At 40.4% G+C, this 102701-nt stretch overlaps 3 protein-coding genes across 9 annotated transcripts in view; 1 reads left to right on the forward strand and 2 right to left on the reverse strand.

Annotated features, from left to right (window-relative positions):
• Positions 1 to 17399: 17399 nt before the first annotated feature.
• NT5E (5'-nucleotidase ecto) lies at positions 17400 to 50915 on the forward strand. Its single transcript, XM_081942134.1, has 9 exons — positions 17400 to 17925; positions 23167 to 23389; positions 31214 to 31402; positions 38411 to 38608; positions 40280 to 40434; positions 41988 to 42096; positions 43176 to 43325; positions 45089 to 45289; positions 50354 to 50915. Exons 1-9 carry the CDS (start codon positions 17536 to 17538, stop codon positions 50512 to 50514), a joined length of 1776 nt encoding a protein of 591 aa, XP_081798260.1. The 5' UTR covers positions 17400 to 17535; the 3' UTR covers positions 50515 to 50915.
• On the reverse strand, positions 50872 to 98097 carry SNX14 (sorting nexin 14). 3 transcript variants are annotated; one of them, XM_081942133.1, is made up of 28 exons: positions 97482 to 98094; positions 95583 to 95703; positions 93410 to 93486; positions 93241 to 93319; positions 92536 to 92579; positions 90070 to 90157; positions 89581 to 89665; positions 89284 to 89440; positions 80237 to 80312; positions 78437 to 78481; positions 78259 to 78291; positions 78048 to 78162; positions 74950 to 75105; positions 74123 to 74247; positions 73285 to 73343; positions 69993 to 70125; positions 67159 to 67360; positions 65165 to 65248; positions 64950 to 65050; positions 64080 to 64191; positions 63037 to 63077; positions 62329 to 62448; positions 61079 to 61202; positions 59294 to 59458; positions 58525 to 58620; positions 55265 to 55356; positions 52889 to 52943; positions 50872 to 51253 (listed from the first exon to the last, which is right to left on the reverse strand). In XM_081942133.1, exons 1-28 carry the CDS (start codon positions 97619 to 97621, stop codon positions 51249 to 51251), a joined length of 2730 nt encoding a protein of 909 aa, XP_081798259.1. In that variant the 5' UTR covers positions 97622 to 98094; the 3' UTR covers positions 50872 to 51248. The 3 variants fall into 3 exon arrangements, 2 of the variants coding, with proteins under 2 accessions (XP_081798259.1, XP_081798258.1); XM_081942132.1 differs by having other exon boundaries at positions 78259 to 78339; positions 97482 to 98092; XR_014174449.1 differs by lacking the exon at positions 50872 to 51253 and having other exon boundaries at positions 52925 to 52943; positions 58460 to 58620; positions 78259 to 78339; positions 97482 to 98097.
• A 4502-nt stretch (positions 98098 to 102599) lies between these two features.
• Positions 102600 to 102701, reverse strand: part of SYNCRIP (synaptotagmin binding cytoplasmic RNA interacting protein) — a 28005-nt gene continuing 27903 nt past the window's right edge. For all 5 annotated transcript variants that reach the window (XM_081942183.1, XM_081942182.1, XM_081942181.1 and 2 more), the window contains exon 12: positions 102600 to 102701. This exon is cut by the window's right edge. The gene's annotated coding sequence lies outside the window, so the exon portion shown is untranslated.

A 102701-nucleotide genomic window follows, 5' to 3' on the forward strand; every position in this document is an offset into this window, starting at 1 on the left:
TTGCTTCTTTTCCTACAGACATTTCACAACCAGGCTAAGTAACTTCATCAGTGCATGGGGGAGTGAAGTTTGTTATCTGTTTATATTGAGTAACTTCTCTTATCAACCTTCAACCAGAGTAATGTTTCTTCCTTCACTTTTTATTATTGGTGGGTTATTATTAGTGGGTTATTATTTCTTCTTTGGTTGTTATTGTTCATCTAGGACTGGGGCCCGTTTAGGTGTTGTTAATAGGAGTATGATGAGGAAGGCTATGTTTAAATCTATTTGACTCTTTCCTTCATCCCTGATTGCTTCTTTTAATGAAGGGTTTGTGAATGGAGCCTATCTCAATGTGTCAATTAATGGCTAAATTGTCAAGGCATCATACCTCAAGGAATTCCCTTTTGGTTTTGGATCTGGCTTAGTCTAACATACCCAAAGTTTCCCAACTGAAAATTGTGGTTTAACTTATCAGTGTTATGAATTAGAGAGTTTTTATCATGCTGTATGATTTCCAGTTGATGTTCATAGATATATTCTCATTTTTTTTGCCTGTTTGCTCCACATAGTAGGCTTTTTTAAATCAATCCATAAAAACACATTGCATTTGTAAAATTAACATTAGTTGTGAACTAATTTGCAAACTGGTAGGGAAGGTAAGTGAATACCATCCCTGGTCTATATACTCCTAAAACTCTTGTGGTCACTACTATTAAATGGGCAAAACTGGGCAACAATTTTTGAACTAAGTTACCTCAAATGAACTAATGCACAGAATACGTCCAAAATCCAGGCCCATGACTCCCAAAAGAATGAAATTGAGGAAGTTGCTGCAGTCATATCATTTTGAACAACCTATGTCTCAATCCCTCACTCCATCCTCTTCCCAGCAGCAAGAAATGAACTCATGGGGCTTTTAAAGAAATAACAAGTTCAAGGTGCATGAAGAAAGGCCTGGATATTTTTTATTGCTTTATATGCCCCTCCTCTGGTACACAAACATGCACATGAATAAAATAGAATTCTTTATTGGTCAAGTGTGATTGGACACACAAGGAATTTGTCTTTGGTACATATGCTCTAGGTGTACATAAAAAGACAAGATGCATTCACCAAGAATCATAAGGTACAACACTTAATGATAGTCATAAGGTACAAATAAGCAATCAGGAAACCATCAATATCAATATCCATGTATCTATATCCCATCTTTGTTCAGGAACTCAAGGCATATATACAGTACCTATCCTGCATTCCTTCACAAAGATCCTGTAAACTAAGTTGGGTTGTAAGTCACCAAGTGAGAAGGAAAGAAGGAAGGAAGGAAGGAAGGAAGGAAGGAAGGAAGGAAGGAAGGAAGGAAGGAAGGAAGGAAGGAAGGAAGGGTTTCCAATGTTCCCTGCCAGCTTTCTTCAAGAAAACTCATGGGGGAAGCTGGTAGGAAGTTGGAAGTAAATTCTTCTTCCATTGCTTATATTCCTGCCATTGGTCATTCTCTCCTCCCTCTCTCTCTCTCTCTCTCTCTCTCTCTCTCTCTCTCTCTCTCTCTCTCTCTCTCTCTCTGTGTGTGTGTGTATATATAGCATTTGTGCTGATAAATAAATAAAGGGAGACTAGTATAGATCTATTTCAAGCTATTTACCTCTCATTAGCTAGCCAAACCCTTACTGGAAATCGAACCTGGACTGTATTACATATCAGGCAGTTGTGCTAGCCACTAAGCCACGGGCTCTGTTCCTTATCAGTTGAGCCAGGGAAATAGGTATGTATTTGTGTTACAACCCCTGGTATGACTAAATATGGGAGGAAGGTCACTACTCCCTCTTTCTGTCCTTCGGCTTATCACAAAGACCATGCAGGCAGAAATAGATCTATCCTAGTCTCCCTTTATTTATTTATCAGTACAATTACAACATATATATATATATAAAAAGGCAACAGTAAAAATAAAAATATGGTTTTCTGCCTGCATGGTCTTTGTGGTCTTTGTGATAAGCCGAGGAGCAGAAAGAGGGAGTAGTGACCTTCCTCCCATATTTAGTCATACCAGGGGTTGTAACACACACACACACATATATATATATATATATATATATATATATATAGTCATACCAGGGGTTGTAACACAAATACATACCTATTTCCCTGGCTCAACTGATAAGGAACAGAGCCCGTGGCTTAGTGGCTAAAACTCCTGCCTAAGATATATACAGCCCGGGTTCAAATCCCAGTAAGGGTATGGCTAGCTGATGAGAGCTAATTAGCTCGAAATAGATCTATACTAGTCTCCCTTTATTTATTTATCAGTACAAATATAACACAAATATAAAAAGGCAACATTAAAAATAAAAATATGGTTTTCTGCCTGCATGGTCTTCTGTGATAAGCCAAAGGACAGAAAGAGGGAGTAGTGACCTTCCTCCCATATTTAGTCATACCAGGGGTTGTAACACAAATACATATACATACATACATACATACATACATACATATATATATACATACACACACACACACACACACACACACACACATTCATTCATTCAAAAAAAAGGTAAGTAGAGTCTTCCCACCAACTGCCAATCTATTAGTCTCTTGAGCATTATTAGCAAAGCTAGACTATCCAGGCCATTGGCTCATAGTTTCAGAGATATTTCCTTACATAAACCAAAGAATAGAATGACCAAGGGCAAGGCAGATAAGCAATGGAAAAAGGATTGCCTTCCAACTTCCTCAGAATGATAATGAATTCAAAGAGGAGCAAGGGGTTCTTGACACAGTGGTGTAAGAGATCTGATTCCTGCTCAGTTGGGAATACATTGTGCAGGATACTTCGTAACAAAAGGTCTAACTTCTTAAGAGTTTAAGTCAGATATAAACCTTTGAAGTCTTCAGTGCTATCTTTGGCTTCCCTTGAAAGTGAGTGGGTGGGGTTGGTGAGTGGGGGCAATCTCATGACCTGATCAGAGCTAATTAGTTGCTGCTTAAAATAAAGTAGATAATTGTTATCTGTCTTTGTTCTAGCACTGACATCACCCACAACTATTAATAAGAGTGAGGACATCAAAAGGTTACTGAAATAGGACTTTAGGTCAAAGGATATTAAATTTGCTGGATAGTGAGAGTAATTTGCAGGAATCAGGTAAATATTAACTAAAAGGATGGAAATCTTAGCAATTACAACAAAACAACTTTTATTTACCCTGTTAATATATATATAATGAGGTAACTTTAGCCATTAGAGCAGGGCTAAATTCTGGGAAGTCCACAAGTCATAAAAGGACCACCCCTGCCTTAGAGTAATACAGTAGTATATTTACTCCTTCCGATATTAAGTCTCAACCACCAGCCCCACACAGAATAGAGACAAAGATGGAGTTAGAACCATTGATGAGATAGTCATCTGCCTCCCAAGTCTCTTGAAATAAAATAATGTCGATTTTTGTAACGTACCTTGTAATCTGGTGTTCTTTTGGTGGTACATGCTATTTCTGCAGTGTTTTATTACAGGAGTGTCATTAGGTTCTGTGTCCTGATTTCAGAAGGAGTGTTCCTCTTTGAATTCTAGAGGGGCCAGTGAATCATTAGATGAATAAAGGCCATCATTAGGAATTGGCTGGGTTTGAAAGGATCATTTCTTTCTTTCTTTTTTACAGGAGAGTGAGGTTTTATTGCTGCCCTCAGATCTCCCCACTTCGGGGGGAAAGCATCAGACCTTTTCCTATTTTTATGTGAACACACAAGGCAGTCTGAACCAGAGAAATGTTATATTCCTTTCCTCCCTGACTTCCGATCGGGGATGACGTCCAATATAGTGACAGGATGCCCCTGACTCTAGCGTGTGACGCCTCCCCCGTGGGTTTGGGGGCTGTCCTGAGCCACGTACTCCCCAACGGCTCGGAAGCCCCCATAGCTTTTTATTCCCGGACACTCTCTCCAGCGGAGAGAAACTACAGCCAGATCGACAAGGAGGCTCTGGCTGCCGTGTCCGGGGTTAAAAAGTTCCACGAATACCTCTACGGACGGCATTTCACGCTCTTCACTGACCACAAGCCGCTCCTTGGGCTTCTGGCCGGTGACCGTCCGACCCCTCCCATTCTGTCACCCCGGATGACACGTTGGGTGGAGTTCCTAGCGGCATACTCGTATGCCCTGGTCTACCGCCCTGGCAGGCAGCTGGGGCATGCTGATGCCCTCAGCCGCTGCCCCTTGCCCGTCTCCAACCCTCAGACAGTGCCTTGCCTGTCTGTTTTGGCCACTGCAGACCTCGCCTTGCCGCTCTCTGCGGGCGATGTGGCGGCAGCGTCTCTGGCCGACCCCACCCTCTCCCAGGTGATGACCTGGGTTCTGCGGGGGTGGCCTGGGGGGCCGGTGTCCGACGGCCACCGCCCCTACAAGGCCAGGCAGTTAGAGCTGTCCCTTCACAGTGGGTGCCTCCTGTGGGGGGACAGGGTGATCATTCCACCCACACTGCGTGACCAGGTGCTGTCTCGCCTCCATGAGGGCCACCCTGGCATAGCGCGCATGAAGGCATTGGCGCGCAGCTATGTCTGGTGGCCCCGTCTGGACGACGAGATAGCTACCTGGGTTGCCAGGTGCTCGACCTGCCAGGTCTCCCGTCCAGCGCCTCCGGCGGCCCCGCCGCGGGAGTGGGAGATTCCCCGCGGCCCGTGGTCACGCCTCCACCTGGATTTCGCTGGGCCTTTCCGAGGCCAGGTTTTCCTGGTTGTGGTGGACGCTTACTCACGCTGGGTGGAGCTCATGCTCATGACCTCCACCACAGCCGAGGCCACTGTCCGAGCACTAACGCGCCTGTTTGCCACCCACGGCTTGCCGGACGTCGTTGTGTCGGACAATGGTCCTCAGTTTGCGTCCACCGTGTTCCAGGGTTTCCTGGCCACCCAAGGCATCCGGCATGCCCTCGTCGCTCCCTATCATCCGGCCAGCAATGGCCGGGCGGAACGCGCTGTCCGCTCGGCCAAAGACGCCCTTGGACGAATGGACAAGGGCGACTGGCCCACGAGGGTGGCTGCTTACCTCCTGGTTCAGCATTCCACCCCGTGTCCACTGTCCGGAAAACCCCCCGCGGAGCTGCTGATGGGCCGGCGCCTGCGGACCACCTTAGATAGGTTGCACCCAACCTATTCTGAGGCACAGCCGAGCAACCTGGGGCCCCCTCCCCGTTCCTTCCGTGAGGGCGATCCAGTGTGGGCAAGGGCTTTCTCCGGGGATATTAAGTGGGTGCCTGCCACCGTCACTTTTGTAACCGGCCCCTGCTCTTACAGGGTCCGGACCGCCGACGGTGCAGACTGGCGCCGCCACGTGGATCAATTAAGGCGTCGCGAACCTTTGGATCCACACAACAACCCCGCAGGGTCGGCCTTGCCAATTTCACCCGAGGCCCTGGGGTTGGCGCCGCACCCGATACCCCCGCCGTGGCAGTTGCCCAGGCCGCAAGAAGTTTCGGCAGAGACTGTTCCGGGCGCCTTCCGCCTTCCACAGCCCTCCATCGTTCCAGCCCCCGTTGGGCTACCAGCTCCGCCATTGCAACCGACATTGGCCTTCCCTCAATCAGGCCAGCCTCTCCCTAGTTGTAATTCAAAATTCCCTGTCTCAAGCCCGCCAGCGGCCGCGCCACCCCGGCCCTGCCTACCTGCTCCTGAATCTCCGCCTCCTCCTCCGCCTGGGATAGGCCTTCAAGATGGCGCCCGGAGCTCCACTCCCTCCGGGGAGGAGCTCCCACGGACACCACCTCCTCCTCCGACGATCTGCCCAGTTCTGAGACGGTCTGGGCGTGTCCGGCGCCGCCCAGCCTATCTTAGCGACTACGCATGCTCCACTGTTACGCATGCGTCCTCGCTAGGGGGGAAGGAGTGTTATATTCCTTTCCTCCCTGACTTCCGATCGGGGATTCCCCTGTTGTCAGCCAGCAACAGCCATGCTGCGCCTTAGCCAATCAGGCGCGGCATGGCTGAAGGCGGGCTAACTGGCGTTCCTGATTGGATCCTTGGCCTGACAGCTCTTCGTATAAATAGCTGTCAGGCTAAGGAAAGGTGCTTCTCTCCTGTATTGCTTGCTGTTGTTAAAATCGCAAATAAAATAGAGTTGGACGTTCCTCAGTTGTCAAGCCTCATCTTTCCCCACACTTCTTCAAGAAAGGCCTCTGGCCACACAAACAACCTCCAACCACTGAACTCCAGCGAGACGGGCATTCTTGCTTCGGGAAAATGCTGGCATCATAGCCGTTAAAGAGGGAGCTGCTGGCTCCCTCAGAAAACTCTCTCTAAATTGGATGCAAGTTTTGCTCTCAACACTTGGGACAGATTTAAGCAAAAGTGTTTGGTGATCAGCCCCCAAATGCCTCCTGAAGCTCGGCTTCGATAACGATCCACCCACATTTGCCGTATTGGCTTTCCTCTGAAGACCAAGGGTTCCCCAGCTCCTGCAAGATCAAACCCTTCCCCACCGGGAGAAGTACACCACAGGCACATTTTATGAAACTCTACCAGGAGATTAGAGGCCTTGGGGACATTAATGTCAGGTTGCTATATTTCCTTTTGCCATTTCAAAGAATCATCTGGATGAGCCTGGTTGTTAATCCAGGTCATGGTTTTCCTAAAGGGGCTTTTCCCAAAAGGCAACTGGAATTTCTTGGATTTTTCCCCCCCTTGAAAACATTTCACTTCTCACCCAAGAAGCTTCTTAATGAGAAGCGAAACATTTTCAAGGAAGAAAATAGAAAGTCCAGTTGCCTTTTGGAAAAGCACCTTTGGGACAACCATGACTTGATGATTGAGAATCTCAAGAGATAATTGAGGAGAACCATGTTAGTTGCAGAGAAAGAGGGAGCACTCCAGGATGGTGTGGCTAATTGTTCTCCTCAATTAGCAACATAATTCTATCTGGCTGAAGAACTTTCCCTCTGCCATCTGGATTCAGGCAAGTTACATATTTTTTAAAAAAGGGATTGCAGTTAAAGCCCCCATAGTACTATTATGCTGCCCCCTGTTCCCAGAAGTTTTGGGGAACCTTCTCATTGGATGTTAATGTGTATCTGGGGTGTGCGTGTGTTCAATTTGAACATAAACTTTTCATGAGAGATTTCATTTCATACCAATTGTATGATTGGAAGCTAATCAGGGGTGGGTTTCAAATAATTTAACAACCGGTTCTCTGTAATGACCAGCTGGGTAGGTGGGGCTCGGTGGTCATGTGATTGGGTGGGCATGGCCAACTCAACATCACTCATTCACGTCGATGGGTTCTTTGCCTTAGCTGTTACAATGTAATAAGGGTTAACCAGAGAGGCAGTTTCTGTAACCAGAGCAATAAAGATTAAGCTAGAAACAACACCAGAATGTTTCTTTCCTGCCTTCCTTACAGGATTAGCCCTATAAAGTTGAAAAAAACAAAAACAAAATGAGATTTCTTCCAACAACCGGTTCTCCCGAATAGGTGAAAACTGGCTGAATCCCACCACTGACGCTAATCATAGAGAGACGTTTACTTTCTGATTGCTCTTCGCCTTCCAGCAGCTTGCTCCAGCCGGCGGGAGAATTGTCAAGTTCTCATTGGTTAAGCCGTCTGACAGCTGCAAGTATAAATAGCTGTCAGACGGCCCGCGTTGTGTTCCTGTCAGCCAGTTGTTCCAATAAACCTGTTGGACTGACAGTTGCCTCAGACTCCTTATTACGAATTTAACAAGAAATCTCATTTAGAATATCGATCATGGCCTTTTGAAGGCCAAATCCTTCAAAAAATTTAGATTTTCAAAATGGGAAGCCATGCCTGGGAATCTTTCATTGCCCAGAAAAACCTGATGTAGCACTGGATAAGCAAGCCACACAGCCATGGTTGCCCTTAAACTATAGGTAGCCCATCTTGGTCCCAAAACTCTGCCAATCTTCACAATTTCAATGCCCAATTGTTCAGATATTTGGAAAAGGTCATTCTGGCTCTTGCACGATTTGTGGAAGGTGGTGTGTATTTTATCAAGGAGGATCTTGAAGTGGTTGAGTTGCTTTATATCTCTTATTGCATAATCCAGCACAAGTTGGAGACGGTGGTTCTAGCAGTGCCAGATTACGATGTTTGGGAAGCCTTGAGCTATTCTGGTGCTGACTCCAGATTTTCTTCCAAGCATAACGTTGGCATCATCAGAGCAGAAAGCGATTAAACTCTTCTGCAGATATTTGGTGGTAAACCCAACTTTACGTAAGCTTCCCATTGCTGCAGAACATATGGTCTCCTCATCTTGTTTCTCTAATTCCAATAGCTCAATGAAAATGGCTGCTGGGCATTCTGGATCCTCAACTCTAACAAAAACTATCAGCACTGCTTTCATTGAAAGTGTTGAGGCTTATCGATTATTAGCCACACCTTTAGATTCTTTGCAATAATCCTGGAAAACACGGTGGTTTTGATTTCGTTCGCAATGAATTCAACTATTTTCACTGCGGATCTCTGTGAATGCAAGCCAACTCCCACATCCACTCCAACTGTAGTTAGCTAATTTACCTACACTTTGATGTCTGAGAATGGATTACATCTTTGCACAAGATCGTAAACAGTAGAAAATATTTTGCAAGTACTGGATAAATGTTTGTCAGTTAACTTATCTACGGATCTACGGATTTGGTTAAAGCATCTTGCTTCCGTTGTTTACTGCTCTCCAAACAAATAAGGTGTGCTTTTGATTGAAAACGTTCTTTTAATATTTTTCTGAGTGATGCTTGTTGATTCTCCTTAGTTGACCCTGCTGGCACAACCTGGAAATGTTTCCACTCTCTAGAAACATGAATATCGTTCTCTAATAAGAACATGGATTTTGCACAGTACTCACAACCTAACTTTTTGTCGGATACTGCCAGTCCATCCTACTTCTCCTGGAAGTGTCTGTATTGCTACAAACTCCAGCAGTCAAGAAGTTGTGGAACTTCAGTGGAAGAGATGGACTTCTTGCTTTCTCCGACCTCAAGTGGTAGTGCTGGTGCTGGTGCTGGTGCTGGTACTGGTGATGCTGGTGTTGGTGCTGGTGACTGTTGTGGATCAGCTGATTCCTCAGCTCTTGTTTTTTTGGAAAAGAAAGCGGTCATACTCTGTTGCCTCTTCTTCATTCTGTTAAATAATACTAACTGCAAAAGAAATAAAACAATATTAGACTCAATTGTGGTTGTAAGCTGAGGACTATAGGTAACAGAAGGGACCTCTGTTTTCACACAACAATGTACAGTCTTTTCAGGAAGGATGTCCCCCAACAAACAGGAAAGATATAAACAAACAGGAAAGATATAAACAAACAGGAAAGATATAAACAAACAGGAAAGATATAAACAAAGAGGAAAGATATAAACAAATAGGAAAGATATAGTCTTTCATCCAAGAAGTTAGATCAAGAATGAATGTCATAGCTAGATTCACAGAGCAATACAGATTTCTTTTTCTGAAATTTAGTTCTCAGTTCAAAAAACAGGAATATATGAATTAGGTTCAGTACTTAGGTCGGTCCAAATAGCTATTCAAGAGTTAGTGGTTAGAAACAATGGTAAAGCAAGATATGGATTTAAAACCAGAAATATTTTGTTGGGAATACAATACATTTTTAATTTTACACATGTTAGCAACTGCTGGAATTGTGTTTGCACAACAGTGGAAAAACAGAGATATGAAAATGAATAAATATTAGAATGTGCAGAAATGAATAAATTGACAATTAAAATCAATAAGGTTTCGAATACTTTTTCATGTAAGATTTGTTTTATCAATTGCTAACTAACAGAAACAGAAATTAGAAATCTAAAAGTATGAAAAAAAAACCACCAATTATGTAAGAAAAGGTCACTAAAATGTATAAGGAAATATTATTAGTACTTGATCATTATTAATGTGTAGATAACTGTGGGACATTACACACCTCCCACACAAACTATGACAGTGCCAGGAAAACAACAACAACAACAGCAAAACAACCCCTCCCCCACCAAAAAAGATTGCAGACAAAACCAGTTTTTTTCCCTAACCCTAAGGACAGGAAAGACAAAGCCACTGGAATAAACACCATCAAGGCATTGTGGGAAATTATAAAGGACAGTGCCAGGAAGCTCACAGTACCATCAACCACCTCACAATTACCTAAACAACCAGGTATCACACAGAAACACACAAAATCTGGCAAAGCTGCTTTGCACCAACATGACCTGCCCATAGAAAAGCAGCCACTTTGAGACACATAAACCATGCACCAACCTGTACACTTAAAAGCAACATATTGCGTCACAAATAAAACATATGCAAAAAGGAACAGCATTTCTTGTAATAAACATATTCTATAAACAATAAATAAATAAAAATTCCCTAAAAAGAATTTTAAAAAAAATATTCTATAAATAATAATAAAAATCCTTAAAAACCATTTAAAAATATTCTATACATAATAGATTAAAATAAAACCATTAAAATATTCTATACACAATAAATTAAAATAAAACCATTAAAATATTCTATACATAATAAATTAAAATAAACCATTTAAAAATATTTTATATACAATACTTTTAAATGTATTGCGGATAGAATATTTTTAAATCGTTTTATTTAAAAGTGTTGAGTTTAGAATATATTTTTTTCAAAGAATTTTATTGGTTTTTTTAAACATTTATAGGGAAAAGGGTAGGTGGAATGGTGTACAAATTTTGGCAGTTGCAAGTGTGGCAGACGCCCCCTCCCTCCAAACTCATTAAGTACATCTAAGAATAAAACATTAATACATGATCATATAAAATCAGCATATTAATTCTAGAAAAATTTTCAATCAATTTATATATTATGATATAAAGTCTACATATAATTTCATTATTACTTTCGGTCTGTTTATAACAATGTGTTTTTCTTATTCATTTTTGTGATCTGAGCTTTCTTGGTATTGCCCCTTCTCCCCCCGCTGGCAGAGCTCCGGCCCCTCCCGTGTCCTGCATAACCGTTGTAGAGTATTCTGTTTTTTCTAGGTTCGCTTTGTTTTTTTCCATAAAGGCCTGTTACATGGAGTTTAGAATATTTTTAAATGGTTTATTTTAATTTATTGTTGATAGAATTTTTAAAAATATAGTTTAAGACAATTTAAAAAAAGATTCTACCAACAATAATTTAAAATAAAACCATTTTAAAGTATTCCACACACAATAATTTAAAATAAAACCAGTTAAAAGTATTCCACACACAATAATTTAAAATAAAACCAGTTAAAAGTATTCTACACACAATAAATTAAAATAAACCATTTTAAAAAATTCTATACTCAATACTTTTAAATGTATTGTGTATATAATTTTTTTAAATTGCTTTATTTCAAAGTATTGAGTATAGAATTTTTTTAAATGGTTTATTTTAATTTATTGTTGATAGAATCTTTTTTTTAAATACTCTAAGACAATTTTTAAAAAAGATTCTATCAACAATAAATTAAAATAAACGATTAAAAAAATTATATACTCAATAAATAAAATATTCTTTAAAAAACATTAAAAGCATTAAAAAAGGGTCACTTACCAGCAGGCAGAATCAGCAGCTCTCTGATGTGATGGATGCATCAGGGAGCAGGCAGGCGATGAGGCAGCAGGTCAGCTGGACTGAAGGGACGGGACAACCGGATCAGCTAGGCCCGCTAAGCCTGCCAGGCGAGGCTGGGGACTGGGGGTGGTGGTAGCAGGAAACCCCTTTGGTTACGCTGCATACACCAGTTCGCGGCTTTTGTGAGGGAAGGCCTGAAGGCATACACTAGTCTCCCACCGCCGTCGCCCACCCCCTTTCGGCCATGCGGTGTACGAAAGCCATGAGCTGGCATACACTAGCCTCCTGCTGCTGCCGCTGCTGCTGCCCACCCCCTTTCAGCATACACTACCTTCCTGCCGCCGCGCCCCTTTTCACCACACGGCATACACCAGCTCACAGCTTTCACTAGCCTCCCACCACCTAGCAGTTCGAAAGCATGTAAAAATGCAAGTAGAAACAATAGGAACCACCTTTGGTGAGAAGGTAACAGCGTTCCATGTGCCTTCGGCATTTAGTCATGCCAGTCATATGGCCATGGAGACGTCTTCGGACAGCGCTGGCTCTTCGGCTTTGAAACAGAGATGAGCACCGCCCCCTAGAGTCGGGAACGACTAGCACATATATGTGCGAGGCAGGCATGAATCCTTTTATCTTCTCTACTGGTTTGGAACCAGGAGCGCACACGCCGCTTCTGTGCATGCACAGAAGCTTCTGCGCATGTGCAGAGCTTCCGTGATGACATCTGGGTGAAGCCTCTCACCACTGCCACTACTGGTTTACCTGAACCGGTGCGAACCAGCAGAATACAACCTCTGGTGCGAAGGGAACCTTTACCTTTAATAAGTGGGAGTTGTGTTTCTAGCTCTTTTTTTTCCCCACGTTGCAAAACACATAAAACAAAAAGCAGGTATTATTATGTCTTAACTTATCCTAAATACTTTGTACCCTTCTGACTTCGGAATAATGGTTAGATTGTTCTGTTTTCCACTCCTAGTTAAGAGATTATGAAACATGAAAAACTACATTTTTACATAAAAGTTTATAGGAAATGCCTATCGCAGCACGTTGCATGAAAACTCGAGACAGCAGAAATGACAGCCAAAAGCCCTGACCCCCAACTTTCCATTCAAAATGACAGGTAAAAACAAAACTAACTAAACTGCATTTCATTGGAGACCTCATAAGCATTGCGCCAATAGCTCTGCTAGTCAATAATGGTAGCGATTGTTTAAATTTTGTCCAATCACACTTGTTATCACATGGTCTCAATCTGCATCCCTACAACCCTTGCTACTATATCGTCTCAATTGCAACAGTCACTGAAGCAGGATGTCTGCACTTCCGTAGATCCTGGAATACTGTTATCATCTCACCCCTAGTCCTCCTTTTCATTAAACTAAAGATAGGCATGCTATAATTAAACAAGTGCATATGTACAGGAAGTCCTCAACCTAAGCAATTTGTTTAGTGACCATTTGAATTACAACAGCACTGAAAAATAACAGAATAACAGGAAAACAGAATGGGAAGGGTCCTTGGAGGTCTTCGCTCCAACCCCCCTGCTCAGGGAGGAGACTTTATACCATTTCAGATAGATGGTTGTCCAGTCTCTTCTTTAAAACCTCCAGGGTGGGAGCACCCAAAGCTTCTTGAGGCAAGTTGTTTCACTGATTAATTGTTCTAACTGCCAGGAAATTTCTCCTTAGTTCTAGGTTGCTTCTCTCTTTGATGGATTGATTGGTTTCCACCCGTTGCTTCTTGTCCTGCCTCTGGATGCTTTGGAGAATAAGTTCGCCCCCTCTTCTTTCTGACAGCTTCTTAGATACAGAAATACTTTTATCATCTCACCCCTAGTCCTTCTTTTCATTAAACTAGACATACCCAATGCCTGCATGAATGTTGTTTTCACTTAACCATTTGCAACATACCTGTGATTACATGATCAAAATTCAAATGCTTGGCAACTGACTCATATTTATGATGGGTGTAGTGTCTCCAAGGTCATGATCACCTTCTGTGACCTTCTGACAAGCAAAGTCAATGGGGAAGCCAGATTCACTTAACTACCTTGTTACTAACTTAACAAGTGCAGTGATTCACTTAACAACTGTGGCAAGAGAGGTCGTAAAATGAGCTAAAACCCACTTAATGAATGTCTCACTTAGCAACAGAAATGTTGGGTTCAATTGTGGTGGAAAGTCAAGGACTACCTGTATATGCATCAAGCAAACTTATAACAACAATAGGGACCTCTTAATGGAACAGAATGGCGCACCTTCTTTAAGTGCGCCATTCTGTTTATAGTCAACTGATACCAAAATAATAAGAAAGGGGCATGTCTTTTTTTAGACCTATCGCGCACACAGTACTGATTTCCAAAATGAGCATTGCATTTGAAATTCTGAGTTGGAATCCTGATACAGAAGAGAGGTTTCAATCTGTGAGCAGGGGAAGAAAACCTCTGCGTGATGCATCTATTTCTGAGGTATTTGCCATCATCAATTCATGAGACCAAAAGATACACAAATTAATCATTTAGCCACAAATGATTTCCTTTTTGCAGATCTCACATTGCCTATGCAGTTGGTTTCCGACTCCAGCTAGAAAAGACAGGTGGGAGGAATTAAAAATAGTTTGCAATTTGGAATACTGTATTTTAAGGAGAGGAGATGGACTCTGGAAGTTTAGAGGACAGTGATGTGGGAGTGCAATATCACCAATTCACATGACCAATTCACTTTTTCAAAATATGTTACTTTCTAGGCTTCTTACTATATACCTCTTAGTGTGATGAAATTAAACTGAGCTCACTGTATTCTATAGGACCTGATTCATATCGTATCAGTTTTTATTACAACATCAAGTTAATAGCCATTAACCAGTACAACTGGAAGTAAAATTTAATATGAACACATATGCAGATTTGATTTAATGTCAACAGTATATCAAATCCAAGATGAGTAGTGCTTTCAGGTTCACCCCTCAACTTTAAGAAAAGTTTCTTTTAGATGCTATGTTGCAATAAAGGATTTTTTTTTCTCAAAATGCCCAAGAACGCAATTTGAAGATTTAGCAAGATGATTTATTAGCATGACATAAACTGCTTTGTAGGCATTGGTAAGAAGAGAAACAAGTGTTTTGAAATAAAAAGGAAACTAATATATAACTCATAGTGCCAGTGTCCCTTGAATTTTTTTTACCAGTTTGTACTTTTTTAGATGATGACTCTCAATGATTAAATCCACAACTGAAAGGTAATCATATGTATAATAGTAACAAAATGTACATGTAAAGGAATGTCCTAACTCAAGTACTTATTTCTGACCACAGACTTTCTCAGCATGCCACCCAAAAGCTAACTTACACATTCTTGATATAAAAGGCTAATACTTTCACGTTTCACAATCTCTAAACTGAATTGTGACCTATATTTCACATCTGTGAAAACCAGCATTATTAGCTTATTTGAGAGAATCACAACAGATTTTAAGTGGTAATAATTTTTGAGTGACCCACCCACCAAGCCTAGTCAGTTTATTTATTTAAAAGATGCGTGTAGCTACTCATCTTCTAACCAACACTGGGCAGCTCCCAATCAAAAGTTAAAGAAACACATTGATTCATATTAAAATATTATTTATATTAAAATATAAAACAGATTATAGCAGGGGTGTCAAACTCGTGTCGTCACGCCATCATATGATGTATCGTGATTGTTTCCCCCTTTGCTAAATGGGGTGTGGCCAGCACATGACACATCTGGCCAGCAGCCCGCAAGTTTGACAGCTCTGGATTAAAATATTAAAAACAATAATGACTTTTGCCAAGTCAAATTCCTAAGGTGTAATTATCCAATTGCATCCCAGTGCTGGGAGAAAAGCCAGGTGTAAGTTGTCAAAGCTTTGTGGAAGGCTAGGAGGGTGAGGCCTGCCAATATACACACATGTGATCACATCTCATTTACTTCAACACAATATGCTTAGAAATACGCCAGCACATCTCATAATTTTACAGTTTCATATGGAAGAGTGAAGGACAGAGGAGCAAGTGTCACTCTTGTTTGTGATAGAGATAAACATGTGCCACGAGAACTTTAAATAAAAGTAGATTCCAATGATTCTCTTCCGAAAAGACCACCAGATGTTTCAAATTCTGGAAATCCCTTCATCCACCATCTTTTAGAAACCACAGCCTAGCTGAAAACCCTGCACTCAACTGCCATTGGCTGGAGAAAGTGCTGGTTTTGAAATTGCACTGATCTGGCAGGATTACTTCATAACCACACCTAATGTACTTTTCTTTGAATCAGTGGGGGATTAAGGCTCACTGGTGCCCTAAGCACTGGCAAATCTTGGTGCCCTCCTCCTTTGTACATACTGTACAAATCTTCATTGTTTTTTTTTTCTTTCTCAACTTTGTGGTGCCCCTTTGGACATGGTGCAGGGGTGAAATTCAGCAGGTTCTGGAGAACCGGTAATGGAAATTTTGAGTAGTTTGGAGACTGGCAAATACCATCTCTGGCTCGCCCGAGAGTGGGGGTGGGGATGGAGATTTTGCAGTATCCTTCCCCTGCCACGCCCACAGAAGGTAGTAAAAAAATTGAATTTCACCACTGGCCTGGTGCCCTAAGCACGTGCTTAGCCTGCTTAATAGTTAATACACCACTGCTTTGGATGGAAGGCCCACGGGTTCTTGGCACCTTAGAATCCAGTGGGTGCTAAAGTATTGGAACTGATGGAAATTTCAGATGAAAAGCTTGACCGAAGAACAGCCTGGACGAATCTATTAATCAAGCCCTGTTTTATGCTTGGATGCAGGGGTGAAATTCAGCAAGTTCTGACCAGTTGTGGAGAACCGGTAGCAGAAATTTTGAGTAGTTCGGAGGATTGGCAAATATCACTTCTGGCTAGCCCCGGAGTAGGGAGGGAATGGAGATTTTGCAGTATCCTTCCCCTGCCAGGCCACCAAGCCAAACCCACAGAACCAGTAGTAAAAAAAATTGCATTTCACCACTGCCTGGAAGATGTTCTCTACATGGGGCTTCCCTTGAGATGCACTCGGAGACTGCAGTTGGTCCAGAATGCGGCCGCGCGAGTGATTATGGGGAGGACTAGGTACTCCCATGTAACACCTCTCCTGCGCGAGCTGCACTGGCTTCCTGTAGTCTACTGGGTGCGTTTCAAGGTTTTGATTACGATCTTCAAAGCGCTCCATGGCACAGGACCTAGTTACTTGCGGGATCGCATCCTGCCCCATACATCCCTACGACCAATCCGCTCACACAGAGAGGGACTTCTCCGGGTGCCGTCCGCTAAACAGTGTCGGGGGGCGACACCCAGGAGCAGGGCCTTCTCTGTGATGGGCCCAGCCCTGTGGAATGACCTCCCCCTTGACATCAGGATTACTTCCGATCTCCGCTCCTTCCGTGTAAAGCTCAAGACCCACCTTTTTCAATTATCTGGCCTGGCTCAACCGTAGTTTATCCTCTCCTCCTGACAGTCCTTTTAAATTTGTAATTTTATTTGGGGTATTTTTAATGGTTAATTTTATTATTATTATTGTGATATATGTAATTGTTACCTCCTCCGTGTATGTACATGTATGTATATGTGTGTTTATATGGATTTATGTATGTTTTTATTGTACGCCGCCCCGAGTCCCTTGTGGAGAGGGAGCGGCTAACAAATTAAATTATTATTATTATTATTATGTTAACTTTCACCTTCACCTTCATGGGACCAGGGCTGAAGCTCACAGCAGAAGCACAGCTACCCCTCCTCCCAACCTGGGCATCGGATTCGAATTGCCTTAAGAGTCATCCGGGAGTAAAGTTGAGTAAGAACGAGGAAGGAACAGTAAAGGATCCAACCAGCTTGCTGAGGGACGGCGCTGGGACACCACCGCTGGGTCAAACTCCTCCTTCGATCTCCTTCCCCCGCAACCTTGGGGCCTAAAAGAGCTTCGTGGCGCCGGTGAGGGAGGAGGACAGGCACGGGAGTTGCCACCATGCAGACCCCGAGGCGAAGGCGCGGGCGCGGGGCTCACGGTTGCACTGGAGGCGCCCCTTCGCGGCTGCGGCAGCTCCTCGTCGGAGCCGTCTGGTTTTGCGCCGCGCTCTCGGTCGCCGCCGGCTCCTTTGAGCTCACCATTCTGCATACCAACGACGTCCACGCCCGCGTAGAGGAAACGAGCCGAGACTCGGGCAAATGCAACGTCGGGCAGGACTGCTACGGGGGCGTCGCGCGCAGGGCCACCAAGATCCAGCAGATCCGCGCCACGCATCGCAACGTGCTGCTCCTGGACGCCGGGGATCAGTACCAGGGCAGCATCTGGTTCAGCTACTACAAAGGGCTCGAAGTGGTGAAGTTCATGAACAGCCTGCGCTACGACGCGATGGTGAGCTGGCGGGACGGGATGGGCGAAAGGGACAGAGAGCGAGAGGGAGGGGGAGAAAAGTGGGGACGGTGGAAAGATGAAAAGAACTTCTCCTCCTCCTTCTCTTTCCCCTTCTTCTTCTCCTCCTCCTCCCTCCTCCTCTTCCTCCTACTTCTCTTTCCCCTTCTTTTCTTCTTCCTCCTCCTTCTTCTCCTTCTCTCCTCCTCCTTCTCTTTCTCCTTTTTCTCCTCCTTCTACTTCTCCTTTTTCTTCTCATCCTCCCTTCTCCTTCTCCTTCTTTTCCTTCTCTCCTCCTCCTCCTCCTTCTTTCCCCTCCTCCTCCTCCTTCCCCCCTCCCCCTTCTTCTCCATCTCTCCTTCTCCTTCTTCTCTTTCCCCTTCTTCTTCTCCTCCTCCTCCCTCCTTCTCTTCCTCCTACTTCTCTTTCCCCTTCTTTTCTTCTTCCTCCTCCTTCTTCTCCTTCTCTCCCCCTCCTTTCTCCTTTTTCTCCTTCTCCTTTTTCTTCTCATCCTCCCTTCTCCTTCTCCTTCTTTTCCTTCTCTCCTCCTCCTCCTTCTTCTTTCCCCTCCTCCTCCTCCTTCCCCCCTCCCCCTTCTTCTCCATCTCTCCTTCTCCTTCTTCTCTTTCCCCTTCTTCTTCTCCTCCTCCTCCCTCCTTCTCTTCCTCCTACTTCTCTTTCCCCTTCTTTTCTTCTTCCTCCTCCTTCTTCTCCTTCTCTCCCCCTCCTTTCTCCTTTTTCTCCTTCTCCTTTTTCTTCTCATCCTCCCTTCTCCTTCTCCTTCTTTTCCTTCTCTCCTCCTCCTCCTTCTTCTTTCCCCTTCTCCTCCTCCTCCTCCTTCCCCCCTCCCCCTTCTTCTCCATCTCTCCTTCTCCTCCTCCTCTTTCCTCTTCTTCTCCTCCTCCTCCTCCTCTTCCTCCCCTCCGCCTTCCTCACTCCAGGACCGAATGTATCAAGTTGCAAACTGGCGTGATGGCAGATGCAGTTTGTTGACATTGCAGGGCAGGCCTGAAAGGTGACTTCCCTTGGATAGATGTGCCTGCTTGTCCTAAAGTGACCCTGCAGTTCTGTAGGATTGCACCCTTCGCTTTTGTTAGCTGTATCGGCATCAGCCGGTAGGATCCGTCTTGCCAAACAACTAATATTGTAAGCTGCCCAGAGTTGCTTGATTGTCAGCTGGGCGGCATATAAATTTAATAAATAAATATTTATTTATAGAAAGAGAGAGGGAGGGAGGGAGAGAGAGATAAAAGAAAAAGGAAGGAAGAGAGAGAGAGAAAGAAGAAAGAAGGGAAGAAAGAAAGAAAGAAAGAAAGAAAGAAAGAAAGAAAGAAAGAAAGAAAAAAAGAAAGAAAGAAAGAAAGAAAGAAAGAAAGAAAGAAAGAAAGAAAGAAAGAAAAGCACCCCAGTTTTGGCATTTTATTCATGCACAGAGAATTCAGGATTCCTATGAACTAACTGGTTTCTGGAGGCAAGTTGTTCCACTGATGAATTGTCCTAACTGCCTGAAAATTTCTCCTTAGTTTAGGTTGCTTCTTTCTTTGGTTGGTTTCCACCCATTGCTTCATGTCTTGCATTCTGATAGCATTTTCAAGTATTATATTTTTTTTAAAAAAAATCAATCCTAATGTTCATATTTTGTGAATTCAGGAAAAAAAGAGATCTTGCTCTGTTGAAAAGAAGAAGATATTCTGTGACTTTATCTTTACTTTTTCAGTTTGTTCCTTTGAGCCCAATACAGTTTATTCTCACAGATGGGTCATACATTACTGTACAGCTGAAAAGTGATTCAAGGTGTGCCAAACTGGGCACATGGTTTAAATGTGACTTGAATCTGGTTTACATTCACTGATTTCCCCTTTCGTCCTCCACAAATTTGTTTTTACAAGAAAGCTCAGCGCAAAGGACAGTAATGTTTCTTTTGCCATTAGTTGGGTCTGCTAGGAAAGCATTGCGATGTGATAATGTGTTTAGGGGGATGACTCTTGTTTCAGAATAACAATGCTCAATTCATACATATTTTGCTTGTTCCAGGTAGTACAGGCAAGTTTTTTTTAAGGAATTGCTGCTAAAAAGATTTTCTTGGAAAGATGAGGCAAATGGAAAAATTGTGTTCTTTTCCAATCAATCTTGGAAATTAATATTTCCAATATCAGTACAACCATTTGTCTGAAATGGTATAGGGTTTCTTGTCTGAGCACGGGGTTGGACTAGAAGACCTCTAAGGTCCCTTCCAACTCTATTATTCTGTTATTTTGTTGTCAGGACTGTCTCATGGTCACGCAGAGCTGCAGGTCTTCTTGTCATTTACCTTGTTAGCTTTGTAACTCTTAACACTGCATGTGGGAGCTTAATACAAAGCTGTCTACATGTTTTATGAATTGAGAGGGTGGCCCAACCGGTGAATGCAGCATAAGGAACAGAGGTGGTATTCAGCACGTTCTGGCCAGTTCTGGAGAACGGGTAGCAGAAATTTTGAGCAGTTCGGAGAACCGGTAAATACCACTTCTGACTGGCCCCACCCCCATCTATTCTCTGGCTCCCAAGTCCCAGCTGATCTGGAGGGAATGGGGATTTTGCAGTAACCTTCCCCTGGAGTGGGGTGAGAATGGAGATTTTACAGTATCCTTCCCCTGCCATGTCTACCAAGCCATGTCATGCTCACAGAACCGGTAGTAAAAAAAAATTGAATCCCAACCACTGGTAAGGAAACATCTCATCTTACCACTGGCTGATGTGGTTTCACGAAGATTGTGCTTAATTTCTTCCTCCAAGGATAACCCAGATTTTAAGGGTATTTGCCCACATTAGGCTCACCCAGCCTCACCTTTATTATTATTTATTAAACAAATGTATATAACCACAAACCTCATACACAGTGACTCCAGGCGACTTACAACAATAAACACAGTTAAAATTCCATAATTTAAATTTCCCCCATCCTATAGCAGCAAATCAGAATGTGGCCCTGAAGGAGAACTTCAAGCTGCCTAGAAAAAAACATGTCTCCCAGGCTTTGTGCAAAAGAAACAAGACGGGGACCAATCTTATCTCTGGGAGAGTGAGGTTCCAAAAAGAGAGAAGCGCCACAGCTGCTGTTCTTTTCCTAGTCCCCCCTCCCAATGAGCTTCATTGATAGTGTTGTGGCCCCCAGCAGCCAGCAGAGTCGGCAGCAGATTCGGACAGTGAGGAGGTTGGGGAGGAACAAGGGCCAGTCCTGGAGTCTGGGGAAGGCTCTGATGAGGGCTCTGTGTTGGAGGCAGAGAGGGGGCCAGAGCCATATGCCCGTTATCAGCTGTCTTCAGAGTCAGACATCAATGAGGCAGATGAACAGCTGGAGCCTGTTCCCAGTGTGTGATGTGCAGAGTTGCCAGATTAAGGGAACAGTTAAAGAAAAGGGGTTGACTAGGAAATAAGGCCAGATGATAAATGGCCCCTCCCAGAGGAAATAAAAGAGGAGCGAAAGAGGAGTGGAGTTTGCAGGAGACAATTAGTTTGCTTAATTGGTTCATGACTCTCCAAGACTCCTTGCCAAGATTTGCAGATATCGGCCTGTCCTCTCTCCAAGCCAGATAAGGACTGTGACTGTAAATCCTCCCTTGAAAGACTTTAGTGGATGTGAATGAGCAGAATTCACAGTAAATTAATAAAAGGGGTTTTTGTCGGGACAAGGAGTTTGCTTCATGCTCTCAGGAAGCCTAGGTCAGAACAGATAGTTAGGACCTGCAACATGCCATGCCGTCCTAGTCTGGTGGGCGAGGTAGATGAATTTAGGAGAGTCGGGCCTCAAGCCATGTAGGGCCAAATGTTGGTACTCTTTGGAAAGGCTACAGGACAAGGAGAAGTTCAGAAGTGGCTGCTCCCAGTTCAGGCCAGTTCAGGCGAACCAATTGTGGTAATCTTGCCTGAACCGGCAGTGACCAAGGATGGTCACACCCCCGAACCAGTTCCCCTGTTTCCATTGCCTTTGCTGGCATCTTGTTTATTACCTTTTAATGGTCTTCACGCATGTGCACAACCGTTAACAGTGAACTATGTATGCACAAGCAACATCCGGCACATGTGCATGAGCGAAGCAAAGAAGCTTGCGTGTAAAACGCGTGAGTGAGTGAACCAGTGCCTATTCACTAGGAACCCACCCATTGGAGAAGTTGTGGTTCAGCGTTTGCTGCTATGGCGATTTGCTGCAGCCAGAGAAGTATAAAGAACGAGTGGTCTGCCAATATCATAAGTAACTAATGCTGCTTTAGCCGGTAGCGCACATCGTTGTTTGCATCGCTTGCTTTATGCAGCCATGTTTCAATAGTCTCTTTTACAGTGAGTGACTGAAAGATAGATTCACAGAACAGCTTACATTCTGGGAAATTACACGTGGTCCTCAACGTACGACCACAACTGAGCCTAACATTTACGTTGCCACGCGAGGCGTTTGTTATGTGGCTTTTGCCCCATTTTTATGACCTTATGAACTTGCCACAGTTGTGAAATGAATCACTGCAGTTGTTAGCAACACAGTTGTTAAGTGGATCTGGCTTTCCCCATTGACCTTGCTTGTCAGAAGGTCATAAAAACTGATCACATGACCCCGGGATGCTGCGACCGTCGTAAATAGGAGCCAGTTGCCAAGCATCTGAATTTTGATCACATGACCAGGTGGATTTTGCAACGGTCGTAAGTGTGAGAAATGGTCATAAGTCAGTTTTGTCTGGGATGTTGTAATTTTGAATGGTCACTAAAATGAACTGTTGTAAGTCGAGGATTACCTATAGAGATAACTGTTTCTTTGTTTGTTTATTTATAAAATTTACATTGCCGCCTACTTGCACCTGGTGACTCAAAGTGACTTACAGGGACATAAAAACATAATATAAAAATAATAAAAATAATAAAAGATGACAATAATAAAATAATACCACCCCAGCCTGGTGACAACACACATTCATACCAGCTATTTAACGGGCTCTGTCTTGCTCTGGGATATTATCCAGGCCCGCTGGGAGAAATTTGTCTTTAGGACCTTCCGGAAGAGTGTTAGAGTGGGGGCCAGTCTAATTTCCAGCAGGATGATATTTCAGAGGGAAGGAGCCACCACGGAGAATGCCCTTGTTTCTTCTGTGCTTACTATTTCTTCCTCTTTTGCAAACCATATAACATTGTTTATCTGAAAGAAAGTAATGTGATTGATACGTACATTCTAATTAATTGTATTCTCCCTTTCTTTTTTGATATTTATTTTCATTCTAGGCTCTAGGAAATCATGAATTTGATGATGGTTGGGATGGATTATTGAATCCCCTCCTTAAACATGCAAATTTTTCTATACTGAGTGCAAATATTAAATCAAAAGCGCCAAACACAATGAATATCTCATGGCACATCTTTCCTTATAAAATAATAAATGTTGGTTCAGAAAAAGTCGGAATTATTGGCTATACTACAAAGGAGACACCTGTTCTTTCAAAGCCAGGTACACCTTTTTCATGCTTATATATAAAATTACATAGATACAATAATTATATAACTAAATGTACTAGTGATTGCTTCATTCCCACCATATTTTATTTCTTTTCTAGCATGAAATTGGGATTGTGTTGTCTTTCACAGTTGTAAGAGAAAAAAGTTAACTGCCAACTAGGTGCTGAATTTTATACAGAATATGAAATCTGATATCGTTTCTGCTCTCTTTTATGTGACTGTAACATGGATTGAGGTTAACAGAATTAGAGATTTATTGCAGATTGGGAAGAGGATACTGGCTGATGATAGGATGAAGTGAAGCAATTTTAGGAAAAGCTCATCTGGAGGAATGAAAAATTGTTGAAGGAAAGAGTTGGTCTGAAGACCAGAAGGGACCATGCAAGTTGAACCATAAGTTTCAGAATATTTGCTGTTTGACCCTTTCTCAAATGCATTTTTATATATTTAGAAATCACAAATTTCATCATTTTAGTAATTGTTATTTTAAGATTTTATGACACACAAAAATATTCTTCAGCACAATCCCCTTGGTCACTAATTTTCCTATATGATACCAACTTTCCCTTGAGTTCAGCTAGGCATATACGAGATTGTATTAACATTCAAAATAAAAATAATATTATGATGATGTAAGAAAAAACATCTTAATTTTGTAAATATTCAGGAGAATATAGTCAGTTTAATATCTATTGTCCCAAATTGATAGGTGCAATAATCTAATAAAAATTGGGCATATAGAGAAATAAGCCCCCCTAAAGGAATATCACCATGGATTCTACAAACATTATGACTGACTTACCAACCATTTAGAATTTATTGAGAACTTAGTAGATAGATACATGGACATAGAGCAGCTAAACCAATGATAGTGTATTTGGGGATTTTCAAAACGTTTTTGATAATTGCCATCAAAGGCTAAGGGTGTCAGAGTGGGGTAGGGTGAAAGACAAGAGTAAAATGCTACCAGTTTGGGCCGGTTTGCCCGAATGAGTAGTAAAAATACTACTGGTTTGCAGAACTGGTAGTAAAAAATACTAAAAAATATAAAAAAGTAAAAAAAAAAAAAAAAGGTCCAATGATCATATGTCGCACAGCCAAAATCAGGGGGTGGGAGCTTTGTTTTTGCTCCCAGCAGGCTTCCCTGAAAGGGAGGGAAGGAAAAAGGAGAGGAAGGAAGGACTACAAACTTAGCACTAGATGCAGCTTCAGAGGATAAACCAGGGCTGGAAGGGACCTGGAGGTCATCTAGTCCAACCCTGCTCCAGCAGGACATTGTTAAAGTGAGTTTCTGTCTTTTGATCCCCCAGTTACATGACTACATAGTCACAAGATCCTTCCAAGCTACGCTCACCAAGCCACGCCCACAGAACTGGTAGTTTAAAAAAAATAGATTTCACCACTGGTGAAAGATGTATGTCCATCATTAGGAAAAGAAATATAAAAATAAAACACTGATATTGCCATGCACTTAAACAAATCTATGGTATCCTGAAAAGGGGTATAATAGGACAAAAGGATACAGAACAGAGCTATGAAAGTAATTAAGAGCTTGAACACCTTCCCTACAAGCTTGCGGGGGGAACCTATTGTAGATAGTGATGTTTGACGTATATAAAAGTTTGAATGGCCTGGAAAAAAGGACAGGGAGAAGTTTTTCTCCTTTTTCTAAACTCTAAGACCATGGATGATCAATCAAACAGTTTTGAAGGAGATTTATTATAAACAAAACCAGGCACTTGCTCCCACAGGACACAAGAAACTTCTGGAATTCATTACAGTAGACACCAACTTGGATGGCTTTCTTTAGATGGGATTGGATAAATTCTTGACCTGTCAAGATTCTATATAAATCTGGGTTGGGGCAGCGTGTTTCCAAATACCAGTTTGAAGGACATGGTCTCCCTTGTGTGATGATGGGGCCACTATAAATGACCATTGTGAGGGGAAAGAATGCTCCTCTGAGATGGCCTTAGGCCTGATCCAACAAGGCTGTTGTCAAGATTTATCACAGGTTAGAGAAAGAATCACTTGATGGATTTTCCTCCATAATGTTGGATGTTTCTTCTAGTGTCATTCTGCTTTGTTTCAATATCATTAATATGACAGGCCAGAACATGTTGCTACATTTCATGATTTCTGACAGTGAAGAACGTTAAATCATTTCCCAAAATAGGATCCTCTGCTGTCAGATGATCTAATAACAATATTTAATCCTCTATTTTCATAAAATAACTATGATGATATACAATAGAGAATGAACTCTATTTTACAAATATTTCATTGGACAAATGGAACACACAGCAAAATGTTTTAGAGATCTGTACTCCTGCATATTCCAGCTTTTCATTCTTTCAGAATACTCCGATCCATTCTTTCTTCTCTTGACTTCCACATTTTCCCATATCTGCATGCCTTGTCCATTGAGTGCATTTAGTCATCATCAAGCTGTTTTTCTGGGATTGTAAAGCTATTTCATGCTTCTCCAAATACATGGGTGTGTTTCAACATGATTAGAAACAGAAAAAGCAGGATTTCAGGCCATACGAAGAGATCGAAATACGTACAATTCCATATGTGTAGCATTTTGCAGACATCAATTTGAATATCCATGAATTTTCTATAGGGATGGATGCCACGTCCTCTATCCTAAATCTATCCTCTGACTGTAGATAAGCAGTAGCGGGTTAATTTGAACAGGACCTTGTCAAGCACTGCTATTGGCAAAAGAACTGCATAGTGAGTGAGTTTCACAGGGATCCAACTGGACTCTGCTTATGCAATGGGGGATGGAGTGTCATGGGTTTGTATATCCCACCCCATTACAGACTCATGCTTCTTTCCCAAACACTAATTCTGAAGATCAAAAGACCCAGCATGAGGACATTTAGCAGTGAAGAGCTGAGAAAGAGCAAAAAAGTTTGACAGGAGCCCGTTTTACCAATAAAATGGATTTTCGGTTTGCTCAAGGCATCGTTTTAAGAGCCATTCAGAGTTGGTTAGAAGATGAGCAGCTATATAAATCTTTTAAATAAATAAGTAAATATCTTTAGACCCAAGCAATCATCTTCATAAAATCTATAATTTTTTTTTTCTTCCAGTACTGCACGTACTTCTTTCAGATTGGCATGTGAAATCTTAAATGTTATTCACTGGAATTTCCCACATGTTGATCTGACATGGATATTCACAAATATTAATCACTTGGCTAAGAATTAATATAATCAAATAATTTCCCTAGGCCTAACTAAAGTCCTTGGCATAGATTGGGATCTCCTGATTCCTTCACTTGTTGAAATAAAATAAATCTTGTCTTGATTTTCTCAAGAATAGAAAGAACATGAGGTCATTTTGGGGGGGGGGGGCAGCCCAAGATATTTTAAAGAATCCCAAATGTACAACGTAGTCTATGATTACAGATTTAAAACATCAGGCTGGGAATTTGGTGTTTACTGTCAGCTCAAATGAAATGCTTTGTTTTATATGGGAAAGTTGACTAAATGGTCTTGGTTCAAATATTAACAGTATGAATGGTTGGAAACTATTGCTTTCCCAATGATGGAACATCATTTCAAACATAAATGGTTGAGGTAGGGATAATTATACTATTAAATAAATATAGTACTAGAAATTATAAGAGGCAACATTTTCAATCTTGTTTCTAGTTCTTTTGCTTTGATAGGTTGAAGGTAATATTTAAAGAAGTAGAGAAAGTGAACATTGTACAGATAGTCCTCGACTTACAACAGTTCATTTAGTGACTGTTGACTTATGACCCTTTTTCACCCTTGTGACCATTGCAGCATCCCCATGGTCACGTGATCAAAATTCAGATGCTTGGCAACTGGTTCATACTTATGACCATTGCCTTATCCCAAGGTCATGAGATCATCTTTTGCGACCTTCTGACAAGCAAAATCAATGGGGAAATCAATTCACTTAACAACCATATTACTAGCTTAACAACTGCAGTGATTCACTTAACAACTGGGGCAAGAAAAGTCATAAAATGGGGCAAAATTCACTTAACAAATGTCTTGCTTAACAGCAGAAATGTTGGGCTCAGTTGTGGTTATAACTCGAGGACTACCTGTATTCTTGATTCAGAAGAAATATTTTTTGTAATTACACATTTACTAATTACTGTGTTCTTTCAGGCTATCTGGACTGTTTCAGCATCAATAAGACATATTGTATAAAAACGTGGAGATGAATTGCCTGTGCCTTTTTAAACTGACATGATTTTCCAAATAATTTCCATTATTGAAAATTATAATTAAGAATAAAATGGCAGGATATATTTAAAACTACAGTAGCCATAATAAAATCCAATTACTGTATTTATAACTTCAAACCAGTTCTTGACTACTGATGACTGCGTGGACTATTCCCTGCAGTTTTCTTGGCAAGGTTTTCCGAAATTAGGTTTGCTGTGGTCTCTTTCCTAGGGATGAGAGTGAGTAACTGGCCCAAGGTCACCCAGCTAGCTTTGGGCTAAGGTGGGACGAGAACTCACAGTCTCCCAGTTTCTAGCTCAATGCCTTAATATGACACCAGATTGGTTCTCACTCTATAACTTGAGTTTAATACATCCCTGCTATCAATACCCCTCTTGCTTTTCATCACAGGTAATCCTCGACATACAGTAATTCATTTAGTGATCAATCAAAGTTACTACGGGATTGAAACTTATGACCGTCATAAAACTTATGACCATTTTTCAGGCCTTTGTAGCATCCCCATGATCACATGATCAAAATTCAGATGCTTGACAACCGACTCATACTTATGACCATTGTCATGTGATCATCTTTTGCAACCTTCTGACAAGCAATGTCAATGGGGAAGCCAGATTCACTTAACAACCAAGTTACTAACATATCAACTGCAGTGATTCACTTAACAACTATGGCAAAGTAAGGACGTAAAATGGGGCAAAACTCATTTTACAACCATCTCACTTAACAACACAACTTTTCGGCTCAATTGTCGTTGTAAGTCAAGGACTACCTGTGTAAGGGAGCTGTCACCTGAATACATAAATATTACTTCATATTTTTCAGGTTGAGTGATGAAGGCAGTTTCCAGTTTTAAAAGTAGCAGTTACATGTTGATGATTTTAAATGATTTTAAAACCAATCATAGCACTGAACATGTGTTGCCTGGTAATGTCCAACTGTCAGTCATCTGATGGACATCATTTCTCCAGAATAGTCTGTCATTCAGTGCTTCTTTGAGTTCTTGTGAGCTCATGTTTGTGTCATTAAAGCTTATGTCTCACCAACTCATCTTTAGATAGACCTCTTTTTCAATTGATTTAGTTTTCTTCAAGCATCGGGGGTCTTCTACATCAGTACACTTAAATGATATGTACTTTACATGTGTCTGCATGTTTGATAGTATTTAAAATCATAGTTACTTAATCTTTAGGGTCAATTAAAGCTTCGCATTTTAAACCTAGCAGTATCACAATTATTTGCTGGCTAATAGCAGGGGATACTAAATAGAAAAAAACAAATAATATCTATCAAGACATTCCAAATAATCTGTCTCCACACAGCTGGATTTTTTTTTATGTTATCTTAATCAAATATCAAATATCAATTAAGTTTACACTATAGAAAACGTGTATGTTGGAGTACAGTATAGGATTTTCCAATTGTGATTAAGCCATACTTATTAAAAAAATCACATTAAATATCATTCCAGAAATTCCTAAAATTCTTATGCTATTGGAAAGATTTTGAACACCCTTAACTCAGATACATCTGTTGCTAGACAAAGTAACATTGGAATGATAACGTGTGAATCATGACGTCCTCACACATTTTATACTCTTGTCACAATGTCTGATACGTAACTCATGTCTTCGCACCATGTCCTCATTTTTCCCTCTTCCCAGATATCTTCCTTGTTCCACTGAATATGGACAATTTATAAAGATATGAGATGTCTTGCAAAATTCAGTTTCAGATCTGCTCTAAAAGAAGTTACCAGCAAAGCTAGCAAGACATCAGCAAATACACATTGTCTTTCATAAAAGTATTTTTTTTTAATTTTACTTCCCCCACCTCACCCCCCTTTCAACATTTGTGGCATTGGAAAAACTGAAGCATAATTACATTGTTGCAGTGAATGAGCTATCTCATTCCAAGGACAGTTTGAGAGAACATGGTGGCCACCATATATGACCATTGTGGGGACAAAGAATGCTTCTCTAAGATGGCCTTTGGCCTGATCCAATAGGGCTGTTCTCAAGATTCATCATAGGTTAGAGAAAGAATTTTTATTTTCTTCCATAATGTTGGATGTTTCTTCTAGTGTCATTCTGCTTTGTTCCAATATCATTAATATACAGGCCAGAACATGCTTCTATGTTTCATGATTTCCGACTGTGAAGAATATTAAATAATTCCCAAAAGTAGGATACATACGGATAATCTGATACAAATCCTTAATCTATTTTCGGGAAATCATTACAAAGACAATAAACTTCCTGACGCATAGTTTAGCCCTTTCAATCATAATTAAACCTACACCTTAATTTCCCTGCATGTGGTTCATCAATTCTACTTTATAAAATGTCACCATCTTCACTAAATGCAAGCTGGGACCTCTAATTTAGATACTTTTTTTGGCAAGCCAACATAGTCTTCATCACATTTGTTTAAGGAGGTATGTGTGATGTACTACAGATTCATTTAAAGCTGTTATTTTCAAGAAACACAGAGGAATTAATTTCCCATTCTCCCACATAATTTAAATGTTGGTAATGGCCCCACCTTATGTGAACATACTTGGCTGCCATCTTTTACAAAATCAGGTTTAAACTAAACTGCTGCAATATACAAAGACAAAATCAATCATTTTTTAGGAGAGCACATACCCCCCCCCCCTTTAAGAGCCTTGCCAAGTCAGTCATGGGACTCTCCAGTTCATCATTTTGTTTTGCAGAAAGGTCAGTCATAGATGAATGCTCACAGATAAAACATGCAAACATTGGTTCTCATATCTAGCATTAGATTTCACTTGTTTTATTTATATAATTTATACAGCTGCCCATCTCACGCAAGTGATTCTGGGTGGTTTACAAGATTAAAACCAACAGCCTTACCAAACAATTGTTAACACCCAAAGAAACAATTGATCCCACTTACCACCAGTGGTGCAATTCAAATTTTCTACTACCGGTTCTGTGGGCGTGGCTTGGTGGGCGTGGTAGGGGAAGGATTCTGCAAAATCCCCATTCCCTCCCCACTCCAGGGGAAGGATATTGCAAAATCTCCATTCCCAGCCCACTCTGGGGCCAGCCAGAAGTGGTATTTGCTGGTTCTCCAAATTACTCAAAATTTCCACTGTCACTTCTCCAGAATCTGTCAGAACCTGCTGAATTTTACCCCTGCTTACCACCCATAGCACTGTTCCTTCCCACTAGTTTTAAGGTTGACTGCCTTCGAACCTACAGGGGGTAAATACCATGAAGACTAACAGGCATTGAAAATCTGATTCTATAGGAATGTACCTAGTTCTCTTTTAACATGGATGGCCATTGACAAATATGTAGACATTAAATGCTGTAGTATAGTTTTAGCTATGGAGGACATTCAACTGTATTAAACATCTGAGACACTCTACTCTAAATTAACAAAATAGTTCCAAGACGTGATGTTTACCCTGTTTGAAAGGAGATTTTTAAACAATGAAGTGCTAAGTGTAGCATGGATTTTATTGCTAGGATTGGGATTTTCATTGGTAATACATGCTTTCTGAGTAAACAATGCAATAACAATATGTATTTCCTCTTTTGGATTTTCAGGACCAAGTTTAGAGTTTAAAGATGAAGTTGAAGAATTGCAGGACCAAGCAAACAAACTTACTACATTGGGTGTCAACAAAATTATTGCACTTGGTCACTCTGGTTTTAAGGAGGACCGACGCATTGCTCAGAAAGTTAAAGGCATAGATGTTGTCGTTGGGGGACATACAAACACATTTCTTTATACAGGTATGCTATTCCTTCACACACAAAAAGTATTTTATATAACCTTGCAATGAGAGTGCCAAATATTGTAATTCCTCACACTCGGATCAATCTAAGGAAGTCAGCATGTATTTATATGATTTCTATAAATATCACTTGCTTGTATAAATAGAATAGTTTGGGCAACTGTAATCCTAAATGAACTTGCTAATAAATCTGGCATGAATCCCTCTTTCCCATTGGCTTGAGTAGTATAAAAAGAAAAGTCATGAGTTCAATAATTGCATATTTTATAAATTCAGCTTGATGTATAGTTTGCTTTTCAGTTTGCATCAGAGCTTCAATATGGTCTCAGAAAGTTCATTGATTTTAGTTTGCTGAAGGATATAAAAATGCTGAAACTTAAGTCTAATATTCCTTGCTTAAATGAACTATTTTTCTCTCTCCCCGTAATTTCTTTCTTGTATTCATGTCTTATCTTTGTTGTACAATATACAGGTATTTGTCAATTTTCTCTTCTGTTCCCCCCCCCCTTCTGCCACAACTTTATACCCCTTAATAGTTATGCTCAGCGAGTGTGGCAAACTTTCCTGCATCTGAAATGTTTAAGGGTTCTGAAGGAGAATGGCTTTACAGATAGTGCTTGACTTATGACCATTCAAAGTTATGATAACGATGTTCAAAAATGTGATTTATGAACACTCCCCATACATCTGTTGTAGCGTCACTGCGGTGACATGATCGAAGTTTGGTTGTTGGCAACCAGTGTGTATTGTTGTAGTGTCTCATGTGATTGTTGTTCACTACCTCCCCAGGGGGCTTCTGACAAGTTGCTTAACAACTGCATGATCTGTTTAATAACCATGGCCAAAAAAAAGTTATAAAGTTAGGCACAACTCGCTTAATGATGGAAGTAAGGGAAGTTCCAGTCCCAATTTTGGTCATATGTAAAGGACTAACCTATATTTTTTAAAGCTGTCAGAACTCTCCACAGCTTGATTCATAATTATCTTCTAAGTATGATATTTCTCAGGAAGACAAAAGGGGGAAAAATGTATTTTTTGACACGCTCCCTTGTAATGCCCAGAGTGGATAAAATCAGGGGTGGGCTTCAAACGTTTCAACAATGGCTTCTCTGCCTGGTTACTGGGTGGACATGGCCATTGTGAGAGTGGCTTAATTGGCTTCCTGCACCACAGCAGGCAGGGGGGCATTTTCGCCTTCCCCGGGCTCCGGAGGCTTTCCTCGAGCCTCTGGGAGGATGAAAACTTCCTTCCTGAGCTCTGGAGGCCTTCTGGAACTTCTGGGAGGCCTTTTTCCCCTTTACTCTAGCCTCTGCATGGGCCCTGCCCTTACCTCACATCCCAAATGGGCCGCGTGGAGACTCCTGGGAGGGGTGGGGTGGACGGGGCAGGGTGGATGGGGCCAGCTAGGGGTGCAATTTGGAGGTTTTCCGAACCAGCCATAATGTTAGCTACGTTTTCTCCCAAACCTGGGCAAACCGCTCCTGGATAAAGTGGGCACACTCCAGGTCCCTTCCCTTAAACATCACCATCTACGCATATGATAATAATGTCCACCACATGATAATAAGACCCAGGTATCTGATATATTTTTCCAGCTACTCTTTTATTTCCCAGAATCTCTTTTATTCCCCAGAATGTGGGAGGATTCATTTTGATCTCACCTTTAAGCTTTCTAAAATAGCTTAAGAACTTCAAAATACAAATGGATAAAGCCTTGGGTGAGGCAGTAAACTGGATTTAAGAGGAAAAAAGAAGGGATGGTTAAGAGCCTGTGTGGGCCCAGATCTGACACATGCCAATAGGTTCTTAAATCACTGACTTCTTTGTTCTCGGATCTTGTTGCAGATGAGGTGCTGCTTAAAGAATTTACTGGCAGGAACTTCTTAAGCAGTGCTGCACATCCTAAATCATTTTTCTTCCTAATTAATTAATTAATTAATTTCCCTGCATGTGGTTCATCAATTCTACTTTATAAAATGTCACCATCTTCACTAAATGCAAGTTGGGACCTCTAATTTAGATACTTTTTTTGCAAGCCAACATATTCTTCATCACATTTGTTTAAGGAGGTATATGTGATGTGCTACAGATTCATTTAAAGCTGTTATTTTCAAGAAACACAGAGGAATTAATTTCCCATTCTCCCACATAATTTAAATGTTGGTAATGGCCCCACAATGGGTTCTCAGAAGGAAGCTCTTTCCATTGCAGCCTCTGTCCTTTGGAACAACCTCCCCCTTCTGCAATCTGACAGATTCCCTTCCCTTTATTCTTCCCAGAATGTATTTTAAGACCCTGCTGTTCCATTAAGTGTGGAAGTTAGGGCAGGGTCGGGGTGGGATGAAAATGAGGATGGGTGCTGGTTTGTTCTAAATCTAGTTTTATTTTACTGGTTTCATACTGTTTTATGCTATTTTATTGGCTGCAAGCTTTCTGGAGTTGTTTTTAAGATGGGCAGCTATAACACACACACGAACCTGCTAATGTCTTACTTTACGATACATGCAGTATGTACGCGGCTTGTTTTGCAAATTTGGCCCGTGAAATAGTCCGTTCCTTGTGGTTTTACTTGGCTCTCTCCATTGTTTTGGAATTGAGCCTGGAGTCTGGTTTCTCCCAATTTGAAACACATTGTTTATATACTAAGGCATGGCTGCGTTTTCTAGAAAACCCAGCTACACTAAAAGGTCCGCTTATCTTTTGTCACACAAAAACCGATGTCCATTAATACAGGCTGCTTCATCTTAGTATACTCTAGAACTTATTTCATCAATCTGAATAAGATACATGAAAGCTAATTAACAGCACCATTTCATCCTTGAGTTTTAGCTGCCTTGGGCAGCTATTAATAAATGCCTTTGGGAGCTGTTGAAGAGTTTAGTTTGGTGGCAAATAGGAATGTTTGTGCCAGAAGGCAGAAAGAAGCGTTCACGACAGGAAGCGGTTGGCTGGCTGACTAGGAAGGAAATTTAAAAAAATGTAGTAAGAGGTTTTTCCAGGACACTCATCAATGTTTGGGTAGCTCTCTCAGGTTGGATAAATACAGTATTTCAGGCTGAAATATTTCTTGATTTAATTTTCAGTCTGAAAATAACCTAGCACCTTTAGAAAATGCAATAAAACAGTTGGTGTCCCGTTAAATGCAGGTGTGGTGTCATTGAGTAAGGTACATTAAAGGCCAATGGCAGCTAAAGAACTGGCAACTGTGATTTCTCATTTTTGCATATATATGTAATACTCGGGTTTGCATGTACAATGTACATGTACACTGAGAGTTTCTGCAACTGAGACAAATTCCTTGTGTGTCCAATCACACTTGGCCAAATAAAGAATTCTATTCTGTTCTGTTCCATTCTGTCTCGCCCCACCCTACCCCACCCCACCCTACGCAGTCCTGCCCCATCCCATCCCATCCCATCCCATCCCATCCCATCCTCTTTTCTTTTGGAATATGTGTTACAAGTGCAACATCTTTTTACAGGTCTTATTTCTTCCATCTTCCAGTTTTCCAAAGTCACAATCCAGAACCCAAGACTACATATTCTGTTTCTGCATCAAGGTTTTTCAGGGTTGATTTCCACCAGCTACTCGTTTTTTTAATTTTTTTTTTTTTATGTAATAATTCCATCTTCCATTAAACAGTGTTTCAACTGGGTACAAATATCTTTGTGCAGTAATAATCAACATTTATAATAGTATCCATTGCATTGATATTCTCTGATCTTACAATACTAATATTAAACATAATCCTAATATCATCATCATCATATTGTTTACATCTGTCTCTTAGCCTATTTATATCTCACTGATCTCCTTCTTTTATTTCTAACTTCCGATTTTATTCTCCAACCATTGATAAAATAATTGCCATATCACATAATATTCAGTTTGTTCTTTCTCCTTAATTGCAAGCATTAATCTATTCATTTCTGCACATTCTAATATTTTCTTAATCACATTCTCATCAGTAGGGATCTTTTCACTTTTCCAGTTTGGTGCGAATACAATTCTAGCTGCAGTTAATACATGAATAATTAGATATCCTGCCCCATACATCCCTCCGGCTGATTCGCTCACACAGAGAGGGACTCCTCCGGGTGCCGTCCACTAGGCTGTGCCAGCGGGCGACGCCTAGGGGAAGGGCCTTCTCTGTGATGGGCCCGACCCTCTGGAATGACCTTCCCCCCGACAGAATGACTATGGATCTCCGCTCCTTCCGTCAGAAACTTAAAACCCACCTATTCCAGCTAGCTGGCTTGGCCTAATTCCACCTATCCCACCTCAGTTCTATTTCTAAATTTTTAAGATTGGTTTTAAGGTTTGTTTTTTAATTTTTATAAATTGTACAGGGGTTGTTTAATTTGGTTTTTACCTATGTGTATGATTGTTTGTATGTCCCTTCGGGGAGAGGGGGCGGTCTAGAAATTTAATAAATTATTATTATTAGATATGCATTCCCTTTACTGTAGGTTTTAGATAAAATCCCCAACAAAAATATTTCTGTTTTATAATAATTATGCTGCTTTATCATCTTTTCCAGCCACATATGTATTTTTGTCCAGTATGTTTTTGCCACTACGCATATGATAATAATGTCCACCACATGATAATAAGACCCAGGTATCTGATTTTTTTTCCAGCTACTCTTTTATTTCCCAGAATGTGGGAGGATTCATTTTGATCTCACCTTTAAGCTTTCTAAAATAGCTTAAGAACTTCAAAATACAAATGGATAAAGCCTTGGGTGAGGCAGTAAACTGGATTTAAGAGGAAAAAAGAAGGGATGGTTAAGAGCCTGTGTGGGCCCAGATCTGACACATGCCAATAGGTTCTTAAATCACTGACTTCTTTGTTCTCGGATCTTGTTGCAGATGTGGTGCTGCTTAAAGAATTTACTGGCAGGAACTTCTTAAGCAGTGCTGCACATCCTAAATCATTTTTCTTCCTAATAAATTAACGATTCAGTCTTCATTCCAATCAACCACTAGGATTACTAACAGAAATTATGCTTTTAGGTAAAGAGTTGGGAATCAAAGGAGGAGTTGCAATGCCAGGAGACCAAAGATGGATACACCAACACAGAAGGAAGAGGGACTAATTTATTCACACTCACTCTTCAGAGCTCTCAGGGACAGGGCTTTAAAGCAAATGATTCTTTTGATCTCCTTCGTTTTTTCCACATTCAATATAATCCAATTATATTGCCCAGCAAAAATGAGAAGTCTGCCTGGTAGTAGCAGTTTATGGATTATGCCCTCAATAGATGAGTCTGGAATGCTAACTCCAGCTGAGGAAGCTGAGTCAGTCCTTCTGCTTTCCCAAAAGTCACCTCCTTGGCTTTCCAGCTGTCATGGTCACCTGGAAACATGAGGGAAGCTCAGCTCAGTTCTCCACCAGAGGTAGAATATGGCTTTGAAAGGTTGCTCTAAGCAGTCTTCCCTTTTCACTTTCTCTTGTCTGGTAAAGAGAAAGCTTGGGCTTTCTCTTTACCAGACAAATGACTGGTAAATTATACTATTTGTATAATTTACACAAATAGTCCTCTGGACCATTGGGTCCAAAGCAATGGTGGGTTGCTAGCCAGTTTACTACTGCTTCACTTGCGCTCACACGCAATGCTTCTGCACATGCACAGAAGTGTCTGGGCGGGCGGGTGGAGCCTTCTGCCGTCACTACCAGTTCAGCCAAACCGGGACCAACCCACCTCTGGTCCAGAGTTTCCCTGGCTAAGCAAGAGGGTTGCTATATGAGTCACACCCAATTTTAGGACCATTTTGCCGTGGCTGTTAAGCAAATCACTGAAGATGTTAATTGAACCATGACATCATTAAGCAAATCCATCTTCACCCGTTGACTTTGCTAGTTGGGAAGATCACAAACGGCAATTGCATGACCCCAGAATGCTGCAATCATTATAAATACATGCCAGACTTTGGAATTCTGGTCACATGACCATGGGGATGACTTGTATCTGGAAGCCTGGTCGTTAATTACTTTTTTCTGTGCTCTCAAAACTTTGCTAAACAAATTATTGTAAGTTGAGTACTAGCTGTATTAGCTAGTTATACCATGTCATTTGTTTTTTTTAAAAAAGAGCACCTACACCTGACTGAATTCTCAAAATTGGTATTTATTTCAATTGAATCTTTAATATGAAACAACACTGTGCCAGAATTGTCTGTCCATCCAGTCTCTCACAGAGAGTTTATTGTGGTGTGTGTGTGTGTGTGTGTGTCTTGTTGGACTTGATGACAGGCCTTCCTGGTGGTGACTCCCTTTCTAGGAATAATCTCCCTGCAGATTGTCCTGCTGGCATTTCCTAAATAAGCTAAAGCAGTGGCGTTTCATTTAAGCTATGAGGTGCCTGTGAGGCTTTCAACAATTTATTTAGGTTTTTTAATAGGTAGGTTGTAGGTTTGTGTGTGTATGTGTCTCACCTAGCATCCTTCCTGATTAGGATGGGTTACAAATATTATAAATAAATAAACAAGCACTCCAGCGGTGTGATTTTCCGAAATGGAGGCATTTCCTGCATGGAAAAAAATTCCCACGAAACTCCTTCTGTGGCCGAGAATGCAGGTGACAGCTGGCTGAATCAATAATACTGACGTAATTCAAGGAAGTGATGAACAGCCACTTGAGAAATAAATGATCTATGCTTTGCTCTGCTTTTTATTTCAGTTGCATTGTGAATCTAGGGAGCAGAGGCGAACTATCTTGTTGCTCTGATCAGCAATGCCTTGGGGAGGCAGCTGAGGAAAGGTCCTTGGCTAGAGATTCATGAATGAAAAGTTTGTCCTTCCAATCTGGAGAGGTTGGAAACTTACAGCATTAGTCAACCATTGTTATTCTCTTTGGGATTGATTTTAATAAAGGAAAACCAAGTCCGTTCCATAAGTAAATAAGTCACCATTTTATTCATACGAAATCTCTGCCAATTGGCTTGTTCTGTATTCACAGTTCTGAAGACCATTCTTCATTCTTGCCTTGGTTCCTTCTTTTTAAGGAAATCCACCTTCCAATGAAGTACCAGAAGGCAATTACCCATTCATGCAGTTATCTGATGATGGACGAAGAGTGCCTGTTGTTCAGGCATATGCCTTTGGAAAATATCTCGGCTATTTGAATGTCGTATTTGATGATAAAGGAGATGTGAGCAAAGCATCTGGAAATCCCATTTTATTGAATAAGGATATTCCTGAAGGTATGGAATTGGGAAGGGGATGGGAAATGTCTTTATGTATCAACTGAGTAAATATGATCTTTCAAAACTTAATATTATTATATTGTATACTGTATAGATGATTATGTCATTAGACACATAGTTTGGTTTTCTCCAGGAGAAGCCTTCTAAAAACCATCTGCACAATATCAACAAGATAGTTATGAGTCTTTTTAAAAACATGAAATATAGTACAAGGCAGCATATATGTGGCATGTCCCAAAGGTGCTTTTTCAAGAGGCAATTGGACTTTCAGGTTTTAATTTGAAGATATTTTGCTTCTCATCCAAGAAGTCTCTTCAACTCTGAAGAAGCTTCTTGGTTAGAAGTGAAAATATCTTCAAAAAAAACCCCAAGAAAGTCCAATTGCCTCTTGAAAAAGCATCTTTGGGGCAACCATGATCTGGATGACAGAATCTCCGTAGACATATACGTGGCATGTTTTTGATGGATTTGTGGAAGAACAGCAAAGGTTTTCCATTTTGTTTACCTTGATTACCCATTCTGCACCGACAGTATATACATATAAACATAAACATACCGGTAGTTGTCTGGATTTTATTATTACTCCCTTTCATAGATATACAGTATATTATTTTTGTAGATCTGGATCAGTTTCAAAGCATTACTTTAGATGTACCCAAAGGCTATGTGTGTGCACACATGTGCATTCCAAATCATCTTTTTCTTTGAACATGAAAGAGAAATGTTTTTTCCCCTCTTCCTTGAATTTTCTCTGTCACAACTACTTTGCAAGTACTCTTTGCCTTGAAAATAATCTTATGCCTGATATGAAGAGAAAGAAGATTGCTTTTGAAGAAAGCTAAATCCAAGTTGTCCACAGCCTTGACAATCTACTGTATTTTTCGGAGTATAAGACGCACCAGAGTATAAGACGCACTAAGGTTTTGAAGAGGCAAATTTTTTAAAAAAGTTTTTGCACTCTGCAAAACAGGCCCCCAAATGGCCTGTTTTTCACAAAAACAGGCCGAGTTTTTTTTTCCAAAAAAAGAGGCATAAATAGCCTTTAGGAGGCTTGTAGAGTGCTCCTGGGTGTGGGGTGGGGCCAAAAACGAGCAAAAAACAGCCTGTTTTTCACTCATTTCTGCCCTCCCCAGCCCACATGATCACTCTGCAAGGTTCCTAAAGGCTATGCGTGGCCATTTTGATGAAGGGGGTGGGGTTTCAGGAGGCAAAAAATGATGTATCCAGTGTACAAGACACACCCAGATTTTCAAGACTCTTTTTTGAGGGAAAAAGGTGCGTCTTATACTCCGAAAAATACGGTAATTGTGAAATCCTTTCAAAACTAAATTTGAGATTACTTCTGAGTTTTCATTTCTGTTGCCTTCTCTTTGAGGTGGTTAAATAGCAATCCCATTGTAATGCTATGTAGTGAAAAAAATAAAGATTTTCCCCATATTTATATGCAGTACTTCAGTTTAGAAAGCAAGAAAGAACTTTGGAGAATAAGGGAGACGCTCATACAGTTCCTGTCTGCAGCGCCTTAATCCAGCTGGGTTTTCACATAGCAGTCAATCACTTAGCACAAATCTCATTGGAGTTGCAGATGGCCATCACACAGTCTCGGTGAGGCATTGCAGGACCCCGGTCTCAACTGTGTTACTCTTATAATCACAACTTTTGTTTTAGATCCAGCTGTGAAAGCAGAAGTCGACAAAATGAAGATCCAGCTACAGAATTTTTCTTCGCAAGAAATAGGGAAAACAATTGTTTACCTAAATGGAACAACACATGCCTGCCGCTTTCACGAGTGCAATTTAGGAAATTTAATTTGTGACGCTGTGGTAAGGAACCAATACATTGGAATGCAAATTCCAATTTATTCTGTACTTGATGACCTGAAATACAGTTAAAGGTACATTGCTTGCTGTGGGAGGTACACACCCTTAACATTGAAATCAGAGAACTTCCATAGTCTTAGAAAGACTATTAAAGTGTAGAATTAATCCTGAAGTTTTATTTATGCACAACTAAAGCTGGAATGTGTCCAAATAACCTTAGTAAATCTTAGTAAAGATTGAATCTAAATCTTATTTTGGCCAACATTTGCCAGTAGCTGCAGGGTGATGATAGATCGGTTACATAGGCCTTGGCTTAGAAACCCCTAATAGCTTAGCAAAACTTCTACCACGTCTGATTTTAGTTCCCTATCTTCCTTCCAAGCCCTGCCTCTTTCTTCTTGTCTTGCTTTATTTATATCATGGATGCCTCAGATTCTGATTCTTCTCCCCTGCATTTTGTTTGGCTTGTCCTTCCTCCTGATCCCTGCCATCAACATTTCCACATGTGCCAACCAGTTGTCTGCCTTCTAGGCTTCATTCCTATTGCTGCTGGTTTTAGTGGCCGCCCTAATTTCAGATCCTCCTCCCCCTGCTCTGTTGTCACATCTCTATCCTGCCTCTGTCTTACTAAATCCCACTAGCCCTGTCATGCTGTGGTGCTTTTTCTCCCAGCCGCATCACCCTTGGTGCATTGGCATTAACAAAATTATGTACCTAGAAATCGTATTGTGCTTAAAAGAAAAGTCCTCAACTTGCAGACAAAATGGAGTCAGCTGGGAAGCCCAATATAACCCAGCAGCTTCTCCCTCGGAGCCAGTTTCTCTACAGTCATTGCCCTGCTTCTCATCTTGCCTTAGGATAGGAAATACTCTTTATCACTGATGAGCAGCTGCTCAGGATAAAAGTTTTTTTCCTCAAACAACAACAACAACAACCTTCAGTAAGGCTTCCAGAAATATTGTTAAGGGCAATCTAAAAGAAAGCTACTATTGAAGAGGAATGAGCTAAGCCCTCTCTACTCAATTTTATGTCTTTCTTTTAAAAAAAAGTATTTCCACAGATACCATGTTTCCCCCAAAATAATCTTTTCACTCCCAAAATAAGCGCTTGGCCTTATTTTTAGGGAGGCCCTATTATTTTTGAGGTGCCGGAGGTTGTGAGGATGGCCACCTCATGGCTGCTGCTGTGTTGCAATATTTCAGGGGAGGTCTTATTTTAGTGCATGTGCTCAAAAACATGATTGGGCTTATTATCCGGGGAGACCTTATTTTGGGGAAAACAGGGTAGCAAAAGAGCTCCCTTTGGTATCAATGGAGACTCTTAGAAAGCCACATTGCCAGACAGGGGGGGAGGTCTTTTGAAGAGGGGGTGCTGCAAGGAAGGAAGACTTGTAGCAGAACTATTTTACTATAGGTTTGTTTGGTTTTAGTGGAAAATAGCTATGCTGCTAGATATCATCTCAGGAGTTCTAGTTTTGATACACTGATGTCCTTAAAGCTAAGTGAAAAGGATAGTGGAGGTTTAATTCACATTTTTTTCTTTGTAAATGTTTTTAGGTTTACAATAATCTGAGACATCCAGATGATAAAGGGTGGAATCATGTTTCCATGTGCATCGTAAATGGTGGAGGAATACGGTCACCTATTGATGAAAAAGCCAATAATGGTATGTGTAATTTCCAGAATTTTTACACAATGCCTCTTCAATTTTTCTTCGTTTTATATCAGTATTTATAAGTTTTGACTTGTATCCACTCTATTCAACTTACTGTCATAGTTTTCTAAAATTTGGCAGGCGTTGAAACTTTAACTCTGACTTTATCCTGTTTGAACATCCTGTATTTAGTTTGGGTGAACATGCTGTCCAAAGCTACCACAATTCTTGCCTAATAATGAAAATTAGCAAAAATCCCTCTTTTGCAACTTCCTTTACAGAGAAAAAAAGCTCCTTCTTCCATTAATATTTAAAAACTATCGGATCGAACTTTATTGAACATCTTATTTTTATTTCTATTATTTTGCTGCAAATATCTTGTCCAAACCCTCTGTGGCACTACTAGTTTTTCTCTTGAAAAATCATCTACTGATAATCATTTTTTATCCACATTGAAAAACATTACTTACAGATTTTTCTGATTCTTTATTATCTTTTTATTGTGTTTAACTCATTCTTTAAATATAATTTAATTTTTATACTGCAGTGCACTGGAGACCATGAGATGGCATGGGTAGAAACCACAAAAAATGAAATTAACATTCCTATCCTTCATATGAATGAATGATGGCCTGCCACTTTTGCAAACTAGATGCAAATCTAAGATGCAAACTGGAATGGAAGATTAGCCCTTTGAGGTCACCTAGACAAGAAGCACAATTGTAATATCTTTGTTGTAATGTTGCATTAACAGAACCATTCAAATATGAAAGCATTTCTTTCCTCCTTTCCTTTTACTTCCCGGTAAACTAGGAAAGGTCCCTTCTGATGTCCCTTTTTCTTCTGAGGTCTGAGATACCTTATGCATGATGGTTTTCCTAATCCTTGGATCTTGCTCCTGTCTCCCAAGGTGATTCCTATAACACCGTTAAAAGAGAAGGACTAGGCGAAGGTCTGACAGGCAGTCTCATTGTGGAATAAGATTTGAACTCTGTTCTCTTCTAGCTAACCAATACTACAATACCTTAAAAAGGAACAGAATTGTGCATAATGTGACTTACCACTGAATAACAATGTTGTGTTCTAATCAGGCATTATTACCTTGGAGGAACTGACAGCAGTATTGCCATTTGGAGGAACTTTCGACTTGCTGGAGATCAAAGGTTCTGCTCTAAGACAAGCATTTGAGCACAGTGTTCACCGACATGGGCAAAGTACGGGTGAATTGCTACAGGTCTCAGGTTAGCTATCTTCATCCGTTGCCAGCACAAGGTGCTAAAATCTTTTTCACTGGGCATTTCCAGTTCATCGTTTCCTGTTCAAAACCCTTCCCCCAGGGAGAATGATTTAATCTCCAGGATGGGCACCATTCCAGAGGTGTATCCGTTACTAAGGAGCCAGGTAACAGGAAATAAGAATCTGACTTAGACTTCCAGCTTGAATAGCATTGGATATAAACAAACACAATATACTGGAGCAGGGGTGAAATTCGACAGGTTCTGGAGAGCTGGTAGCAGAAATTTTGAATAGTTCGGAGAACCAGCAAATACCACCTTTGGCTGGCCCCAGAATGGGGTGGGAATGGAGATTTTGCAATATCCTTCCCCTGGAGCGGGGAGATAATGGAGATTTTGCAGTATCCTTCCCCTGCCACACCCACCAAGTCATGTCCACAGAACTGGTAGTAAAAAAAAACCTTGAGTTTCACCACTGTACTGGAGGCTCATTACTTACCTTTCCTTATGTTGTTGCCAAACTGTGAGGGAGAAAGAAGGGGGGAAAAGGCACTCAAGTTTCAAATAAATAATGCCAAACATCTCAATCTTTGGTTGGGGTTTTCATGGGGATGAGCCTCAGAATAAACTAAAGCCCAGGTCCCAGGGCAGGTCAAGTATAATTCAGCACAGACCTTCATCTAGCCTTGGTAGTAGAGATGAGAATCAATCCAAGGCATACAGTTGAGGTCTTCTGTCAACTCCTGCCCTAATTTCTTTTCCTGGACCTACACTGTGCTACAAAAACAGTGTTGCTGCAGCCACACAATCAACAAAATGCTTCAGTATTTACATGCTGGGATGAAGAGAAAGATGATTGTGAATGGCAGGTCAGTTCTTAGCATTAAACTGTTTTTGAATCGGAGGTGAGCAGATGAGAAACACTTATTCATCCACACCTTTATTTACTTAAAGAAGGTCCATTAACAATAGCGATTCATGGCAAAATGGCAATTGTAACTATTACTCCCTGCACTGATTTGTGGCAAATTATTATAAATAGGAATTAAGTCACTCCTAGTTTTTTAAAATATTAAAAATTATGCCAAAAAATGATGCTGTCTATTATTTTCCTATTTTGGTAGGGCACTTTTCCATTTTGTAATCCCACAGAAATATATTTATTTCCTTGCCCCAATTCCCATAAGCAGTAAAGCTAGAAATGTACAGTACATGTATATTAGATTGTAGGCACTCCTAGCATGGTTTAAAAGAAAAGAAAAAAAAGCTGGTGGTGGGCAGAGGAAGGATGGACATGAAGTTGTTTTCAGAAGTATCAAATTTCCAATAGAGATTCTTGCTGGAGGAAGAGAATATTGTCAGAGGGGAATTTCCTGTAACCAGCACCATTTCCTTCATCTTCTATACCAGGGGTGTCAAACTCGAGGTGTCACAGTGGCATCATGTGACGTATCTGGACTTTCCCCCCCCTTTGCTAAACCTGGTGTGGGTGTGGCCAGCGAGTGATGCATCCAGCCCGGGGGCGGCGAGTTTGACAGCCCTGTTCTATGCCAATTTGGAATGGATACAAAGTGCTACCTTAGAATGAATTAATAATAATTTCTCCCTTTCAGAAGTGTTTTGTAAGCACCCATGAATCTGGTTTTACCATTTGTCTACTCCCCAAAAGCCATGAGTAGCACAACTGTTTATTAATCGTTTTAGAGATACAACTAAGAGATTTGCAATAGATGGTATCTAAAACACTTGTGACTTGTGTTTCTCAATAGGCATAAAAGTGGTGTATGATCTCTCCCAAAAGTCAGGGAGCAGGGTGATCAGCCTAAATGTTCTTTGCACAGAGTGCAGAGTACCAACCTATGTGCCACTCGAGATGGAAAAGACCTACAAAGTGCTTTTACCTTCTTTCCTTGCCAATGGTGGTGATGGATATTACATGCTAAAGGGAGATTCAAGTAACCACAGCAGTGGTAAGTATTAGCCTTTCTGGTGATTAGCAGATGGCAATGTAATTAGAATGACTAATTATGGAAGTATTGGAATTCATATCCCTGAGATGAATCTGTATGATGTAACTAAGGACAATATTGCTACCATCCCAAAATTTCTATGTTGCCTTTTTCAAACTGCAACAAAATTCAATTTGATTTAGGCCATTACCTTTACCTTTACCTTTACCTTTATTTCGATTTTTATACCGCCCCCTCTCCCCAAAGGGACTCGGGGCGGTGTACAGTCAAATAAAACAGATAAAATGGAATACAAACATACAAACATAAAAACATGGAAGAGGAGGCAATACGACACTGTACAAAGTAAAGCAGATAAAAACAGTATATCAACAATCCTAAAAAATACCCAATTAAAATTACCCAGTTAAAATATATCTGCCAGGAGGTATAATAAGGTTATGAATGGTCCAGGCCGGCTAAACGGAACAGGTGAGTCTTCAGTTTTCGTTGAAAGGAGAGAAAGTCGGTGGTGGTTCTGATATCGGGGGGGAGGTCATTCCAGAGGGTTGGGCCCATCACAGAGAAGGCTCTACTCCTAGGTGCCGCCCGTTGGCACTGCTTAGTGGACGGCACTCGGAGGAGCCCCTCCCTGTGAGAGCGAATCGGTCGCAGGGAAGTGTTATGGTAGGATGCGATCCCGCAAGTACCTAGGTCCTGAGCCATGGAGCGCTTTAAAGATGGTGATTAACACCTTGAAACGCACCTGAAAGACCACAGGCAGCCAGTGCAGCTCGCGCAGGAGCGGTGTTACGTGGGAGTACCTAGTACTCCCCAAAATAGCCCGCGCGGCTGCATTCTGGACTAGCTGCAGTCTCCGAGCGCGTCCCAAGGGAAGCCCCATGTAGAGGGCATTGCAATAGTCCAGCCGAGACGTCACCAGTGCATGAGTGACCGTGCGTAGGGCATCCCGGTCCAGTAGGGGGCGCAATTGGCGCACCAGGCGAACCTGGTGGAACGCCCCCCTTGCCACGGCTGCCACATGGTCATCCATTGACAGCCGGGCATCTAGGAGGACGCCCAAATTGCGTGCCCGTTCCACAGGGGGCAATTGCTCGCCCCCTATGGTCAGCGATGGAATCAACTGACTGAACCGGGGTGCCGGTAGCCACAGCCACTCAGTCTTCGAGGGGTTGAGCTTGAGTCTGTTGTCCCCCATCCAGACCCCGACGGCTTCCAAACACCGGGTCATCACCTCGACAGCCTCGTTGGGGTGGTCTGGGGTGGAAATGTACAGCTGTGTATCATCAGCGTACAGATGATACTCCACCCCAAAACCACGGATGATCTCCCCCAGTGGCTTCACATATGTGTTGAACAGAAGGGGCGAGAGGACCGACCCATGAGGCACCCCACAAGTGAGTGGCCTCAGAGTCGACCTCTGTCCCCCTGCCAACACACATTGCATCCGGTCGGAGAGGTAGAAGCCGAACCACCGCAGAACGGTGCCTCCAACTCCATCCCCCCCCAGCCGGCGCAATAGGATACCATGGTCGATGGTATCAAAAGCCGCCGAGAGATCTAATAGGACCAGGATAGAGGAACAACCCCTATCTCTGGCCCTCCAGAGATCATCGACCAACGCGACCAAGGCCGTCTCCGTGCTGTGTCCAGGCCGGAAGCCGGACTGGCGTGGGTCTAGATATTCGGATTCCTCAAGGTGTCGTGGAAACTGCTGTGCCACCACATTCTCGACAACCTTCGCTAAAAAGGGAAGGTTGGAGACTGGACGATAATTAGCTAGCTCCATCTGGTCAAAGGAAGGCCTCTTGAGTAAGGGCCTCACCACCGCCTCTTTCAAGGCGGCAGGAAAGGACCCCTCGCTCAAAGAGGCGTTCACCAGGCCCAGTAGCCAGCCTCGTGTCACTTCCCAGGATGCCAGGGAAGTCCAACCGGAGACATGAGTGATCTGACCATGACAGGGGAGTAATGGTTACATCCCCTCTTCCCAGATCACTCGCCCACTGTTCAGATACAAAAACAAGGTCCAGAGTGTGGCCACCTTCGTGTGTGGGGCCCTGAATTAATTGGGTCAGGTCCATGGCTGTCATGGAAGCCATGAATTCCCGAGCTACCTCGGATGCTTCCCCCGTCGACGGCAAGTTGAAATCCCCCATAACCACAAGCTTGGGGGTCTCAACTGCCGTCTCTGAGATCAGCTCGAGGAGCTCAGGCAGGGCTGCTGACGTATAGCGAGGAGCCAAGTATACAATCAGCAAGCCCCACTGCCTCCCTGGGCCTCATTTCACACCAAGGGACTCACATCCGGGTATCTGAGGTACAGTGAACTCCCTTGGCTCTAGACATTCCCGTATAACTACCGCCACCCCACCACTCTTACCCAGGGCTCGAGGCTGATGGAATGCACGGAAACCCGGTGGGCACATTTCCACAAGGGGTAAACCACCCTTGTGGCCCAACCAGGTCTCCGTTATCCCTGCAAGGTCCAGCTCCCCCTCTGAGATCAACTCATTAATGAGGGGGGCCTTGTTGGTCACGGACCTTGCATTGCAGAGCATCAGCCTCAGGCCCTGGCTCTGTAGTTCCTGACCACCTAGGTTGCGGGGGTTGGTACAAACGACCGGGTGTAAGCAACAACCACGGTCTCCCAACCGACGCTGTGGTCTTCTCCTGTCCTCGCATCCCCTCCTCCCCGCGACCGATGTAATAAGACAACCCTCTATTGGAACGTTCTTTCCCCTCCCCCCCTCCACCACACTCACTTCCCTCCTGGACTCACCTGTTCGCCTGGCACTGGCCCTCCTCCTGGACAGATTTCCCTCCCCTCCTACCCTAAAACCCTCCCTGGAGCCCCCTAAAAAGGATAAAAAACATTTAGTTAAAAAACCCCTAAGCCTCTGTTTCTTCCACCTCTCGGGGTCTATAAACCCGTCATCAAGGCGGGCCCTTGCAAGCGTCAAGGGCCATGCCTGCGAGAGGGGGGGTCTCCTGCAGGCGGAGCAGGTCAAGCCTCGTATAAATAATCTTCAGAATCTTAAAAACACGATGGGGTCAAGGTGTTATAGATGGTAAGTGGTCAGTCATAGAAAAGGGGGGGGGAAGAGTTCTTAGATGTCCAAATGATGGTCTGGGTGGAGGAGAGATGGTCCAAAGGGTAGATGATCCTGGGTGGTCCTAGGTGGGTGGGAGTTCATGAAGAGAGTTTATAGATGGTAATCTGGAGTTCTTAAGGAATGGAGTTCCCGATTGGGAGGGGGGCGATGTTCTTGGGGGGCAGATGGTCTTGGCCTAGACAACCCTGTGGCCTACCCATAGCCCTAATATAGGGCTTCCGGTGATCCAGGCCGCCCCCAGCCACCCCCAACCTCCATTCCAGTCTTACTCTCTCATGACTCCCACCTCAAATCCAGATGTTGGTGGGACTCACCCAATGTCCTAATGATGTTACTGGCATCCATGACAGCTCTTTCAGCGGCTGCTGTTGGAGCCAGCCTCTCTCCTTCCAGTGTCCTTCCAACTCCTTTTTCCTCTCTCCTTTTTCCTCACTCTCCTTCCAATCTCTCCTTCTCTCCTTCCAAACCTCTCAGCTCACCAGCTCACGCCTTCCAATCCTCTCAGTTCACCCGTTCACCAGTCTCTTTCCTTCCAACCTCACATTCCTCCTTCCTGCCGTTCTCACATTCTTCCTTCCTTCATTATGCAAATGAAGGAAAGTAGAAGTGCAAGTGACTTCACCATTTTCCAGTAAAGCAAGATTTGAGATAAAAATACAAAACTTGATCAAAGATGACACTTCGATCAAGTTTTGTATTTTTATCTCAAATCTTGCTTTACTGGAGCCGTGGTAGCAAAGTGATTAGAATGCAGTATTGCAGGCTAACTCTGCCGACTGCCAATAGTTTGATCCTGATCCAAGGTTGATTCAGCCTTCTAGCCTTCCGAGGTCAGTAAAAGGAGGACTCAGATTGTTGGGGGCAATATGCTGACTCTGTAAACTGCTTAGAGAGGGTTGTAAAGCACTATGAAGACCTATGTAAATCTAAAGTGTTATTTCTATAATTTTCATCTCTTTTTACTTTCAAATAGAATATCAAGTAGCATTTGTGTTCAAGGTATTAACACAGGTTTTCAAGGTATTAACATAGGTTTGTTTATAAACCAGTTAGGAAAATCTACTTGTGTATCAAAAATGCAGTTGGGAGAGTAGAAGATCTCAAGTTTCTCTCTAAAGAAAATATTTTCACTGCTCTTTTATATCTGGTAGAATGGTTGGTGCTGCTTCCTTATTGTACACCACCAGCAAGAAACCTCTTTAGGCTCCAGATGCTGCAAATGCAATTTATAAAATCTAGGAATAGAAAGACAAGAGAAATCTTCATATGCGTAAGACCAACAGAAAGGACAGTGGCAGCCTTTCAAGAAACTCAACACTAGCAGAGTTGCCTTGAATGAGATGGGCTGTTATATAAATTTGATAAACAAACTTTGAATGTTTTCCATTTCAAATGGCAGTAAATGGATCCTGTGTGGGTTTTTTTTTTTTAGAAAAAGGAGTACTAAAGTTAAAAGCTAGGATTTTACAGTGCCATAAAGTATTTGACTAACACTGGGGAGTGCCCAGTTCAAATGCTTACTCAGCCGTTAATTTCACAGCAGAACACTGAGTGAATCAGTCACTATTCTCAATCTAATCTACTAAAAACTGGGCTCTGGGGTGATATAAAATGAAGGTTGCATGAGAGCAGAACCACTGGATACAGTGGTTCCTTGGGCAAAGTACAACTGTGATTACTTTTCAAAGATGAAATTACTCCCTTTACACAATGTGACCTCTGTAAGAATAATGTAATCAGTATTCTAGGCTTCGAAGGCTTTCCTAGGGGTATACTATCAGGCAAGGAGATGTAAGATTATTGCATTGTACTAAGACAAGGAATTTTAACAGTGGCTGTGTCCAGAACATGCTTCGTTGTTTGAAATCTACTTAACACAGATCATTTATAACTAGTTCATAATTGGCTAACGTGGAATGATTAAGTTATTTAAATAATTTGTTTTAAACAGGTGATCTTGATATTTCCATTGTCAGAGACTACATCGAAAGAATGGAAAAGGTTTTTCCAGCAGTGGAAGGTCGCATGATGTTTTCGGCTGGGACTTTATTCCAAGCACATCTTTTTTTGACCTGGGGGTTATGCATTTCACTTTTATATTTCATTCTTTAATATCAAACTTATTTCAGACTCTTTGGTCCACACTTAGTTCATGCACTCTCGGAAGCCAGCATGTAAATTCTTAATTACCCTTGGAGTGGCTGGAATCCTTTGAAGTTTACTATATACAATTTGTATATGGTTTATGTATATAATGTGTATATATGTAGCATTGTCAATTTTTTAAAAAGCAATTTAAATGATCCCAAAAGGCAAATGATTATCATCTGGGGAACATTCACAAATGGCAGAAATATAAATCGCAGATTTTCATTTGTATCTGAATATCAGCACAAAGCATGGTTGAAGAATTCCAACCAAGTTACTCCTGAAAAGTGGCCAGTGACAGTAAATGGTGTTATGCAACAATTTCTGTAAAATCTGTTTAATAAAAAGAGCATTCTTTCATTTTTGGTCCTGTACATGGTCTTTAGTTAATGCAAAAGTCATCATGAATGAAGTCTGAATAATCTTTCAAAGTCATGTTCTGCATTTTTCCTCAGCGAAAATTATTCAGAACAACAAATAATGGGATTTTCCTGAGATTCAATAAACGATAGGCTTTAATCAATCTTTTTTGAGTAAAAGTTTTTTGTTTTCTGAAATAAAGGTTAATTATATGTACAAACAAATATACAAGAAATAACCTAGCCATTAAATTAGCACACAGCAGTCATCTATGAAACGGAGTTAATTCAGTATCTCGATGTGTATGTGATCTTGATAAGATAAAGGAGCCATTCTTTTCAACCTGTGAAAAATAATGGGAGAGGGAGGGGAGAGAAATTATGTCAGCTAATGAAAAGACCACCACTATTTAGTACAATAAATATAAGTAATACTAATACAGTGGTGCCTTGGTACTCAACTGCTTTGAAAGCCATCAAATTTAGTACTCAAATGTGTTTTGACATGAAAATTTTGTCTCGGTACTCATTGTTTATTTGCTACTCAATGCACAAGCTAGAACTTTTAGGTGTTGCTGCCTTGTGACTCACTACATTATTACTTATGGGAAAACATCTGTCTGGTACTCATCATGCCATGTGGTACTAATTAAAAATGAGAACCAAGGCACCACTGTAAAGTCGTAACATTAAATATTATCTAAGTTCTCTACAGTTTCCAGTGGTATTCTAAGAAATACTTTTAGAATAGCCTAATAAAAGTGGCTGATCTTCCTTTATGCATTGATGAATTAAGGGCCACCACCTAACTAAGATACTTCAAAAAGCTCCGCCTTGTTGTGATGGGGGTCCTGTACAAACTTGCCTCCTGTTTTTATTAATTCCAGTGTTGAAACTCAGAAAGATTGCGGCTCTGATAATATTTTCTGCAATACTGAACACTTATTCCTTTAATTAAAACATTCCTGTTTGTTTTATATAAATTAGTTGTATGTGTCTACAACAAAGAATGTGTTCTTACCTCTTGAGTAAAATACAGTGGAAAAATAGAGAAACAACAAATACAATTTGTTTTTAAAAAAACTTAAAATATATTGGAGTGTTTTCCCAATGAAGCTTCTAACCTAAGTAACAAAATGTGGGGTGCAGAAATAAATTGATGACGAACAAAACAATTCAAATACCAGTAACAAAGAAAATTATCCTTTTTGCATTGTCTCAAAAGGAAACAATTGTCATTGCTGACAATTGACAATTAAGTGCTGCAACAGTCACTATTACAGAGACACATTGAAGCAATTATATTTTACTTTAATAATTATTAAATTTTATTATAATAAAACCTCGAAGATGCCTCAGTGGGTCTCAACTTTCCAAATGCAGCGACTCTTTTCCTCACGTTGTGGTGACCCCCAACCATAAAATTATTTTATGTTTTCCGTATTTTTTTTAAAATATGTGTTTTCCGATGGTCTGAGGCGACCCCTGTGAAAGGGCCGTTCGACCCACAAAGGGATTCCAATCCACAGGTTGAGAACCACTGCTCTAGAATGAACATTGATTTAATAATTGCTGAATACATTCATATTACAATGAAGGTGGGGAGAGTAAGGCTGAAAGGTTCAGTCTAATTAACCCAATTCAGGGTGGAGGGCTTTCTTGACACCAAGACTCATTAAACAATGAAACAATCTTCCCAGTACAAGTGGCGGATTCTCCTTTACTAGAGGTTTTTCAAAGTGGGGCAGAATATCACCTGTCAGGGATGGTTTAATGGATTCCTGCAGTGAGGTTGAAATAGACAGTAAAATCCCTCCAATTCATCTTTTCTACAATGCTTTCATTCCTTTAGTTCTTTTCTGAGGAAAAATCCCCTAATAATTAGAGGAAGCAATTCTTCCGTTCAAAGAATATTTTGCCCACATTACTATTTTACAACATCGATCAGATATATTAGAACTGTTAGTGTTATGACATACCATTCAACTCTGGAAACAGTTCTTGAATCCCAATATCCAGTAGGACATATGTTAACTAAAAATCAAATGCAAAGAAAAGTTGCAATTTTGAACTTTTAAGACATTACCTTAAAATGAAAAGGTCTGCATAAATTTAGCAAATCAAAGAATTACCATTCATTAGATGATCAGAATCTTCAAAAATTAGCTAAAATTATTCTCAAATTTCAGTATTTCTTTTTTAAAAAATGCAGTAAGCTTTTAAGTAGTCACAATAAATTACAAACCAAATTTAAGAATTTTCAAAATAACCTAAGTCTACTTACCCACAAAAGGAAATGTGTCAGAGCCCCAATGACAGCAGCATGAAGTTGAAAACTAGTAACCACTGGTGCCTATCATCCATATTTTGTGTCCATCCTGCTTTATGTCCACTCTTGCCTTCTAAGTATTTCTTATTTTCTGCCTTGAATCTCTAATAGTTACCAGTTCTTTCCTAGGTATGTTTGGCCATCCATCCATCCATCCATCTATCCATTCATCTCTAAAGTTCTCCATTCCTGATCTCTATTTTTTTGCTTTTTCTTCTGCACCTTTCCCTCCTTTTCCATCTTTTCTCAGCAAATGCTTATATTCTTCAATTTATTCCTCCTCATTTCCCCAAGCTTTCCATTTCATAAATCCCCCCCCCCCCTTTCACTCTGATACAAAGATTACCTTCATTTACAGATACAAATGTGAAACACATTGGCTATGACTAACACAAAAAGCATTCTGTTGACCCAGTGGCGTAGCGTGGGTTGTCAGCACCCGGGGCAAGGCAAGTAATTTGCGCCCCCTAACCCGTGGATTTTAGCACTCGAGTCTCTTCCACTAGATTAGTTAAAGAAACCCATACCCCCTAGCACATGTATTGTTTGTTATGAAAATACTGATGTAATTAAAGTAAAATGCATCTAAATACAAGTTTATTTTCAAACACTTTATTGAGTGCGAACATGCATTACACATTCTCCACATTTTCAGCAGGTCTATGAATACAAATCTACAAATGTAGTAACCTAGCATGGGCCATGCTATTATATGTCGTCTCACAACCATCGTAAACGACAAAAAATATCAAGAACAAAAACTAAACATCAAAATGGAACCATACCCTGGAGATGATCCAAGACTGGGCTAGATGGAGCCAACTTCCTCAATCCTGTACCTCTAATTGTAATTCTTTAATAGAAGTGCAAGATATCAATCTGTATATACAGATTAATTTAAATTCGCCTGCTTTTAATTAGCGCAAATTTTTCAACAACGGAATTGAAATCTACATTAAAGTCTCTCTCAATGGACAGTATTGCTAGATTACTCAGTCTTTCTTGGCTCATTGTAGATCTCTGATATGTTTTAATTAGTTTAAGTTTTGAGAAACTTCTTTCACAACTCGCTGTAGAAACAGTGATAGTAAGAAAGATTCTTAATGTGACAACAAAGTTAGTTAAACTTTCTTGCAGCTTCCACTTATACACCCAACGAAGCAAATCTAAAGCTGACCAGTTTGCAACCTGCTCATCAGGATTGACCTCCTTATACAATGCCTTCTGAAAAAGCATGCAAGGAAAGCAATATGCAGCATTGTTTACAGGAGAAAACACCAACCATTCAATGCGGAATGACCAGCATGCCCCCTTTCAATGCAGAGAGACCAGCATGCCCCCTTTCAATGCAGAGAGACCAGCGTGCCCCCTTTCAATGCAGAATGACCAGCGTGCCCCCTTTCAATGCGGCCGGGGCCCCCTGCACCCCCTACGCTACGCCACTGCTGGCACCCCCCCCTCCACAGTGGGCGGTGACCCGGCGGCTCAGATCGGATTCGCACAGCCAGCACTGCAGTGAGAGAGAGTGAGTGAGCCAGGCAGGGGCAGAGAGCTGCGAGTGCGAGTGCGCCCGCCCCCAGATGTTGCGCCCGGTGAGGCCGCCTCCCCCTGCACCCCCCACGCTACGCCACTGTGTTGACCACATCCAATCTCTTGACTCTGGAAATGCCAAGAGTTTTGTCCTAGTTTAACCTAACTTAGCCCATCAATGACATTTGCTATTCCGGAGTGCTTAATTCTTTGACCAATGCTCCTGCTTTTAACAGCAGAAACACAATAATGCTATGCTTATTAATTGTGCTGCGCTCTCAGCCATACAGCTGTCTTACCAAAAAAGTATTTGGAAGTACATTCCTAAAACTTTGAAAAATATTTCTTTACATGTTGTTTTGCATACCAGCTATTAATGTAAGACAGCTCTGCATGCACTTGTAATGATGCACAGCATTTCAAAACTGTAAATTAAAACTGATAAACATTCTACCCTTAAATACAATAGGTGCTTAGTGTGTTCAATAGAACCCACCTGTTTGTTAAGTACTGGCTGTTGCAATCCATCAAATAGAAGTCTTATGCCTTCATATTTTGCATCTTCCCCAATACATTTACCTATCAGATCTGGAAAAAAACATCAAAACGTAAGTAAGTCAAATCAAACGAAAGGAATTCAAACTTCAAGCCCGACTCTGAATGCTTTGTCAGCTCAAACATCTATGCTACGAAAGGATAACTCTTGGTGGCAACTGAATGAACTGCTGATTTCTGTAAAACATTTTAGCGGGACACTTTAAATATACAATGGGCAGCCAGTATATTTCTTACCATATAGAATCTTCTGATTACCTGCAATAACCAATTGTACTTTCTCCTTTGACTGGGTCAAAGGAGACCCAGTTTGACCTTGGTTACTTCAAGATTGGATTATTATAATGCACTCTACATGGGGCTGCAGATCATACATGCAGGTCAAATTGAGTTTTGAACATTTATTCTCGGCGCTTTTAAGAGGGAAGGAATGCAATAAATAAGCCACGTTCAGTTTCCAGCTGATGTATAGTTGAGACACATCACACAGGGGAAGCAGAAACTGCTCCCTGCTTGCACTTCCATTCCTTTTAGCTAACCTCTCAGATCTTTGAAGTTCAGCTCTTTGCTCCTGAGTCTTCATTAAGTGCTTCTGCCTTGGAGTAAAAATTGAATGTCTGAGGAGACATCAGTGAGTGTGAATAAAGAATCTTGGGAATGCTTCCTTATCTGAGGACGTGTTCTCCAGCAAGGCCATAAGAGCCAAAAACTAATTTAATGCAAAATTTGCATTTGCTAATTTGCAGCGTGTAGATTACATATCTAACCTGCTCCACTGGCTTCCAATTTGCTTTCAAGCACAGCTCTTATCAATCATCTAAATGCCTTGAATTTAACATGTAAAGAAATTAGATTGGGGAGATAGGAATTTCATTTTTGAAGCAGCTCCCAACTGTAGAAACCTCAAATGAGAAAAATGGCCTGTGTAGCTCCATAGGCATTTTAGCCTAGCTGTTTGGGCACTTTCTTAGTGATTACATTAGAAGAAATTGTCCACAAGGAACGGTTCTGTGTACCAAGACTTCTCTGCTGTCCAACTAATTCCCCCCAAGGTTATGTGTTAATTATTAATTAAATTTATACACTGACCCACATTATTCTTTATAAAAAGAACTACGAAATTATAAATTATATGATTTATAATTCTAAAATGATTATAAAAAATTAGTGCTCAGTCCCAAAGCATTTCCACTTCCCCAAGTAATAGGTAAGCAAAATCTCATCCAAAGCCCTCATTATAAGACAGATATTTAAAACAAAACACAACTTGCCTTCAATAGTGTGTTTCTTTAATACAGATAGTCCTCGACTCACAACTGTTCATTTAGTGACCGTTCAGAGTTACAAGGGCACTGAAAAAAGTGACTTATAACCATTTTGCACACTTGTGACCATTGCACCACCCCCATGGTCATGTGATCAAAATTCAAATGCTTGGTAATTGACTCACATTTATGATGGTTGCTGTAGCCTGGGGACATGTGATCACCTTTTGTGACTTGACAAGTAAAGTCAATGGGGAAACCAGATTCACTTAACAACCATGTTACCAACTTAACAACTGCAAGGATTTACATAACAATTGTAGCAAGACAGATAGCAAAATGGAGCAAAACTCACTTAACAAATGTCTCACTTAGCAATGGAAAATTTGGGCTCAATTATTTTCATGTCGAGGACTATCTGTATTTCGTGAAATAGCTTAATACGGTTACTTGATTAATTTTTATGGTGTGGACCTAGAGCTCTGAGATTAACCTAGGGTTTGCTTAACCTCGGTTTCACGTCCTTTCCTAGAGGCATGATTGCCTCTTTCTGTCACTCAACTCACATTTTTAGAGCCAGATTTTCTTTTGCATATTCGTGGACCACTTAACAACTCAAAGAAATCCACTCCCAATAAAGCATCCAATGCATTTGGGACCTGGTTCTATAGTGCAGGGAGTATGACATGCCCTGTAATCTTCAACTTCCATTTTAGCATTTTGGCCTTGGTTATATCTTGGGAATGAGATGCTGGTTTTGAGAAAGGGATTCAGAATATATTTGTGAAATTACTAACAAAGTTCAGCCTCTCCACCATCCATTCACCAATGCTTAAAACCTTCAGGATTTTTGTTTGTTTGCTTGCTGCCTTCCTTTACACGTCCATGTTCCAAAACCTCTTTCTATGTTACCCATATGCTTTTGGATATTTCAGTACAAAACTGGTTTCCTGAAGTCTTTGTCAGGAGAAATAGTTCTAATGAAGAAAAGGTCATCTTTTGGTTCCATTTAGCATAACATTTTTGGTTCCATCTAACTTTGCCTTCATACAGAGTCGGGCTGGGAAATTTGCTCCATTCCTCAGTAGTGGGAACACTGGCTGACAGCTGTAATTCAAATCCATCTGGGAGATCTGCAGCGAAAAAGCGGTTCTACCAATCTAAATCTAATATGGAGTCTACTGCCTACCAAGCCTATAAAGGCCAGCAGTGGGTTAATTGGAAAGTAGTGCACATACCTACAATCATAGAGTTTATATATACTAGAAATTGCACTGCCTGCATGCAGGAGCAGTGGTGGCACAATGGTTAGAATGCAGTATTGCGGGCTAATTCTGCCCACAGTTCGATCCTGACCAGCTCAAGGTTGACTTAGCCTTCCATCCTTCCAAGGTCGGTAAAATGAGGACCTAGATTATTGGGGGCAATATGCTGACATTCGTAAACTTCTCAGAGAGTGCTGTAAAGCACTATGGAGCGGTATATAAATCTAAGTACTATTGCTATTGCATGTGGCTGAAAACTTGTGACATGAATTAAGATCAGGGCATTTCTAATCTCTATATTTTCTTCACTAAACACTATAAAACAGTAATCTCATAGCATAGGCCATGCTACTCAACTCAAAAGGCATATCGCTTCCTGAAGATGCTATGTCCAGTATCAGCTTTGGTCACTACCACTATTAGAATAAAGAGGAATGGCTTGTAAAGGGGCAAGAAAAGACCAATACCTATACAGCTTATTTGGGCTTCATGGTTTTTAGCAAGGTAATACATCTGAACTATTTCTAAATCCTACACTCCTTTCATGCTTAGAATGCTTTGATAAACATATAGTAAGAATGTTTATATTAACAAGTGCCATTCAACCTGATGGACTTTGGTCATTTAGACTGCCTCTCTTCTTGATAAATCATGCCACATAAACACTGAACCTGGAATGTATTTCATCATTTCTTCAAAGGTCTGCTTTGCCCGTTTGTGCTTATCTTGGAGAGAGCGAGGTTGAGAATTCTCACAAAATACAGCATCTAAAAAACAACAACAACACATTTTTTTGGACAATGTAGAACTACCCATGTAGACTTGATTAATTAGTTGGCCAATTTAAGTCACTTACCGTATTTTTCGGAGTATAAGATGCACTGGAGTATAAGACACACCAAGATTTTGAAGAGACATATAAAAAAAAGTTTTTGCACTCTGCAGACCTCCAAAAATGGTCCATTTTTCGCAAAAACGAGCCCATTTTGTGTCAAGAAAAGGGCATGCATAGCCTTTAGGAGGTTTATAGAGTGTTCCTGGGGGCTGGGGGGAGGGGAAATGAGCAAAAAATGACCCATTTTTTCGCAAAAACGGGGCTATTTTTTGTAAAAAAAGGGCATACATAGCCTTTAGGCGTCTTATAGAGTACTCCTGGAGGCTGGAGAGAGGGCAAAAACAGTCCGGTTTTTGCTCATTTTTGCCCTCCCCAGCCTCCAGGAGCACTCTGGAAGCCTCCAAAAGGTTATGCATTCAGGAGGCCAAAAATTCTGTATTCAGTGTATAAGACACACCCAGATTTTCAGCCTCTTTTTTGAGGGAAAAAGGTGGGTCTTATACTCCGAAAAATACAGTAAATAACAGAGACTTGGCACCAAAGTAACACGGTAAAATTAAACGACACCTTTGATAACAACACTTTATTTGCAGCTTTCTACTAACCTCTGAGAAGTGTTATCAGTGAGACCAGACGGTGTTCCTGAAAGAGTTGTTCTAGTTTGTATTGCAAGTAGTTGTCTATATATTTTTCTAAGGTATTTTTGAAGAGAATCCTTCCACCCATCAAGATGTGATGAAGCCAATCAGGAATATGGAAAACCACTCTAGCTGTAACATAGAATACATTTTATATTATTATAGAACACGAAGTTTAACATCAAAGCACCTGCTTCATTATTAAGTAAAAGTCTACGTTCTCAATTTATATTTTCAGATTCCACACTATTAAGAAGAGCTTGTTTTCCAGCAAGTTAGGGAAGATGGCGCAATACTTCAGCTCTGACACTGAGAACAAGAGTATTGTTGTGTTCATCTACCATCGGTATCTTAGTAACGGCCTTGTTGGATTAGCCAGACTGTGACCTGATCCAATAAAGGCACAAAATTGAACACACCCAGTCGCAGCTGAGTTCCATGTGCCCTGCAGATCTTGGTTTTCATTAACTTGCAACATACAGGATTTGACAGATATTTGATTCATGATTCCTGAAAACAAAGGAGACTTCCCATCTCTAAAATACTGTAATTCTCACTGATTCACACTTGGTTGTTACAAAAATAGAAATATTCTTGTCTTACAGAATTTGGGGATGGGTTTGTCTCAGTAGATGTTTGACTTTCTCTGGGCAGGGGAAGTTTTTTTAGCAGGTCTGGGAAAGTTCCGTTCTCTCTAGAAGGGAGACATCCAGGGAGCAACAAGGATAAACTGGGAAGTTGGAAGAAAAACAACAACACCCTCCTGGAAGATAGCAGTGGCAAACTACTTCCATATTCTAGCCAAGAAAATTATCCATACAGTCACAAAGAATTAGAGCTCAATTCCCAAGTTTACTTTTCAAAACAAAATCACTCAGTATTGTCTATTAAAACACATTTTTGTCACAGTCTGAACAGAGGAAAATCAATTCAAAAGATCACAAAGTTAATTAGAAAGTTAATTTAGCATAATAGAGTATTCATACTCACAAATAACGTATTCCTAAATCAAGGCTTATACTGTACAGTGAATAATTTAACAGATTTTTCCAAATCATACACAAACCTAATATTCATTTAATTGTTTCTATTTTGTATTTCACATATATTTACAGTACTATTTTATTTATTTATTTACTATCCAGAGTCTCTCCCTGAGGGAGATAGGTGGTTAAAAAATATGAAATATAAACAAATTCATTAAATGAATATATGTCATCCATTTCACTATCAAGTGACTCCCAAGATACATTTGAAATATTACTTCTCTCTCAAATTGTAAAAATATTCATATGTTGAGATTTTTTGTCAATGCATATTTATTCGGGATAGGATTATTACCTATGCAGTATGTTGTAATAATTTTTCTTCCAGCTTGTAGAAGCCTGCCATTCTAAGAATTTAACAAAGAATTTATGACTGTGAGAACCCTTATGTCTTACTTTTTCCTGGCTTTAAATTCTATTGGAAGAGCCCATGCAATCAGGAACATATATTGGCTTGCCTTCTCTTGGCATCATCTTCCAAAAATACTTTGGTTTCATTTGCTAGTGATGAAACAATTTTCCTACAGCTTTTCTGTGCTACATTAATATACTAATCTAAATAATAAAAATGCACATACACTGGTGGCATTGATTTCACAGTGTACCAGATCTTGCATTGCAAAAGAAGCAGAAAACAAGATCAGATCAGTTGCACTCATTCCACTTCTGCTTTCATTCTCAGAAAACCCTATCAGCAATTTCTTACCAATATACATTAAGTAATCATAAACTCCTTCAACCGTCATCATCTTCAAGAAGTAGTTCTCATTCTGTCTTCTTTCTAAATTCTCAGAACGGTTTGCATTATTCTTATAGAGTTCGTTGTAAAGCTAAAGCCGGAAAAAATCAGATTTTTAGAATAGCATGAATGTTGTGGAATTTGTCACCAAATAAATGTTCATTAATTATGGGTATATTCAGTGGGAATTCCCTTTTGCTATTTTGGTGGCCCCAAATAAAGCTGCCAAAATATAATGATATACAACTGTGTGAGGTTCTTTTATATATATATATATATATATATATATATATATATATATATATATATATATATATATATATATATATATATATATATATATATATATATATATATATATATATATATATATATATATATATATATATATATATATATATATATATATATATATATATATATATATATATATATATATATATATATATATATATATATATATATATATATATATATATATATATATATATATATATATATATATATATATATATATATATATATATATATATATATATATATATATATATATATATATATATATATATATATATATATATATATAAATTAAGTCAACTAAGGGTCTACAGAGATTCTTAGTTATCCAGGTCATGGCTGTCCCAACGTGTTTTTTCAAGTGCTTTTTCGTTTCACTTCTCACCCAAGAAGCTTCTTCACCTCTCTTCAGAGCTGAAGAAACTTCTTGGATAAAAGCAAAAAGTCTTCAAGAAAAAAACAAAGTCTTTTAAAAAACACTTTTGGGATAAATCAACTAAGCTTTTTCTGTGTAGGCCCCTTAAATTCCTTAAGTAAAAAAGGCCAAAATGTCAAAGCTGCCTAATTTATAATGTCATTTTATCACAGTGATTCTACCACCCTAGTCCTTGGAGGCCCAAAATCATAATTTTAAAAAGCGTTAATAAAAATTAGAATAGGTTATAATTAGTATTTCATTTCTACAATATTAGGTTTGATGCGCACAAGAACCTTTATTTTTTAACAGATGTGCCAAATATTGTTTTCCATAATAAATATGTATCAGTGAGGGATATGCAAGAAAATAATAATCACCCAAACAGAAATAGGTTAATCATAATCATAAAGCAAGTTATTAACTACTGTCATACTTCTATTAGAAGCTCTTTTTTTTTACTAGTCTATTTTTCTTCTATGTTCCTGTACAGGACATACTATACCTTTTTGTTGTTTTCTGAAGTAGGACTGAGAATGGTAATTTCTGGTTTACTTGGCTTAGGCTTGGGAGACTCACAGGAGGTAATAAAATTGATAATGAATGGTTCCAAGTGCTGGCCTTTCTGAAATTAATGTCAAAAATAATTAGGATAGGTTTCCATACAAGCGATATGGGATAAATCAGGGATGTCCAAACTTGGGAACTTTAAGACTTACAATACAATACAATAGTAGAGTTGGAAGGGACCTTGGAGGTCTTCTAGTCCAACCCCCTGCCTAGGCAGGAAACCCTAAACCGTTCCAGACAAATGGCTATCCAACATCTTCTTAAAGACTTCCAGTGTTGGGGCATTCACAACTTCTGGAGGCAAGCTGTTCCACTGATTAATTGTTCTAACTGTCAGGAAGTTTCTCCTCAGTTCTAAGTTGCTTCTCTCCTTGATTAGTTTCCACCCATTGCTTCTTGTTCTGTCCACAGGTGCCTTGGAGAATAGCTTGACTCCCTCTTCTTTGTGGCAAGCCCTGAGATATTGGAACACTGCTATCATGTCTCCCCATGTCCTTCTTTCTCTTAAGCTAAACATACCTTTCTCTTAAGCTAGACATACCCAGAATTTGGGAGTTGAAGTCCACAAGTCTTAAAGTTCCCAAGTTTGGACACCCCTGGGATAAATGGTGTTTACAAATAACAAGGAAACAAGATATCTTACCTCTTTCATTAATTTTCCAGGAACAGATTTTATAATTTTACCTACATGCCAAAAGATAAAAAAGAAGGAATAGATGTTTTTTTCATTATCAATGTTTTTTTAAAATTCTCTTATCACTTTTCTAACTGAGCTGCCTGTTTCTTTACTCCATATCTAAATTCATGAAACAGATTCTTCTTACAACATAATGGAAAGTTATCCATTGTTTAGCGCTTTAACACCACCATGTGTTCAGATATGAAGCTAAGATTCAGAGTGTTAATAGACTCCTCAGATAAATTACGTTCGTAGACCTCAGGCAGAATTTATTGGAGGTCAATAAAAATGATCTGTTCTAGAGCATTATTCAATCTGGGAAAAATGGTACAGGTGGTTGGAGGATAGAAACAAGAAATAAAAATTTGGAAAAGATAGCTGGTATTATAGATGTAATAGAAATTAGTGACAAAAGTCTAAGAAAAGTAGGATTAATAAGTCTAGGAAAAATTGTATATTAGCAGAACAATAATAAATACTGTCTGATACAAATATCCAAACATAGATTGATAAGTAAAAGAGAAATAAATAACGGGATTAAAAGTGTAAAATTGTATAGAAATGCATTGAGAGGGAAAAAGTGTTTGTAAATATACACCAATAGTTATCTGCTATAAGACGGAACACGAAGTTCCAATGTGATGCGTAAATGTTGCGTATGGTTTTGTCAGTGTGTTTATGTGTTTATAATTTTTTTAAAGAAAATTAAAAAAGAAAGAAAAAAATGATCGGTTCTTTTTCTACTTCTATCTAATGATCTGAGGATTCCAAAACAAAACCGTAACAATGTTTGTGGAGACATTTCAAAAGCTCTTTATTTGGCTTCTGTTTATAGTACTAAACGAAAAATTCTTATACCTTTTTTACGAAAGCATCACTATTGTGTCATGCAAACGTGCCAATAAATCATACTTAATTCTGAGTGGCAGCCTGAATTGATTTAATGTCCCTTATATTTGAAGTTCAATTCTGAATCCATTTTTTTTCAATAACAGCACTTTCCTTACCTAAATTTACATCAGGCAGTATTTTATCAAGAAATTGTGTCTCTCCACCATTACGGGATAAGAAGTCAGCCAAAAGTTGGCTGTTGCTTAGCTCTGGATGTTGTGAAAGTTTCTGTGAGGAAAACAAAAGATAGACTCTAGTGACCTCTCCAGCAAAGACAATTTAAACTCTAATAAGTAAATTATGCTGAGAAAAGATATATTACTGCAAAGCAGTCTATAAAAGGCTGCCCTTGAAAACCACTTGGTTCAGAATACAGCAGTGCATACAGTAATGGAGGCCCTTATTTGTCTATGTAACACCTCTGTTATATGAGCTGCAGTGGCTGTCAGTTTCTTTCCAAAGGCAATTCAAGGTGCTATTCATCACCTTTAAAGTCTTAAATGGCACGTGGCCAGAATATCTGCAAGACTGCCTTTCCTTAAGGACATCCACCCATCCTATCAGGCCAGATAGGGTGGGCATCCTCCTTGTCGCTTCCCCCAAATATTGTGATCTGATGGGAGCTAGGAGTGCTCCAGGCAGCCTCTGAAGTTCGGCAAGCCTCTACCCTCCCAGTCTTCTGAAACACGTTGAAGACCTGCCCTTTCCCCCCAAGTGTTGGGAGAACATTATATGATGGCATGTTAGCATTGACCAGTGCCAGATTTCTGCTGTTTTCAATGTTTTATACTTTCTCTGGCTGAGTTTTATAGTTTTATAAAATGATTTTATATACTTTTTAATTTTCGATTGGGAGCTGCCCAGAGTTGGTTGAAAGATGGGCAGCTATAGAAGTCTAATTTATGAATCAATCAATCGTGTATATCAGACAAACATAGCTGTCTATTAGGAAGTATAAATAATTCCATTAGCATATTTTCTCCTACCTGAAGGTATTCTTGAAATTCTTCTCTCTTTGATTTTAAGAATTCATAATTCTTTGGTCCAATAATCCTCTTGGAGGGAAGCTGAGCATCAGGGAATGCACCTGGTCATACAATAAAATTTAAACATGTTGAAAGTTCATTTTCACTTATACAAGCTAAAGAATGTTACTGATAAACAACAATATCCCCAGAAATAGGTGGCACAGAAAGCATACCATGAAATTCTGTTAGCTTTGATTCAAGCACATAAAATTCAAGATATCTTCTATAGACCGACCAGTGCTCTGGTTTATGCCCAACTGAAAATAAAGAGACAAAATTATCATTTTTATTTGTCCAGAATACAGGTAGTCCCTGAATTACGAGCATTCTCATAGTGAACGTTCAAATTTACACAGTAAGCACCTGCTAGCGTTTATGAACAAGTCCAGAAATTATGAATATTGCAGAACCAGAGTAGTTGTTTGCTCTTACAAACGACTGCAGAGGCTCTGCAACATTTGCCCCGCCTATTCACACACCCGCCCCCCAGCCCCAGCAGGGTCTTAACAGGCACCCCACTCATGGAGACTCACTTACTCTGTGAAGATCTCCTCTCTGTCACGCTTTCATTGCCTGCTTCATTGCTTCAGGCTTTCGGTGCATTCGCGGAGAACAGAGGCCTAATGATGTGAGATCAGTAGCACAAGATTTCATGCTACTGATCTCATATGATCTCACACTTTAGGCCTCTACTCTCTGTGAATTAAGGCCTGGATGGAGGGAAGACTTCGGTCCTTCAGGCCTTCCCTCCGTTTGCCATTTCCTTACCGAAGCCTTCAGGGATATTGCTTTCTTCTAGGCTTTGGCAGCCCTTTGCAAAAAGCATTTGTTGGCACCAGTGGAGCTTGGGAGGAGTGGTTGTGTCCGTCTGAAGCTCTGTTCCTATCGGCAAAGGTTTTTTGAAAAGGGCTGCCAAAGCCTAAAGAGATGCAATCCTCAAGCACTTTGCCGAAAAGAAAGGAGGCCCGGAAGGCCGCACATGAGCCTCCAGCCCTCCTTTTCATTGCCAGAGGCATCATCAAGCCTTTTGCTGATGAGAAAGGAGGAAGCAGGAAAAGAAACAGGCTGGAGAAGAGACAGATCTTCATAAGGTAAGTCACCCAGCGCGGCAGGGTAGGAGGGGGGAGCAATTGTGGGGACACCAAGGGGGGTGGGGAATGAGGTATCTGTGGGTCGTGGTGGCTTTGGGTGGTCTGAAGTAGGTGGCCCTGTTCCATCATTATCTCCCCTCCCCATGGCCTTCCTCTCCCCGAGATATCTCATGTGGACTTAACGGGTTCTACATTCTAATTATCAAATGCGTGAGCAAAAGCAGGGAGTGGTTTCGTTCAAGGTACGAGATTCATTCCCATGGGTTCTCAGGTTACAAATGGAATGGGCAGCCTCCATTACATTTGTAACTCGAGGACTACCTGTAAAAGAATTTTACATGGAAACTTACATCTAACAGAACTAAGAGCAAGTCTTCAGCCCTATTTTAAACCTCTCACTTTTCAAACTTATTAAAAGCTTTTATTAGCAATCATAATTGCCATTATTAAGGTAAAAACTCTTCTTATCAAGTTTGACTCTGAGGATTTCAGAATTCCTCCATGTAGTTAAAGTAGAAAGTAAAGTAGAAAGTAATGGTTCCCCCCACCTTTTTTTTCTGGAGGTTTTTTTCCCCCCAACTTCCCAGTCTAGTTAATAACCCTGGGATTTCCTGGTAGTCTGTCAACCAAGAACTAACAAGTCTTATTTATTTACAGATGTCTTTCTCTCTTCACAGAAGATGAGCAAACAAGTTCTGGACACCACTCTTGTTAGGGAAGGGTACTGTACTTGGAAATATATGAAGGCGTACACTAGGGGAGCTGTTCTGCTCTATGCCAGAGGACTTGGGAAATGTCCTTAGCATGGATCACTAAAAGTGGGGCCTAACAAGCGATCTGTTATCCCTCCATTAAGTTTCACCCTAAGGTGTTCACAACAGAAACTCAATCTACCATGGATGCCATATTTTGCCATCATTCTCCATGTGGTAAAACTTCCGTTCAGATGGTTTCAGTCTTCCCTTTTTCAGGGATCAATGATTTTGGAAACGTTATCTGAGACAAAATGAGTGTCAACCTGAGTATAAATGTGAAGAGCATTGGAAGACTTTGCACATACAACTGATAGTGCTTACGTGCCAGTCTGTCATTCCTTTCCACATCAATGCAAAACACAGGAATTCTCTCTCTCCTTTCTCTTTTTTCAAGTGACGGGTCTTCAAAGAAGTCAACATAAGGAATAGTAATTTTCCAAGCAGCCAGATTGCGAGGTGTATTAGGCATACTAAGTGCCTCCACAGGTGAATCATCTTCCATTACCATAATGCCTTCTTCAATCTATAGTAAAAAAAATTACCACATCAAAGGCCATTCCAGGCTACATGCATACTACATGTGCATAGTAGAGACCCTGTTCTCTAAGTGTTAAATGTTACAAACTATTTGAAGGAAACGGAAAGAAAACTGTACAATGAAAAATAAGATTGCATTTGTTAAATAAATGTAAAATTACCTTTTGCAAAAAAAAAAAAAAAAAAACCACTGATTTGGGGTATGTTTTCCCCACTAACCATAATATGATGGAGCCATAATTTGATGAAGATCAAAATATGAACTCTATCATTAGCTTGCTTTAAATTAGAAGCAAGATAGGTTGTGATCAACTTTGTACTAAATTGATTCATTGATTCTACCACAGAGAATATGCACAAAGATGTTTGATTATGAGGAATTCTCCCAATACTGCCATGCACTTATATTTTCCAGCTGTACAGGTAGTCCTCGCTTAACAATCACTATTATATAGTGATATAGTGAATAATAACCTCTGTTATTAAGTAAAACAGTCACTAAGTGGGACTATGATTACCCTTTGCCCTTTAGAATGCTTTCTGCAAAGCTGGGATAGCACCTTAAAACTGACCAGACTAAATCAGTTTCACACTTTGGCTTTTGTTTCCCTCCTAACCACTCTCCTGCTCTCGGGATCCTTACTCTGACACTGGAATAATTAGCAAGAAGGGCAGAGGTGGGCTTTACATAATTTAACAACCAGTTTGCCTAGTGCAGAACCAAAAATGTGAGCGTGTGCATTCCCCCTCACTTTGCTTGTGCGCAGCTTCAAACACATGCCGATTTCCTGCGCGTGGCTTCCAGCATATCTTCTTGGGCAGCCACTGTGAGTACAGCGGGCGAGGCGCGGAAATCAGCTGGGCTGCATGGGCGGGGCAAGCCAGCCAGAGAGTGAGATATATAGGACGGGATAGCGCTAGAGCGGGTGGGCAGGCCCAGTTGGTGGTTGGAACTACCAGTTCACCCGAACCGGCAGCAGCCCACCTCTGAAGAAGGGCATAAATGCTTGCATTTACATTCATTGGAGAGGAAGTGATTACAAGAGAATAGCCAGGCACACAATAGAGAGCACATATCAAAAGCAATTGGCTGCCAGTGCCAGTGCAAACAGTCCATTCCTCATCCACTCTATAAGGGGGGGAGGGGGGAATAAACAGGTCAGCCAAAGGACAATGTGTACCAACAATAAGAATGAACATGTGACTGAGGCAGACTGTGAAGATCATAAACTTAGACATTGATTATAAAGTTTGGGTTTTTTTTTAGCACTTTTGCAATTTGAACAGTTGCTGAACGAGGAAGTCACTAAACAAAGACTATCGGTACCCAAATGTAAGCAAACAGGGCAGCAAACAGAAAGAATTAAATAGGAAACTAATAAGAATTGTCCTGAAAAGTTACGTACTGCATCTAGCCGTCAAATCATATGTATTTTGTGCAATGTAGGCCGAATTGTATGCATATCTGCATGTTTCATAAACCAAACTATACTAATCACAGAGTTAAAAATAGTACTTAGTAGACGTAATTTGAATCGCCTTCATTTATAGTTTTCTTTTCTGAAAGGGGAAATATATATTCACAGATTCCTTTGCTAGCTTCCAAGATACTTGTACATGCAGTATGTAATATCTGTAAAAAAATTCACTTAATATGATATAGATATTGCCTCATCTGATTCACTAATTTTATCGGGCAATGCTGAAATGATGAGTTCCGCATGTAATTATGTAGGAAAAGCAATATGAATGTCCCATCTCTATGTAGGAGTGTGTGAAGCAATCCATACACAAAGGGGTTGGACTTTCAACAAGCTGCTGTGACATCCTTTCCACCTTCACCTCTGGCCCTACCGCTCTCTCCCTTGGACAGCTCTCTTCCTTCCAGACAATGGCATCTCCAATTATGTGAATTTTAACTCCTGAAATTTTCCAGCTAGCTGACTCATACTGAAAATTCTAGGAACCGAAGTTCACATAAATTGAAAAGAATCTGAGATAGGGAGGATTAATTCAGAAAAAGTGCTGCATGATCCCTAATACAGGTGGTCCTCAACTTACAACAGTTCATTTAGTGCTTGTTCAAATTTTCAATGGCATTGAAAAAAGTAACTTATGATCAATTTTCACACTTACGACCATTGCAGCATTCCCATGGTCACATGATCAAAGTTCAACCGTTTGGCCACTGACCCATATTTATGACGGTTGCTGTGCCCCAGGATCATACGATCACCTATTGTGACCTTCTGAGAAGTCAAGTCAATAGGGTAAGCCAGCTTCACTTAACAGCCAGGTTACTAACTTAACAACTGTGGTGATTCACTTAACAACTGTGGCAAGAAAGATCGTAAAATGGATCAAAATCCACTTAACAACTGTCTCACCTAACAACAGACATTTTGGGCTCAATTGTGGCCATACGTTGAGAACTACCTGTATAAATAAAAGTGCTTCATTAATGGAAATTCATGTTTCCATTATGTTGACAGTTAACAAACATAAGGCAAAGTGAAAAACAACTTGGAACAGATGAGAAGAACAAGGCAGAAAGGCTTGGCAGATGTGCAATAAAATACACAATCAATGCTGAACTCAGAATTGCTAGCTCAACTCACAAAATCATCCTCTCCTTCAGCAAGGAGATAGTCGGGTAGCATAGCCCCTTCCATTGTGGTGCTCTTGAATACTCCTTTAATTTTGCTGCTTATACTTCTGATTCCCGATGATTCTCCTCTTCTATGCAAGCTTCTGCATAAAACAAACAGCAAATGGCACATCCTTAACCATTTCAAAATGAGAACATACTTCAAAGGGATATATTTAAGCAGTCTTATTGGCAAAACGTATATAATTTAAGAGCACATTACTTTATATCCATTGTTCCAATCAAATAAAGGGAAACGGTGAAGGGAAAAATAGTTTTGTTTCTGTGCAGCTGTGGTGGAATGTAGTCGGGATTCCCAGGTGGGAGAAACTACATTCCAGAGAGCAAAGCAACAGCAAAGCTTGGAATGTTTAGTCAGAAAGAAGTGGATAAAAATGGCTCCTTCCTAGCAACTCTCAGAGTATATCTACAACTATGCAAATAGTTGCTTTAGTTTGGAAGACTCAATCTATCAATCAGAATAGAGCTTGGAGGATGTCTAGTCCAACCCCCTGCTCAAGCAGGAGACCCTATATCGTTTTAGATAGGTGGCTGTCCAGTCTTTTCTTAAAAACCTCCAGTGATGAAGTACTTTCAACTTCTGGAGACAAGCTGTTCCACTGGTTAATTGTCCTCACTGTTAGGAAGTTTCTCTTTAATTCCAAGTCTCTTCTCTCCTTGATTAGTTTCCATCCATTGTTTCTTGTCTTGCCTTCTGGTGCTTTGGAAAATAAGTTGTCCCCTTCTTCTTTGTGGCAGTCCCTCAAACATTGGAACACTACTACCATGTCACTCCTAGTTCTTCTTTTCTCTAGATTAACCAAACCCAAATCCTGCAACCGTTCTTCATATGTTTTTGTCTCCAGGCCTTTAATCATCTTAGTTGCTCTTCTTTGCACTTTTCCCAAAGTCTCAACATCTATTTTGTAATGTGGTGACCAAAACTGGATGCAGCATTCCAGATGTGGTCTTACTAAGGATTCATAAACTCGATCCATAGGTGAAGAACAATAAAGGAAACTACTCAGAAATAACTCCATATGTTTTTCGTGGTACTTGGGAGGCTTGAGAGGAATCGACCATATAAAAAAGAGGAAGCAAGAAAACAAAACTGCATTTTTTTTAATGACAGCCTTTTCTTTCATTGGTAAAACCAAGGAGATAATTAGTAATCACTGTGCCACAGCTATGCTTTGCATTGACACAACCATAAATGCAATTTGCTCAGGGTGTTTCTCCAAGCTGCTCACTGGTAGGACAGAAACATGTCCTACTTCCTGGAACGGCTGGAGAGCAATATGAAGCAAAACACCCTAGAAGTTTTAATTTGTTTTTGGAAAAGTGTGTCATTTCATGAAGTAATGTTGAACTATCGCTCCACATAAAAGTTTGCTAAACAGAGGCTGTAGTGCTCTGCCGTATGTTAATTCCCATTTATTTTTTAATGAAAAGAATAAAAAAAAATAGTTTAATAGGATAAGGAGCTAGTAGGCATCAGAAGCCATGTTTAGCAGGCACATTGTTGTCGTTGGGGGCCACACTGGATAACAAACAAATAGGATGACTGACGCCTCTTGTTAATATGGCCACATTGTCACAATAGGGCCTTAACGTCATTGACAATTATGGAAGAAAGAATACAGATAGTCTTCAGAGTATGTCATTTAGCAACTGTTCAACGTTTATGGTGCCAAAAGAAATGCACTTACGACTACCCCTTGAAGTTCTGGCCTCTGTGATCACATCATCAAAATTTGGGTACTTGCAGACAGACCCGCATATACAACTGCCTCCCCTCTACCCCAGCTGACCTTTGTCTTTTGCCTGCCTCCCCTCCACTGGACTCACTGCTCCCCTTCCCCTCCGGCTGACTTGCCATGCAGGAATTGGGTCAAGTAGCTGCTGAGAATTACTACCAGGCATCCTGGCTAAGCATGAGGGAGGCCCTGGGGAAACATCCCCATTGTGCTGTCCAGCAGGAGGATTGTTCCATTGGCAGTAGAGCACAATGCAGAAGACTCATGGCTCTGCTCCCTTCTTGGTGGGACAGAATGGACAACCCCTCACTTGTAGCTCTCCTCCACCAGCCTGTTTGCCTGGGACACCTGCCTCTTTCCACTTAGTGACCTGTGTGGTGCTGGGATTATGATGGCACCTGGGACTGCTATCTCTAGTTACATGGAATCTCTGCCATCTCTGATTCAGTTACATGGAATCCCACTTGACGACTGTTTTACTGTAATTTCCATTAAGCAGCAGTGGAAATTCGGGTCCTAAATGCTGTCACAACCAGAGGGCTACCTGTACTTAAAAGAATGACATACTGAATTACAGCCAAAGATACACAGAATAGAATAGAGCTGGAAGGGACTCCTAGTCCAGCCCCTTTCTCAAGCAGGAGAACCTATACTATTTCAGATAAGTGGATGTCTAGTCTCTTCTTAAAAACCTCCATGATTTCTGAAGGCAAGCTGTTCCACTGATTAATTGTCCTCACTGTTAGGAAGTTTCTATTTAATTCCAGGTTGCTTTTCTCCTTGATTAATTTCTCTCCATTGTTTCTTGTCCTGCCCTTTGGTGCTCTGGTGCTTTGTGGCAGCCCCTCAAATACTGAAATACTGCAATCGCATCACCCCCTAATTCTTCTTTTCTTTAGACTAGCCAGACCAAAACCTGCAGCCATTCTTCATATGGTTTAGTCTCCAGGCCTTTGATCATCTTAGTTGCTCTTTTATTTTATTTTATTTATTTTAATTTATTACTTTTATTATTTTAATTTTACATGATATTCACTTTTCAAAAATTAATGAGAATCATATCCAACAGATACCTTCTTTAAAACTTTCAACCCAGGCAGGTATATTACGCAAATAGTCCTCGCCATATGACCATTTATTTATGAACATTTGGAGTTTTGACAGCCTCAGAATGGGTACTTTATGGCACAATAAAGCACTTCCGGCTGTTGGAAAAAATTGCCAACCCCTGCGGTCACAGGACATTCTGGGTCTTGGCAACTGGCTCACCCTTACGACATTTGAAGCATCCCGTAATCATGCGACCATTATTTGTGACATATTTTGCCAGTTTCTGGCAAAAAAGGCCATTCAGAAGAATGGGTTTGCTTAACGACTGTGTTGGTTTGCTTAATTTCCACTGCAAGAAATGTAAAAAAAAAATGGGTCCAGTCACATGGACTTACATAAGATTTCCAGTCCCAATTGTGGCCATAGGTTGAGGACTAACCTTTACCCTGTACTTACTTGTTTGACTTGGAATTGCGTGTTGGGGATTCAACTTCTTGAAAGAGGTGGTTGAAATACTAAATAAGGAAAAAAATAGTTGAACATTGCTGATCACTCTTATTTCATTTTGTTCTATTTGCTATATTTTCTTTAGAATCTATTTTACAAAGATACAGATTAGAAATAAAAATCACTGTAGTTCATATATGTAACAGCAGGACAATACTGAAATCTATTAAGGGCCTAAACAATAGGTACCGGTAGCAATAACTAAAACGTTTGAATGTATTTTTTGATATAGTACTATAATTTTTAAAAATGTATAGTACATACAGTATTTGTGACAATAAAAAATAAGAGATGAAACAAATATTTGCCTGATACCAAGAAGACGTCCATCCTGATGAACCTCTCTAAAATTAAGAAATTGTACTGGAAAAGTCTTTCACAAGCCCATGTATTAGAGAAGAGACACCTCTTAAATCCATACAGACATTAAAAGAGGAAACCAATGTTTTGAATGGACCAAGAATTACGATAACTAGCAATACTGGTACAACATAATCCAAATGTTCAATTCCTGTCAGTATTCTGCATTATTATCTCTCTATTATTTTTAAGGAAACTCCACAATAACGTACTGCAATAATTTAAGCAGACCTTAGAATTAAAGCAGAGGGGTTACTTCATTACATAATTCCAGAATACATTAAGAGGGGTTATTTCATTCTAGAAATATCAGTTAAAAGACAAAAAGCAAGCACAGTAGACTCCTTGACCTCAAAAACTTCAAAAAGTTGAAAAACAGTTAAAATTACAAACTGAGGTGGCTCAAATATAAACAAATACTTGTTACCTCATATGTGTGGCAGAATCTAGGTATGAAGACATTTTCTAAGAGCGAGAAAACTTGTTCATAGGCTTCAAAGAAACACCGCATTTGTTGTAGCTTCACAACTTCCTCATAGGGGCCTTCAGCAACTACAGATGAAAATGTGAGATGTGTCAATAATAAATATGAAAATACTTACAGGAAATATTTCAGGATTTCTGTCTCAGCAGCATTTGTCTGATTTTATTTGACTTTAGAAGTTAAGGAAAATGAACTTGAATGAGCTTATACGTCTGGTGTGCTATGCTCTTTGTTCTTTTATTTATTTTTACAACTATATAAGCTATCTAGAGACACCATTTGTAAGTTGGGTAATCAAATAAATAAATAAATAAATAAATAAATAAATAAATAAATAAATAAATAAATAAATAAATAAATAAATAAATAAATAAATAAATAAATAATAAATAAACAAATAAACAAATAAATAAATAATAATAAATAATAATAAATAAATAATTACTTGAGTGGGAAACTTAAAGAATCTATAAACTTAAAGAAACTATATTTTAGACAAGGAAACTGAAAGGACATCTCAAAAGAAACCATTGCAAATGACTTCTGTATTGCTGTCAAAAAGTTAAGTGTACATTTCCATGAAGTCATCAGAGGTTAACTTTGATTTTTACGAAGGCACTACATCTGTTTGTTTCTCATTTCATAGGAAAGTGTTATTCACAATATTGCTAAGACATGTTCATACCAACATCTGTATTGTTCTACATCGAGTACCGTTAAGAAAAAAAATGCAACAATTTCAAATACATTTTTTAAAAAATTTCACTTACTACTTTGAATCTCTTCCACAATGAAAGGATCAAATTTAATTTTGTCAATGCTTTCATCTAAGCAGTATGTTTCATAGATTTTCTTGACTTCTTCATGGAGGGACATTTTCTCAGCATCTGATAATTCTGCCTGCAAAATTCTATTATTAAATTGCTCTGTTGATTGGGATAAAAAATATAAAGAAATGTATTGAGTTCAGAATACTGACAGTTTTCCTTTGTTAAAAGGAAACCGTGTTTCCCCGAAAATAAGACCTCCCCAGATAATAAGCCCAATCGGGCTTTTGAGTGCATGCACTAAAATAAGCTCTTCCCTGAAAATATTGCAACACAGCAGGAGCCCTGAGGTGACCACGCTCGCCACCTCCTGCACCTCAAAAATAATAAGACCTCCTCAAAAATAAGGCCAAGTGCTTATTTCAGGGGTCAAAAGAAAATAAGACCCCGTCTTACTTTCGGGGAAACACGGTATTCTGAGAGTTTTACCTACTAAATCCATAAACATTGGATTATGATAATAACACAATCTCAACAATTAAAACAAATCTGCTTTGAGATCCCTGCCATATGTTCAGCCCTGTAAAATTTAAAATAGGATGCATCACTGATGACTTTACGTTATTTTTTGGCCAAACATAAAGTTAAAGTTTAATCAAAGTTAAAATGTTGCTTCTCATAGTACTTTTTCCTAAACCCCTTCTGGCTATTAGCTAAGCCAAAAGAAAACAACTACAGAAAGAGAATTAAGCCTGGGGAAGAAAGGGGGGGTGGGGGTGGGGGAAATCAAGACGTAAAATACAAAACTGCTATAATTTATTGACATGAAATCAGATATTTAAAAATAGGCAAAAGAGCTAAAATATTTAAAATGCAAATAGGTTAATCCTCTGATTTAAAATATTCTCAATAATATTCCATCAACTGCAATTTCATTAGTAACACTGTTGAAGAAGCACCAATAAGTAATCTGTGCATTTGCTAGAAATTACTTGCCATCACCTCTCCTGCTAAGAAATAGAGAAATGCATTTGCGAGGAAAGGAATGTGAATCTAAATTCGGGATTGAATTTGGCCAGTATGAAGATTCTGCGGTTCCCTGAGACAACATGAAATTTCATCCAAATTCATGTAAATGAATCTAGATCAGTGATGGCAAACCTTTTCGGCACCGAAAGAGGAGCTGCCCAGGGTGCATTCATGCACCAGAAAATGTCTTCCGGTTTCTGGCGCACATGTGCATGCGCCAATCAGCTGGCCATCGTTCATGCTCACTCAGGAAAACCCAATACCAACTCTTCCAGTTTTTGGCACTGCTGCACGCACAAAGGCCAGCTGATCATCGCATGCACATGCACGCCAGAAACCCAAAAGAGGAAAGGGTGCTGCTGCGCGTGCCAGGAGACATGGCTCCACGCGCCATTTCAGGCACACGTGCCATAGATTCGCCATCACGGATCTAGACCTTCCCAAACTTTTATGAGGTTCTTCAGAAAACTACGGCAATGCATAGCATCCACAGGCGTTTGTGAGTATTACATTAAGGGAAACTTTGTTATCACTGCTTTTACCACTTGAATACAACTGAAAATTCTTTTCATCTGCAATATCACAGAGTAGAAGTAAAAAAAGCACCCTAGATTTTATATTAGCCAAGTCAGAGACTGATTTAAGGCAATTCACAAGGCAAAAAAAGTCAAGTGAAACCAAATTGTGTATGAGTGGTTAGTGAGAAGACAACTCTCAAAATGTTAATTCTCCCTTCAGGTTACACAGGTACTTTTGAAAGGGGAGCCTGCCCAAATTACTAATCTAACACTTTACAAGGGAGGGAAAGCTTCAGAGGTGGGTTCCTACCGGTTTGGACCGATTCAGCGGAACCGGTATTGGTTTTCTGGCCTGGGTCGCTGGAACCGGCAGCAATCCAGACCTGCTATGCCTCTGAACTGGTTCCCCGGTTTGGACAGCATGATTTCCCCCCCCCCTTTTTAATGTTCTGCGCATGCACAGTTCTATTTTTGGGCAACTGCGCCCATGTGCGGAGCAAAATTGTGAGCGCACCGAACCGGCAGTAATGCCGGCATCAATCAACTCCTGGGAAGCTTCATATTTTGGGCAGACTAGGAGATAATTATTTCACAAATAGCAGGATACAGATTTAAGCCCCTTGTGTGGTAGCTTCCAACCGGCATCCATCAGCTACCACAATATAAACAGAATGCCAGATGGAAGAGGGTTTTTCCATTTCAGCTCACTTAAAAACAAATCCAAGTACCTTATTTTAAGAAATCTGATTTTGATACATAATCTGGAAAACCTCAGCAAAAAAAAGCTGTATTAGTCCAAACTTATACTTGCAATGTAAATTCCGTATTTTTTGGAGTATAAGATGCACCGGAGTATAAGACGCACCAAGGTTTTAAAGAGACAAATTTAAAAAATAAGTTTTTGCACTCTGCAAATCTCTCCAAAAGGCCCATTTTTCACGAAAACGGGCCCATTATTTTTTTTAACAAGGGCATGAATAGCCCTTAGGCAGCTTGTAGAGTGCTCCTAGGAGGTGGGGGGGGGGGAGCAAAAACGAGCAAACAATGGCCATTTTTTGCAAAAACGGAACTGTTTTTTGGTGAAAAAAAGGACATGGATAGAGTGCTCCTGGGGGCTGGGGCAAAATTGGGCAAAAAATGGCCCATTTTTTGCTCATTTCTGCCCTCCCCAGTCCCCAGGAGCTCTCTGAAAGCCTCCTAAAAGCTATGCACGGCCATTTTGGTGAAGGGGCGAGGTTTCAGAGGCAGAAAATGCTGTATTCAGTGTATAAGACGCACCCAGATTTTCAGCCTTTTTTTTTTTGAGGGAAAAGGGTGCGTCTTATACTCTGAAAAATATGGTAAGTATCACTTTAAAAATTAGTTTTTCCCCTTCTTTTCCTTCTTTTCAGATTTTATGTATTAGATAATAAACTTTAGTGTGGAAGCCACTTTATCCCCCGTTTGCTAACACAAGCTTAAGTGCATTGCAGAAGCAACTTTTTTTAAAAAAATTATAATGCATTTTTATTTAATGTAACTAAAAATACAATGTATTGAGGAGGGATTTCTTACCTAACTCCAGGTAAAATTGCAATACGTGCACTGTTCCTTCTTTCTTCAAAAAACTCATAAATAGAAAGAAAAGATCCTGCTTGCCTTCAAATTCTTTCAGTTCAAAGTGCAAGGCCTTAATAGAAGATTCAATATGGAATTTATTTCTAATTATCCATACCATCATTTTCTAATGCATATACACTTAACATGCATTTTTTTTCACACTTACAGAAGGTTGTTTGTTTCTAGATTCTGCAAATTTCTGCAAGAAAGGAACCAAAGGTGAAGCAGGTTCAGTTGCTATTTCAGGCTGTAAGAAAAAAAATCAGAAAAAAAAATCCAGCATCCAAGAACAAAACCGAATGATTTCACAATTATTATAATTCTTTTTTTCTTATAGTACTCACTGGACTATCATCAATGAAGATAAGTATCAAGTGATTCACAGTATCCTAAAAGAAAAGACAGGCATATTTAAGAGGCTGCTGAGACAAAAGGCACCTCATGCTATATTTTCCTTGGAAACTTTTCTTAAAGACTCTAAGCCCCACCAGTAGAAGAATTCGGCACTTCTGCCCTACTTCCAAGTTGTGGGAAAGACTAATTTGGAAATCACCCAACATCTTTGTAAAACTGGGATGCAAACCACCACTTTGGGGCCCAGAACCACATGAGATTCCACCTAACTACCTACTTCTTGTCCTACATACTCAACAAATGAAGTTAGGGTGAGGCTACCAGACTTGTAATGTAAATATCCAGATTATCTCTACATGGTCGCAGAGAGTGCTATGTATCTTTTTGTTTCTCTGCCCAATGATGAATGGAATGTTGGTAGTCCAAGCACAGGGTCCTAGTAGAAGAGCAGTACAGGAGGAAGGGAGGAAGGAACAAGTGAGGGAGAAAAAATGCCACAACTTGTACTAACCACCTCCACCTCTACTTCTGGTCCCGTATTGTACACTGAAGCAGAAAGATGCTCTAGAAATAGAGCCCTCTATACACCAGCCATAGAAAGTTAATAAGTGTAGGTTATCTACAGTTAAGATTCATATCTAAGGCTGGTGGAAACCAAGTACCTGAAAATTATTAAGAGAAAGTCTAAGAATTTAGATAGTTCCAAGCAGGATAGTATTTTGTAAAATAGGATGTTCAGCTGTAATAAATTCAATATTTCCAGATATAGGAAGTCCTTTAGATATAACTCCTAGAGCTCCAATCAGCTATTATCATATAATTAACTCAAATCCCACAAAGTAACTTCAGCTGGCTGGGCTTTGTCCCGTTGCATTGGTGTAATTTAATTTTCTTGCAGTTAAGGGAAAAAAACAGGGAATTTATAATTCAGCATACGTAGACTTACATAACAGTTCCATTCTGCAAAGCCTTCTATAACCTGACTTTCATGAAATTCTTATACCCATTGTACTACTTTGCATGAACATGTAATGCATTTTTATAGACCTTAGATATGGCTTATAAGAACATTTGGTAAATCCAAATGTATATAAAATGATAATATGAATTTATTTAAATTCATTATCAACTTAGAGGTTTGTCTACCAGGGTCCCTGACCAAGCTTAACTGCCTCCCAACTCTTCTCTAATGTTTACTCTTTTATGCTAAAATGGAAAAGATGAGATAACATTAAGATAAAGAAAATTGACATTCTAGGGAAGCAATTTTCGATGTCACAAACCCGTTTCTTTTCCCAACACTTCCAGCTGCAGTAATGGAGTACGGGAATGCAAAACAATTTTAAAGATTTTTTTTTTTAGATTCCCTTTTTTATAACCCTGTAATCCCTTAATTTGGGGTACAGTTGGGGTGACTGTGGAGCTGAACATTTACTGGCCAGATGCTCTTCCCTGACACCATGTGGAGTTCACAGAAGAAAGTTTTATTTGTGCCCTGATAGAGAAACATCTGTTATTATATAGGATTGAACTTTCAATCTCCCGAATGGGAGGTGAGCATCTCAACCTCCAGGCCACCAAGATTCTTTAACCTAGCTAAAATACCTGACCCTTGCAAGCAATAATTCAATTGGATATAAAATGAGACAACCCTGAGGTTATTTTTTTTATCTTTTTCATTAAAAAATCTAAGTTCTCACTGAACCCCTTCCTCCTTCATTGCACATTTCATAAGCCACCACATACCTTCTGTGGCCTACATAAATTATCTGGAGCTTCTCAGCACTTACCGGATCAGCTAAGTAATCCATAGAAGGAAGGAAAACAGAACCCGATAGGATTTCTCTTATGAGTAAGGTGAATGTCCTAGAGAGAATAAAACCCAATTTTATGCAGTCATATACCCTCTTCATAAGCTTTCATGAAGTTACCATTCAAATTAAACTGCTGTAAAGAATCATTTAATGCACTATTAAATAAATACATACATACACAATTTCTCTTACTTTTTTCCCACAGAAAATTGATCTGTGCACACGCACACACAAACACTTTTTCCTTTTGGTAGTCTTTATATATCCACCCACTTAATCTGACTTTGGGGGCATACAAAAGAATGGCAAGAAGTTAAAACCAATAAATAAAAAAATCCCCAACACCTATCACTAAAATCAAGCAGGCAATACATAGCAAATGCATCTGAAATATACTGTAACTTCTAAAAATGGAGGCTTTACTCATTTAGCCTTTGGGAGCAGGTCAGGGGTGGGTTCCAGCCAGTTCTAATCTCTTCCATAAAAGAGGTTCCACAAATCTACAGTGCCGTTTAGAACCGGTTCCAGCTCCCTCCCCCCCGTCCATCCGCACATCATCAAGAGGAAGAGCGAGAGGAGGAATTCTGGGAGTTGAAGTCCACAAGTCTTAAAGCCGTCAAATTTGAACACCCTGGGGTTTTTTTTTCTAAAGGGTTAGGGGTGCAAAGGTTTTGTAACTTGACAGCTTTACGACTTGCGTGCTTCAAATGCCAGAGTTTCTGAGCCAACATTTTGGTTGCTAAGCAAGAGCATTGTTAAGTGAGTTTCATCACATTTTACAAGTTGGCCATGCCCACCCAGTCACATGGCTGGCAAGCCACTCCCACCCAGTCACATGGCTGGCAAGCCACTCCCACCCAGTCACATGGCCGGCAAGCCACTCCCACAAAGCAGGCACACCTACAGAAGAGGTTCTAAAAAATTTTGAAACCCACCACTGGAGCAGGTGATCCTGTAAATGATAGGGTTCTATGCCACACACAGGGCATTTATTATGACAGCAGCCAACTATAGAACTAGGCCAAATTGAAGCCTCTGTGCACTTGATCCCTGCCACTGGGCTGAAGGAACCAGAAAAATACAGTGCTTTAATGATATCCTCCATTAAATGTCATGTCAATCTGTAGAACAATTACCCAGCCTCAGCTTTTCATGTAACAATATACAATGGGGAAGGAAAACAAACTATAGACTGATATTCTCATCTCTGGATGGAACTGAACAATTTCTTGCCTGTGTGCCATTGTTGCTTCTTGACGCTTATAATCCTTGCAAGTAATTTAATGTGCTGTCCTGGCATACATAGAGGGAAGCCAGATACACTGAAAGATATACCTTGGCACTACATATGTGGTACTAACAAAGAAAAAACGATTCCCGATTAGTAATTTTCTTTCCTTCATTTCTCATGCTGCGCATATGACCGCACATATTTCTGCCTAGGCAGGACCTCCTCAGGATGTGTTATATAGCAAGAAAAACCTGTGGTGGGATCTCTGCCTCAAAATAATGTATAATCTAGAAATCATTGTGGTAATTTCCTGGTGTTTCTTTTACAAGGTAAGCCCTGGGACTGAAAGGATAATAGTTGGAGGGAGGGTAGATAATGTGAATCCACATAAAATTCTCACTTTTGTTCAGGTGACTGCAAAGCCAAGAGGTCAACACTGCTTTGCAAAAAAACAACAACATAATCTTGAATGGATCAAACAGCTAATCTCTACCATTTCTGAAGCTATTGGGGCCAACCTGTTACTCTGTTAGTTGTTCAACAGAACATGCTTCAGTACAACAGATAATTCAAAACAACTACTCGAATAGAATAGCTAAGCACCTTCTAAACAAAAATATTAACTAATTAAAAGCATAACATACACTATGCAAAGTGCATTTATTTATTTAATTTATTCATATCCCGCCTTTTATTATTTTTACAAATAACTCAGGTGGTAAACATATCCAATATATCTTCCTCCTCCTATTTTACCCACAACAACTCTGTAAGGTTGGTTGGCCTGAAACAGAACAACTGGCTCAAGGTCACCTAGCTGGCTTTCATGTCTAAAGTGGGACTAGAACTCATGGTCTCTTGCTTTATAGCCTGGTACCTTAACCACTAGACCAAACTGACTCCCAAGTTTAAAAATAGTTCAAAGAAAGTGCTCTTTCAGGAGCACCACTTGGAGAGAGAAAAAAGGAAGACGCACTGTTAAGGACAGCCATCTCCCCAGAAAATAAGATTTCCTTAGTTTCCTTAGGGAGATTTTTTGAAAGAGGATAGGATAAAATTAGAGAGGTTTTCAGCAACCAGATTGATTGATTTATCTGCCAGCTTTTTGAGGTGGACACTCATAGCTCTCGTGCAAACCTGTGAGGAAACTACTTCTTAATTGATAACTGAACTGTCCAGCTAGTTAGAATGTGAATCTCTCTCTCTCTCTCCCCCTCTGCTTCTAAATATACTATCACAGGATCCACCCATCAAACTTAATGCTATGATTAAAGCAGTGGCACTGGATTTTTTTTTTCTTTCAGAAAAACTGGTATCTGTTCTAGACAGGTTCTACAACCACTTTAGAGAAGGGACAAGTAAACAAGGTATCTAGAGTGGAGAAGAAAGTGCATTTTGAGATATTCTGTATAGTATTTTTTGTATATAAAAATATGCTTATACAATGCTGCGGTAGTAGAAGTCCTTTCATAAACTAACAGGCTAGGTCAGCAATGATGAACCTATGGCACGCGTACCACAGGTGGCATGTGGAGCCATTTGTCAGGGCACACGAGGCGCTGCCTGGGAGCCTGGGGAGGGCGAAAACAGCCTCCCCCCCCCCGGAGGCTTTATGAGCTTCCCTGAACCCTCCGGAGCGCAAAAAACCAGCCCTATGGGCAAACTGATGTTTGGGAACGGACTTCCTGTTTGATCGGAGGGTTATTTTGACTGCTCCAGAGGCTTCAGGGAAGCCTCTTGAAGGTCCCTGAAGCCTTCGGAGCGCTTAAAACGACCCTCCGAGCAAACTGGAAGTGACTTCTGGTTTGCTCGGAGGGTCGTTTTGATTGCTTCGGAGGCTTCAGGGAAGCCTCCTGAAGGTCCCTGAAGCCCCTGGAGGGCTTCTGGGGGGGCAGGGGAGACTGTTTTTGCCCTCCCCATGCTCCTATAAAGCCTCTGGAGCCTGGGGAGGGCGAAAAAAGCATGCAAAAATGGGGGGGGGTCGTGCCTATAGTGCGCACATGCGCACTGGGGGTCGCGCATTGCATTATGGGTGCAGCATGCCTGCACACGACTCCCCTGCGCTCCCCCCACTTATGGCACGCGAGCCAAAAAAGGTTCGCCATTGCTGGGCTAGGTGATCCTCAAACTGGACTGGTGGCATAATTGCAGAGTCAAAAATCTTTCATTCCTGGCAAGTTACATAATAGAACTTCCTCAGGATCTCTCAGAGCTTGTGGTTTTAATAATAATAATAATAATAATAATAATAATAATAATAATAATAATAATAATAATAATAATAATAATAATAATAATAAATTTATTTCTTAGCTGCACCCTCTCCCGAAGGACTCGGGGCGGCGTACAATAAAACACATAAAAAACAATATGGACAATACACACACAGAATAAACGAACACACGTACATGGAGGAGGTATGAAGATAAGAAAAGACAGTTAAAACATAGTTTAAAATCCCCTAATAAAAGTCTAAAAGTCACAAAAATTAAAAAACCCGTCAGGAGCAGTGTGAACGAACTATGGTTGAGCCAGGCCAGCTACTTGAAATAGGTGCGTCTTGAGCTTTATCCGGAAGGCGCGGAGGTCAGAGGTAGTCCTAATATCCGGGGGAAGGTCATTCCACAGGGCTGGGCCCGCAACAGAGAAGGCTCTACTCCTAGACGCCGCCCCCCGACATTGTCTGGTGGACGGCACCTGGAGGAGACCCTCTCTGTGCGAGCGAATTGGTCGCAGGGATGTATGGGGCAGGATACGATCCCGCAAGTAGCTAGGTCCTGAGCCATGGAGCGCTTTAAAGATCGTTATCAAGACCTTGAAACGCACCCGGTAGACCACAGGGAGCCAGTGCAGCTCGCGCAGGAAAGGTGTCACATGGGAGTACCTTGTACTCCCCATAATTACCCGCGCGGCCGCGTTCTGGACCAACTGTAGTCTACGAGTGCATTTCAAGGGAAGCCCCATGTAGAGAGCGTTACAGTAGTCCAGGCGAGACGTCACCAGCGCATGAGTGACTGTGCGCAAGGCATCCCGGTCCAATAGGGGGCGCAATTGGCGCACCAGGCGAACCTGGTGGAACGCCCCCCTTGCCACGGCTGTCACATGGTCATCCATGGACAGCCGAGCATCAAGGAGGACGCCCAAATTGCGCGCCCGCTCCACCGGGGCAAGTTGAACGCCCCCGATGGCCAGAGATGGAATTAACTGGTTGAACCGGGGGGCCGGAACCCACAGCCACTCCGTCTTGGAGGGGTTGAGCTTGAGTCGGTTGTCATCCATCCAGACCCGTACGGCTTCCACACACCGGGACATCATTTCGACGGCCTCGTTGGGGTGGTTCGGGGTGGAAATGTACAGCTGAGTATCATCAGCGTACAGATGGTATCCCACCCCGAAACCACGGATGATCTCACCCAGCGGCTTCATATATGTGTTGAACAGGAGCGGCGAGAGGACCGACCCCTGTGGCACCCCACAGGTAAGGGGGCACAGAGTCGACCTCTGCTCCCCTGTCAACACACGTTGCGTCCGGCCGGAAAGGTAGGAGCCGAACCACCGTAAAACGGTGCCCCTGACCCCCAACCCCTCCAGTCGGCGCAACAAGATACCATGGTTGATGGTATCAAAAGCCGCCGAGAGGTCTAATAGGACCAGGATAGAGGAACAACCCCTATCTCTGGCCCTCCAGAGATCATCCACCAACGCGACCAAGGCCGTCTCCGTGCTGTGCCCAGGGCGGAAGCCAGACTGGCGCGGGTCTAGATAATCATTTTCCTCCAGATGTCGTGGAAACTGATAAGCCACCACACTCTCTACAACCTTCGCCAGAAAGGGAAGGTTGGAGACAGGACGGTAATTGGCCAGCTCCGTAGGGTCCAGGGAAGGCTTCTTGAGCAAGGGTCTCACCACCGCCTCTTTCAAGGCGGCTGGAAGGGACCCCTCACCCAACGAAGCGTTCACTAGGCCCAGGAGCCAGTCGCGTGTAACCTCCCAGGATGCCAGTACAAGCCAGGAGGGACACGGGTCCAATAAACATGTGGTGGGTCGCAGTCGTCCACGCACTCTGTCCAAATCCTCGATGGCAACCAAGTCAAACTCCTCCCAGATAGGTCTCTCAAGACTCGCCACGGACGCCTCTACAGGACCACTGGAAGGGACCCAATCCTTCCGGATTTGAGCGATTTTATCCTGCAGATATTTCCCAAATTCCTCTGCTCTACCCTGTAAAGGGGCCTCCCGCGGCCTCTGAAATAAGAGGGAGCGGGACACCCGAAACAGGGCGGCAGGGCGGTTCTCTGCGGATGCAATGAGAGTGGCACAATATTGACGTTTGGCCACTCTCAATGACACAAGGTACGTCCTTAAATGGGCTCGTACCTGTGTCCGGTCAAATTCGGAACGAGAGGATCTCCAACGACTCTCTAGGCATCTCTTGCGGCGCTTCATCACCCTTAGCTCCTCGGTAAACCAAGGGGCCAGGGTGGAGCGTTGCCGCCGGAGAGGCCGCAAAGGCGCCACCCGGTTCAAGGCCCCGGTAGTCGCATTGTTCCACGCGACCACCAGGTCCTCTACCCGAGGGCGGGTCAGGGCCGCAGAAGGTGGCCCAAGCTCCATCTGGAACCTCTCTGGTTCCATCAGGCGCCTGGGGCGGAACCATCTAGTATTTTCTGGTTCCGCCTCCCCGCAGCGGGGGGTAGCACCAGGGAAGACAAGTCGGAGGAGTGAGTGGTCTGACCATGACAGGGGAGTGATGGTTAAGTCCCCTCCTCCCAGATCACTCAACCACTGGCCAGAGACAAAAACAAGGTCCAAGATGTGACCTCCCTCGTGTGTCGGGCCCTGAATCAATTGAGTCAGGTCCATGGCTGTCATGGAGGCCATGAACTCCCGAACCCCCTCGGATGCTTCTCCCACCGATGGCAGGTTAAAGTCCCCCATCACTAAAAGTTTGGGGGTCTCAACCGCCACCGATGCGATCAGCTCGAGGAGTTCGGGCAGGGCTGCTGATGTATAGCGAGGAGCCAGGTATACTATCAGCAGGCCCAACTGTCTCCCAGGGCCCCATTTCACAACAAGGGATTCACATCCGGATGTCTGTGGCACAGTGGACTCTCTCGGCTCTAAGTCCTCCCGGATAATCACTGCTACCCCACCGCCCCTTCCCTGGGCCCGGGGCTGGTGAAATGCTCAATAACCTGGCGGGCACATTTCCACGAGGGGTAAACCTCCCTCGTGGCCCAACCAGGTCTCCGTTATTCCCACGAGGTCCGGCTCCCCCTCCGAGATTAGGTCGTGAATGAGGGGGGCCTTGCTAACAACGGACCTCGCATTGCATAGCACCAGCCTCAGGCCCTGGGTCTGGAGCTCCTGACCACCTAGCATGCGGGGGTTGGTACAAGCGACCGGGTGTAACCAGCACCCACGGTCTCCCAACCGACTGCGAATTTTCAATCTGTCCTCATATCTGCCCCTCCCTACGACCGTTGGAATCAAAAAGCCCTGCACAGGAACGACATCCTCCCCCTCCTCCTCTCTACCGCTCCCTCTGCTCGTGACCACACCTGGTGACCTGGCTCTGTCCTCGCTCCTGACCTGACCCACCCACCCCCCAACCCCGGAACCCCTATACAATTTTAAAAAACAATTAACTAAAAAAAACCTAACTCTCCGCTTCCTCCACCTCTCGAGATTAATAAATCCGTCATCAAGGTGGGCCCTCGAAAGGGCGGAGGGCCACACCTGCGAGAGGGGGGACTCCCGCAGTAGGATGAGGTCTGTTCTTGAGTACATATAATGATGCTAAAAGCGATGCAATCAGGGCCAGGGTGCCATAGATGATAAAATGAAGCAGCAGGCCAGGTTCCACATAGATGGTAAATAAAGGAATAATGAGAAGACAGCAGGAAGATGGTAAAAAAGATGGAGGCCGGGAGGCAGTCCATGATGTAAGTAGGCAGACGAATTAAATAGATGTTTGATGGTTTGTTTGTTTTTTCCTAGTGGGTTGATGAAAAAATGGTGGGGGTAATCACGCAGGCGCACACAGTAGTTGGCTCAGAGTCAGATCTAAATAGTCACAAACAAAATGGCAAGTGGGCAGGTAGTTGTACAAAGATGTTGGTGGTTAACGAGGGGCACCTGGGCACAGTCTTAGTCTTAGTCTTAGGAGGCAGATAGCAGATGGCAGGGGTTGATGGCAGGGGTTGCTAAATCCTCTGCCTCCTAGCTCTATGTCCCTGCCCCTGGTGCCACAGGTGCCACAGGTCTCCTCCCTCTGCCAAGCTCCAGGCTCTAGGCTCCAAACTCTAGGCTCCAAACTCCATAGATCTTGTCGTGGCCTGCCCACCCCCTATTTCAGCAACCTCACCCTTCCATTCGGCCCTGCTGGCATCACCGATACCGCCGTCTAGCCGCCCGGGTTGCTGGGAGCCATCGCTGCCATTCTTTTCTCTTATTTCTCTTTTCTCTTATTCATTCTGCCTCGCTCTGCCTCGCTCCTCTCCTCCTCTCCTCCTCTCCTCCAGCCGGAGCTCCGATCATGGCTCCGCCTCCAACTCTCATCTCTGCCGATCTCGGCTTCAGCTGGGGCAAGGTGGAACAAACTTCTTCTCCTCCTGCCTATATGACCACCCTGGAAAGCCAAATTAGGCTGTATGGAAAGCCAGGGTGGTCGCTGCTCTTAATCCTCGGCCCTCCAGGTGGAAAGAGGGCCGGGGGGCACCCCCCCCCTGCATCTGCGAGCTGCAAGCTGCAGAGCTCAGAGACCAGCAGCCATTCCCCTGGAAGCTCCTCCTCCCTTTAAATATCTTTAAAAAAAGATATTGCTATGGTAGTTATCCCAGAGTGGAACTAGGGAGATTATTCCAAATCTGGGACTTATACATTCACTTCTGATGCAGCCATTCACTTAGAAAGGAAAGTCCTTGATTCTAGCACTGATTTCTCAACTCAAGAGGCAAAAGTATGAGCAGGCATGCCCTTGAAGAGCAATGGCTATTGTTATGATGTTCTCGCCATTTTAATCTGGACATATTAATTTTATTGGTGGACATCTCTAGAATCCTTGGCCAAAAAGATGTGGACTTCCTTATCTAGTTCACGCCCAGAGACAGAACTCCACTCACTCTCTTAACTCTAGAATATTGCAGCGAGGCAAGTTCTTATATATGCCATTCATATACAACATGATGAAATAGTAAATAGTAAATACATGAACACAAAACACATGCACCCATCCATTTACTTCCATATCTGGTTTTGCAAATTCTAGGAAAGAAATATTAAAACCAATTCCAAAGGCCAGGTTTTTCTAACAAACTACAAGTATTCAAAGGATCTGAGGAGCTTTGGGCCAGGTAAAATGGATTCGTATTAATCACAGGTCTGCCACCTGTTATATTATTCAAGGTTATTTCTTTATAAAAAAAATATTCCCCTAGCCCTTTTTGCAATGCGGGCCCTGATAAGCCATTTCAATACTGGGGTGGCCTTTTGTGCAATGGAGGTAGCATACCTGATGGTTGAAGACAATAGAACATTTTCCTCCACTGATTGAAATTTAGCACAATCAAGTACTGACAAGATCAAATCCATACCCTTCACAGATGGCTTTTCATGAACACTGAAAGAATCAACTATTCCAAGTTCATTTATCTGTTACAAATTAAGACTGATAGTGTAACCTCCCCATACCAAGATTTTCTGACATGTTAGCTTTTCTATTTTACGAAAATAGGAAATGTAAACACACTGAATGTTGGAGCTTCATAATATAACATGAAGTATAACATACCCGCAATCTGTTGCCTTTGGAAGCAGAATATAGGAAAAAAGAAGTTCAGTAAGTTTTCTTAAATAATTGAGTTCATCTCTTCTACTTCTCAAAGCCACGTGGAGTGATGGTCCATATTCTTCTAAAGCTGCTTGCTGTAAATATTCTGTATTTTTTACTGTAGGAAAAATTAAACCCAGTAAAATTCATATGAAAATTCATTTCTGACAATACTTAAAAGAATAAAAATAAAAGCAAATATAAGAGCAGAAAGGTCGATTTATTTCTAAATAAATGACATGCAATTTTTAATATTACCTTTTTGTCTAGCTTTAGCTATTACTTCTATATGCTTCATTGCTGCCTTCAGCATTCTTTTTGTTACAACAGTTGGAATATTCACCTGAAAAACAAACAGAAAGAGAAATTATTTGCTCTATTGCATCTAAAAAGGTATGCAAATTATATTTTATTCACATTAGTCCTTTGCTCTCATGCTCCCCCTACAGCTTATAAGACACCATCAAGTTCTTGGGAAATTATTTAGAGTTATTTTGGAGTTATTTTGCAAATTTCATAAAAACATTAAGAAGAGATGAACAACTATCCCTTCATAATTCATAAAAACTCATCACTAAATAATTTTCGCTACTAAACTTTCCCCAATATTTTTGTTTGAAGAACTTCACAAATATTAGATTAATATAAAACAATTATGTTTACAATGAGATAATCTCTTAAATAGTTTTACTATGCCTCAATGCCATTAATTAAATACAATATCGATCACATCACTGTGTTTCTCACCTTGTAAATTCTGCGAAGTAACACAGATGCAAAAAATCGTAATGTTACTCTTAATTCATCCACAGGTGATTCCTCATCAGTTATCTCTCTACAAAATTTCAAAACAAAACATAGCTCCCATCTTAGTTTGGCTGCGCTTTGGTTGATTTAATTTTATCAAGCAAGAATATTCATTTTTATTTTACATTTACATTAATTTGGGAACTTTTTCTTTGTATACACTTTATAATCTTTATATTATTTCCTATGTATCTTATCTGTAAATCAACAAGACTTTAGTATTCTGAGGACGGTAAACATAAATACTAATAATAACAATTTGAGAACTTTACTAAAATATGCTATTCATAATTTTGAAATAATTCATATGTGCGTTCACAATACACTGTTTCCCTGAAAATAAGATCTCCCCAGATAATAAGTCCAATTGGGCTTTTGCGTGCATGTGCTAAAATAAGCCCTCCCCTGAAAATAAGCCCTCCCAAAAAAAATATTGCAACACAGCAGCAGCCATGAAGGGACCATGCTCGCCACCTCTTGCACCTCAAAAATAATAAGACCTCCCCAAAAATAAGGCCAAGCGCTTATTTCATGGATCAAAAGAAAATAAGACCTTGTCTTATTTTTGAGGAAACGTATAATTCTTGCTAACGGTTTTTGGGGCCTTTCACCTTTTGGCAGAGGGTCCATCAGGGCTCTCTTCTTGCCAATTATGCAGATCCTCAGAGCTGCCAAGGCTCAAGAGGCCTATCAGGTCAGGAAATGGCTCTTTAATCACTTTCTTCCAGAGAAAGCCATGGGAGATCAGATATGGCAGCCCTTCACCAATCATGGCAGTTTTCAACACACATCCCATAATATTCCATAAAATACATGCCAGGATTGCACCACCAACTGTGGATTACTTGTTGCGGTAACTAATCTGTGAATGGGAAAATAGTTTTATTGAAGAAATAAATGAATAAAGGAAGAGAGCAAGTCTGCTGCTGTTAGTACCGATTCCTTTGAACAGTTGCTCCATGGAAGTTTAAAAAAATGACAGCAGAAAATCCTTCTCTTCCCCCATTCTCTGGCCATAGGTAGAAGCAACTAGAGGGGGGGGGACTGAGGCAGCGGTGAAATTCAATTTTTTTATTACCGGATCTATGGGCGTGGTGTGGCTTGGTGGGTGTGGCTTGGTGGATGTGGCAGGAGAAGGATACTTCAAAATCTCCATACCCTCCCCATTCCTGGGGGAAGGGTACTACAAAATCTCCATTCCCACCCGACTCTGGGGCCAGCCAGAGGTGGCATTTGCTGGTTCTCTGAACTACCTCAAATTTCCGCTACCGGTTCTCCAGAGCCTGTAAGAACCTGCTGGATTTCATCCCTGCACTGAGTTCTCCTCTCCTCTTTGAGGCAAGCAAAGCAGGGAGACAAACCCCATTTCTGTCAGATCTCCAATTCCAGAGTGACCATTCTATGGAACTGAAGAACTAGCAGAAGGTTCTGTCTCCAGTAATTGAAACCAAAGGGAGTGTTTCCCAACCTGCCTCTTTCCTCATGCATTTCTCATGCAAGCTACATCCCTATTCACCTTTTGCTGAAGGAAATTAGAGATCAGAACAGTAGCCAGCACTTTTCCTTCACTAACTTCCTAAAGAGCAGCACTTTAATATTCAGTGAAGAATTCTGAGAAAGCCTTTGAAATCGTCTCCTAACAGTTTTCACAGTAAATTTTAATTTAATTTCTTCTTCTTCTTCTTCTTTTTTTGCAAAGTTTAAACTTGAAAACTGGAACACTTACCAAATCTTACTAGGGAGGCTTAGAATTTAAATTGTACTTCAGATAATGGGATTATTCCCCTTTTATCAAAATTTCTTTTATTTAAAAATTAAAGAAAATTTATAAAAGAAAAATGTAGGTATTTATAACTGAAACATAAATCATCTGAGAGGCTGGGGGGGAAAAGCTGAAAATCTATTGTAGTTCAAAATGAAAAAAAGGAACAATAAGCAGGCAAAAAAGCTACAAATATACATAAACAAAACTCTGCATTACCCCTGTAACTAGAATTGCCAACTCCCATCAAAACCAATTCTGAAGAATGCCCCCCCCCTAAGTATTTTGATATACTTGTATTTGCTCCCAAGAAAGGGCAAAATCAGGACAAAAATGTTAAATATTAATTAAACTAACAATTAAAATCAATTGCCTATAAAGCGAGGTACCCTACTGTTATCCTATCAACATGCATATTTACTACTATAACCCTATTTATATTTATGACTATAACCCTATTCTACACATACATGTTTCTGGCTCACATTGAAAATACCAATATATTGATAGGGAAAGGGGGAAAAAGTTAGGTGTCCTTATCCTGTAATACAAACATAACAACCTAAATAAACCTGAAAGATAACAAAACATTGTCTTAGGGAGATCAGATGGAATTTCAAAGGTAAATTGTATAGGAACCTTACCTGTACCAAGGATAAATAAAATTTTCTAGTACTAGCTCAAACATCTGCAAACAAGTAAAATAATTAAGATGTGTATAATAACCAACAATAATACTTAGCACATATAAATATGCAATACTGGTTGTATCAAATCCTTTTTAAATATATTCATGATGTTGTACACTCTATTTATAACCATTATTCTCTTAATCGTATAGTATAATCTCTTTTCGAATACATGATATTCTACGACTTAGTTATATCCATTATTTCCATAGTTGTACCATAACACTCTATACCTTTTAATCTATCATCGCTTATAGTTTGATAATACTATTGCTTACAATATATATTTTATGTATATCTTTATATCTGTATTTGTTTCTAATTTGTTAATCTTCTTTCATTGTTAATTTTCTAATATCTGCACCTGTTATCTAGCCATTTATATATTGTATAACTAGGTAAATTCTTGCATGCATCCAGATTAAAAAACACTTGCATAATAGCACTTGGATTTTCTAATGCTGTTATGTTATCAGCAGCAGGAAAGGATTAACTATCCTACCAAGGTAGCAACTGCAAAAATAATGGAAACTGTTTTTGCCTTGGGATTTAGAAAATATGACATAAATGTTTATGTTTAAGCATTTTTAGAAGAATTGCAATTGATACTGCTGCAAAAAAACCATGAGTTATCTATAACTGATGATGCTAAACAATTACCTCTGATAAGGAAGCATCAACTTTAGAAGGAACTTTCAGGCCCAACCATGGCTGATAATCTTCTAATAGAGATGCAGGTCTATAGAAACAACAACAAAAATATTCTATTCATCCCCATTAAGATATGCAAATATAATTATCGGTACCCCCCTGAAATATTTTAACTCACCCATGTCTATTACATTTGATATCTTCACATATAGCACAACTGCCATTCTGGGAAGATTGTTCTTGCAATTTTAATTGCTGAAAGGAAAACATAGAAAGGAATTTATTCTTCAGAATTCTAGTAAAATTACTATCCATTTCAAGGGTTTTTTTGGTAGCAAAACTGATCAAGCTTTGCCAGTAGTGGAAGTGAGGGAATGCAATTACCAGTAGTCCTCGACTTACGACAGTTCGCTTAGTTACTGTTTGAAGTTACAACGGCACTAGAAAAAGTGGCTTATGACCATTTTTCACACTTATGATTGTTGCAGCATCCTCATGGTCACGTGATTTACATTCGGATGCTTGAAAACTGACTCACTTTTATGACGGGTTGCAGTGTCCCAGGGTCATGTGATCACCTTCTACAACCTTCTCAGAAGTCAAGTCAAAGGGGAAACCAGATTTACTTAACAACCATGTTACTAATTTAGGAAGTGCATGGATTCACTTAACAAATGTGATGAGAAAAGTTGTAAAATTTGGCAAAACTCACTTGACAAATTTCTCACTTAACAACAAACTTTTGAGCTCTATTGTGGTCGTAAGTTGAGGACTATCTGTACAGTATAGAAAAAATAGAGATTATTCCCCTGGCATAAATATATTTTGAGAAACATCAGCTAGAAAGTTCAGTTAATTCACACATGGAAGCAATTCTCAAATGTATAAAGTTTGGATCCCACTTTCAAAACATTTTTCCTTCTCTTCTGACTTCCCTTTCTCCCCAACTAATCCTTATTAGCTGTTACTAAAAGACTAACTTTCCCATCAAACCAGCCAAATCCGGGAAATAGGAATAGATTACCTAGTCTTACCTTGGATAATGCTTCAAGTGAAAACTTTGCAAGTTCCCTTTTTTTTAACACTAGAGTCAGTCCTGGGTTTATTTATTTAAAGCAGCAGTAGTATCCAACCTTAGCTGAAAATACAGGTAGCCCTCAACTTACAACCATTCTTTAATGTGACAGTTTGAAGTGACAATGGCACTTTAAAAAGTGACTTATTTTTCACACTTACGACTGTTGCAGCATCCCCATGGTCACTTGTTTAACATTCGGGCGCTTGGCAACTAGCATGTTATTTATGACGATCACAGTGTCCCAGGATCATGAGACTTTCTCACAAGCAAAGTCAATGGGGAAGCCAGATTCACTTAACAACCATAGTAACTTTACTGAAGTTAATAACAATTAACAATTGTGGCAAGAAAGGTTTTCAAATGGGAAAATCCCCTGCCCCTTTACAGCTGTCTTGCTTAGCAACATAAATTTTGGGGCTCATTTATAGTAGTAAATCGGGGATGCCTGTAAGTAGAAAAATACAAATTGCCTTAGAATCTCCTTCTTTCATTACAACTTCAAGTCACTTCTCCAGTATCATAAGCTTGCTAGCACTACCCTCATAACACCTACTTCTGAAGACTCTGTGCTTTTTTTAATATGCATGTTTCATAGCAATTTTGTATGATCTAAAAATATAGAAAGCAAAATAAGGATGAACAATATCTTCCTAACCACAATTCCTAAATATTAGTTCACTACTAGGTAATATATTCAGTATTTATGCAGTGAACTCAACAAAATAATTCTTTATATGTTATGAATACATCCTACCCAGTAAGTCAATAAAAATCTATCAAGTAATTTAATTGATGAAAGAACAGTCTTACAATCGATTTTCTGAGAATGGTAAAAGAAGAAAAACTTTTTTTAAATGCCATTAAACTTATGGGTGAAATGAAACTAACTTTATTAATCCACAATGGCAAAATGGATTTCCTGTTCCCACTATAAATCTCTACATATAGAATCCAAATTTGTCAAACAACAAATTTGTTATATGTTTCAAAATATATAAGGGTGCAAAATATATAAGGGTGCAAAAGAAAAGTAAAAGAATAAGTTTAATACAACCTTAACACAATAACAAGTTTATTGCTACAACTTTATTCTTCCTTTTAGATCAAGGATATATTTAATTTGCTTCACAGCAACTAAATGTAATTAGCAATGAATAGCTCTAAAATGCCAGCTTCTCATGTAACATTTAAACATGCTGAAGCCTGCAGGTAACACAAGCAATATTTCACCATAAAAAAAAATCAAAAGTACACTGACAAAATTATACATTACCTTGGATTTTTGTTTTATTGTAAACAGAATATTTGGTAAGAGGGTATCTGGTCCTAAGTAACAATAGAATGTTACAAATCCCGCCACAAAAGACCAGAAGATCATTAAGATGTGACGATACCTCAAAAGTAAAGGGAAAAATTACAATCCAACAGACAGCGCAAAATAACATAGCTCTGCCTCCAACTTCGGAATATTATATTCAATACCTACATGCCCAATGTATAATTACATACCTATCAAAACAGTCATCCTGCATGGTATATACTTCAGAAATAGAATACTCAGGCCCAATAGGCCAATTCACAGAATGTTTTATTAATATTTTAAAGAAAAAATATACAAATACACAATAAACCCTGGTTATATATCCCTATTTCTATAATTCTAAAGCGGTTCTTGTTCTAGGTTCAGAAAATAAAGCAATTTAAAACAAGGGAAAATGGCAGGAAGCACTCATTTGTTAACCAGACTTTTTTTGCTAATTGTGTAAACACAACTGCACTGTTTCACCTTGCCTTGGAGGCGATTATGTCTTGACAATTAAAATCAGAACAGCAGTTTACTTTAAAAAAATATTTTAGCTATGCTTCCAAGACTCACAAGTCTGATAGTATTCTTTAACCGGTCCTTTCCAGATTCTGACAATGTACTTGTTATCTGAATTCTGTTTTGTTTTGCATATAGTATGACCACAGCTTATAAGATTTCCTCAACCTGGCATTAACAGATGTGATAAACTATAACTCCTATTAAGTCTTCTAAAACATCTCTACTGTAAATAAATATTAAAATTCGCTAGTGGAGAAGGAGTTGATATCCATTGTTCTAACCAACTTCCTCAGATCTCTGAACAATTCATACCATCCTTTCTTTCCTAAAAGGAAGTTTTGAAGCTGAACTCAAAAGAAAACCAGTCTTGTTTATATTGGAACAATTATAAATCCTTCCTTCACAATAAAATGTTCTTGTTTACAAGTGGATTATGTACAGAAACACAAAAAAGTGAAATTAGCTGGTCTACTTTAGAAAGTTGGTAAGAAGAAAAACAATCATGCATGTTCATTTATGTTTATGCCTTCTACCTGCCTGAATCATGCTAAAAGGGGGGGCATAAATATATGGTAAGAAATTAGCAAAGTTGGATAATTGAATCCAATGTGTGCTATGCTTATGTATTACACCTATAGTATTGTAAACTGAATGGCTGTGAGAAGGAAAAACAATCCAGCTACTTCCATAGCTGTGTATCTAATCATATCAGCATCCAATCCTTACTGGACAGGGGATTCTTGATGGATGAGCCAGAGCCCTCTGGGAATCACATTTAAAAAGAACAACCCCCCCCCCCCCCCCCCAAGCAACCACACTTGCAACAGTAAAGTAGGACATGGCCAAAACTAGTTCTGAGCTTTATTCAGCATTTGCCAGAGCAAGTCCTCCAGCTACAGTGCCACAACATTGGATAACTCTTGTGGTGGTGGTGGTGGGAATAAAGCTTATAAAAAGTAACACACATCTTTCTTTTCCAACCCAATGAAATTATTTCCATGGAGGAGGGGCGGGGGCTGTCACACAAATCCACTGACTTTTAGGAGATCGCAGCACTACATACTTTGAGAACCACTGGGTAACTGATATGATTACCGAGGAATCCCAGTCATATCAAAAAGCAGTCCCCTCTTTGCCTGTTTTTTTTTACGAAAGAATCACATCTTCCCCTTCTTCATATCCTATCAAAAAGTATCATTTTCCTTCACGAGTTATATCCTCCTCTATCGCCCCGTAGGGGGAAGCTGCGCCCAGCAGCACATGTAACGAAGTCCAAGCCATCTCGTTCAGATCGGCCAGCACATACACCAGACGCGGACCCGGACCCAGGCGGGCTTCTCCCCTTACCGGCTGAGCAGGAGCGTTGCCACACTGAACCCCAAAAGGATACAGCAAAACAAAGGGTACTGGCGGCAGGTCTCGCGCAGGACGTCCACCCGGCGCGCGCGCTGGCACAGCCTCTCCACGGCCGCGCGTGCCCACCTCATCCTGGAGGATGGGGGGAGACTGCGCCCCCGGCTTCAGCTTGACCCGAGGATCCCCAGGCACTCCGTAGAACACTTGAAGGGACCGAAAGCCCCTGTCTTCCGGTTTCCAACACTCGAGCCCTTCGCATCACGTGGTGGAGGGCTAGACCAATAGCGTCGCTTCTCCAAGGCGGAAGATAATCCTCGCCGGCCCCTGAAGCCGTTCTTGCTCACTTTCCCACCCGGGTTCCCTTAGTTGGCGCCAATACAAGCGCTGCTTGAAAGGAGCGGAGCTTTTTCTTTTCTTTTGATTTCTTCTCGCGATCTCTGGAGTCGCAAAAGCTCTCGACCGAACAAGGGGCAGGATGAGGAGGCACTTCCGCCCTTACCGTGACTCTTTTGGTTGCCCTTTAGCCTGGAGGAAATAAAGCCCATTAAAATGGCGGCGTTAATCGTTGCCCAGATGCCCGAAACGCCAAATAGTTCGCGTTCTGTTGGATAAAAGCCCTCCTCTCTTCCACCACCACCCCCAAAAATCACTTTTCTTCCTTCGAGAGATGCCTGGGCTTGATTGCAGCGTATCCTGTCCACAAATTCATAGCGGTAGAAGACGGCAGAAATATGGTTTTTCAGCGGTGGTTGTAAACTTGAGGACCGGACGCCGTTGAATATAAATTCCAATATTCGTTCCTTTGCAGCTGGTATGGCCAATATCGAGGGACCCTGGGAGCTATACCACTTCAGCAATCCCAGGAGTTCATCACTTCCAATGCAAAACCAGCGGGGCGACATCAGAGATAAATTGTATGCACCTGCTCTCCTAATGCGATATACTCCCACGTGGCTCCTTAATTAGGTTGAGGACCCGGAGCAGGGTTGTCTACTAATTAACGCTTCTTGATAAAGTGTTTATGTGAGTTTGCTGACCAATTCAGTTTGATTTTACTGAGTCGCTGTTCTAGATCAATTTAAAGCTGGCTACAAGCCTGTTTATTGGATGACCTCTGCTAAAAACGAGTTACAACCATGCAAGCCCTATTCTTTCCTGGCTATAATGGGAGGAGACAGCTGTTGTATTTTAAGGCAGTTTTATCATGCATACCCCAGGGCTCTTCCCTCACAATTATATATATTATACTCTAGAAACCTCTCAGCTGAGCTAAGTAGAAATAATATGATCTGACTCCATAATAGATACTTGGTGAAATTATTTCCAAGTTTGAAATATTTAAAATATTTTCTTGGCCCAAGTGGAAATTTTTGGACATTTCTGTCATGCCCCTTATCCTATGAAATTGGATGCATGAGAACAGGGAACCCAGCCTTCTCTATGGGGAACTATTTGTTTAAAGTCTTTAGTTATTAATGCTGAAAGTGTAACACTCCTTCTTTGAGGTATTAAAATGTATCTGAAACTTTTTGAGTTTTGTGTTTTAAAGTTTAAGTAACTGCTTTATACTGAAAGATGGTTTTATGTCACATACTTATACTGGGATGTATTCCTTTAATAATGTTGGCATCCATCATAGTAACTACTATTATTGTACAAGTCAAAATTCACATAAAATTTACTCACAGGAAAAACAGCTTCTTTGATAAACCTAATTTGGCCTGCTATGTATGCATGTGACCTGGTTCATTAAGTATAAATTTTTAAAAAATCTTTTAAAGCTTTTGTTTTGTAGCATGAATAGAAAGTGTAGTACTCATTATCATGCCATATTCCCACAATCTAACCCATGAGTTGGGATGTTTAAAACCAAAACTAATTTAAAGCACTGCAGTTTCCTTATATTTAGACGATTTTCTTTCCGAAAATTCAGTAGGTTATTTTAACAAAGCATACACATTTTGTACTTTAGCTTACAATGAAATAGTCAATATCCAACAAATATTAAAAGTAGTTTCAGAATTGAACTACTAAGTATAAATGCAAATTATACAAAATGGGCACTCCATTTTGCTAATATGAATTTCGTTTGAATAGTCTTTAAAAAAAACCTAATGCAAGTCTGGTTATTCTTGACACAACCATCCAAATGTCTGTACATGTTATTTTCTCATGTACCGTGTCCCAGCCTGTAATCCCACTACAAATAAGTGCTTTTGTACTGGCATAGAATTCATGATTTCGTTTGGAGTACAGTGGATTATTAAAGCAGTTACGTTCTGCGTTCATGCATTCAAGGTAAGAGTCCTCGCATATTAATATTCTGTGAATGGTTTTTCTATTCCTAGGCTAACCTATATAGATCACATTTAGAAACCACCAATCTCCCTTATAGAACATTTCTGGGTGGTGTATATGTAAGCATAAAAACACAAAAGCTATATATAATTAGCATGTTTTTACGTCTCCACAATTATGTGCTCCTCTGTGGGGAGCACTGCCAGGCCTACAGACCTTTCCAAATGGCCAGGAAAGGGAGCTCCCCTCGCTATTGGGGTGAGAACATTTCAAAGGGCAACTTGCATCACTTTATCCCCAATCCCTGTATCTCTGAATTCATGGACAAATTGAATGTGAGTTAGTGTGCTAGGCAGAATACTGACAAATTTTCCTTCTTCCCATCATTGGCTGCAGATGGGATAAAATGGAGGAATTCCTTCCATTTAAGAATTTTATCTCACCTGTTTTAATTCACACATACGGAAATGTTATTACCTACTTACCTGCATTGTTTTTGCACTTCTTCAGAATAGCAGACAGATCCCTATTCTAGAAGGATGTGTGACTATTAGAATTAAATACGTATGACATTGATTGTTTACTTTATGTTTCTAAGTGTTTGAACGCATGTACTATTCCTAGAATTCCAAGTCTTTTTGGGGGAGAAGCAGATACACTTCATATAACATCTTGAAATTTTGTTCTAAAAAGTATTAACGTGTACTTTTTTTCACTGGAATACTGTGGCATAAAACAACTATAGTACATACAATGTCACAGGTTTGTTTCTTTTGCAGCAATTAAATCCAACAAAACTCATTGCTTGATTAAATGTAGCATCCAGTTAGTCATTCATATTTAACTTATAAGCAAATACTGATGCTAATCTCAAAAGTAAATTTTACAATCTTAAGCAATTTACAACTATTTCATTTTTAAGGAATATCCTTTTTTGGAATCATCAGTTTAATTTCCAATGTGTGATTTTTTTTCACCTTTTACTGTAATAAAGTATGCTTAACATCACACCTCCTATTTACTTCATAGAATGTAATTTTCTACCAAGGACTATCAAAAATATATGCATACTTTTTTACAGTTTTCTTTAAAAGTCATCTTGTATAACAAAGGGCAAAGAGAATTTCAGGATATTTTTGTGTAGCTGACACTTCTCAGTTAATGATTTCTTGTCAGAATATTCTATAAAGACTGTCTTAAATTGTGTTTAATTTTTGATGATCATGCCAATACATAGCAAGCTATTCAAATGGTTGCAATTGCCTTCTTTCAGCTCCCATTTAGTTTATAAGGCCTGGGATTTCCAGACTTTTTTCCATTTTAGCCAAGGTCAGTTATATACTACATTTGATATAAGAGTACTTGTTGGAGTATAAACAATCACATTTAGTTTACTCATCACTTCTTATATTGACTAACGTTTGCAAACATAGTTGCTTATCAAGTTCACTTTAGTTCCGCTATATGCTATGTAATGTAGACTGTAAAGTCCAGAATAATTGGTTTAAACATGGATTCCAAGAAATACTATTTTTCATTAAAATAAATTAGTTCCAATCCTTCGTCTTCTATAAGCTGCAACAGTAACTTGCATAAGCTACTCAATTTTGGAACACAAATACCTTCATTAATATATAAGCTAACACAGAATTATATACCTCCAACATTCCTGCTGTAATACAATAGTAAACATCTATCTTAATATGACAACAGGATGTGTGATATTTCGTAAACATCATATCTTGATAACTTCAATAAATGTTGATGTGGTCTACAACATTGACATCCGTCATGATCAATTCAGTGTTATCTAAAATCATATATCTATATATCCATTAGTGAAATCTCATTTCCTTTACATATTCAACTTTAAAATTTTCAAAATTAACATTTTCTCTTAAAAGATCAATTTTTCCACAATACAAGTTTCCACATGCATTTTACTGTAGCTTTACCATTATACTGTTAAAAAAACTGCACCAATATCAGAACAGTGCAAATAATGTTTAATTGTAAAAGTCAGAATGGCTTGAATTCATAATTATTCGAGAACACTGTCAAGATTCTGTTACTTATTACTCACCATTGCTTACAAACTCTACAGATAAAGTCAATTCCAGTCCATTTTGACATGTATCTTATATCCCACCTTCTCTTGCGGACATGTGATTACAATTTCAGCTTCCATGTTATTGTAAATTTTCATTTTTCATCTGCATCAATATTTGTTCTGAATAAATAATCATTTACTCCCCCCCCCCCTCAAAAAATGCTTGAAAACTTTTAAGAAGTTTGTTTTTCAGCAATGGGAGGGATTTGGAAGATCCAAGTTAAGATGGTATTCCCTCTTTCTAAATTCCTATAAAGAATCAGGTCAGATTTGGCATGAACACCTTGACAGTGCTCTTCATTAAACCATGACAGTAAAGATGCCAGTTGGCACTACAACCTCATTGAAGGGAGCATTTCAACCTCCTTGGCACTGGGATTGCCAATACCAAGGATTACAATGAAATCAAAATTTAAGGCTACATTTAGCAAACCTAAATTCCATAAACCTCATCCTATCAAGTTTAAGATTTTAGAAGCTGATGCAACACTCATATTTCTTATTCAAATATGGAAAGTAGAACTTTACCATGGGCAGCATATGAAACTGTGGCAATAGGTGTTTCATTAAGCAATGACTTTTTACCATCAGCCACTTAGCTTTTCTCTTAACTAGCAAGGCACATTTACATATTCCCATGAATACTTGACAAATTTTAAATTACACTTTATGTCCCAGCTATCCCAGTAATTGACATACAATATACTAAAATGGTTTATTAATAACAAAAATTCAATTAATGTGAGAGACAGACTACTGGAAATGACTATTCTAAAAAATGTAAATACAAGTAAACATACTGA

This window comes from Natrix helvetica (genome assembly GCF_964273705.1).
Source record: "Natrix helvetica genome assembly, chromosome: 2".
Classification (NCBI taxonomy): domain Eukaryota; kingdom Metazoa; phylum Chordata; class Lepidosauria; order Squamata; family Natricidae; genus Natrix; species Natrix helvetica.

Bases quoted from the DNA above. Each gene is read 5' to 3' on its own strand.
- NT5E (XM_081942134.1), top strand. From the start codon at position 17,536: ATGCAGACCCCGAGGCGAAGGCGCGGGCGCGGGGCTCACGGTTGCACT. The intron at 17,926-23,166 runs GTGAGCTGGCGG...TTTTCATTCTAG, and splicing joins GCCTGCGCTACGACGCGATG to GCTCTAGGAAATCATGAATT. The intron at 38,609-40,279 runs GTATGGAATTGG...CTTTTGTTTTAG, and splicing joins GAATAAGGATATTCCTGAAG to ATCCAGCTGTGAAAGCAGAA.
- SNX14 (XM_081942132.1), bottom strand. From the start codon at position 97,621: ATGAGGTGGGCACGCGCGGCCGTGGAGAGGCTGTGCCAGCGCGCGCGC. The intron at 93,487-95,582 runs GTAATGTATAAT...TTTTCCTTTCAG, and splicing joins CAATAAAACAAAAATCCAAG to CAATTAAAATTGCAAGAACA. The intron at 89,441-89,580 runs GTAATATTAAAA...TTTTTCCTACAG, and splicing joins AGCTAAAGCTAGACAAAAAG to TAAAAAATACAGAATATTTA.